We start from the raw sequence: 144,179 nt of genomic DNA on the forward strand, positions 1-144,179 counted from the left end.
GTTATAGGCAGACTTCACTTTTTTATGTTAATGAAAATGATTAAATGTGCACCCTAAACCCTTTAAACTACTGTAAATCCAAAAATAAGAACCTAGTGAAAGAGAGTAATACACGGACACAAAATGCCACCATTGGTACAACGTGAAACAGCTCATGCACGACTTGAACCTGCTAGGGTAACTTCGAAATATAGACAGCAATATTCCGAATCATCGAAAGAATTCCATTATATACAGCTGAATTCTAGAAATTTCTCATCACTTACCAAACATCACCACTGCCTTTGTAGTAGTTTTCCTTCGATTATATTTTCACTTTTCAAAACTTTATAAACCTCTAGATCGAACGAGGATCTACTCACTCACGATTACGATACGTACTGGGCAGTTGACAGCCTGTCTACTGTCACGTTCGAACTTGTTCTGCTGTAGAGATCGCTCGACTGGAGGTTAAGCTAAACAGGTCGTAGCAGGTACGACATAATCTTCGATGTTACTAACGAAAATCCTGTGCTTTTGACAATGGTTCATTTAACTGCACACATGTACACACATGTCCAGGGCACATACACAGTAATGCATATTATCAGTTAAACACCAGACCGGATTTAGGGTGCTTGACTCTTTTGGCGCCCCTTCCTATTGTATTAGTTTATAAGTGAAGCCTATAGGATATTCGTGAAGGCCCCGTGGTGTAAGCGTAGCGTGCCTACCTCTTACTCGGAGGCCCCGGTTCGATTCCCGGCCAGGACAGGGATTCTTTACCTGGATCTCAGGGCTAGTTCGAGGTCCACTCGGTCTAAGCCATTACAGATGAGCTATCTGACGTTGAGATAGCGGCTTCGATCTAGGAAGCCAAGAATAACGGCCGAGAGGATTCGTCGTGCTCACCACACGACACCTCGTAATCTGCAGGCCTTCGGGCTGAGCAGCAGTCGCTTGGTAGGCCAAGGCCCTTCAAGGGCTGTAGCGCCATGGGGTTTGGTTTCTTTGTTTTGTTACCATAACAAATTATTCGTCTACGCAAAACCATTAAAAATTACTTGAATATGTCTGGTTATCATGATGGCCTTTGGGCCAATGGGGCACGGGCTTGATTCCAGACCGGGTCGGGGATTTTACCTTTCATTAGTTAATTCCTATGCCTTGAGGGCTGGGTGTTTGTACCGTGTTCAACATTAGAATTCATCTTAGGTAGAGCCCCATCCTCAGAGACTCGCAAGTAGCCTACGCGGCTTCAACTCGAACGACCTGCACCAAGTCTCTCTGGAGGACACATGCCATCATTACTTGAATATTTTATTAACTCATTGACTTGGGAAGATCTTCTAGAATCTACGTGTGAGCAGCGTATTTGTGTCGTTACTTCTAAAGCACTGGAAGGTGGCATCACATTGTTTGTATGACTGTGTCAAGTCAGTGACTATTCCAAGTCAGGGTGAGTTAATAATGAACACTACGTAACACTACGGTGAACCGAAGTCAGGGACGTAGCCAAGGGGGAGTTACTAGCGGTTAGACCCCTCCCCCCACCCCCCCATCCACAAATGGAATTTTTACAAAAGAAATGAACAAAAACTGACAATAAACAAGCAAAAGTTAATTCAATGTGTTGGCTCTTTTGAACATTCATAGAGACATAATTGTAAATCAAACAGATCTCTCAGATCTATTTTCTAAGAAGCCTTGAAAGTTGTATTTTAGACTGTAATCTGAACATACGATTCGCTGTTGACCTTGATCATATTGTTCTTGTTCGACATTTTAATGTAAGATTTTTTTTAGTGTACTGCAATCTGAATATCAACATAGTTCATTTGTATCAGTATCCTTACAATAACACTTACGCATGCGCGCACCATACACGCACAAGCACCTTCACTGTATTCTGTCATCATTTTGTAACTATAACCCCCACCCCAATCGATCGATCCTGGCTAAGCTACTGACTGAAATACAAAATATTTACGCTAAGTACACAGTGAGAGAGTGGTTAAGTGTAGGAAAGGGCCAAGAGTTCTAACATCGCCATTTTATAAAAACCTAAATAAATAAAATAAATAAATAAATAAATAAAATGGGATAGCTGGTCTGTGACCAGGGATGAAAGCAAAATTAAGAAATTAAGGAAAACAACATTCAATTATTACTAAAATATTCCATTTATACTGTAGGCCTATATCTCTCTATATAAAAGGCTAACTCCGACTGACTGTAATCAACGCTCAGACAAAACTACTCGACATAAAGAAATGAAATTTTGGGGATACATTTATATTACAGTGCAGGTGCTCACTAAGGGAGGATTTTTGGATATTCCATTGCTAAGGGGTGAAAAGGGGGGTGAACTGTTTAAATTAGTACATCTATAGGTCAAAAACGTAACAGTTTACGGACGTAAAAATTGTTATTTAGAATCTACTTTAAAAATGAAGAAACACGTATTTTTTCGTATAATTCCCTTAAGGGGGTGAAAAATGGTGAATACCTTTCATGAGGATACCTATATCTCAAAAACTGAAGACGTTACAGACATGAAGAATGGTATTCGGAATCTCCTTTAAAAATTAATAAACACGTATTTTTTGTTTCCGGAAAAGGGAGAGGGGGGGGGGTGAAAAGGATTGAAAATGGGGTTGAATTATTTTTATTGGGATACTGATATCTCGAAAACTGAAGATGTTACAGACGTTAAAATTGGTATTTGGAATCTTCATTAAAAATAAAGAAACACTTTTTTTTCGGAAAATTCGCATAAGTTGGGCTTGAAAAAAGTGAAATACGGGTTGAATTATTTTTATTATGATACTTCTATATTTCTGTACACTGACTATTTTGGCGAAATTTTTGTTCAGTTATCCGTTTCAGGTGTAATAATGACCATCTGCATATATTTTAGCTTCCGTTTCCCGAAAGTCCCCTTTCCCCACTCCCTAAAATGAAAATAGTGGCACAATCTGCCAGACGAGCTAAAAAATTGAAAATTGAAATTTGGCAAAAGTATGGGTTTTGTCCTGTAACCGACGCAAAAATTTCAAGATGTTTACCCCCAGAAAATATCGAAACATGGAGGCAATTTTAATGACGGTGAAGACCTTAGTCTCGATGTATTCCATGGCTAAACGATAAGTCGTATCATAAAACGGATGGCACAATCTCTGTTCAATTTGGAGTGATCTAAACTTGGGTCCTATGACATTTTGTCGTATCTCTATCCCTTGTGGGTTAGATTTGGCTTTGATTCTCGATTGTACATAAATTTTACAGTTTTTACACGTATAATTCATAGTGTGACTTACTTGTAGGAAGACAGGATCATCAAATTCTGCACGAACATTGACCCTCCCAGTAGGCTTATGTGAGCCAAATTCTGTTTCTAGCTGTCACGTAAGTATCCGAAAAGTAACGCAGTTCTCCCTATTCGAAGTTTCTAATTCAATCTAATCAAGAAATACTGTAGAGGAGATGTCACAGGATCAACCATTTAGACCGCTAAAAGAGGCGTCTTATGATGCAATCCGTTTGTTGATATAACGTACCACTTAGAAGCAGTTAATCTGCAAATGAAGGTCTGCAATATTGTAAACATGCATATACATTCGTATGTCGATCTATGTATATTCACTGAAATCAATTTGTAGCGATCTAGTAGGGGTGTGTCTGCCGTTATAGTTAATACTTTACAAATCGATAGTGACTGTCAGTAGGAGGGCGTCTGCTATTGTAATCAATACTCCCCACATCGACTGGCAGTAGAAATGGCGTCCTTCAACTCCTGCCTAACTGGCATTAGTAAGGAGGGCCTACCATTGTAATTAATAATTCCCTTCTCGATTTCACTGGCAGAAGGCAAGGGAGCATGCAATTTACTTCAAACATCCTCTACATGATTGTGTTTGGATGTAGGAAAGGGAGCCTGCCATATTAACGAAAACTCCTCAAATCGATTGTGACCGCAAAGTAGACAAGGTGGCCTTCTATTGTAATGAAAACTTCCCAACTCAACTGTGAATGATAGTAGGCAAGGGAGCCTGTCGTTATCGTCACAACTCTGCAACTCGCACTTTACATTAGAAACAACGTATGGGGACCTCCCCATACTGTTTCTTGGATAACACTAAGGGAAATGCAATTTCAAAAAAATCTTAATCACTGCGTGTACAGTAATTTACTTCGATATCCGTATACAGTGTGAAATACCGTAGCGAAGCACGGATACATTTGCTAGTATCTATATATCAAAAGAGTTTACTAAAAACAGCTTTTGCAAATCCGTCCGTCCGTTCTACTGGGCCGTTTTGCTTCATTTTTGATTTACTCTCTCCGAATTTACCTGCTGTGAATCACGAGACATTGATCTCTAAGTTCAGCCAACTTTGAGTAATCATAAAATCAAATCATTAAAGGATCACTCCAATAATTGCAGGCGAAGACTTATCCCAACCCGCAATACATTCTGTACTTAGCAGGTTGCTAAGCGACTAACACTTTCATTAATATTCTTATTTATGTTATTTCCATCCTTAGTAATGTCATTACATGCACCCATGCTTGATTACTGCCTTTCAAGTCAGAGAGTGTGCAGTTCCTCTGATCCGGAAGAATACCATTCTCTGCTAGATACTCTTCGATTCTCTAACCTTTCCCAGCTTCCAAATATATTCAACAGATGGCAGAGTTCCTAATAATCTACATGCTGCTAAGAGAAAAATGTCTACGTACAAACAGACCCCACCATGACATACGCTTTAGACATTATCTGACAACACCTGCACTAGAAAGAGTGAAAGCCGTGTATTTTTAAAAAAATATCTGCCTGGCTCTACGCCTCTGCATTCGGGAGACGGAACAGGGCTGGGCCTCTAGGCTAGCCCCAACCGTCGGCTGTCCTGAAAATGATTTTCCGTGGTTTTCCATTCTCCTGCACTAAGGCAAATACCGACACAGTTCCTAGTATAGGCCGCGGCCGTCAACCCCCTCACCTTCTCCGTGCATCTCCTTCACCGTAACAAACATCCCGGCCAGAGAGACGGCGTCACCGTCTAAGAGGCCCGCCTCCCCCTTCATGGGAGGAATGAACACATTTTAGTAGCAGTAATATCACTGTCTTCTACGACACAATGCCAAGCTTTACATAAAGAACTCCAGGATAAATAAAAGTGAATATATGGACAGATTTTTATACACAGACGGCATGATGACATCTGAATGGATGAATTCTGTCTTCGAACTGCGGCATATCATAACGCCCCTCTTATTACTTTTTTACTAGTTGCTTTACGTCGCACCGACACAGATAGGTCTTATGGCGATGATGGGATAGGAAAGGTCTAGGAGTGGGAAGGACGCGGCCGCTGTGAATCTAACCTGCATATAATTTAAGTAATAAAACTATGTATGATTGACCATTTAATTTTTATTCAAGGTACAGTTATATTAATTTAAAAGCAACTTTGCAGCCGAAACTAAATAGGCGTTTTATGCTTCAGTTTCACGAATGACAGCTCCTCATGCAACATCACTGATATGTTGCTGTCCAGTGCCATCTGTTGGCCTGTTTGTGCACTCGTTGTAGGTGTCAATAAAACCCCATGTCATGTCAAGCATGTGTGGCCACTTGTACCTGACGAATTGTTGTTCAGCGTCATATGTTGATCATTTTGAGTTCTTTATTTCAATATACATTAAAAATATAATACAAACCATCTACTTGCTTACAAAGCAGCATTTATGTGTATTCAAAGCACGCAAAATACGGTTACGTTTTGCAAGCTGAAATTTACATTAATACATCAAATTTAATCAATACGGTACTAAGTATCAAAAATTTTACGTAAGAACAAAATAATATTTTGTAAAATTGCCACTAAACCAGACGTAATACGCCAAAACTATTTTTTTTTCTCGAATTCTGCGTTAAGAAATTCATAAAACCCACCTATTTTCGTTTTTACCACACAAAACAAGTTTTTAAAAAAAAAAAATTCCAGGCTAGTGATATTGGAGGTAGAGGTAAATAATATTGTCATACTGGTATATGATTGCATGACATGGTGTTTTATTGACACCAAAATAAATTGTGTAACTCTTGTGTATTATTCTCTGTTTACAGTAATTAACAGCAATTTTCATCGTGTTAGTGTGCTGTAGGAATAAAAATAGTACATTAAGTAGTATTGTAGTGTAGTAGTAGCTTATTAAATAACTTACTGTCGTGCGTTCTTTGTGAACTAACCTAGACAATATTTCTTTCCTTTCATTTTTATTTTGCGCAGAATAAGTTATCTTATTTTTCCTTCTCTTTTCATTATTTAGTAAAAAAATGCCTAAGCAGTGCGAATGTAGGAACTGTGGGTGTGGCCAGGCATTAAGGAGTATGAGGGAGGAGTTGGAGAGCTTGAGGGAGATAATTAGGATACTCTCAGAGGACAGGAAGGAAAGTAGGCCTCCAAACAATGTACAGGATACAGTAGGTGAAATAGAGGGATTGGAAGGAAATGGGGGAATTGTGGAAGACACGTGCACTAATGTTTTAAGAGGAAGGAGATTGCAGGCTAAGGGCTCCATTCAGGATCAAAATTCAGGACAGGTGTTGGTGAGAAATCGGTACGAGTCACTGCAGGTAGAACAACCGAGGGAAGATGAGGAACAGGGAACTGTTGCCGAGAAGTTTGAAAGTAGTAGAAAGGGAAGAGGTAGAAAAGGGAAATATGGAGTAGTGGATAGGAAAAGACAGATGGAACAGGGTCATGGGATGGAAAAAAGGGATGAGGAAGTAGCTTCTGCAGCTGTCAGGAAATATATAACTGACCAGGAGGGGAGAGGATCAAATGAGGTGGGTAGGGTTGAGGCTCTGGTCATGGGGGATTCTATCGTTAGACATGTCGGGAAAGTGTGTGGAGGAAAGGGTACCAGGGTAGAGTGTTATCCAGGAATTAGGTTAAGACAGATGTTGAAGAAAGTAGAAGAGAAGGTGGAGGGAAAGGAGAAAGTGTTAGTGTTTCACGTTGGTACTAACAACGTAAGACAAGCAGGTATACTGTAAGTACCAACATAGTTGGGGATGTGTGGGATCTGGTAAATGCAGCACGGATAAAGTTTAAGGAAGTGGTGATTGTTATCAGTGGAATACTGTGTAGGAGGGATACTGACTGAAAGGTGATTGGGGATTTAAATGAGACTATGGAGTGGGTATGTGGGAAACTGGGAGTGAAATTTCTAGATCTTAATGGGTGAGTACGAGATAGGGATCTGCGCTCAGATGGCCTTCACTTAGACCGCAGTGGCACATATAAGTTAGGAAATTTGTTTAGAATGGTTATTATAGGGAGGTACATTCAGGGAAACAGGGTGCACTAGGCAGCGGTGTTAAGGGAACAGGGAACTGGAAATCAAGTAGGGATGACATAAAACTGTTAGTGCTCAACTGTAGAAGTATTGTAAAGAATGGAATAGAATTAATTTAATAGATATATACTTACCAGATATTGTAATAGGAGTTGAATCATGGCTGAGAAATGATATAATGGATGCAGAAATTTTCTCGCGGAACTGGAGAGTGTATCGTAGAGATAGGATAGGAAAGGTAGGAGGGGGAGTATTCATTCCCATGAAAGAAGAATTTGTAAGCTACGAAAAAGTTAAAGATGACAAGCACGAACTTCTAGGTGTAAGGCTCATTTCTAAATATAATAGGCAACTAGATGTCTTTGGAGTGTACAGACCAGGAAAGGGTAGCACAGATGCTGATTCAGAATTATTTGATAAGATAATCAGCTATGTGAGAAACAATAAAGAAAGGAACGTGATCGTAGCGGGTGATCTCAATTTATCAAATGTCAATTGGGAAGGTAATGCGAACGACAGGAAGCATGACCAACAAACGGCAAATAAGTTAATATGGGAAGGGCACCTGATTCAGAACTAGTTTAGTAATACGCAACTTAATAAGTTCAAAAAGCTCATCGAATAAAGCAACTGACATTCTATAATATTGGAAAAACATTTCCGGATAGTTCCTGTTTTCGCACAACTTTAAATGAAATTGTCCAGTGGTGAGCCGATTCGATAACGCAGGATGAGTCCACCAACGTCTTTTTACCAGGATTACTTGATACAGGAACTGGAAAAAATCCAAGGAAAAGCAGCTCGATTTGTTCTGGTCGATTTCCGACAAAAGAGTAGCGTTAAAAAAATGTTGCAAAGTTTGGGCTGGGAAGACTTGGTAGAAAGGAGACGAGCTGTTCGAATAAGTGGTATGTTTCGAGCTGTCAGTGGAGAGATGGCGTGGGAGGACATCAGTAGACAAATAAGTTTGGATGGTGTCTTTAAAAGTAGGAAAGATCACAATATGAAGATAAAGTTGGAATTCAAGAGGACAAATTGGGGCAAATATTCGTTTATAGGAAGGGGAGTTAGGGATTGGAATAACTTACCAAGGGAGATGTTCAATAAAATTCCAATTTCTTTGCAATCATTTAAGAAAAGGCTAGGAAAACAACAGATAGGGAATCCGCCACCTAGGCGACTGCCCTAAATGCAGATCAGTAGTGATTGATTGATTGAATGAAACATGTATTTTCTCTGGATACCTCAGATCAACCAATCTTCTTCTTCTTCTTTTGCTACCATTTTTTCTGCTCACCTGTGGGGTCACGGGTGTGAACTGTGTCGCACATGTGGATTTGGCCCTGTTTTGCTGCCGGATGCCCTTCTTGACGCCAACCATACATGAAGGAATGTAGCCTAATCACTATTGCATGTTTCTGTGGTGGTTGGTAGTGTGGTATGTTGTATGAATATGATGAGGAGAGTGTTGGGATGGACACATACACCCAGTCCCAGAGCCAGAAGAATTAATCAGAAGCAATTAAAATCCCCAACCCGGCCGGGAATCGAACCCAGGGCCCTCTGAACCGAAGGCCAGCCAACAAGTCGGACACCTCAGACCAACCAATACCAAAAATGTATACCACATGTGTGGATAGCACTACCCCATTATCGACGGCAAGTAGCAGCTGAAAATGAGATCAGTTTATCCTCTGCACGGCCACCCAGCAGTAAGGCAATATCTCAAATCAATTGAATACATCATCATCATCATCATAATTTCTTCACTTCAGCAATCTGGGTGCAGTTGTGTATGAGCTTCCTCTAGTTTGTCCTGTCCATCCAGAGATGTTGTTCATATATGCGACACCAGATTACACCTCTAATTTGAAGGTTCTTGAAAATCTGTTTCTCCCAAATATCACCAGGTCTTCCTCTTGGTATCTTTCCAGGAATACTGTGATCAAAGTATGCTCGAAGAGTACTATGGAGATCCATCCCTTTCATATGACCATATCATTGCAGTCTCTTCACTTCTAGGGTCTCCAGCAAGCTTCTTTCGAATCCAAGCTGCTATAGAATATCCACATTCTTTGTTGATCCAGTTGCTGCTTCCAAACCAGATGTTCGGGATTCGAGATGAACAGATAAAGACACTACTTCCCGTGAGAGACATACCTTTGGATATCCTTTGTATGTGAACTGAGCGGTAGCCATCTTATAAATAGATGGTGAATAAGTTTTCGTATACCTTACGTAACACACAATCTTATACAATGCCATCACAATGGCGACACTGCCCAGGATCTGACAACCCTGCAGATCACCTATCTCGTGGAATTTCTGCAGATCAGATACAGTCCCTAAATACATGATGGCATGGGCCATCTTGGTTAGCAAAGGCAGATTCTCACTGGCCTCGAAATCTGCTGTCACCTTCATCACTTCCTGAGACGAAGATCACTGCCCAACAGGTCCTCCACATGGATTTGCCCTTGCCCACATTTAAGTGCACAAAATTAAGTTCTTACGTATGCCTTTTGCATGTCACTGCTTGGGTACTTCGCCTGGCACGTATCTTTTGTCAAAAAGACCATGAAACTGGAGAACTCACTGCTAAAGAACTTACTGCCGCACACAACTACTGGATATAAGCCACCCAAATCGACTGCTTTCCTGCTGAACTGAGAGCGCTACAAACCAACGCCCCTCTTCCAGAAGGATTCAAATTACGTTGCTACAATCCCTTTCTGGAAAATGGAATCTTGAAGCTTGGTGGATGACTAGGAAATGCTGAACATACCCACGAACAGCGTCATCCCATAATTATTGATGGTGATCACCACTTTACACAATTGCTGATTAGGGACATGCACATTCACCTGCATCATCTGAGAGTGCAAATAGTTCTGTCAGAAGTCCGAAACGAACTTCTGGATACTATGAGCACGCCGTGACATTAAGAAGATCCTACACCACTGCCTACCTTGCAAAATGGCTCGAGGCATCGCTGGACAAGCAACTGAGGCACAAGTTCCAATGCAGCGAGTCATTCCACAGAAACCATTTGCGGTAACTGGTATTGATTTTGCCGGACCATTATACGTAAAGGAAGCATGCTGCACGAAAATGCTACATTGTCCTTTCCACATGTGTGAGGACCAGAGCGCTTCATTCAGAATTATGCTGAGATCTCGGCACCGACAAGTTTATACAGGCACTACAGAGATTTGTAGCAAGACGTGGCATTCTGCATACTATGCCCAGATGTTTCTGTATGCAAACAGAGAACTGTCAGATCTATAGACAGTGATCTTGCATGCAAAGACTCACCAGTATCTATCACAGTATAGCATCACATGGAAATTCCTTGCACCACGCACGGCTTGATTGGGAGGCTGGTGGGAAAGGATGGTTGGCTCCATCAAGCAATGTCTGAGGAAGACTCTGGGACAATCGTCAGTAGATTAAGACAGTTTGCAGACGGTACTGACATCTATAGAAGCTGCGCTGAACTCCAGACCACTAACTAAGGATGAGGACATACATGTTCTTACTCAGCACATTTCCTCATCGGCGGACAACTCACTGCACTACCCTCTGGACCTGAACCCCAGGTAAACTCTCCCATTAAAGAATTCAGGCTCCAACAGGAACTGGTGGATCATTGCTGGAAACAATGGAACAAAGAGTACCTGCTGCAACTGCAAAAACTCCCACAAAGTACGATGCCCAAGAGGAACACGCCCTGTCGTCAGAGTAGGAGACATCGTCCTTTTGCAGGAAGGTCACCGACCACGTCATGTGGAATAAGGCTTGTGTCGTGGAGTTACGTTATGGATGAGACGGACATGCCCGGATAGTTGTGCTCTCCAAGACGGACGGCGCTCGCATTGTCAGGCCTCTTCGGCTGGTCATACCTCTGGAGCTTGACGAGGGTTGGGGAGGGGTGTTGAAGTAGTAGTTGAATAAAATAGTGTGTTACGTAAGGTATACGATAACTTATTCACCATCTATTTACAACATTTATTTTTCCCATCTACTCACAACATTTATTTTGATAACTTATTTTACAAGATGGCTACCGCTCAAACCACATATAACAAAGGATATCCAAAGATATGTCTCTCACAAGAAGTAGCGTATTTTTCTGTTCATCTCAAATCCCCAACACCATATGTCATAGGTACGAAGGTAATCCAAAAAATAAGGCCTCCTATTTTTTTATAAATACATAGACCTGTTTATTTCTACCATGGTTTACATCATTTTACAGCTTGAACATATAGCTATTTTTCTACATAATCACCATTTCAGTCGATGCATTTTTTTAGACACTGTAATAGTTTTTGCATGTACATGTCATACCAGCTCGCCGCCATGCTGTTCAGGAAGTTGTGAACAGGAACCAAAGTGCAGAGATCCTCCAGGGTGATCCACCAATCTTCACGCAAGATTTGTTCAACCTTCACGACTGTCTCGACAGAAATTGATGGTCTCCCGCTCCTTCGTTCGTTCGTCATGAATTTCAGTCCGACCGGCTGCAAACTCTCTACACCACTTACAAATACTTTTGACATTCATGCACAACTCACCATACACTTCCATCAATTGGCGATGGATTTCAAATGGTTCAGTACCTTTTGCGTTCAAAAACCGAATACCTGAACGCACTTTGCACTTGGCAGTAACATCCAATGGGGACTCCATTCTCAATGGCTGCCAAGCCAAGACTGAGTGCCTCACCGCAGCGTGTGCATGTCTATATGCGAGCGCGGGAAACACTCATTACAATATTGTGACCAACAGCCACACGAACACAGTTCTGTTTTTATTTTTAAAATAGGATACATTATTTATGGGCATATTTTGTACAAGCTGATCTTGGAAACTAATGGAATGTTTCATCCCGAAAGTATTTGACATACCGTGTGATAGAATGTGGAAGCTTTCTGTATTCTGTTGCTAATCTCCTGAAGACAGAACACTACCTAAATATTGGAAGTTGTCTACAATATGCCTCTTCTCATCTCCAATTCTTAGATGAATAAGTTGGTGAGTTTCTACTCATCGGAGTCATCACCATCTCTACTCATGATCTTGATTTTGCTCATTTTAAGTTCTAAGGTTGTAAAACTTCATGGCAAAGATCTAGTCTATCTTGTACTTCCACTTCTGTCTCACCCCGTACTATTATATCATCAGCAAAAACCAGGACATTAGTTGTTCAATCCTCTCTTCTAACTGCTTTTAAAACTTCCTCCATTATGATTATGAAGAGGAGTGGTGAAAGAGAACTTCCTTCCTGGACTCCACGCTTCATTTAAAACCAACCTGACCTTCCATCCTGGATCTGGACTAAACTTTATTATTATTTTTTTTTTTTTTGCTTTATGGGAAGGAAGTGGCCGTGGCCTTAATTAAGGTACAGCCCCAGCATTTGCCTGGTGTGAAAAAGGGAAACCACTGAAAACCATCTTCAGGGCTGCCGACAGTGTGGTTCGAACCCACTATCTTCTGATTACTGGATACTGGCCACACTGGTACATGGTACAATGATCTAATATTGTCTTGTGAATAACTGTTAGAATTTAAGTAAGGGTTTAATGAATTATATACCTTTAATGGCCATAGGCATCAAGCCTCCAACAACTAAACCAGTCACTCTCAGGAACCAGTACTGGAAACAATAGTCAACACTACTCGACTAGAATAAGCCAATAGAGGGGATTCCAACTCATATCTCACAACTCTGAACAGTATGGACAATGCCAGTAAAAGGATAAGAACTGAACTGGTAGAAACTAGAGCCAGCCTAAAGAAGTGAGACAGTACATAAAATGATACCTGTGACTGTGGTGGCATTAACCATAGACCGGTAGCACTACTCGCAATGTTGTTATTGGTAGCACTTCATCGGGATGACGACTCATATTACTTTTGCTAGTTTTAATTGTTTATTGTTATTCTTCATTATCGATTTAAAAGGGTTTAAATAATAATTTTTAACATCCGTATTGTAATGGCAAGCCTCCGTGGCTCAGGTGGCAGCTCATCGACCTCTCACTGCTGGGTTCTGTGGTTCAAAGCCCGGTCACTCCACGTGAGATTTGTGCTGAACAAAGCGGAGGCAGGACAGAATTTTCTCCGGGTACTCCGGTTTTCCCTGTCATCTTTCATTCCAGCAACACCCTTTAATATCATTTCATTTCATCTGTCAGTCATTAATCATTGCCCCAGAGGAGTGCGACAGGCCTCGGCAGCCGGCACAATACCTATCCTCGCCGCAAGATGGGGGCTTCATTCATTCCATCCCTGACCCGGTCAGTGACTGAAAAACAGGTTGTAGGTTTTCATTTTCATTGTAATAGTAATATCAATTATATGTTTTACTTTTTCATTTGATATGACTAAATTATAACGACAAGTACATCTCAGATTTAGTGAGATATACGAGTAGAAGCAATATAACATTTACACAAAACATTTTATAACAGACAATGAATAAAAGTACATAACACACTAATCATTTCTAATATTGGTCATAATGATGTTATCTTCATCTCCTTCTGTGTCCAGCTCCATGGCTAAATGATTAGCACGCTGGCCTTTGGTCACCAGGATCCCGGGTTCGATTCCTGGAAGGGTGTGGAATTTTAACCATAATTTGTAAATTCTGCTGGTACGGGGGCAGGATGAATGTGTCGTCTTCATCATCATTTCATCCTCATCACAACTTGCAAGTCGCCTACAGGCATTTTGGCGAGCTGAACTTGTCCTCGGACACTCCCGGCACTAAAAGCCATATGCCATTTCATTTTTATCTTCCTCTGTATCAAACATCAAACTACTGTCCATCAGGACAAATTGGGGCAAATATTCATTTATAGGATGGGAAGTTAGGGATTGGAATAACTTACCAAGGGAGATGTTCAATAAATTTCCAATTTCTTTGCAATCATTTAAGAAAAGGCTAGGAAAACAACAGATAGGGAATCTGCCACCTGGGCGATTGCCCTAAATGCAGATCAGTAGTGATTGAGTGATTGAGGTATAAAGTCCAGCTAGGTCACTGTCATAGTCTTCAAAATTGTCATCTTGTTCAACATAGCTGATTTCTCCTTCATCATCAGAAGGTTCAACGAGAATATTCTGTATTTCTTCTTCCTTGAGAGTTCGATCCATTTCAGGCTGTTGACCATATACAATAAACCTAAAAAATATAGATACAGAGTTCTGGTGTATACCTCCACACAACTACTGAGTGAAATATTCCACTTCATGTTATTAAATGTAAACTACACCACAGATCATTAGTAGCAGTTTGTCATGGAGACAAAAGAAATAGTAAACATTTATATGTAGCGCTTCATTTCAGCGACAACTACAGTTTTAGAAACTGATCCTAAACAATACTTACCTCAACTTTCCCTCCACTCTCTCAGCCAACAGGAACGAGGCTAAACATAGTGCAAGGCACTGCCAGACATAAGTGAGGATAGAATAAAAGGGAGAATTGGGGGAAGCTTAAGTGTATCACGTGTTCATCATGGAGGCGAGCTCTACTGTTCTAGGGTTAAAGATCTGGAGCATCTGTACCATCGCCCAAATCTCCCTGTGGAAACTCAGTTTGAAGATTTTAATACAGCAATGACAGCACTATAGCACATACTTCATAGTGGAGTAACTTCAACATTATTATTTAAATATCTTGGTCCCACAGACAACTGACAGTTACATGCTTTCGGATGTCTGAGCATGCGTTAATACTGCCTGGCTGAAATATTGTCAGGTCACTGATAGCCTCTATGGTCATAAGTTTCTTGAAATCCAATGTAAACTGCTTGGAACGCACAGGGCAGAATTTTGATCTACAACAAAACAGAACGAGCAGATGCTCCATACCATAATGCCATGATGGTGTCTGAGAGTCATAAGACTGGACTATAGAAGAAACAAAGATATCCAAAACACCTTTAAAGTTACCCCTGCACCAAACAAGATGGAAAAGGTGAAGCTGAGCTGTTATGGACATGTGGCCAGAGCTGAATGGAGTCCATGGCACAACATGCATTCGTACTAAGCCCTGATGGATGGTGAACTAGAGAAAGACCAAAGAAATGCTTGCATGTAGGCACCTGACTTGCCAGTTCCACAGAGCAAATGAAGTGGAGGGTAAGATGCAGAATAGCGCTCTCTGCTCCTTGCTGGGAATAACGCCCAGAAAAAAGAAGGAGAAAATGAATTCAATTCATCTACTTTTCAAAGGAATGAAATTAAACTGACTTCACTTCTGGCTCATAACAGTAATTGAGAAATTATTCCAGTAACATAATTCTTATCATAACATAATGGAAGCCAATATTGAAGAATTATTTTCATCTACATTATGAGGTAGAATTTCTGAAACAAGACTTGATATCTAGTTATTATGTCAGCAATGTACTTAAAATCAGGGAATATGAATTATATTAAATGAACGATATTTTTAAATAATGACTAATTTATTATATTTTATTACTTGTTCTACCTGAATACTGAGTAATTATAGGGTAACAAAGTACATTTATATTACTATATAAAGCTCAAATCTTCCATTTAATATAATACAATATAATTTATTTCATATAAACTGTCCAGCAGCTAACAATAAATTGATTCTTTCTACAGACCATAGCAATAGCCATAGTAAATCCAACTCTTCATATGCCTTTCATCTTGTATGTGAATAATAAATGAAATACAAATTATGACCAAAATATACAGATACTTCACCTACATTCTGTGCCTGAGGAACCTGTCACATTCCCCTGGTCAAGGTACATGGGACCTAGTGTCATCCCCGAGTCTCTTCTTGTGAGCATCTTGTGATCACTTGTGCCCAGGATTCATGTTTCCAAGTGGTCCCATGTAATTATAAGGCAGCAAATGTGCATCCACAGACTGTACAAATTCAGTAGATACTCGAGAAGAAGGAGTTGCTGAGACAGTGGGTGCTGGTTCAGTTCTCTGGAACTTCTGCGGTAACCTGAAAATATTAAAATTCAAGCCATTATAACACCCAAGTACCTAGAATGCTATAAATTTCATAGAACATGAGCAAGAGTACAGCTTTGATATGTTCATTGATTTAAGACTACTCCAGAGCTCCAATTACCTGAACATCAGATCTCTGGATCATGAAATATCTGGATACAGTTTCATAGCAGACGTTATTGTAAAAGTTGCTAGCTGTAATGATTGTGATGCAGATGACATAAATGACTGGTTACAGTGTAACTCGATGGACCAAGGAATTGTGCATAATATTATGGAACAATATCAGATCTGACTGCATGTAAGACAATACTGCCTCCAAAGCAACTAATATGCATGGATATGTTTAAATAAAAACCTTGTTTTACAGTGTACTTATATAAAGTATTTAGTATATGGAAGAAAATTTAACATAAACTTGTCAACCCCTTCAGGGAGGGTTAATAAGATATTGAATGGAAGGAAAAAGTAAACTGACACCTCTGAATAGAGAACACCTCTATATAACTAATATTTTTAAAATTTGAATTACCGGTATATAAATAGTTCTAAATAATGGACATTCTCAACTATTTTGATGTCTTCTTTACAAGTTGCTTTAAGTTTGCACCAACAGAGATAGGTCTTTATAGTGATGAGAAGATAGGTCCATCCTCAACAAGTGTCCATAGAACGGTAACCTTCTTTCCTCATCAATTCAACCACTCCTTCTGTTTTTTTTATACAATTATTTGTTAGATTTGAGTCTCCTCATTCCATTTTTATACAATTTGACCTAGAATTTTTCTTAGCATTTTCTTTCTTTTTTCTGAATATCTTCAAGCCCATCTTTTCTAACCATATCCAATGTTTCTGCTGCATACAGGCACTCAGGTTTAAATAGTGGGTTTGAATCCCACTGTCGGCAACCCTGAAGATGGTTTTCTGTGGTTTCCCATTTTCACACCAGGCAAATGCTGGGGCTATACCTTAATTAAGGCCATGGCCACTTCCTTCCAACTTCTAGGCCTTTCCTATCCCATCATCGCCATAAGACCTATCTGTGTCGGTGCGACGTAAAGCCCCTAGCAAAAAAAAAAAAAAAACTACTACAATACCAGCACTCCATCTTAATTTTGGTCATCCTAGTGCTGTTCACCTTCTCATCTCAGTGAGCCATATACTATTCCAGTTTACTTTCCATATGACCACATCTAAAATGCCTTTCTTTTCTTAAGAAAATAAAAAAGAATGAATAAAATAATGTGTTCTGTGTATAAAGCATGCCTTTGAAAAGTAACCCTATTGTTTTTCCGAGACCAGTGTTACACTTTGAGATTGGCAGGTAATGTAATTTTGGATTTTGTTGACATACTGGTCACCCCATCAGCCCAGCATTGCATCCTCATTTCATAAATGTTTAGTATCTGTTCATTCTCCTTTGTTGCCCAACATTCAGAGACAAATAGGTTGGCTGGACAAACCATTATTTTGTATATTTTGCTCTTCAAATGGAGTGGCAGTGACGGCAATTACGGGAAATGAGGACGGGGAGGGGGGTGGGGGTGCAGTCACACCCCTTGCTTTGTGGAGAAAACATTACATTTTTATTCCATTTTAGCCACCTGAAACTAGGAGTTATAGGAATTTAAGAAAAAACAGCAATTTGTACAAGCCCTGTTGTCTTATCAGCTAATTTGTTCCTTTATATTCTTTAATTATTAACAAACCTGGGTACTTTTTCTTGTCTGTAAATTTTTGCCCTCCTCCCGACTTCTTCCCAATTGTAACCACTGTGGAGTGGCACTGTTTTACCTGTCTACCATTTTACCCAACTGTTATTTATCCATGTCTGCATTTTCTTGAACAACTTATCCTAGATATGTCTTGTTATCACCCCTTACTTTCCAATTTGTAGTTTTTAAAAATTCTAATGTATTGTTGTTTTTCTGCTTATTTTAAGCAAATTTCTTTCCAACATATCCAACATTTTGAAGTCAAGTTATTTACAATATTAGAGAAAGTTTATTTGTGCAATTTTTATTTATGATTGATGCATAAATATAAATAAATAACTATCAGAAATTGAATAATCTGCACTTCAGTGAAAATATATTAGTTTGCTAATTGGACTGCACTTTTCCTAAAACTGTCAGTAGCACACTCAAACAGACTAAGTGAATGTACTCTATGAGGTGTTCCCAAACCTGTGGGAAGTAATCAGGGGGCAAGAAGGAGATCCCCAGAACAACACAAAGAGTCCCGGTGAACATATGAACATTTACGAGCTATGCTTGTTTTAATTCTTTGGAATGGAGGTATAGTTTGGTATTTAGGATTAAACTGAAAGTCAGGCTTGCTGTTACAGACATTGAAGTACTTCAGCAGTGTGTGTAGAATAAAGTTGCCATTGGACAAGTGCAATGCCTGGAATGTGTCTGATGATCAATGGGGCACATAAATTATTTAGTTCTTTCTCTGGGCTGAACCGTGTTGTTGTTTTCTGTACATTCCGTACAGTTTGCTGACGTTTTGAATACATTGCAGTATTCTTTGTCAAGGCGGCTGAAATGCTCCTACTCCGAGGTAATCAGTCTCCCAGGCAGCAATCAAACTACGAGAGTGGTTCCTGACCTTGACCTTATATATCCTACCCTCTCTGGCTGACGTAAGACCCTGGCTGTCTCGTGAGAATTCTGGAAAGTATGTCTCACAACCAGATACTGGAACTTGGCTGCGCTGTTACGTAATTAGAGATTCATCCTGCGTGTTTATGATGAGGTCTGCAATCTCTTAATCTATATATGATAGGCATCCAAGAATTGCTGATTTTATATCCTTCTTCTGAATTCATATTGTTTGGGTGTTTCTTGATTTTGATAGCCTCACAGATTTTCCCTTTGAGATTCCAAAGGATAGCTGCTAGGATCTTGATCTTGTCAAATGATATTCCATATCTTGTTTCATAAGAATGCTTGGCTACAGCTGAAATACCTGTATTTTGGTTCTTGGTGTGATGGATGTGTTCTTTTAGGCAGTTACAGATCAGACGTTTTGTTTAACCAACGTAACACGTTCCACAGCTATATTCAATGTGGTATACTCCAGGAGCCTGTAGTTCTATTGTGTCTTTTACTGGTGCTAGATAACAGGCTAACTTCCAGTGTGGTTTATAGATGGTTTTTATGTCATATTTGTCCACTATCTTGCCCATCCTGTCTGTAGTGTTTCTAATGTATGGAAGTATTGCTGTTTTCTGGTGGGTCAGTTCTTCTTCCCCATTGTCTTCTATGGCGGCCTTTTCTTTGTTTGTTTTGTTGGATGTTATTAAGCAAGTAGCCATTTCTCCTCTGGGTTCTCGTGAGGTGTTCTTTCTCTTCTTCAAGGTGTTCTGCATCAGATATCGCTATGGTCCTGTTAATCAGTGATCAGCAGGCTGCTTTTGTGATGGGTGGTGATGAGAGGAGGCGTGCAGGTACTTGTTTGTATGTGTGAGCTTCCTGTATATTAAATGGCTCAGAGTCCCATTGGTATTGCATTTTACTAGGACATCCAGGAATGGTAGTTTTCTGTTTACCTCGATTTCCATGGTGAACTGTATATTTATGTGAATAGAGTTAAGATGGTTGAGAAATAGCTGCAGATTATTGCTCCCATGAGACCAGATCATGAACATGTCATCCACAAAACGGAGAAAAATTTTGGTTTCAGGGTAGATGTGGCTAAGGCTTTCTGTTCAAAGTGTTCCATATACATGTTTGCTATTATTGGGGAGAGCAGTGATCCCATCGCAGCCCCTTCTGTCTGTTCATAGAAATCCCCATTAAAGTAGAAATAAGTGGCATTAAGGCATTATTTAGCAAGTGTTGACAGGTCTTCTAGAATAAGTTTATAAAATTGTAATCAACAAGGCGTACTTTCAGGTGGGGTTGTGTCATGCTGACTACGTGGTCGTACTCCAGTATCTACAGGCCATCTGACTGGGTAGGAGTTGGGTTGATTCTTCCTCTCTAGTAGTTTAACATTTTTAACATTGCACTAATACACTGAATGTTTTCAGCAACATAAGAATGGGAAAGGACTAGGATTTGGATGGTAACAACCATGGCCTTAATTAAAATATAACCCCAACATTTGCCTGGTGTGAAAATGGGGAAACCACGGAAAACCATCATCAAGACTGCCTACAGTAAGACTCGATATCAACATCTCCCGAATGCGAGCACTCAGCTACGTGACCTTGACTGTATGGCCAACTCACTTGGTAGGAGTAGGAGTCAGCTTGGCAAGCCAAGGTTTCTTATGGGCTGTGTGTACTGTACCATGGTGTTTATAGAGGATAATGATATTTATGCTTGGCCAATCAGTACTCACCAATTACATAGTGAGCCACCTTTGCATACAGAAGGACTGCAGGAGAAGCAAGCAGGGCATGCGCTGCAATAGGGACAGCTTGGACACCTTGGACAAGTGGAACATTTAGTTCCACTACTGCAGTTCATGCAGGTAGAGCAGGATTCTCTAGTACAGGAGCAAGGAGTAGTGGGGCACACCATAGCACCTTGGCTCCACTTGAAGCGCCACAGGAGGAAGGCAATCACAAATGCCAGAAGTAGTAGACAAGCAATTATTATTGCCAGCTGGCATAATGATCCACAGCGACTACCTTCTTCATCTGAAAGTAAAATGCAAATTTGGAAAATCATCAAATTCAGTAGGTTTCACCATAAACACATCTGTTCAATCAATCTGCATTTGCAACTGTGATCCAGGTGACAGATTCCCTATCTGTTGCTTACTTAGCCTTTTTTTTAAATGTTTACAAAGAACTAGGATATTTACCAAACATTTCCCTTGATAAATTATTCCAATTCCTAATCCAGTGAATGATATTTGCCCCAATTTGTCCTTTTGAATTCCATTGTCTTCATATTATGATCATTCCTTCTTTTAAAACCTCTACTCAATACTAATATAAATGGTCCGTTATTGGACATTATAAATTTTCCAGTTAACTCATTCCTGGTTGCCAGCGTTTCGCCCCCGTGTGCTAAGTTGGGCTCATCAGTTGGTACTTAGCACACCCACCAAGACGCCTCCATGGTATGCACTAGCCATGCAGTGCACGGCCAAGCATTATCCTGCTGGAAAGTGCATCTTTAAGCCCTGCCATGAAGGGAAGCCCATGTGAGACCACAGGTTACTAATTAATGTTATTGTTTTTACATCCCACTAACTACTTTTGATGGTTTTCAGGGACACTGAGATGTAGGAATTTTGTCCGGCAGGAGTTCTTTTATGAGCCAGTAAATCTACCAACATCAGGCTGACGTACTTGAGCAACTTCAAATACCACCAAACTGAGCCAGGATTGAACCTGCCAAGTTGTGGTCAGAAGGCCAGCGCCTCAACCATCTGAACCACTCAGCCTGGCACAACAGGTTGTCCTGCACTTATCACGGTGTTGTCAATTTCCCTAATTTTGCTACTAGAGGTGATCAACTGTCGTATATAATAACCCTTCAAACCAGCACAGCCAGTAGTGAGAGTGGTGTGTCATGCCACAGTAAAGACAGGATTGAGGCCTCCAGAAATGAACACACCATCATCAGTGCACAATGAGAACTTGGAACTGTCTCTACAGACAGCTGTTCAGGTTTGTCATTCATGACCTACTGTAAATGAAGATGGAAGTGGTTGAATATCAATAGTAGACACAGAAGTCTGTAACAATTGTGCAACATGCACCTGGATTGCAGACACCATAACAGTTGGATCTGTTCATGCTTGTCAAAGGACCAGATGATTCTCTCTGCTGATTAGTTGAAGGCATCCAAATACCATGTGTGCAAGACTTCACGCATCCACTTATACACTTATACATACCATTGCTGTCCGGCTCCATGGCTAAATGGTTAGCGTGCTGGCTTTTGGTCCATGGAATCCCGGGTTCGATTCCCGGCCGGGTCGGGGATTTTAACCATCATTGGTTAACTCTGATGGCTTGAGGGCTGGGTGTGTGTGCCATCTTCAACATTAGAATTCATCATAGGTAGGGCCCCATCCTTACAGATGCGCAGATCGCCTATAAGGCATCAACTCGAAAGACATGCACCAGGCCTCTTCGGAGGCCACATGCCATTATTTAGTACCATCGCTGTCTGCTAGGCTTATAATGCCTCGCCATGCCAGCCGCACCTGTGTATACTCAGTAGTGTTAGAGTCCTCTGCTACACAGCCCAGAGCGCTACAAGAATATCCCACCCATCGTTGCATCTGCAAGTTCAACTTAAAGGTTTACCGATTAGGTACTTCCTCATCATCACCATCATGATATGCAGTTTCCAGCTGTTAGCCAGGTCTGCTTGAAACATAAGCCTCTCCACCTCCTCTTGTCTACCTACCACTTCTCCCTTTTCACTCTTGTCCAGTCCTCTCCTCTTCTCTGCATACACTCTTCCACTCCTTTTATCCATCTGTCTCATGGTCTTCCTCTTGATCGTTTTCCTGTTACCTCCATTTCATGCATCCTCTCAGGTATCCTTTCCTTTGTCATTCTCTTCGTGTGTCCATCCTCTTCTTTGGCTATATCTTCAACTTTCACATATCTCATCTTATCCATTCTTAGGTACGGTACATTATATGTTCAAACTATTATGTTGTTTTGCAAGCAATTTATCAGGAAAGATTAGAATTGCTATCTTACAAGTCAGTTCACTTAACTGCTCATTATGACTGTTGTCAGAAGATGAGGTGTGCATCAGTAAAGGAGATTTTTTTAATACAATCAGAAAAAATATTCACTCTTTCACACACTGTAGTAGACACAAATTTTGCAGCTTTGCACATGAATTAGGAAATTATGATCTTCTTATTACCCACATTGATTTTTCAGCTGCATGATGCAGCTTATCTGAAGCATCTCTGGTGTAAATTAAATATGATAGTAGGGAACTAATTTTCCTCTTGCCCATCAGCCTATAGCTCAACTTCCAAGATTGTTTTAAAAGATTTTCTGGCCATCTGTGTGATTTATTATTTCATAGCTAATCATCCGTATTCGGGAGATAGTGGGTTCGAACCTCATTGTCGGCAGCCCTGAAGATGGTTTTCTGTGGTTTCCCATTTTCACATCAGGTAAATTATGATCTTCCCATTACCCACATTAATGCTGTACCGTACCTTAATTAAAGTTTACAATCTGACCTGAAATGAATGAACATTTTATATTGGAAGTGTTATTTTCATTCATTTCTAGCAAAAATTTAAACAGGTGTAGTGCTGGTTGTTATGTTGATGCAACTGCCTCAATTCTGATTTTTTTTTTTTAAACTTTAGTATTTGCATGCCACAGTTTTAATCTTGATGACGATAAATGCTTTGCAGCTCTTAAATCATTATTGTGTGCATTAGTTTTGGTCTGAACTTCAAGGGACTTCCTATTATGATTGGTAAAATTGATACAACACATGTTGTATCAGTCTATCACTTCTTCCTGTTTCTACCATAGTAGTAACATCATTTTTGCCATGACCATGTACTGTTTGTAGTCATCATCTAACTTCCTCTCTTTCCATGGCTCACATATTTTACAGTTGTTCTCCTTTCTGGAGTTATTTTAGATGTTTTGTATAGCTTATAGGGTAATCTTAGTACTTTTGAGCCATAACTGCATCATTTATGGTGGTTTATTTTGAGTATCCAACCATTTTTTGGGCTTATTTATTCATTTAACACGCGAGAGGTCGCACCCACGGCAATTTGCCATACTTTTAAATATTTGTTAATAATTTCGTTGCTAGTCACTGTAGGGCCAAACACTTTAATATGGCAACACCGGACAGCTTGCGGTTTTCAGCGAGAAAGTCGATAGTGCTGCTACCTACATGGCTTCGTGTGACCGTTGCCTACGAGATACACAAGGCAGGGAAATACAGCACATTAGACTCGTCCTCGAGATACTTCCGGCAAGTGCCGCTAGAGTTCTCTTTATTGTTCTGTCTCTCCCGCTCATTACAACACGTTCGAATATGAAAAACTATAATAATTCATTAAAACTAGTAATTTCAGAAGGCAGCAAACAGATATGAGATCAAAGATAGACCAAGAGCAATTGTTTGACTTATTTTCGACAACGTATTTCTTACAATATGCTTAAACGAAATGAGTAATTCACGAAAGAAGCAGTGAAATCTGATAGCGAGTTTGTCACTTCTTACCGATTCCTTTAATTGTGCCTCAGAGTATCCGATAAGCGGATCGAGATTGCGGTCATAAACAACTTTGGGTTTAATCGCCCTTTATCCAATTATCAGTGATCCAATCTTTTCCTCTGCACATCTGATATTTTGACATTCGTATTGAAGCCGCTGTTTGGTGAGCGATGTTATGCCCATTACGCAAATATTTAGTGTCGTTTCACTGTATTTCTCTTTTTTCTTCCCATAAAATTAAATTTGTGTTTGCCTCTGTGGTGTAGTGGTTAGTGAGATTAGCTGTCACCCCTGGAGGTCCGGGTTCGATTCCCGGCCCAGCCGTGAAATTTGAAAAGTGGTACGAGGGCTGAAACGGGGTCCACTCAACCTCGGGAGGTCAACTGAGTATAGGTGGGTTCGATTCCCACCTCAGCAATCCTCGAAGTGGTTTCCCCTGATTTCCCACTTCTCCTCCAGGCAAATACCAGGATTGTACCTAACTTAAGGCCGTGGCCACTTCCTTCCCTTTTCCCTGCCTGTCCTTTCCAATCTTCCCATCCCTCCACAAGGCTCCTGTTCAGCATAGCAGGTGAGGCTGCCTGGGCAAGGTACTGGTCATCCTCCCCAACTGTATCCACCGACCCAAAGTCTGGTGCTCCAGGACACTACCCTTGAGCGGTAGAGGTGGGATCCCTCGTGGAGTCCGAGGGAAAAACCGACCCTGGACGGTAAACGGATGAAGAAAGAAGAAGAAAATTAAATTTGTTCTAACAGGAATAAAGCTCCTAAATGACCAATTTTAGCATGCTTTTCAATTTGGTTTGCTTTTTGGTCAAGTTCAGATACCGTAAAACTTTTTTTCTGATTTCATTACCCGTATCCTACTTCTCAATTTATAGATTATTTTCTGTAATCTGGTATTTAATTTTCTCATTCGTATATTTTTTAGATTTAACAGAGATACTCGTAGACTTTCCTTGAAATAGAAACGAGACTTGTACTCCTTTTTTGTTTGTGGCTGACGTATGAAGATATGGTATGTTCATAGTTATCTGAATCGGAACTTTTACTAAATTTTTATGGCAATACATCATTTTTGGGAACTGTACGCTTCCTACTTTCGACATTTTCCTGTTTGTGAACAGGATACACAATGAAAACAGAAGGAAATTTGATTGATGTGCTTACACTGAAATCTGTTTTATGAGAAGAATTGCTAGGTACCGTAAGAGATCCTACTATATCACTTTACCTAGAAATAGTTTGCTTCCATTTCTCCCTTAAACCGCACTCGGAAGGGAAACTATGGAACGTCAGTTTTCATTCTTTTTTAGCGTCATCCGAAATAGAGAGGTACACATCAGTGCACCTTCTTCACAACCTCACAGACACTCACTGACAGAAACAATTTTCACAATAAATTGCACAAAATCAACATAGCATCACAATTACTCCACATCACAATGTTCAAGCCGCCAAGAACAGAACGGAAACCTGACATCTAGCGGCCAAACCATGAACATGGTCGGGCCGCTTTTTCAGCGACAAATTAGTAGATATGTCCCGGCCTTGTATATCTCGTAGGCAACGGTGTGACTAAGTCTTCAATAACATATGGTAATCTGTATGATTCTTGGCGCACTGGCGTGTTGCTTATAATGTATCAGTGTTTGTCACTAAATAATCTTACATTGCAGTTATATTCCAAGAAAAGTGTTATGCGCTGATCAAATTACCCAGCAAGATAATGGCATGGGAACTGATAAGGACCGCAAGTATTAAAAAGAAGTAATGACGTCACATCTGTGTTGAGGTTACATTCTATGCCCCTTATATTAGAAAATCAATCAAATACGTTCTGCTAACGTTTCATTAGAGTAAAACCAATAATATTAAAAAATATGGAACTTGTGTACACTCAAACTTGAGGGCCCACATTGTTAAACAGTGCCATTAATTTCACAATCGAAAACTTATGGGCTTGTAGCACAATGGTTATCGCGGTAGTCGTGAAATTGAAAGCCATGAGTTTCGAATCCAGTCAGTTTCTTTTACTGTAAGAAAATAATAATAATAATAATAATAATAATAATAATAATAATAATAATAATAATAATAATAATAATAATTTTCTTTACGTCCCACTAACTATCTTTTCGGTTTTAGGAGACGCCGAGGTGCCGGAATTTAGTCAAGCAGGAATTATTTTATGTGCCAGTAAATCTACCGACCCGAGGCTGACGTATTTAAGCACCTTCAAAAACCACCGGACTGAGCCAGGATCAAACGTACCAAATTCGGATCAGAACCGTCTGAGCCACTCAGCCCGGCATAAGAAAATTATTTCAGTGTATTATTGGCATAGGCTTGAGCACTAGTCTGCTTAATTTAATATGTGTGTATGGTAATTCTTCATGCATAAATTTGTGAGAGAGATTTTAGGAAATTCTGAACACTTCTTCCTTGTCAAGAATATTGCAGTTCATTCACGTAATCCCAATATGTATTATATATAGAGAGAGAGATTGTGTATTTCTGCCTTCAGAGGTGAAACAGAAAATTCTAAGTACCGGTACAGCAAAAGCGAGATACAAGCGTGAGGTGAGTTCCCCTATAGAGTTTGGGAAGATCGCCTGTACCGAAGCAGAACTAGAAGAAGAAGAACAAGAAGTCAAAATAATGGACCAAAACTACTGTTCCTTAATTGCAACTTCTCTTTACAGAAATCTTAATAAATCTTAGATCTTGTTAAGTTATCTGCCCCCATATGGTGCTTTGGCTGAATGGTTACGCTTCGTGGCCCTTCTGTGTGTGTGTGTTTTTTGTGATATCTTCATTCTTCAGAGTGTTTGACCTCTTCCATTTCCCTTCTGATTAGTGTTAATAGAGGATGGTTGACCAATTGTACTTCCTCTTAAAGCAATAATCACCACCACGGAATGGTCAGCGTATTGACCTTCGGCTCAGAGAGCCCTGGTACGATTCCTGGCTGAGTCGGAGACTTTAAACGCATCTGTTAATTCCTGTAGATCGGGGACTACGTGTTCATACACATCTTCAAGTATATACAACACATCACATGAGAAACAACCATAGAAACACGCAATAGTGAATATATATCCCTCCATATGTGATTGGTGTTAGGAAGGGCATCTGGCCGCAAAAGTAGGCTAAGTCCATACAAAGTGCTGCGCCAGGTAATTGGGAAAAGGCTAGAAAGAAGAGGAGAGCGTAGTTGTTAAATATTCCTCCCAGAGTCTGGGTGGATCCTCAAACAAATTCTGCTTTTAATTTTTAAGACATAGCGAAAGGCACAGCCAACATAATGCTCATTTGGAGGTTATTGAAGGAGGCATTTCATATTTTAAAATTGCATTCTTAATTATTATTATTCAATTATTTTAACAAAAATATTGCCAATGAGTGCAGATGCATTCCTCTCAACTGTAGCATAGACAAGTATGTAGTTCACACCAACACACTAGATGTCACCACCATCGCTGTTCGCACTCCACTCAATGCTGTTGAGATAGAGCTGTCCGGTATTGGTGTATTAAAGTATTTGGTAGAGCTTAGGGTTCTCGTTTCATCCCTCCCCTCCCTCTCTCGCGCCTGACGTTGATTATCGTCAGTGTATTGCCTGCTGCGTTCCGGAGTAGTTTAAGTTTTCTTTCACTCTCACATCTGCCGCGACATATTGCCGTCATGCGACCCCTCGCGTAGTGCATTCTTACATGACTGCATTTCCAAGAAAGTTTCTTAAGTAAAGTTCATGAGGTTTATGGTGGCTTTCAGTGAAGTGTGGTGCTGTAGTTTTATCTTGAATTGTGATCAAATCATTCACTGAAATGTACAAATGGAAATGTGGCAATTTGCTCATGCGCGACCTCTCGCGCTCTTTAAAAACTCTCGTAACTTTACCAGATTTTGCGACAAAATTCATTAATTTTTTTACATTGAGAAAATATTGTTACTGGGTAATTATGTTAGTACTAGTCGAAAGGCAGTTACACAGGGTACATATTTATATTTTTATCAGAGCATTCACTGCCAAAGGAAAATAGCAGCTCATTAAAATATGAAGCGTGAGGAATTTGCCTTCACACGACCTCTCGCGTTCTAAAACGTCTCGTGTGTTAATCGTGTCAGTAACATACATTATATCTCACAATAATATCAGGACAATAACAAATCTGGTACTATAACCATTAATCATTTCTGATGATGGCTGGTAACGAGGTGAGTGAATGCAGTGATATCCAGAAAATAATTTCAGTGAGTGGAGTATAAGTTCAGGCCAGTAGCATGGATATGATTTTCCTTGGGAGGGGGATATGAAAAGAAAGCCGGTCCTACCGAGTGCGGTGATGGATCTTCAATAGATATTGATGGTTTTGCTTGTTACCATGTAATTATATTGAACAATCAAAATCATAGCTTCTGTTCTGTTAACATAAATTGGCTGCATTATTGAAACTGTTCATAACATTAATAATATTGTTCTTTGTTTGTGAGGAAGTAGAATGTTCATTCAATTTGTCTTCTTAAAAAGGAACCATTTTTGTACTATGGCCCATGAAGGTGACTACCTTCCAGGTTATAATTATTTTGATTACGGGAGACTCAAGGCCAAATCTATTGCACCCAAAAACAAGGTTGTACGTTCCTCATCCTATGCCTTTCTTAACTTTGTCAGTGCTGGGAAATGAACGCAGGATGCCTTAAGTCAAATTCTAAACTAAGGAGACCTAAACGCAAACAGCCAGCCCCACAGTGTAGGGGTAGCATGCCTGCCATTTACCCGGCGGCCCAGGTCAGGGATTTTTACCTGGATCTGAGGACTGCTCTGAGGTCCATTCAGACTATGTGATTTGAGGAGCTAATTGACGGTGAGATGGCGGACCCAGTCTAGAAAGCCAAAAATAACGGCTGAGAGGATTTGTCGTGCTGACCATACGACACCTCATAATCTGCAGGCCTTCAGGCTGAGTAGCAGTCGCTTGGTAGGTGATCGCCCTTTGGGGCTGCTGCACCATAAAGTTTGGTTTGGAAAAGTAAACAGAGAAAGAAGTGACATCCCTGCAAGACTCTAACTTCCAGCTAGTTCTTTTGCCCGGTCTTGTCCGTTTAGGACAGTTGGAAAAGGCATGTATTAATAAATGCTCCTCATAAAACCTTTGTGAAAGTACTAACTGCATCTATTTATAACAATAAGTACAAACACTTCCTTTTCATGTTGCTCAGTTGGTTGAGTCACTGTCCTTCTGAGTCTGAGTTCGCAGGTTCAAATTCCAGCTTGAGATGATGGCCCTTAGAAGGATGTTGTAATAGAACATCTCCATGTTGTTGGCTTCTGCCACATTAATAAAAATTATACATACATATATTAGCCTCACAAAACTGTAACTTTATACTATTGTATTCTGTATCCCAGGCTTACGAGGGAAACAAATAGGAAAAGGTAAACCCTACCTAGCATATGTTGTGACGTAACTTATATTTTTCTTTACCAACTAACAATATATCTATACCCATAACCCTTATTTTCTATGTAGCCTATATGTTGTGTGTGTTTTTGTGTGTTTCTTTGCCACATTATTTGTATAAAATGTTACTTATTTATAGCTTACCACATGACCATTATTAAAATAAAATTACCGTATTTGTTTTAAACCAGAATATTGTGAGGGAAATAACAGATGAAGACTCCAGAGGTTGGGTGGGGGTCCAAGGAGTCCAGTCTTCCCAGAAATTTTAACGAATGTATTTTTGTTAAGCATTTTGTATAAAATTTATATTATTATTAGCTTCCAGAATCTGGAAGTTTGGTGATCATGTCTCAGCCCCACATGTGTGAACATGCAGATCACAAGTGTCCATTACATCCCTCTTAATGTTGAGTGGATAATCATTCTTAAGTGGCCAGTATTTCTTCCAGGCAATCACTATTCTCCTCCTTATCTTTTTATCCAACCTGGATGAAGACCTACCTTCATGCACCCCCTCCCCCAAACTGAAATCCTGGCTATGCTACTGGAATTATAAGATAATGCTTCATCTACTCTAATTCTCTGAGTTCTAATTTCTAGAAATTTAGCCACCCGTAGTCACTTAATCCCCACTGATCTGCATTTAGGGCTGTCACTCAGGTGACAGATTTCTTAGGAGGACTGTCATCAGTGACAGACCTTTGTATTCATGGCTAATGGAGAACATGCTGTAAGGTTTATCACTAGGCTTCTAATCACTTTATCAGCTGAAACTAAAGATTTTTTTGGTATCTTCTCAACCTAGGCTACATGAAGAGGATTCAACAATTCATCCACTCTGGTCTCACAGTTTGCCTCACTATCTAGATAATGGACTTTCCCTTCTTGGAGTCCACTTCATTACTACCTTTGTCCATTACCAGAGATCAGATCTTGCTACATTTCCAGCCCAGCCCCACTTCTTGGAATATATTTCCTTTTCTATATCCTTTGGTCCAGTTTTATGCCTTGTGATACAGGGATGGTCTCTCAAAGAAATACCCAGAAAGCTTTTTTCCCTCCACTGGTGACAGAGAGAGGTCGGTTGACCCATTCTTTCACTGGCGATCATGTCTCAGCCCCACACAAGGGCGCCCATGCCCGGGAGAGGGGGCAAGTGGGAGGTCGCCCCCCCACCACCACCACCAGCTCTGAGGGAAAGGCAAAAATCTAATGTAGTCAGGTGTTTTTCTTTCAAGAAGATTATTTAAAAGTCGGTATTACGGTAGTACCGCCCCTCAGCAACAGGCAGGGGATACAGTGCGTGTCATTCTACTGCGGAATACAAGTTGCCATTCATCTTCTACAATGTTAAAATTACTGCATACCCCCAGGTATAGGCCCCCCTACAAACTGTCATATGGGTGCCCATGGCCCCACATGTGTGAACATTTAGAACACAAGTGTCCATTACATCCCTCTTAATGTTGAGTGTATAATCATTCTTAAGTGGCCAGTATTTCTTCCAGGCAATCACTGTTCTCCTCCTTATCTCTTTATCCTACCTGCTCAGAATGCAGACCATCTGGCTTAAGTAAACATATTCTTCAAAATATTCCACTGTCTCTCCATTAATTTTTATTGGTTCTCACATATGAAAGTCTCTAGAAAGTAATCATTAATTTCAGGTAAGACAACCAAACCCATATGAATTAGAACACCTACATATGCCCTTATTTTGTCAGTGCTAATATCCTGCCAAGTAGTATCAGCAGTGCCAGTTTTTCTTTGTAAATATTCATCTGCTTTACTACAAGCTCAGAAAATTCCCATCCTGCAAATAATTTTTAAAAATCTTGCTCTGAACTCCCAGAAGGTAAATTGAGATATGAACCAACAATATTTGTTCACGACTTTCATGATTACCGGAATCATTATCACTATTCCATTCATCAGAATACAGTTCTGAACCACTTCTAGAAAGTTCACTACATCCACTATTTTCTAACACATCTCCAATTTCTCATTCTTTCAAACCTATCAAAACTACTTCATGATAAGTAGATGACGGAGTATGAACTCGACACTGAATGATCTCTACCCAGAATATGCTATTAGTTTCATTTACCGTATTGATGATTCTACAGCTCTGAGTTATAATGATTTGATGTTTCCATATAATCAGGCAATGCTATATGTAGTGACAAATATATATTTATGTTATTTTTAAATATATCACAGGACTACCTATTTTCAATCTTCAACTGATACATCATGATTAAGAAGACACTCCGGAGATAAAAATCAATATTTTGGTAATTTTGGCAATTTTTTTTATGACTGAAATTGAAAGAATTGAGTTTCTTCTTTCTTGTCACAAAGTTATTTTGTTGAATCACTTTAATAATGCTTTGTTTGCAAGTCTGCACACAGCTTTGTTAGGTAATGATGTCATTGTTATATTTTCATTCAATCAAATATGCCTGTTCTTTGAAATTACGCATCCATGGGATGGACCAATAGCATCCCCCCTCCCCCTTCTCCCGATATATTTATATAGACTCGAGCTGGAAGGTCTACCATATTTCTGAATGAATTTATGAACCCTGTTACGGACTAATATTTCAGTACTCGACTGTCATTGAGCAACATTTTATGCTTGTATTGGTATTCCTGATGGAACTACAATAGTGTCGACAACTATAAGTTTTGTTATTCTTGTATGTCTAATCCTTTTTGTGGGTTCTGTGGTGGTAGCCAGTCTGTTTACTTTTGTGAAGTATGCGCACAAGTAACGTCTTGTAGTTGCGTATCAAGATACTGTTATTATTGAAAGACAGTGTGCTGTAATAATTGATAGCCTGTATCCAAGGGAATAAACAATATGCATAAACATAAATCAGTCTTAGCTAAGCAACGAATTGCTGAACTTTTGATAGGAAAGAGATGAGGATCAGCTATTACCGATCAGGAGTCTCCATTGAAGAAATCAAGGACAAAAGGTCATGAAATGTTATTGGAATCAGATTGTTCTCATCAGGAAAGTGTCGCATCAACTTCAAGCCATGTATGTCCTGCACCTACAGCCAACAATCATGACATGACAGAAACTACAATCGCCATAACTTCGACTCAGGAAAAGTTGCATTGTCAAAAACAAAATGCAGGTGAATCATTTTCTGTTCTTTGGAGAAGGAGAAGGAGAAGAAGAGAGAAGCTTCCAGAGTTACCAGTATTCATACAGAAGCTGCTAAGAAAAGAAGCAAAGGAAAAACATACGGTTCTGGTGACTTTTAGGTAATTAATCACGAAGAAAACATCACTTGAACTTCACTTTAAATTTCCTGCCAATTGTAATTTTTACATTTAAATTCCATTTTTCTCACATAATATTCAGCCAATTGTAACAAACTTTGTATGGTATATGTATCACAGCTACATTAAGAAACCGGCATATGGAATTTTTGATTGCATAATTTTTCAAATAGTACAGATTTTTAAGTCCAAAATTTTAGAACGTAAAAATTACACAAACTTTAGTAGATATTTCTCCTTATATAAATTATGTACATAAAAATTGATACTTAGTGCTTTTAAAAGAAGTATTGTCTACCTAATTGCAAATTTACATGTTAATTAAATTTCATGAAGAAAATGGAATTAAAAATTTCACAAAGATATTCAAATTTTTTTTTTGAAAAACTATTAATTGTATATGAATGAAATATTTGTGATATCTCTACTTTTATCAATCAATCAATACTGATCTGCATTTAGGGCAGTCGCCCAGGTAGCAGATTACCTATCTGTTGCTTTCCTAGCTTTTTCCTAAATGATTTCAAAGAAATTGGAAATTTATTGAACATCTCCCTTGGTAAGTTATTCCATTCCCTAACTCCCCTTCCTATAAATGAATATTTGCCCCAGTTTGTCCTCTTGAATTCCAACGTTATCTTCATATTGTGATCTTTCCTACTTTTATAAACGCCATTTAAACTTATTCGTCTACTAATGTCATTCCACGCCATCTCTCCGCTGACAGCTTGGAACATACCACTTAGTCGAGCAGCTCTTCTTCTTTCTCTCAGTTCTTCCCAATCCAAACATTGCAACATTTTTGTAACGCTACTCTTTGTCGGAAATCACTCAGAACAAATCGAGCTGCTTTTCTTTGGATTTTTTCCAGTTCTTGAATCAGGTAATCCTGGTGAGGGTCCCATACACTGGAACCATACTCTAGTTGGGGTCTTACCAGAGACTTATATGTACTCGACTTTACATCCTTACTACAACCCCTAAACACCCTCATAACCATGTGCAGAGATCGGTACCCTTTATTTACAATCCCATTTATGTGATTACCCCAATGAAGATCTTTCCTTATATTAACACCTAGATACTTACAATGATCCCCAAAAGGAACTTTCACCCCATCAAGGCAGTAATTAAAAATGAGAGGACTTTTCCTATTTGTGAAACTCACAACCTGACTTTTAACCCCGTTTATCAACATACCATTGCCTGCTGTCCATCTCACAACATTTTCGAGGTCACGTTGCAGTTGCTCACAATCTTGTAACTTATTTATCACTCTATAGAGAATAACATCATCCGCAAAAAGCCTTACCTCCGATTCCACTCCTTTACTCATATCATTTATATATATAAGAAAACATAAAGTTCCGATAACACTGCCCTGAGGAACTCCCCTCTCAACTATTACAGGGTCAGATAAAGCTTCACCCACTCTAACTCTCTGAGATCTATTTTCTAGAAATATAGCAACCCATTCAGTCACTCTTTTGTCTAGTCCAATTGCACTCATTTTTGCCAGTAGTCGCCCATGATCTACCCTATTAAATGCTTTAGACAAGTCAATTGCGATACAGACCATTTGACCTCCAGAATCCAAGATATCTGCTATATCTTGCTGGAATCCTACAAGTTGAGCTTCAGTGGAATAACCTTTCCTAAAACCGAATTGCCTTCTATCAAACCAGTTATTAATTTCACAAACATGTCTAATATAATAAAAAAGAATGCCTTCCTAAAGCTTACATACAATGCATGTCAAACTTACTGGCCTGTAATTTTCAGCTTTATGTCTATCACCCTTTCCTTTATACACAGGGGCTACTATAGCAACTCTCCATTCATCTGGTATAGCTCCTCCGACCAAACAGTAATCAAATAAGTACTTCAGATATGGTACTATATCCCAACCCATTGTCTTTAGTATATCCCCAGTAATCTGATCAATTCCAGCCGCTTTTCTAGTTTTCAACTTTTGTATCTTATTGTAAATGTAATTGTTATCATATGTAAATTTTATTACTTCTTTGGCCTTAGTCTCCTCTATCTCGACATTATCCTTGTAACCAACAATCTTTACATACTGCTGACTGAATACTTCTGCCTTTTGAAGATCCTCACATACACACTTCCCTTGTTCATTAATTATTCCTGGAATGTCCTTCTTGGAACCTGTTTCTGCCTTAAAATACCTATACATACCCTTCCATTTTTCACTAAACTTTGCATGACTGCCAATTATTCTTGCCATCATGTTATCCTTAGCTGCCTTCTTTGCTAGATTCAATTTTCTAGTAAGTTCCTTCAATTTCTCCTTACTTCCACAGCCATTTCTAACTCTATTTCTTTCCAGTCTGCACCTCCTTCTTAGTCTCTTTATTTCTCTATTATAATAAGGTGGGTCTTAACCATTCCTTATCACCCTTAAAGGTACAAACCTGTCTTTGCATTCCTCAACAATTTCTTTAAACCCATCCCAGAGTCTGTTTACATTTTTATTTACCGTTTTCCACCGATCATAGTTACTTTTTAGAAACTGCCTCATGCCGCTTTATCAGCCATATGGTACTGCCTAACAGTCCTACTTTTAAGACCTTCCTTTCTATCACATTTATTTTTAAGTACCACAAAAACAGCTTAATGATCACTAATATCATCTATTACTTCAGTTTCCCTATAGAGCTCATCTGGTTTTATCAGCACGACATCCAGGATATTTTTCCCTCTGGTTGGTTCCATCACTTTCTGAATCAGCTGTCCTTCCCATATTAACTTATTTGCCATTTGTTGGTCATGCTTCCTGTCGTTCGCATTTCCTTCCCAATTTACATCTGGCAAATTCAGATCTCCCGCTACAATCACATTTCTTTCCACGTCGTTTCCCACATAGCTGACTATCCTATCAAATAATTCCGAATCCGCATCAGTGCTACCCTTTCCCGATCTGTACACTCCAAATATATCAAGTTGCCTATTATCTTCAGAAATGAGCCTTACACCTAGAATTTCATGTGTCTCATCTTTAACTTTTTCGTAGCTTACAAATTCTTCTTTCACCAGAATGAACACTCCCCCTCCCACCATTCCTATCCTATCTCTACGATACACACTCCAGTGCTGTGAGAAAATTTCTGCATCCATTATATCATTTCTCAGCCATGATTCAACTCCTATTACAATATCTGGTAAATATATATCTATTAAATTACTTAATTCTATTCCTTTCTTTACAATACTTCTACAGTTCAACACTAACAATTTTATGTCATCCCTACTTGATTTCCAGTTCCCTGTTCCCTTATCAACGCTCCCTAGGCCATCCCGTTTCCCTGAATGTACCTCCCTATTACCCTTCCAAACAAATTTCCTAACTTATACGTACCACTGCGGTTTAAATGAAGGCCATCCGAGCGCAGATCCCTATCTCCTACCCACCCATTAGGATCTAGAAATTTCACTCCCAGTTTCCCACATACCCACTCCATAGTCTCATTTAAATCCCCAATCACCCTCCAGTCAGTATCCCTTCTACACAGTATTCCACTAATAACAATCTCCGCTTTCTTAAACTTCACCTGTGCTGCATTTACCAGATCCCACACATCTCCAACTATGTTGGTACTTATATCAGCTTGCCTTACGTTGTTGGTACCAACATGAAACACTACAACCTTCTCCTTCCCCCCCTCCCTCTCTTCTACTTTCCTCAACATCTGCCTCAACCTAATTCCTGGATAACATTCTACCCTGGTTCCCTTTCCTCCACACACTTTCCCCACGTGTCTAACGATGGAATCCCCCATGACCAGAGCCTCAACCCTACCCACCTCATTTGATCCCCTCCCCTCCTGGTCAGCCCTATCTTTCCTGATAGCTGCAGAAGCTACTTCCTCCTCCCTTTTCTCCTTCCCATGATCCTGTTCCACCTGTCTTTTCCTATCCTCTACTCTACATTTCCCTTTCCTACCTTTTCCCTTCCTCTTACTTCCACGCATCTCAGCAACAGTTCCCTGTCCCTCATCTTCCCTCTGTTGTTCTACCTGGAGTGACTCATACCGATTTCGCACAGACACCTGTCCTGAATTCTGATCCTGAATAGAGCCCTTAGCCTGCAATCTCCTTCCCCTTAGAACATTAGACCACCTGTCTTCTACAACTCCTCCCTTTCCTTCCCCTCCCTCTTGTACACCTACTGTAACCTGTACATTGTTTGAGGGAGTCCGATCTTCCTTCCTGTCTTCTGTGAGAATCCTAATTATCTCTCTCAAACTTTCCAACTCCTCCCTCATACCCCTCAATGCCTCACCACACTCACAGTAAGTACACTCGCGCTCCTTAGCCATTCTTTACGGGGGGAAAAAATTAAATGAAAAATTAATAAGTTATTTTTATTTGCCAAAAATAAATGAACGGAGGGATATATTGTCTGGGATAGTACACAACAATAAGGTAATTAATATACGACTACACTACAATACTACTTAGTCGTGCTCTATTTTTTTATCCTACAACCCCTAACAGTGACATTCCCACAAAGTTTCATGATAATCCATGCATTAAGTAAAACTATCTTTTTATCTCTGGAGTGTTGCCTTAATAACTAAAATAGTTTCAGTTATTATTAAAATGTCACTCTTCTTGTCTTTAAAAGTTTACAAACTACCAGTAATTCTCCTGTTACAAATCAATGTCCTGGTAAAATGGGTTATTCAAACTGTTTACAGCAGTCAAACACTTGTGAAGTACAATCATGTTGTCTTTATCTCTAGTTGTGAAGTGATGAGTGATGGCCTATTGCTACTTGTTGTTGCTTTTTTAGTAGAGCTGACTAGAAGGGAACATTTCAGAATTTAGCAATCGGTATTCTGTTGTTTATATATAGATGTGAACAGCAGAATAACAATCTTGTCTATTGCATAAAATATAATGGATGTATGATGTTCCTTCAAGTCCTTGTGGGCCTGCTTCCTGTGGCCTTGCTGGTGATGCACTCAGCAGAATTAGTTTGTAAAATTTATAACACAAGAAGAGTAATATTTTAATAATAAGTAAATGTTCTTTTTGTTATTAATAGTATGATGTTTCAGCTGAAGATGATCTACACAGATCAAAACTAGTCCTGTGATGTATTTTTAAAAACATAAGCACAGTATGTACTGTATATCTCTCACTGCATTGATTAGCTGGAAACATCAAATTGAGAATTCTAACCAGAAGACTATGTCTGCTTGTGAAATACACATAGGAAAGACTGTCATTAAGCTTCTGGGGACTTTCTGAGTCATGGGAATGCAGTACGGTTTTAAGAACCCTTCAGTATTTCTGTCAACACACTTCTAATGACTGTATGTGTGATAAGCACTTCGGAGCATTCCACACAGCATGTGAGTCATAAAACTCAAGTGCTCTGGAGCATTAGAAGCAGCAAAGGTTTAAACTTGAAGTCACACCAAGAAGGAAAAGAAACAGTCATTATTTTTCACTATGCTCAATTTCCCTTACCTTCTTCAGGACATTCCTCCTGACTGAAAGGTGCCACTGAAGGATTGATTACAGCAACCATTTCTGTAGTTGAGACGTTACTCATATCGGTCAGCTTCTCACATTTGCAGATCCCAGATGGCTCACATGTACATACTCCTGCTGCAGACATGATCCCTTGTGATGAATTTGATCCCTTCATTCCAGTTCCACTCACTAGGAACAAGAAAAGTGAATCTTCCAACACTCTTATTTCCTAAGGATGTCTCACAAAAAAATGTTTCAGACAAATGAGCAAACAATTGTATTTCTGTATCCATGACATCAGGGATGTATTCAGTGAGGGATCTGGGGTAGGGTGACTAGATTTTCAAAACTGAAAAATAGGACTTTTCAAGATTTTCTTGACTAAAAGAAGGGACAAAACAGGACATGTGTGATTAAAATTGAGTAGTTATTCCCCAGTTGAAACAGAGAACTGAAATGCATTATCAACTTTTGACTTTTTTAAAAAGATTTTAACAGTGTTTCAGAAATTATTTCTTCCAAATACATCACTCAGATGTAGTACAAACTATGAACATTGATATATTTTCTGTATGACATGACAACATGCAGAAATACTGTGGACTTGATCACAGAACTGAGAATTGCTCTACCGTTTATGATTGCCATCATTCACATAATTTTCGGAAGAAACTATTTCCTCCAATGTTTTTGATCTGTCAATGTGACATTTGTACCACTTGTTCTTCATAAATTCTTTATATATATTGTATGTTTATGTTAAATTTTTAAAATTTTGAATTCATAATTGTTCACAAATGTTTTATATATTATACTGTACCTATTGTGTTTATTTTACTACATTCAACTTTTAGACTGAGAGGTTTTCAACCTTGCCACAACCTCGTATTGTTTTAGATTCATCATGTGTCACTTGGTTTTTATATATTCTTTCTCATTGGTTTTAATGATACTCTTACAACACCAGTTCATGTAGCTTTTTGATATTTTTTTCACTGAAGATAGCTCAAAATGAGCCGAAAGATGTTCGATTGAAAATCAATCCATCAGAAGATGGATACATGAGAAGGACGTAAGAAAAACTTTTCTTTTGTAAAAGGCTGACACTCTACCACTGATCCTACCAGTGAATTGTATGGACAGTAGATAATCTTCCTGTACTGAACTATTCCTAATTTTTTTTCTTTTCTTGCTATTTGCTTTACATTGGATCAACACAGATAGGTCTTATGGCGATGATGGGATAGGAAAGGCCTAGAAATGGGAAGGAAGCAGCCATGGCCTTAATTAAGGTACAGGCCCAGCATTTGCCTGGTGTGAAAATGGGAAACCACAGAAAACCATCTTCAGGGCTGCTGACAGTGGGGTTCGAACCCACTATCTCCCGGATGCGAGCTCACAGCTGCGTGCTCCTAACTGCATGGCCAACTCGCCCAGTTCCTAATCTTTTACAACTGGTATTTGTCTTCATCTAGCTTTCTTCTTGTCCTACATTTCTCCCCATCAAGATTGAAGATCATGAAGATGGCCCCTCAGTCAGTGTTGATGTCCACCCTCCTGGCAATGCTGCGAAGCAGAAATTAACTTGCGGACTGAGAAGAAATGAGTAAAGAGGAACTGAGATTAACCTTTTGATCAGTGGGTTTTTGGTGACACTTACAGACCACCAGGAGTGAGTTTTTTCTTGAAAATTCTGTATTGTTGATTTTAAGTTATTTTGATTCTAACTTTTCTCTATTAATAAAATTACATAATTTACACTTATGGTACATAACTGATACCTTCAATTTAATTGAATTCAGTGGCGTAGATAATGTTTTCTCAAAATAATGAAAAGAATAATAAAATTGGCAAAAACATAATTACTCGCTGTAGGTGATGACTTTTGTAGCCTTTACAACACACTGACTTGACAGTTTCACCCATAAAAATGTCTTTAGGGTATGGTACTCTTCAAAACAGGGGTGTACACACAGGGGTCTATCACACTCAATACACATCCACTTAGTGTCTGTTCTTTTGGGTGGTCTCTTCTTTGTGTGCTGACACACAAAACCGCCGTTGTGGTTTCTACTTTGATTGCATTGGGGGTACTGGTTAAGGGAAATGACATCCAGAAAGTCTCAAGCAGTCTCCTCCTGAAGGTGGTCAACCTCCTTTTGTTGGTTTCCTCTCCACTGCAAATTCCTCTAGTAGCTGATCTATAAGGCAGAGTAGCTGTGGATTTTTTCTAGTCTTCACCTTGTAAATAATGTAAGAGTTCAGCACTGAAAAGTCTATCAGGTAAAAAAACAACTTCACATACCATTTCAGTGTTTTCCTGACATTTGCTCAAGGGTTTCTTTTTATTCTGCCCTGTGGCGTGATCTGTTTTACCTGTTTTTACCATTATGTTCTCGTGTATGCTAGTTAGCATGGTAACATCCCTTTTGTCATGCCATCTTTGTGCCAGCATGTCACTGGCGCCATGAAATACATTCTCCCCTTTGAATTTTCTTCGGGAAGTCTGGCATGCCTTTTCTGTTTTTTTTCTGACTATGCCACAAGCTCCAGTATTTTCCTTGTGTAAGTACTCAAATAGATCTGGGCTTGTGTACCAGTTGTCAACATACAGGTTGTGACCTTTGCCAATGTAAGGTGCTGTCAGAGTTTTGACAACTGACCCGGACACTCCGAGATTTTCATCGTGTTCAATTTCTGTATATTTCCCAGTGTAAACAATAAAATCAAGGATAAACCCAGTTTCACAGTTGCAAAGTATGAACACCTTTATACCAAACCTATGTCGCTTTGATGGAATGTATTGCTTCCATTTTAGGTGACCTTTCCAAGCAACAAGACTCTCATCAATACAGATATTTTGGAAAGGATAGAGTGTAGATTGGAATTTCTTTCTGAAATACTTTATTATAGGCCTAATTTTGTAAAGTCTGTCACCTGAGTGTTGTAGATTGTTGTCTGAAAAGTGAAGCAGTCTTAGAATGAGGGGAAAAATTGTCGAGAGAGATCACTTTACCAAACATCGGAGTTTCAATCAATTTATTTGTTGACCAATAGTCTTTCATCCTGTTTTTCTTCACATGGCCCATCAACAAAACAGTTGCCAGGAAAACATAAAGATTCCCCATGGTTATGCCTCACCACTTATGTAATTTTGACTTTTCCTTTACGTCCGTATTTTCCGTAACAAATAAGTAGTACTTGTTCATTTCTGACACTATGAAGTTCATAATATTAACGATCAGCAACTTCTTTGAAAATCGACACTTCAAGTCTTGACTCATTGTCATTATCATTCACATGAAGATTATCACTAACACCTGAATTTGAAGCATCAAAATGAGCAGAAAGTGTAGGAAGAAACCTATGTATAGAACTCCACTTTATTTCTTCGGTTTGAACAGCTGACAACTTAGCCTTCTTTGCGACAGCGGGTTGCACTTCGTCCTCAGTTTCCGTTTTGTCGTCTCCCGAGGAATTACCAATTTCACTCTCATTGGACACAGTATAATCACTATCATCAGCACAAATATCAATTTCATCATCAGATTCCTCGTTAGTCAAAATATTACTTATATCTTGTGGAGCAAGCCCACATCCTCGACTTGATCCCGCCATTACCACGTGTATTTATTTACTATCAGAGAGTGTTCATTTCTACAGAAACCAGAGATGAGGGAAAAGAAAAATTATGTGTACTGTCAAGGAATGGACGTACAATGCATTCACAGGAAACAACAATAGAAAACAGTTCTCAGGTGTTGTCGTAATTCGTAGCAAAATCTCGTAAGAAGTTAGGTTACGTGACTACAAATGCTGGGACACAGAACATGTGAGATGTAACAAAACATGGAATAAAATTCGCTGAACATGTCAAAATCCCCAAAATTGTTCTAGAAACCCGCCAGTACTATGTCAGGAAACAATTTTAAACATTCAACATGAAACATTACTATTCAGGTGCAAACTTCGAGAACGTAAATATATGGCAGTACTCCCGTGGGCCACGCACAACACTGCCGTAAATAGACAGCAGTACTGCTCAATGGGTTAATGAGGAGATGTGGAGATTGTTATTGTCCTTTTGTATTTGAATATTTATCCTTGTCTTCTCTCTCTGTTGCTTCCTTTCCCCAAACTGACCTATTATTGTGTTAATCCTATTGATGTATGCATTTCCTTTCATGTTCCTTTCTACAGTGAGCTTCTCTCATCGGTCGGCAGGCAGGCGCGTTCAGCTTATCTGCCTCCCGTCGACTCATTGCTTCCAGTTACACAGCGCAGTAACAGCACGGGAATGCCCGTACTTCGCAGTTCAGGTCCATGCTTAGAACGTGCATTAAGTGTTGATCTGTTGCTCCAACTCTTTGTGAGTTGTGAAGTGTTACTTTGGGATATAATTCTCATAATGCCTCCACATGTGTACACAGTAGAGGAAAGGGTATTTATGTATGATAAATATGTGAAAACGGAGTCTTATAGGGAAGTCATTAGGCGATTTGTAACACAGTTTCCAGGTGTACGCCCTCTACCGTGCGGAAACTCATAAACAAATTGAGAAGAACGGGTTCTTTACTCTATAAGAAGCAAAGTGTTAAAAACATGTACTTAACAAGGAAAAGTCAATGAAATCGCAGAAAGATTAGAACATACGCCTACAAAATCCTTAAGACAACTTGGACTACAAACCAGGGTTTCGAAGAGCTCAGCATGGCGGGCTACAAAAATATTAAAATTGAAACCATACAAGGTAACTGCAGTACACAAACTGCATCTATATGATCATGATAAGCGGGTATGTTTCTGTAATTGGATGTTGTGAAAGGTTCATGATGAAATGATTGATCAACACTTAATATTTTTCTCTGATGAAGCATGGTTCCATTTACACAGGTATGTTTCTACGCAGTATGGAATACAGAAATCCCCCATCGCATATATGAATTTCCTGTACATGATGAACGAGCCGGAGTATGGTGCGCAGTGAATGGATACAGAATTATAGGACCTATCTTTTTGGGGGGCACAATTAATGCACAAAGATACAGGGATAATATACTCAAACCATTTTTTGATGAATTGACTGATACTGACTGTCGAAATGCATATTTTCAGGAAGACTTTGCCACCATGCATACAGCTAATGACACATTAAACTTAATTGAGGAAGTTTAAGACAGTGTTATTAGTAAGGACTTATGACCATCATGGCCCCCGGATTTAACTGTTTGTGACTTTTATTTAAGGGGGAGCTTAAATTTAAAGTGTATGCAAGAAACCCTCACATGCTGGATGAACTGAAAGAGCATATCTGGAGAGAAATTGCCTCAATTACGAAAGATAAACTTACGCTTGTGAATCGGAATTTCGTAGGAAGATGCCAGAAATGTGTGGATGCAGGAGGAGAACATTTCCAGCATCTCCTGTCATAAGGTATGGGCTTATTTTCTTAATTTTTAATGTTATCTCGTATCATGCATGGATAAAGTGAGCAAAGTACTGTCCTTATTGCTATGCCACAGAGCGGGAAGTGATGAGTCAACGGGAGCGAGATAAGCTGGGTGCACCTGCCGGCCAACCAATGACAGAAACTTACTGTATATATGACTGTTTTTCACTGGTGTGTTCCTCTCCACTACTCCTTACACAAAAGTGTAATTCATATATCATTGACTCACACTTATCTGTAGGAATGCAGTCCTGGGGACAGAGAGCCAGGTTCATTTGCTCCAAAGAATCACACATGCCATCAGGGCAGGTTGAGATATCAGGAGTACAAGTAGCATATTCCATTGTCATTTCCTCGTTAACGTTCTTCTGACCTCGCCATGCACACCCGCCTTTACTCATGAATTCCATCTTGTCTCTGTAAACATAAATTACTACACAGATTTATTTAAAACGATTTCCACTCATTTGAAATTTTAAAAATACCTCCTACTAAGTACACAAATAAGAATCTTTCCACATTTCTCATTAAACACAGTATTGACAGTACCCAGGTAGTTACTCGGAATTTAACCCTCAACTGATGTGGTACACTTGGGTAGTATAAATGGTGTGATATGGGTCAAAATAACCCTCATAATGTTTAGCATTTTTTTTATTTCTAATGTAAGAGTAAAATGACAGCATAAATGATTCTTCTTTATTTTTTTTATTTTTTTTTGCTATTTGATTTACGTCGCACCGACACAGATAGGTCTTACGGCAATGATAAATGATTCTAACACATCTTTTATTCATAATTATCAGTGATAAATATTTCTATGGCTAAATGTTTAGCATGCTGTCCTTTGGTCCAAAGGGTCCCAGGTTTGATTCCCAGCCGGGTCAGGGATTTTAACTTTCATTGGTTAATTGCTCTGGCTCGAGGCTGGGATATTTGGGCCATCTTTGTCATTAGACTTCACCTTAGGTAAGGGCCCATTCTCACCAACATACAGGTCTGTCAACTTAAAAGACTCACTTAATATCCCTAAGACATGCACAAAATTTATGAGGACTATTTTTTTCCAAGGTCTGATCGGTCGCGAAGTTAAAACCCACAGTGAGAATCTGATGAGGCGTTGCTCAGTATCTCTAGTATGCTCGTCAAACACATCACACCACACTTGTCAGTTCTGAGTGTGCAGTGAGCACATAAACATGCTTAGAACAATAGATTCTCCCACCAAGTGTGAAGTGTGTGCTGTCATTCAATTTCTTCATGCTGAGGAGTGCAACGCAGTCAAAATTCTTCAATGAATGAGTAATGTGTATGGTGAAACTTTCATGAGTGACAGCAAAGTGCGGCAATAGTGCAGGAACCTTGAAGCTGGATATACAGACGTTCATGATGCAGACGGTCAGGGAAGGAAGTAAGTGTCAACTGATGATCTTATTCAGCAAGTGGATCAGGCGATTTGAGAAAATCGTTGATTCACAATTTCTGTGTTGCATGATTCATTTCCTGAAATTTCAAGGTCAGCTCTTTATGCTATCGCAAGTGAGAGACTTCAGTACCGCAAACTCTGTTTAGATGGGTTGTCAAGATGATGTCCAACCATCACAAAACACAGCGAATGGGTGCTGCCTTAATGTTTCTTCAGTGCTACCATACTGAAGGAGAAGATTTTTTGAACAAAGTTGTCTCAGAGAACAAGACTTGGGTCCTTTTCGAAAATGAAGAAACAAAAGAGCAATTCAAACAGTGGATGCATTCTCATTCCCCGAGTAAACCGAAGAAGTTCAAGTGAACCTGCTCCATAAGAAAGTGTATGGCTACTGTGTTCTGGGACTAGAAAGGAGTTTTCTTGGTGGAATTCATGGAATATGGGTCAACCATCACTGCAGCCTCATACAGCATGACACTTCAGTGTCTACAAAGGACAATTCAGAACAAGGAAATAGAAATGTTGTCATCAGGCATTGTCCTTCTTCATGACAATGCTTGGCTGCACACTGCATCTGCAACAAAAACATTCCTGCCGCATTTTGGTTGGGAAGTGTTTGATCACCCATCATACTGCCCGGACTTAGCTCCCTCTGATTTTCATCTCTTTGCTCACATGAAATGCTGCCTAGGAGGACAGCATTTTGGCACAGACAATGACCTGCAGACCAGCGAAGGGAAGTGGCTGAAATCACAGGTGGCTGCCTTCTATGATGAGGGTACTGGAAAGTTGGTACCACGCCATGACAAATGTCTATGTTGGAGTGGAGACAATGTAGAGAAATTTTTTATTTTCACTGTCGTTTTAATTTTGTAACCGACCAGACCTTGAAAAAAATTGCCCTGGTAATTTTGTTTTTGGCATCATAAAAAGCATGCTGTAGGTGTCTGTAGTAATCAAAATTTAAAATATTGAAAAGAAGTGAATTATAATGAATAGATTTTCCTGTACAACAATACTCGATTGGAGGGCTCAGTGCCAGAGAGGCTAAGCACCATCTGCCAAATTTTTAGTAAATGAAGGATAAAGTCAACAAGGGATTTAAAATTACAGCAGCTTTCAAAATCATTTATTGAAGTATCTGGACAAAGAGAAAAGTATTCCAAAGTTACTCTTATGCTAGTATGCATATCAGTACTACACATTCTACAAATTATACCATCAAAGAAATAAGTATAATATGCCCCCTGACAATCAGCATGTTTCAGGGTGTAAAGACAATGGTGAGATTTTTTTGCTCTTTGGATAATTGCACATACACCAACACAGGAATTAAACTATAATATACCCTCTTCATCCTGATCTCTCTACTGTTGCCAGATTTTTGTAGAATTAATGATGAATGGGAGGGATATACAGTATTTCAACAGCTCCATTAGGTCAGTCCTTTTTTGTAGTCAATATCCTGTGCTCCTGAAGATATAAGAGGCAGGTTGTGCCCCTAAATCTACTTGAGTGACAACTGTTCTTTCAATCAGATTAACGGTCACTGGAACAAGTTCTTGAAAGTTGTAGAAGCTTTTGAACTTAAGTGGACTGTCTTTATGGAGAACAATGTGTCGAATCTGAAACCGCTGCACTTTTTGTCCTGCGACAGATATTTTCCTCTGATTCTGGAGTTGTTTGCAGGAATAGAACATGCTGCTGTCGATGTGAGTGATGTAGAAATGAGATTTCTTCTTTTATTTTTATTTTTTGCTGATGGAATGACAGTCAACCAGTTTTCTGGTGTAAAGATATCAGGCATATCTAGAGGTATTTTCTTCTGTCCGATATGTCCTATCATCATCGCTAACAGTAGATAAGTCGGATACCGATGAGCTTTCATGTAATAACACCACCACCTCATCACTTAGTCATGTACAGCTCGCACATCACAGTCGTCTTCATAGTGCCAGACTTGCTCACTGGTGGTAGCACGTTACAGAAACAGTAAAGTTGTTAGTCATAAGTGGCATAGATAGAATACGATCTTTTCTACTCATTACACTGAAAATGTCAAAATGAGCTGCAATAGCGCTTAGTCACCTCTGGCACTGAGCCACTCAATTGTGGTCACACAGTGCAGTTTCCATTATTTTTTTTACACAATTCGTTTGTCTTCATGTTCATTTTTGATGGGTAGATATAGCACCACCATTTCCTCTTCCCATCTTCCATGTCATACATAATTACTTTCGGTAACAATATTTTCTGGTCACTTCTTCAGTTTCCAGAAGATGTAGTATACTACCTGATTAAAAGTATCCAAACACCCCTATGTAATGTCCGACTCATTGGCTGAACAGTCAGCATACTGGCCTTCGGTTCAGAGGGTCTCGGGTTCGATTCCCGGCCGTGTCGGGGATTTTAACCTTAATTGGTTAATTCCAATGACTCAGGGGCTGGATTTGTGTGGCGTATTCAACATTAGAAATCATCCTAGGTAGGGCCCTCATCTTCACAGACATGCGGGTCGCCTAATAGGCCGTCTACTAGAAAAATACCTGCACCAGGCCTCTCCGGAGGCCATACGCCATTCTCATTACCCCTATGTAATACAGAATTGAACCCTAGATGGCACAAGAGGTGGACCCGGAGAGTATTGTGTTGTCAATAGCAAATCAGTAACAGCAGAATGGGTCAGTCAGGAGAGCTCTGTGACTTCGAACGTGGACTAGTCATTGGATGCCACTTGAGTGATAAAATCCATCAGGGATATTTCAACCCTTCTAAAGCTACCCAGCTGGCCATGTTGACTGTTGGTGATGGGATTGTGAAGTGGGAACATGAAGGAACAACTACAGCCAAACCAAGACCGGGCAGATCTCATTTAATGACGGAGAGGGATCATCGAACACTGCAGAGGCTGGTTGTAAAAAATCACGCGAAGTCACTCATGAGTTTCATAGAGCTACCAGCAGTCCAGCCAGCACAATGACTGAGTCTGGAGTTAAAAGGAATGAGGTACAATGGTCGAGCTGCTGCTCATAAGCCAAACATTTCTGAAGTCAATGCTAAGCGATGCTTGAGGTGGTGTAAAAAGCAATGGCACTGGGCTGTGGATGACTGAAAAGGAGTGATTTGGAGTGATCAATCACACTATACCCTGTGGCAATCCAATGGAAGGGTTTGGGTTTGGTAAACCCCTGGAGAGCGTTACCTGCCATCATGTGTAGTGCCAACAGAGAGGTATGGAGGTGGTGGTGTTATAGTACGAGGGTGTTTTTCGTTTTTAGGGTGAGGTCCCCTTATTGCGCTTAAAAAATCTCAGATGCGGAGGGATATTGACACATTTTAAACCAATGTGTACTGCCTACAGTAGAGGACCAGTTCAGAGACGATGATTCTTTGTATCAACATGACAATGCACCCTGTCATGAAGCTGCATCGGTGAGGTAATGATTTGTGGGCAATAACACTCCTGAAATTGACTGACTTGCCCAGAGTCCTGACCTGGAACACCTTTGGAATGAGTTAGAACGTTGACTTTGCTCCAGACCCCAGTGTCCAAAATCACTACTTTCATTGGTTTCGGTTCTTGAGGAAGAATAGGCTGCCGTTTGTCCACATACATTCAGATACCTCATTGAAGGTGTCCCCAGCAGAGTTAACCCTTAACTATGGACGTGCAGTCAACATGACCGCGGTGGAAAAGTAAACACGTGCCACACCTCTCTTATCTCCCTGCCAGTATATTTGCTTGCAGTACCTTTCTATTTTAAGATGACCTCTCCACTGTATTTATCTTATCTGTCATAAATAACTGTGCAGCTGTGATAAGAAGCTGATGAGTTTCGTAGCGGCCTGGGTGACCGCACGTCCATGGTTTGAAGCAGTCTTCAGTTGATAGTGCTGTGTGTAGCAATGAGTCAGCGTGCAGGTACTTCGGCGAGTGTCCGAACATGTGATGCAAATTACGAAGGAACAATTACCGAGTGGTTTGAAGAAGACATGAGTGATGTGGACGATGGTGGTAGTGAAATAGAGAGTGATCACAATACCGATACTGAGACTGAAGGAGAGGGAGAAGAAGATGAAAGTTCCGCGCTACTGCACGATGATTCACGTTCTAAGTGTTTTTATGGTAGAAATAGGTACAAATGGTCATCTGCGGAACCTCCACAGAATGTGCGTACACCTCGTCACAATATCGTGATTCACCTTCCCGGTTTGCGCCCTTCAGCTCGAGTTTGAAACAGTGTGGATCCTGTTACGGCATGGACACTAATATTTAGTGAAGAAATGGTGAACTTACTAGTGCGATGGACAAATGTGAAACTCAGTGCAATGAGAAGTAATTACCGAAAGTCTACCCGACCAGAATTACAAAATGTTGACGCAGTTGAAATGAAAGCTTTTCTAGGCCTTCTTATTTATTCGGCGGTTTTCAAATCTAACAAAGAGGACATCGCTTCAGTCTTCGCAGCTGACGGTATGGGTCGTGAAATATTTCGTGTTGTGATGTCAGGTACAAGGTTTTCCATTCTCCTGTGCAGCCTGCGTTTTGACAATCCTGAAGACAGAACGCAGCGGAGAGAGACAGATCCTATTGCACCCATATCTGAGCTTCTGAATATGTTGATTCAGAACTCTCAAAGGTGTTACTCCATTGGCACAAATGCAACAGTAGATGAGATGCTAATTGGTTTCAGAGGTCGGTGTAAGTTCAGAATGTATATTCTGAACAAGCCTGAGAAATATGGAGTGAAATTGATGTGCCTAACCGATTCGAAAAATAGTTATTTGTACAATGCATATATTTATGCAGGGAAGGACACTGATGGAATAGGTCTTTCAAGGGAAGACAGAAAATTTTCAAAGCCAACTCAGGCAGTTCTTCATTTATCGGAACCAATACAGGGTACAAATAGAAATATAACAGCTGACAATTGGTTCACCTCAGTGGAGCTTGTTCAGGAGCTGAGGAAAAGGGGACTCACTTATGTTGGGACAGTAAGAAAGAACAAGAAGGAAATTCCAACTAACTTCTTGTCTTCCAAGCAGAGAAAGGTCGGTTCCTCTGTGTATGGCTTCACGAAAAACATAACTCTTCTCTCACACGTTCCGAAAAGAAACAAAGCTGTTTTGTTAGTATCCTCTATGCACCATGGGAAAGCAACTGATGCGGACACGGGGAAGGAAGAGATGATTCAGTTTTATAATTCTACGAAGTCTGGAGTAGATACTTTGGATCAGATGTCAGCCAACTACAGTACTGCACAGGTAGAAGAACAAGAAGGTGGCCGATGGCAGTCTTCTTCCGTATCGTCGATATTGCAGCTGTGAATGCGAATATCTTGCATCAGTCCTATCGTGAGAGCTCTCAAATGACCAGGCAACATTTTCTGAAAGAACTTGCTGCTCAACTCACTAGGCCACACATGATAAGAAGATTATCAAATCCCAGGATCCCAAGAGATATTCGAGGCGCTATCTCTAGAATTTTGAGCATCCCTGCGGAGCGTATCAACATTTCCGAGGAGAAGCTTGTAAAACGGATAACTTGTCGTCTGTGCCCACCAGAAAAGAAGAGAAAAACATATTACGAGTGCTACAGATGTGAAAAACCAGTATGCTTGGAGTGTACAAGGAAGATCTGCTTCGAATGTGTTGAGTGAGAGTAACATTGAGGGCCAAGTTCAGTGCTTGCAATTTCCACCCCAACAAGAGATCAGTCTAATGTGTCGTTAATTTTCAGTGCAGTGGTTATCAAACATCTTTAATACCCAAGTTAGGGTCAATTTTTGTTGATAGTGTAAAGGATATGTGTGTGTTTAAATGGAACAGTGTATTCTGAATAACGAAAATTGCTGCGACTGCAATCTGAAGGTATGAGGGTTATACAAATTAACAAATGGAAAATATTTTTGTGGTTTTGGGTTCAATAAAGTGTAATTATTCAAATAAAAGGAGCTAGCAATTTATCTCATTAACTGTCCCTTCCGTAGTCAAATTAATTTTCATGCGGTCTCAGTGACCTCACGTCCATGTTGATGTCACTGAAAATGTACGTCAATAGTTAAGGGTTAAAGCCATCATAAAGGCGAAGGGTGGACTCACCCCATATTAATGTCCAATAATAGGGGACGTGACGCAGGTAAAGTCTAAGCGCAATTTGAGATAGCCGTCTGGATACTTTTGATCAGGTAGTGTATGTTTTTTAATTTAATTATTTATTTATTCAGGATCAGCAACAGCATAACACTGAATTACAAGGATCTGAGCTATGTACAATAGATATTAATCTAAAATGAAAGATATATAAATATTTACGAAGGACACAAATACAATAAAAACTGTTCAATCCTACATAATACATATTTACATAAACAAACCCCATGGTACTACAGCCCTTGAAGGGCCTTGGCCTACCAAGTGACCGCTGCTCAGCCCGAAGGACTGCAGATTATGAGGTGTCGTGTGGTCGGCACGACAAATTCTTTCGACTGTTATTCTTCGCTTTCTAGACCGGATATTTACATAAACAATGACATTAACAAAGGAAAATACATTTAGAGTAAATACAGGAGAATAAACAGCAAAAGACAAGAAGGAAACTTAAGTTATATGATAAATATTATGACAGAAGGAAGAAAACAATATGAAGATGTCTAGGTCCTTGTTGATAAATAAGGTATTAAACATTGCTGGAATACAACAGAAAAGTACCTTTTGGTGAGAGAAAGCCGGGAGTAAGGAATATGGAATAGGGTTTTCATTCTGGTACTACAGGATGGGTCATGGTGGGGGAATAAGGAAACTAAATCTGGAGACATAAATAGTCCATTAGCTGCTTTGTATAGCAGCTTTAGGTTGGCTACTTTCCTCTGAGCAGAAAGAGTTCTGAGTTTCAGTTTCCCAAGCACTTGGATAGTGCTTAAGTTGCGACAGGCAGGGACCCTGGCTCTGACGATAGCACAAAAAAAAATTATTGTACACGGTCAAGGTGGCTGGGATTTGAAGAAGCAGAAATGGACCAGACTGGAGAGGCACATTGAACAAACGGTAAGACACAGGAAATGTAGAATGCTCTGAGGGCATTTACATCTATGATGTCAGAAAACCTGTAGAGTAAACCAAGGAGTGACAGCATGTGAGGTGATCCTGTTTATGTGCGAGACAAACAACAATTTACTGTTGAAATGCACTGCTAAGTCTTTTTGATTGTCAACAATTGCAATTGGTTGGTTCAGTAGGTGATATTCTTGTAGAACGGGAGATTTACGAAGTGTGAACAAAATGGTGGAGCACTTGGAGGGATGAGGTTTAAGACGCCATGTAGTACACCAACCTGACAGTGAATCAAGTGCACTTTGCAATTGGATTGTATCTGTGTGAGAATTGATCTGTTTGAAGATTTTACAATCATCTGCAAAGAGAAGGATTTCACTGGAATGGTAGGGAACAGTATAGATTAGGTCATCAATAAACAGGGCAAAAAGAAGGGGACCTAGCATACTGCCCTGCGGGACACTAGAGGGGTGGTGGTGGGAGAATTGCATCCATCAAGGACCACGCGCTGTAGTCTTTCACTCAGAAAGCTATTAATGAGAGCTAGGGGTCACCCATGCATGTTAAACTGTTCAGAAAGCATGTGTGCAAGAAGCATGTGATCCATGGTCCTCGTGAAAATCATGGCCATGACAGTTAATCTAAATAACACAATATAAGGAAATGATATGGAAAGAACATAGGACCCCCAGAATTCATAGTTACAGTAATAAAACCAAATCAAGGTATGAAGAGAATAAGATATATATTTGGTGCGGTATGAGTCAAAAGAAAAATAAAACCTCACGCCACAAACAACAATGTGGTGCAGCCATCAACTATAAATTGGCCTTAAGGGAAAGGAAAGAGATAGATAGCTATTGGAAACTGGAGCTCTCTGGTGGGAAAAGTATAAAATATAGAGCAGAAAATCGGTGGACTGCTGCAATCTAACCTGCACTACACTAGCTGAGGTCTAATACAAGAATGGCATCCAGTTGTAGAAACTGAAACCAGAATTAGTATTGCAAGAAGTGTGTTTCCGAGATTAATATTTTTTTGTGCATGTGCAACTATGGCCCCAGATTTGAAACTTATTGGCATGTTGGGAAGCTTTATGTGTTACTGGTGCTGCTTTATGGTGTTGAAGGATAGACAATAAAGGCTTTGTTCTTAATTGATTGCAGGCCTGATATGATCAACAACTGAATCAAATGAAAACAGCCAAGCCTCACAGCAGACTCTGCAAATGAATGGGCCAAAATTTTGTGAAGAAGAAGGACTGCATTGTAGTCTGCACACACATGTTAAGTTATACATATCTGGATGATGTTTCTGGGCTAAATTCTGTTAAACATTTGGTTGCTTGTTCTGAATGCTGTCTTGAATCCAATATTCTAAATTTTTAACTGGTACTTGTATGTGTATGTTCATTGAAATATGATAGTTCCTTTATTGGATCAATATCACTATCATCCATATCTCACTCTGAATCCACCAGTAATATCTGTTCTCTTATTCTCAAGTACCCTATGGGGATCATGCAAAGAAATGTAAAATTAAAGAATTGGACTGGACTTTTATTCACTAATTTTGGATTTTTTATTAATTTAGGTAACTTCTTACTTTACTCTATTTGAGTTCATCCTTTCTACTTGATATATGGCAGAGAAATGCATTTATTTCTGCTTCCCCCATTTGGAGGCTGCCAAGAAGACAAATCTTACATAAAAAGTGGATTGACCAAAACATTGTATAAAGTATGTTTTCTGTAAAGGTTTAGTGAACCATATTATACCTATTACTCAATAAAAAATTATTTCTGACTATTTTTAATGAACATTTCAGCACCACTAACCCAAGGTCCTTAATAAATTGGTTATCCAAATTAAATTTCTAGCAAAAGTTCTGAAGTATTTGAGTAATGGTGCCTCTTGCTCCTATCATCAATCCTCTGTGGAGTCCAGATGATATTTCTCTGCGTAATATGGAATTGCAGGTTCATATATACCACATTTCTCCTTGTTTATATCATATGGTTGGGTAGATGATGCCTCGGTTCTAATTATGGGGTCTATTATGAACCATTACTTGAGCCCAGTGGTATAGCTATTGTGTCAATCCGGCAGCTTGACCCATCCTGAGACAACCAATGTACCTCCTCATAGACTGTGGATTGTTTTTCCCCCTTAGGGCATCAGCAATCATAGATCTTATATGATGATGTGAATTCCATAGTGTGTCATTAAATGGACAAGAACCAAAGATGTGACCAAGTGTTTCAATCTCACTGTGGCAACGCCAACGGTGGTTATTGTCTCAGGACCTGCCAGGTAATGCATGAACTGGAACTACATTTGCTGTCAGTTTGATGGCATTTCTCCATTTCTGGTTAGATAAGGCACACCAGGCATCAAATTCTTTCTCAGGGAGTTGTTGTCGTAGGAGCGAGACCTTGACTGATTCGTATTCAATACAAGGCCAAGATTTTTCAAGCACTTATGGAGGTCTCTGGTATGGTTAATGTGTATATTGTTGGATTGATGGGGAAGGCATGCATTTATATGCTATGGATAAGTTTCCCAAAAACTGTAATGCAATTGACAGATCCTTTACTATGGAAATAGTGGATTGAATTCTGTAGGTTTTCCATGTAAAACAAAATTCAACAAATAAACCTAGACTATCACATTTGGCTGAAATTGAGTTTATTTGTGCTTTTGGCCATTCAGAATTGTTTGTACAAGAATTGTATCTAGCTAATAATTAGGATGTAAACATTATGTGTGTTCTGCTTGGTCTCCTCAGCTGGTGGAATTGCTTATTGTATGGTACCCTTCAAAACAAAGACCAACATCAAAACTTTTACAGAACCACCTGGTTTATTTTCTCAATTTTTTTCCCAATAGTGGCCTTTTCCTTTAGTGAATCAATATTACTGTATCAATATCTGATCTTGAATCCCCCGTTAACACTGTTCTCTTATTCTCAAGAAAGATAAAATTAAGAAAATTACATTGTAACTCAGGCTGATCCTGTTCATACAGGATATAGGTATTTATCATTCACTATACACAACAAGAAGTAATTCCTCACTTAATTCCATTGTAAGTGGTGTTGTTTCCTCCAGTCCCCAGTCCACACAACATGGTACACATCTCCCATGATTTCTGTGATGAACACATCATAGGAGCACTACCACTGTTCTTTGTTCCATTGCAGACTTCAGAAGTGCCATTAGTTATTCTCACAGACAGCATGGCTGATCCAGGAGAGTCCCATGCAATAGTCAACCTGTAAAAACAAATCAAACATACAGAGAGTCATTTAACAACACAGCCAGAAAAAAAGAAAAAGAAAAAAAAATACATGCAATATCCTCAAGGACTGTGTTCAGTGGCACCAGGGTGTAATATGTGCATACTGAGGGGTTGTTCTGTTAGTGATTCATTTGTCATGGATATCGGCAATCAGATAGCGCTCAGGAGGCCTGTCCGTGCACATTCTGTTTTGACTCTGCAGTCAGTAACTATGCTAAGGTTAGAGGTGAACAGTGATTGCGACATTCAGACATTCATTCTAGGGAACAACCATGCCCTGCTGACAAGTATGTGATCTATTGAACAATTGCTGCCATTTGAACAGGGTCGCATTGTGGGCTTGCGGGAAGCTGGATGGACATATCGACGGATTGTTGCACGTGTCAGGCACAATGTGTCGGTGGTGTGTTGCTGCTTTCAGCAGTGTTCTGAGGAACATTCCCACACCTGTAGACCAGGCTCCGGATGGTTACGTAATACAGACGCACATCAAGATCAACGCATTGTGCGAGTAGCGGTGGCTGACAGAACATCATCCAGGAACGAAATTCTGTCACATGTTGCACCTGCTGTGTCACCAAGGACCATCGGGAACCGTCTGCTTGCAACAAAATTATGATCACGTGTGCCTCTGGCCAGGCTACCACTGAAACTACGACACCGGCAAACACAGCTACTCTGGTGTCGTGAAAGAGTTGACTGGAGAGGGGAATGGTGCCCTGTTGACTTCAGTGACAAGAGTAGGTTCTGACCGTATGCAAGTGATGGAAGTACACATGTACAGCATAGACATAGTGAGCGGCCTATTCCAGAGTGCATTCGCCCACAACACCCAGGTCCCACCCCAGGCTTCATGGTGTGGGGGAGGCCATCAGTGACAACTTGTGATCAGAGTTGATGTTTCTGCATTGCACAGGTTATTGTCCCCGTGTTAAAGCCATTTCTTCGACAGGAGGGTGATGTGCTTTTTCAGCAGGACAATGCACTTCAACATAAAGCTGCTGCGACACAATGTGCTCTACATGGTGTACAACAACTGTCCTGCATTGCCACCAGAGGGGTTACACAGTGTATTGATGTGACTGTTTGGGCACCCTTTACTATGACATGTGTTTCATTTGGTCTGAATTTGTAATCATATACTTCTACAATGATGAACTACCTGTCATATTCCTTGTGAATAAAATGACTGTCCCTGAGGAGGATATTGCTTGTGAATAAAATGACTGTCCCTGAGGAGGATATTTCTTAAGAGATTCATTAAAGCTGAGGCCAGGATAAGATTTTACTTTAGTTTTATAATTATTGACTATTACTTCTATAAGTTATACAGTATACATGTGCAGGACACAGAGGTTTAAAGACAGATATGATGCATGGTTAATTACTATAATTAAATAATGTGCCAATGATTGCATAATGTTGAAATTCATTATGATTATGATGGAACTGAATAAGTTTGCATAGTTAATTTTATTTTATTTTTAAACTATGTTGCTTTTGTAAAGAACTTTTTATTTATATTTGCTGAGATGATCTAACAGGCAAATTTTGAACTCTGATAGGGACATTGAGAAATATAAGTCGTAGTTCTTAACTAGTATATTAAAAGCAGAGCACATTCTTACTAACGGAGAATTTTTGTGAATTAATATATTTAATAAGGGATTGTAAAAGTATTTTCGGCTACGTAATTTTGATTTGTTTACGTTAAAATGAATTCTGGTGAGAAAATCACCACAGTCTATACTGCCATTTATGATTTTATGCAGAAACAATTGTTGATATTTTTCTCGATGAGTCTCTAACAATATAAGTTACAGTATACTTTAATTCTTCTAATAATTGACAATAAGAAATTCTCAGCTTATATGCTTATATGCTTTCTTTCAAACTTTTTCAATTTTATTTATATAATATGATTTATAATATGGCATCCAAATAACAGAAGCATACTCTATTTTCAACCTCATGAAAGATTTATAGAGAACACGGAGTGTGTTAATGTTATTTAGTTTCTTTCCATTTTGGATAACAAACCCTAACAGCGTAAATGCTGCATTTACAGTAATTTCAATATGTGACGTGAGTGATAGATTGTAACTCATTGTTACTCCTAAATCATTTACTGAGTCAACACGTCTCAGTTTGTGTCCGTTCATTAAGTAATCATACTGCAATGTAACACGTACCACAGAATAGGTCATCATGAAGCATTTGTTGATATTAAATTTGATTTTATTGATGACACTCCAACTGTAAATATTCTCGATGTCGTCCTAGTTCAAAGAAATAGAGTCAATATTTTGTGATATTTCTTTGTACAATTTAAGATCATCAGCAAACATGAAACATTTGGAATCTATGACTACCTTGGGTAAATCATTTATGAATAGCATAAACAAAAGTGGTCCTAAATTTGAACCCTGAGGCACACCTGAATTAACATTGAATACAAAAGATTTGGTCTGTCGATATGTCATAAACTGACTCCTGTTATGCAGATATGAAGATATAAGGTTTAATATAGGAGTGGTAAGTCCAAAACTGGAAAGCTTTCTGAGAAGTACACTGTGGTCAATCTTATCAAACGCTCTTTTGCGAAGATTACATCTACTGATTTATGATTGTTCAAAACACTGGTCACATCTTCTACAAGATTTGATAGGTTAGTGAGAGTTGACCTCCCAGGGTAGAATTAATGTTGATAGGGTGAAATATAACTCTTCAACATGATTAAAGATTCAGAAATAAATAATTGTTTCAAAAACTTTAATGAAGGCACATATTACAGAAATTAGTATATAATTTTATACATTACTTTGATCACCCAATTTATATATTGGTCATATTCTTGAAGCTTTCCAAATTTCTGGGAATTTTCCAGTAACTAATCCATTATAAGATTAAATATATAACATAATGGTTGCATTAATTTATTAGAACAGCCTTTGATTATTTAAGAGGTAATCCCATCTGGTCCACTTGAATGAATACACTTGAGTTTCATTATAGCCTTTGTGTACTCTTTTTCATCAATACAAGCCACTGGAGGTGAACAATTTGTTTACATGGGACTTGTGTTATGATTATTGTCAGTGGTACTATTGCTTATATAAACCTTACTGAAATATGTGGCAAATCCATCAGCTAGTTCCTTAGTGGTTCGTAAAGGTTCACCATTTAATATCATATCACAACACTAGGTTTAGATTTTTTTGTGTTTGTTGTTAATGAAATTCCAAAAGCATGTTGGATGTGTACTTAAATGATCCTCAGAATTTTTCTGAATGTTTTATGTTGACAATCTGTCAATGATTTTGAGTGTTTCCTCATTTCTTTAAACTTAATTTTGGTAAATTCTGAACTCTTCATACATTTATAGCTTCAATAATTTCCTTTGTGAACCAAGATGGGTTCACTCTCCTATTACTTTTTTTTTTTGGAACATATCTAGTACTCCATTAAAAACACTATAAAAATAATTAAAGCCACATTAGGATCATCTATCGATTTTAAGATATTCCAGTTTTCTTTTTCTAGTGTTGAACTGACACTAAGATCACAACGAAGACCCAATGCAGTGGATTTGGTCAAAACTAGCAAAGACTGTCAGGAACTGGACCCAGGCCTCTTTCACAGATTACACACATATAAGAGACACAAAGAAATAAAAGGGCAAAAACATAAATGTATTAAGAAAAAAATCAAAAAGGTTGCATAGGCAAAACAAAGGGGCCAAAAATCAATAGATTCTATTAATTATACATGGCCCATAATCAAAATACACAAGATTCACTGTTTATCGCACCTTCACACTCTCTTACCTTGATATAAAATATGATGATCATCATTAAATGAAGAAGATAAATTCAGGTGGGTACGAAGTATTTCTTTTATGCACATCAGGTCTAAACAATCATAAGTTAAGGGACATAAAATTCTCCCCTCCAATTCATAAGGTAAGACATAATGCTCTCAACAATTTAAAATCCAAGTCCCCCGAGAATACAAGATCATTGAGTAAAAGAGCTTTTTTTTTTGCTAGGGGCTTTACGTCGCACCGACACAGATAGGTCTTATGGCGACGATGGGATAGGAAAGGCCTAGGAGTTGGAAGGAAGCGGCCGTGGCCTTAATTAAGGTACAGCCCCAGCATTTGCCTGGTGTGAAAATGGGAAACCACGGAAAACCATTTTCAGGGCTGCCGATAGTGGGATTCGAACCTACTATCTCCCGGATGCAAGCTCACAGCCGCGCGCCTCTACGCGCACGGCCAACTCGCCCGGTGTAAAAGAGCTTAAAAGAGGAGAAGAGGGAAGGGTGCACTGAGCTCGTAAAATTAAAGCAAAGAGAAAAAAAGTGGAGGTTTCCATGGGTGCATGCCAAATAATCAAAATAGAAGTATATATAAAGAATAAAACATTTAAAACTAGAAAATAGGTAAAGAAAGCCAATAGTGGCAATGTGAAATGAATAATAAGTAAATTAGGCACAAAAGGTATCAACACATCCAAGGGTCAGAACCACCCTCGCTCACACATAGACCAATAGAGGTTAGGTCGCCGAATAAAGGGACACACAGGCTGGACGTATAAGAACTTTAACCACACAGCATATAACTAAATAAACAATTGCTTTTGAGCTCAAACAGACAATACGAACCAGAAAGTGGCCCATCTAAAAGAGATGGAGTGTCTCCAACACCAAAACACACAGAAAGAAGCGACATGAGTGAAAGGTCTCGGATGGTACCCAGCAAACAATCTCATACACACACACACATGAATCCATGTCACCTTCTGTTCTCAAAACAAACATAGCAGATCATAAAGGAAAATACCGAAAGAAGTGTGTAAAAGCAAAGTTAACACACAAATAAATTAGAAACACATGTAATGAGAGAAGCCTTTCTAATCCAACCATGGTGAGCACAGTATGAAGCAATTATGAAACCAAGAGAAGATTAAAGAAAAATAAATACCTCAGATACATAGGCAATTAACACTATCGAAAGGTTGAGATATGTAGGCAGTTAACATTCTCGAAAGGCCGAGATATGTACAAAGACATCCTGAATGTGTTAAAATATCTTTATATGCCACAAAGGGAACTTGGAAATGTATCGCTTCCATATTCTCAAGTCAAAACTCCCCAAGCAACCAACCAGAAATATAACCCAACAAGACGGGGCAGAAAACAAATGCTTTGATCTGTGCTGACGCGTGAGATGCCATCTACCGGAACAGAGCAAGATTACGTAGTGGTAACAACACATGATGGGGAAGGGTAACAGTTCACAATTGATACAAGAGGTCGCTAGTAATATGAAGTCTTCTGAACAGGCAAACGTACCATAAAATTATATGGTGTGGTTGAGTGTTTTGTAAAGGCCAAGAAGATCTGCTTTTGAAAAATTGTACATGGTTCTTTTAGCATTATCGCATTTATTTGTTTTATGATGAGTTCCAAATTCTAATAAGAGTGGAGGATGGTGAGAATCCCCATCAACCAACAGACACTCATTTCTTGAAACTTGAAAGTTGGTGACATTGGTCAATATTAAATCAAATGTCCTTCCATTACAATTCTTAACACCATTCATTTAGATGTTGATAGGAAAGAAAGATCACTAGCCTCCTGAAACCCCCTTTCCATTTGAATGGACATCATCATATTCCTTCTAATATTCATAATATTCCTTAATTGGCACAGAGACCCAGTGTCCAGCCAAATGGACTGTACGGTGCTGCTATCTGTTGAAGAAAATTTGAGGTATGAAAGAGTACAAACTAGGAATAATGTGTTTCCATAGAGCATCATCATTATAGTAAGTGTTCAACATTCTCCACGGAATTAAAAATAAATTAATGGTTCTAAAATATGTATATTGGTATAAAATGAAAGTAATAAGTATATATTTAAGTATTTTAGTAATTACTATGAGATCTTAATGCAGTAAGTTAATGAAAATACAGATTAAAAGGTATGTCCATTTTATTGGACATGGGGACATGGTGCAGTTATTTGTTGTTCTGCCATAACCTCAACTTTTATACTGTACACTGATGCTTTAGCAGCCATTGTATGATTTTAACCCAATAAATAGATGATAAACAAAAATATTGTAACAGAGATATGAAAAGTACTTCTGCATCACTAAATGACTATTTCTCAGAGTTCCATGAAAAGTGATGACTGATCAAAGGGAAAAATCAAGTCATAAAACCAATATAATGTGTTCAATGTAATATTTGTTCTTTTCCTTGGCCAATATTTACATTTACATTGAAAATGAAAACTTACAACCTGTTTTCCAGTCTTTGACTGTGTTGGGGATCGAATGAGGGTAGGAATTGTGCCAGCTGCCGAGACCTGTCGCACTCCTCTAAAGCAATGATTAATGACTGACAGATGAAATGAAATGATAATGGAGAGTGCTGCTGGAGTGAATGATCACAGGGAAAACTGGAGTACCCGGAGAAAAACCTGTCCCACCTCTCCTTTGTCCAGCACAAATCTCATGTGGAGTGACCGGGATTTGAACCACAGAACCCAGTGGTGAGAGGCCGACATGCAGCTGCCTGAGGCTTGGAGGCTTTATATTTACATTCTAATTGTTTATTTTAAAATATCCATTACAATAGCAAGTATTCGTAGCATCTATGTAAGCGACTCCAATGTCTTCTTTCCAATTTTTTATTTAATTTTTGACAAATGTCTTTTATCACATTTTGTTGTTTGATGTTTATGTTCCTGTATATTTATTTGATTTCCCCTTATTTTCTGTAAATTGATTGATATCTATTGAAATTCAATGAAATAGTGGAATATTAAAAATTGAGAAATAAATAAGTTCACTCACACTTTACCGAAAGAAGACCTAATGTCCATTTAAATGGACAGTCCTCATTTAAGCCCTTGGGCTGATATCAAAAGATTACTCCATAATCTTATTAGCCTATTTCAAATTGTATAAACAACTTTCACCAAAATCTCTCAACCTATACTATGTTGGGTCTCAGGAGGCTAGAGCTCAGCACTTATTGATGATAGATTAAAGTCTCCGACAATTATAATCTTATTATATTGAATATCTGGATATTCATCGAATAGTGCATAAAATGACAAGTAAGTTTCTAATTTAGAATTAGGTGAAAAGTAAACTGTAGAAATATAGTAATTGAGCCTCCTACTTATAACTTTACAAAAATGCATTCTAAGTTTTCTCTTTTGATTTCAGTTCTGCTAACATTTAAGTACTGGTACTGTTTCACTGTAATTAAAGTTCCACCTGCTCTAGCGAAGTTTCAGTCCCGTCAATAAATCGTATATCGATTATCAAAGAGCTGACTATCAAAAACATTATCCTTCAACCATGTTTCTGTAAGGATGACAAGATCATAATCAGCTGACAATATATTGCTGGTATAAAATATATCTGTTTTGATATTTAGACCTCACTCATTTTGATAACAAATAGAAATAGTTTTACTACTAGACATGGTAAAAATAAAAGGAATGAACTCGATTATTTACATACATTTTATGACAAAGTGGCGAAGTCATCAGCTGATCTTATGGTATAAACATTTTATTTTATTTTATTTCATTTCAATATAGGCACCTGAGCCAAGGCTCTTCTTGGTGCAATACAAATAAATGACAATGGCAGCTATATTCACAATCTGATTACAAAATAAAATACAGTAAGTATATAATTTAACATGGTGTAAGAGATAAGATAGGACAAAGCTTCCTAACCATAATTACCATACTACTTCAGGTATTTAGTTAAATTACTTTTGAAGATAGATAAAGTTGGTAACATTTTTATATTTTTTGGAAGCGAGTTATACATAGTTATAGAAAAATGCCAAAGAGAGTTTTGACCATAACTAGTGGAATGAATCTGATTGTAGTGAATATTATAAATAATTCTTGTTTCATAATTATGAATCTGTGAATTGGTAATTACTGATGTGTTTGAGCGGACTAATTTGTTTTGAATTTTATAGATCATAATTATAGAAGCCTTTATGCGGAGGTTTGGAAGTGATAATATATTACAATATTTATACAGATCTTTAGTCGGTGTCAGAATGGGCAGTTTGAAAATTATTTTTAGTGCTCTCTTCCTAAGGACCTCTACCTTTCCAAATAATTCTTTATTACAGCATGCCCAGACATGTATCATATAAGAGATGTGGCTTTCAATAAGAGCATAGTAAATACCCTTCAATAACCCACGAGAAAACTTATATCGCAATCTACTGAGGATACCAATCACAGGGATAATTTTATTACAGATAGTCTCCACGTGATTACTCCACGACAGATTTTCATCTATAATCAGTCCTAAGAATTTAGTACTGTGGACTTTCATTACTCTTTGATTGAAGAAAAGCATATTTTTATCCAAATTTAATACATATAAAGGTTTGTGAAAATTTATGTAGTTTGTTTTTGTTAGATTGATAGTTAATCGGTTGGAATTAAGCCATGTTTCAAGTAATCGAATATCCTGCTGCATATTTTGTTCAAGTTCATGATTGCTAGAGCCTGTATAAAAAATATTAGTGTCATCAGCAAAAATGGATAGTCTTCCATTTAATTTAAGGTGACCAATATCATTAATGAAGATAAGAAACAATAAAGGCCCAAGCACAGAAACATATCTGTTTTAATTTTATTGCACCAAATCTGTCAACCTAGGCATAAGCGTAATTTTTTCTTGCCTTATCTTTCTAACTTCAGAAAACAATTTTCTGTTCCATGTTGTAAGACTGTGGTTCACGTAAATGGGATCACTAAATGAGAACCCAATGTCTACCGTGTTGAAATTCCTCTTTACCTTGCATTGTTCCATAAAACTGTCCTTGTCAATTCATGTAACAAATTTGACTACTATACCTGCAGATTTCTGATGCTGAGCCTTCTTCAGACGCAATTTTGAATCATTTCATTTTGTTGCTTTATTAAAAGAGTATTCTCATCTAACTTTTCATGTGCCGAGTTTAATGATTTCCCTAAGTCATCTTCAATTAATTTTGTTTGTTGTTTTAAATCCTTCATTGATTCTCTAACCGACCTTAAACTTTTTACTTCACTATTTATTTCCATAAGGAAATGGAACATTCGCTCTAAGGATGACATATCATTTGCCAATGTTTCTTCGTCTGTGCACTTGGTTGATAAGCACTTTTTACAACACCGTTTCTGTTTAGCAGAGAGTTAGTTACATTCGTCCTTCAGGCCTGCACAGTTGCTATGGAACCAGTTACTGCATAGTCCATACTGTATTTTTCCAGTTGTGTCCTGGCGTGAGATGCCCTTAGAACAAACAATACATACAACCATAGTGATGCGCTCTGTGAATGCTACAGACTCCTAATCTGATATGCTAGTGCTACTGAGGAAGAATGATTCCTACGTCTTCAAATAAATACTTAGCATACCAAATCCACCTAGAGAAAGAGGCTGTAAGGTGGTGGTTGAACATAGAAAAAGAAATGAGGACCATTTATATTGGTATCACCAACTTACTACCAGTGGTAACACAAGACAGAGCAACATGACACTGCAATATGATGAGATCCGATTCAACTGAATTAGGAAAAAGGAAAGTGAGAAAAACAATTTCAGAAAGATTCTGGACATTGACAAAAAGGCAGGAAAGTAAAATCTAGGCCAGTGAGATGAAATTTTGAAGAAGTATGATAACCCCACCAATGGCACTACAGTTCTGTACACCTTGGCCTACCAAGTGACCCCTGCTCAGCCCGAAGGTCTGAAGATTACAAGGTGACCTGTGGTCAGTACAACAAATCCTCTAAGTCGTTATTCTTGGCTTTCTAGAATGAGGCTGCCATCATACCATAAGATAGCTCCTCAATGTCTGACTCGTTGGCTAAACGGTCAGCATACTGGCCTTCGGTTCAGAGGGCACGGGTTCGATTCCCGGTGGGGTCGGGGATTTTAACCTTAATTGGTTAATTCCTACGGCACAGGGGCTGGGTGTATGTGTTGTCTTCATCATCATTTCATCCTCATCTCACCGCTCACCACCCTCTAGGACCCCAGTACAACCTAGGGATGATGAGGTGAAAAACCTTACCCACCAGGGTGAGAGTAGAAGAGAGAGAGGAAAAAGGACAGAGAGAGAGAGGAAGATAGAGACCCTGGTGAGAAGGTTGCTAGCGTGTCCGCCCCAAAATGGGAGTTATAGCGAACACGAGGGAGAAGATGGGCACAAGAAGAGCAACAACAAAAGTTCAAGCACAATAAAAAACAAGAAACCATAGAAATAACTTACCGGAAGCAGCGGAGGAAGACGACTAAAGGCCGAGGAAGTAAATGCACAAGAAAATCGGTGGCAGTGCTCCACCGAACGTGGCGAATGAAAACCAGCACGTCAATGAAGTTTTAAAAAAATTTTAATTGAAGGGCAAATTGTAGGTAACAAATCAAGTCATTAAGTTGATAAAACCTATGTTTATTTTAAGACGTAAAGCCAAAATGTAAATAAAGTCAACGTAAAGTTGAAAGGTGGAAAAGGTAATTAACAATAAATAAAATAAATCAGAATATACCCAGGTATGGTTTAAAAGAAAAATTAATTCATTATTAATTAACAATTAATGGTAAATAAATACTCTTTAACAGATAATAAATTGAAAATTTTATGAAAACAACAAAGAAAGGAAAAGGATGACCTCCGTACCTAATAAAATGTGATCAGAAAACAACGGAAAACCAATTGACTTCCTTACATAAATACTACCTTGAAATAAAATGTGATCGATCACAGATAGTTAATTAATAAAAAAAAACTCAGTTAATAATTATTCAATAAAATGGATCTTCAACGCGGCCGCTTCTCATAATTACCAAAATTAAAAACGTTCAGTTTCCACCAAGGACAGTTTCCAAGACATATAGAATTTTACGTAAAAATACATACCACCCGGTGCAAGAAAATAGAAACACAACTTTAAAGGGTGGCCAAAAATAAATAAATTAACTTTAAAACAGAGAACGATACACTCAACTCCGAAATATATACTTCTAGATGTACACAGGCTCCATACGCCAGACAACATTAAAACCCCACAACAATACACCCACCAAACGTTGCCACGGTAACCACCAAACAAAAGCAACGCCTCCAAATAACGAGGAGGAAAACAGGCTAGAGAAAAAAAAATTTTTAATTCACCCAAAACCCCAGAAGGGGGAGGGGAGAAGAAAACATACCAAACGAATTAGAAAACAAACACAGGAAAGCAAACAGAAAGCCGAAGAAGGTAAAGCTCACTACCTTGGAGACTGTACCTTGGTTCACAAAGAAGGTTACAATTTAAAGTGCCAAAAAGAAACCTTTTAAATTTTAAATTAATAATCCCAATTCAGTTCACTGTGAACCTTCCACATTACTGTGATTAGTTGCCGAAACTGTTTTTCAGATTTTTAATACCACACACGCAAATAGGAATTAATTTAACGACGAAGTCCAAATATTTATTATTATTATTATTATTATTATTATTATTTTTCCTGAAATCTTCGAAAATATCAAAATCCTCTTCTGGACGACGTTTAAAATGATTCAAACACTGGTACATACCTTTGGTGATGAAGAAATGAGAGGAATTTAAACCTGACCATAGTTGACGAAGAATACAGTCACACGACCGGCATCCAGACCTCGTTGGGAAGTATCCAGACGAAAAATAAATCCAAAAATATGATCAGAAGAAATGGCAGGAGGTCTCCAACTAGTTCACCCGGGGAAAATCCCCGTTAATGGAGGTAATTAAGGAGGTTTTCTGGTAATCCACCGCTCCATGACGCGGTACACAATCACACAAGTGCTCAACATGGCTGACTCGAGCGGACTGAGTCTCGCGTCGGCAAGCCAGGAGGAGGCAAGTCTGCCTGGTAGTAGGCCGGCGCATGCGCAGTTATGCGCAACCAAACAGAGCTAGGAGAAACGGCGCGCGGCCTACATTAGCTTAAAACGGTATGTCGAGCAGTCAATTGACACAGATATTCTAGGGCGCAAAGGCCAGTTCAAAATGTTTATAAAGGGGCGGCTCACACAATTTAATACTGTCTCACTCATCATGACGCGCAGGTCGCCTACGGGCGTCAAATAGAAAGACCTGCACCTGGCGAGCCAAACCTGTCCTGGGATATCCTGGCACTAAAAGCCATACGACATTTCATTTCATTTCATAGCTCCTCAAATGAAATCATCTTGAACCAGTCCTCAGTTATGCAATAGTCCAACACATCACAGCGCAAGTTGTCAGAACTTCATAACGAAAAAATTACAAGTCTCAAGATTCTTAGACATCCAAATTGATCATCTTGAGTTCTTCCTTCAGTGACAGCTAAGTGCATTAATTCATGCCTTTTATGCATTATCTGAAACTTTTAACACAATTGTGACTGTTTCTTGTTCATCTTTATAGTGTCAAATCCACTATGCTTTTGCAACTTTTTTACAGTTTCTATAGACTATTTGATACATTTTGCAACTCGTGCTTTTGGCTGATGATGATCCTGATAATGGGTCCAAACTAGTACCTAATAAATTTTTCTTCTGTAAAGTAACCCACTTTACTTGAATTTGTATTGAAAAGGTATTGTACTTTTAATTTTTATTTTCATTTTAATTGTGACCTGGCTGCATTGAACCTCTCTGGTCACACATCATTTTTTTCAATACAGTCCTTTTGTTGTTAAAGAGGTGAGATTTGTGGTCCCCTTCCCCATTCTCACTAGGCAACTGTCCATTTTGTAAATGCTGACAGCAGACTCGCTGGCCCCGCTTCTCACTAATACCTAGAATAGAGCAGAAGCTATTCTTGCATACCTGAACAGGCTCAGCTTTTCCATTTGTAGTCTTAGGGATTAGGATACAATTAACAGTTTCACAAAATTGTTTTTGTTCCTCTCAAGGTCTTGCATGTTTGGGGGATTCACTTTGCGTGTACTTGAGGGCAAAGCTATCTTGCTCTTGTTTGTCTCTTTCATTGGTGAAACTTATGAATGTTTTGCATTGAGAGTTGACAACACTTAAGTGATTCTCCAACATGTTTACAATGAGGAAGTTGTAGTAAATGTTTGGGTGAATAATGGTTCATTTTTTCCACAGTTTTTTCCAAGTACTCAGATTTCCATGCATTTTTTTGACCTTCACCCCTAGAATAAGATATAATGTTGGAACTCCTAACACTGCCTTCATTAGATTGTTCACTTTCCATTCTGTAGGCCACCTGTTCTTGATCACTAACCTGGCAAATAAAAAAAAGTGAACAGAAACTGACTTATGTTCACACTAAAATCGTGGACTGAATAGACTGACGAACTAACTGAGTCTTGAATAGTTTGCACACAAAATAAACTTTAGAATTTCAACTGCATTGCCTTATATCATACCTTCTTACAATTAAGATCTTCAAAAAGAAGCTGTCTGAATCGAATAACTGTTGAAATCTTACAAGGCAAGGGTGTATACCGCAGAATCATGGGTCTTAGGTAAATTTTGCACAAATGTTAAATAAACCAAGATTAACACAATGGCCAAAACATTTCTTTCGGAAATCAACTTATGCGACCAACAGAATGCATTAAAATTTGCATGTTTTAATTGGCGTGCTTGGCTATGCAGGACTGTGGCGCATGCTGGGTTCACTCGTCGAGGGACCATGCCACTGATCTTTTTTCTCTATTCTGTTAGTAATTGTGTAGCATGCCGTAAAAATGATGTAGTAGCATTAAGAGAAATAATGTAATTCCTGCATTGACTGTGGGTCAATAAAGGCAATAGAATAAGACTGTTACAGTAAAAATAAAGGTTAATCAGTGGGATGTTACATTTGAAAGCAAGTTGCTCCTTATAGCTTCTGCAAAAATGATGCTCATGGTAGAAATGTTGAAAGCACAAAGCAGTTCTACACCAACCACGCCTAACAAAGCGAGGATAAGGGCTTAATATCACATGTTCCATATTTTTCTTCCAGCACAAAAATAACTTTGCCTATGTTTATTACCATTATAGCCTGCATGCAAACACTTGTCCCATACAATGACTATAAGCATATGTCAGCTGTTGGACAGTGTGAGTTGTGGATAGGGTATGGAGTAGTGGCCTGCATAGCCAAGCATGCTAATTCAAACATACGAACTTCAATGCTTTCTGGAGGTCGCACGAGTTAATTTCAGGAAGAAGTATTTTAGCCATTGTGTTATTCTTGACTCATTTAACGTAAGTGCAAAATTTATGTGCTGGCCCTGCGGTGTAGGGGTAGCATGCATGCCTCTTACCCGGAGGGCCTGGATTTGATTCCTGGCCAGGTCAGTGATTTTTACCTGCATCTGAGAGCTAGTTCAAGGTCCACTCAGCCTACATGATTATAATTGAGGAGCTAATAATAATAATTTTTTGTGGCTATTTCTAGCCAAGTGCAGCCCTTGTAAGGCAGACCCTCCGATAAGGGTGGGCGGCATCTGCCATGTGTAGGTAACTGCGTGTTATTGTGGTGGAGGATAGTGTTATGTGTGGTGTGTGAGTTGCAGGGATGTTGGGGACAGCACAAACACCCAGCCCCCGGGCCATTGGAATTAACCAATTAAGGTTAAAATCCCCGACCCGGCCAGGAATCGAACCCGGGACCCTCTGAACTGAAGGCCAGTACGCTGACCATTGAGGAGCTGCCTGACGGTGAGATGGCAGCCCCGCTCTAGAAAGCCAAGAATAATGGCTGAGAGGATCCGTCGTACTGACAACACGACACCTCGAAATGTGCAGGGCTTCGGGCTAAGGAGCGGTCGCTTGGTAGGCCATTGCTCTTCGGGGCTGTTGCACCATGGGGGGGGGGGGGGGGGCAAAATTTACTTAAGATCCGCGATTTCCCGGTATGCACCCTTCCCTTGTTAGATATTAGTCATTTACTTTGTTAGAAAAGTGCTACAGCTGATCAAAAACTTTCAGGGAAGTGTACAAACATAACCTATTATTAGAAAGAAAGATCATATCATTCCAGATGATTATCAGGCTTGCCATTTGAAATTTTTTTATTAAACAAGGAGAAATCAATTAAACTTATGCTCTTTCTCCTCAGTTTCTAGGCTGCCTACCAGACGGACAAGAAACATTTTGAAATCTAAGAGGTTCGACGCTTTTAATGTCATATGGAAAGATGAGCCATTTTGATCTCAAAACAAATGTATTATAAGTCAGCTATTTTGTTATGGACAAGAACCATTTGGATTCCAATAACTGTACTTCAACAGCTTTTTTGGTAGTTTCTAGGATGTTTTAATGTAAGGTGATGGCAGTATTATGTACAGGAAAGCTTAAAGAATACATCGAGACAAGAAACTGATTTTCAACCTAAGGTGGACGCAGACCATTTTGAAATGGACCAACTCATTCAGCAACACACAAGCCTACCTAGCAAGTATTTAAAAATGTTTATGAATGATATAATATAATGTATGATTTAGTTTTAAGACAGATTCAGTTGCTTAATGTTTTTATGTACCAGTGATTGTGACAGCTGATGATGAGCAGAAAGGTCGAAACTAGTACCAAAATAAAGAAATGAGGATATAACTGATACTAAGATATAGTTGTATTCACATGTGTTTGTATTGAACAGGTACGTAAGTTAATTGGTGTCAAAACGGATCAAAAATGAAATAGCATATGATGATATAATATAACCCAATGGTAACCACATGTCCATTATTGCCAGGATTAGGAAAGAATTGAAGTCTAGCAACTAGGAAGAAGGATCAACAAGCAGAGGAGACTGGATGATGTAAGTCTCCTTCTCTTGAGAACAAGCCACATTTCACATGAGAAATGTTTTTGCTTTGGAGGGGGAATGGTGCAATGAAAATATCTTGAAAATGATGTATCCTGGGACATTTTTTGGTGCATTTTAGACCACCAAGATTTGTTTGCCACACAGAGAGGCTTAAAAAGAGCTCTGTTTGGTTGTTCTATGGTAACATTAGAGAATCTATGTTTTGATTTTCCTATATCCCTCTGTTTCACTTTGGACCAAGTCCACTTCCGCAGTGTAGGCCTAATTGTTAGCACTGTTACCTGATGTTCTTGGACGGCTGGGTATACATGCTGTTCACCTCCATTAAGGGAGTGCTTAAAAAGGGAGATAATAGCAAAAATTTATATTTTCTGTGGACTAACTAATCAAAATGTAGTCTAAATTTAAAACTGACAAACAGGAGTCCAAATTCAAAATCCCATATAAATCAGATCAGCCATTTACCAAGGGAGTTAGCTATGTTCTTTGGGTCACATACCTATGAGCTTGCATTTAGGAGATGATGCATTCAAACCCCACTTTTTGACAACCCTGAAGATGTTTTCGGTGGTTAATTAAGGCCATGGTCACTTCTTTCTCATTCCTAACCCTGTTCTATCCCATTATAATCTTAAGATCTGTCTGTGTCAGTGTGATGAGAATGACAATCCACAGCCTCTTTCCGGTCATTTTATCAGGTCAGGAAGGGAATGAATGAAGCCCCCATCTAGTGGCAAGGATAGGAACTGTGCCAGCTGCTGAAGCCTGTCACACTCCTCTGGCACAATGAATAATGACTGACAGATGAATTGAAATGATATTGTTGGAGAGTGTTACTGGAATGAAAGATGACAGGGAAAACAGGAGTATCTGGAGAAAAACCTGTCCAGCCTCTGATTTGTCCAGCATAAATCACATATAGATTGACCAGAATTTGAAAAGTAGAACCCAGAGGTGAGAGGCCAGCACGTTGCCACCTGAACCATGGAGACTTTGTGCCAGTGTGATGTAATACAAAATTGCAAAAAAATTATCAAACATACAAACAGGTATTGTAGGATAAAAATAGAGTTTGACTAAGTAGTATTGTAGTGTAGTCGTATATTAATAACCTTATTGTCGTGTGATCTTTGAGTACTATCCCAGACAATACATCCCTCTGTTCACTTTTTTTTGCACAAGTTATTTTATTTTTTATTTTAATTTGATTTTTTTTCCGTAAAGAATGGCTAAGGAGTGCAAGTGTAGGGACTGTGGGTGTGGTGAGACATTGAGTGGTATGAGGGAGGAGATGGAGAGTTTGAGGGAGATAATTAGGATTCTCATGGAAGACAGGCAGGAAGATAGGCCTCCCTCAAAAAATGTACAGGTTACAGTAGGTGTACAAGAGGGAGAGGAAGGAAAGGGGGGAGTTGTAGAAGACAGGTGGTCTAATGTTCTAAAGGGAAGGAGATTGCAGGCTAAGGGCTCTATTCAGGATCAGAATTCAGGACAGGTGTCTGTGCGAAATCGGTATGAGCCACTCCAGGTACAGCAACAGAGGGAAGATGAAGAACAGGGAACTGTTGCTGAGATGTGTGGAAGTAAGAGGAAGGGAAAAGGTAGGAAAGGGAAATGTAGAGTAGAGGATAGGAAAAGACAGGTGGAACAGGGTCATGGGAAGGAGAAAAGGGAGGAGGAAGTAGCTTCTGCAGCTATCAGGAAAGATAGGGCTGACCAGGAGGGGGGGGGGGGATCAAATGAGGTGGGTAGGGTTGAGGCTCTGGTCATGGGGGATTCCATCGTTAGACATGTGGGGAAAGTGTGTGGAGGAAAGGGAACCAGGGTAGAGTGTTATCCAGAAATTAGGTTGAGGCAGATGTTGAGGAAAGTAGAAAGGGAGGAGGGGAAGGGGAAGGTGGTAGTGTTTCACGTTGGTACCAACAACGTAAGGCAAGCTGATATAAGTACCAACATAGTTGGGGATGTGTGGGATCTGGTAAATGCAGCACGGGTGTGTTTAAGGAAGCAGAGATTGTTATCAGTGGAATTCTGTGTAGGAGGGATACTGACTGGAGGGTGATTGAAGATTTAAATGAGACTATGGAGTGAGTATGTGGGAAACTGGGAGTGAAATTTCTAGATCCTAATGGGTGGGTAGGAGATAGGGATCTGCACTCAGATGGCCTTCACTTAAACCGCAGTGGTATATAAGTTAGGAAATTTGTTTGGAAGGGTAATAGGGAGATACATTCAGGGAAACAGAGTTGTCTAGGGAGTGGTGATACGGATACAGAGATCTGGAAGTCAAGTAGGGGTGACATAAAAATGTTAGTGTTGAACTGTAGAAGTATTGTAAAGAAAGGATTAGAATTAAGTAATTTAATAGATATATATATTTACCAGGAGTTGAATCATGGCTGAGAAATGATATAATGGACGCAGAAATGTTCTCACGGAACTCAAGAGTGTATCGTAGAGATAGGAATGGTGGGAGGGGGAGTATTCATTCTGGTGAAAGAAGAATTTGTAAGCTACGAAAAAGTTAAAGATGAGAAACATGAAATTCTAGGTGTAAGGCTCATTTCTAAAGATAATAGGCAACTTGATGTCTTTGGACTGTACAGACCGGGAAAGGGTAGCACTGACGCTGATTCAGAATTATAAGATAATCAGCTATGTGGGAAACAACATGGAAAGGAATGTGATTGTAGCGGGGGGTTCTGAATTTACCAAATGTCAATTGGGAAGGAAATGCAAACGACAGGAAGCATGACCAACAAATGGCAAATAAGCTAATATGGGAAGGAGAGCTGATTCAGAAAGTGATGGAACCAACTAGAGTGAAAAATATCCTGGACGTGGTGCTGGTAAAACCAGATGAGCTCTATAGAAAAACCGAAGTAACAGATGGTATTAGTGATCATGAATCTGTTTTTGTTGTAGTTAAAAATAAATGTGTTAGAAAGGAAGGTCTTAAAAGTAGGACTATTAGGCAGCACCATATGGCTTATAAAGCAGGCATGAGGCAGTTTTTAAAAAGTAACTATGATCGGTGGAAAACGGTAAATAAAAATGTAAACAGACTCTGGGATGGGTTTAAAGCAATTGTTGAGGAATGTGAAAACAGGTTTGTACCTTTAAAGGTGCTAAGAAATGGTAAAGACCGTCCTTATTATAATAGAGAAATAAAGAGACTAAGAAGGAGGTGCAGATTGGAAAGAAATAGAGTCAGAAATGGCTGTGGAAGTAAGGAGAAATTGAAGGAACTTAATTTCCTAGTAATCTAGCAAAGAAGGCAACTAAGGATAACATGATGGCAAGCATAATTGGCAGTCATACAAATTTTAGTGATAAATGGAAGGGTATGTATAGGTATTTTAAGGCAGAAACAGGTTCCAAGAAGGACATTCCAGGAATAATTAATGAACAAGGGGAGTGTGTATGTGAGGATCTTCAAAAGGCAGAAGTATTCAGTCAGCAGTATGCAAAGATTGTTGGTTACAAGGATAATGTCCAGATAGAGGAGACTAATGCTAAAGAAGTATTAAAATTTACGTATGATAACATGACATTTACAATAACATACAAAAGTTGAAAACTAGAAAAGTGGCTGGAATTGATAAGATTTCTGGAGATATACCAAAGGCAATGGGTTGGGGTATAGTACCATATCTGAAGTACTTACTTGATTATTGTTTGCTTGAAGGAGCTGTACCAAATGAATGGCGAGTTGCTATAGTAGCCCCTGTGTATAAAGGAAAGGGTGATAGACATAAAGCTGAAAATTACAGGCCAGTAAGTTTGACATGCATTGCATGTAAGCTTTGGGAAGGCATTCTTTCTGATTATATTAGACATGTTTGTGAAATTAATAACTGGTTCGGTAGAAGGCAATTCGGTTTTAGGAAACATTATTCCACTGAAGCTCAACTTGTAGGATTCCAGCAAGATATAGCAGATATCTTGGATTCAGGAGGTCAAATGGACTGTATTGCATTTGACCTGTCTAAAGCATTTGATAGGGTGGATCATGGGAGACTACTGGCAAAATGAGTGCAATTGGACTAGACAAAAGAGTGACTAAATGGGATGCTATTCTAGAAAATAGATCTCAGAGAATTAGAGTAGGTGAAGCTTTATCTGACCCTGTAATAATTAAGAGGGGAATTCCTCAGGGCAGTTTTATTGGACCTTTATATTTTCTTATATATATAAATGATATGAGTAAAGAAGTGGAATCAGAGGTAAGGCTTTTTGCAGATGATGTTATTATGTATAGAGTAATAATTAAATTACAAGATTGTGAGCAACTGCAACGTGACCTCGATAATGTTGTGAGATGGACAGCAGGCAACGGTATGTTGATAAACGGGGTTAAAAGTCAGGTTGTGAGTTTCACAAATAGGAAAAGTCTTCTCAGTTTTAATTACTGCGTTGATGGGGTGAAAGTTCCTTTTGGGGATCATTGTAAGTATCTAGGTGTTAATATAAGGAAAGATCGTCATTGGGGTAATCACATAAATGGGATTGTAAATAAAGGGTACAGATCTGTGCACATGGTTATGAGGGTATTTAGGGGTTGTAGTAAGGATGTAAAGGAGATGGCATATAAGTCTCTGGCAAGACCCCAACTAAAGTATGGTTCCAGTGTATGGGACCCTCACCAGGATTACCTGATTCAAGAATTGGAAAAAATCCAAAGAAAAGCAGCTCAATTTGTTCTAGGTGATTTCCATCAAAAGAGTAGCGTTAAAAAATGTTGCAAAGTTTGGGCTGGGAAGACTTGGGAGAAAGAAGACGAGTTGCTCGACTAAGTGGTATGTTCTGAGCTGTCAGCGGAGAGATGGCGTGGAATGACATTAGTAGACGAATAAGTTTGAGTGGCGTCTTTAAAAGTACGAAAGATCACAATTCGAAGATAAAGTTGGAATTCAAGAGGACAAATTGGGGCAAATATTAATTTATAGAAAGGGGAGTTAGGGATTGGAATAACTTACCAAGGGAGATGTTCAATAAATTTCCAATTTCTTTGAAATCATTTAAGAAAAGGCTAGGAAAACAACAGATAGGGAATCTGCCTTCTGGGTGACTGCCCTAAATGCAGATCAGTATTAATTGATATTGATATAGATTGATGAAACAAAAATTAAGATATTAAAACACATACCAGTACCGTAAATGACCTCTTTTATGGTCAAAATAACTAACAGATGGAGAGGCAGACAGACACTTCAATCACTTCAATTTTATTTAAACTTACATAAATTATGAAGTAGTAAAGTATCTTACTGGACTATATCTGGAGCAGACTGCAGGGCAAGGCTGTCACTAACATAGATAATGCCTCCTTCTCCAGTAACATTGAAAGGAGCCACTCCACCAGGAGGGATCCAGGAACTATTAGCAAGCCAGAACTTTGGAGAGTGTTCTTCCATCATCTGATGTGGCTGAATCACACGAGTGAAGAGCATGGCTCCTCGAAGAATGTTTACTTCCTCTGGATATAATGGATCATCCATTGGCTTCATACCCTTATGAAAATTCAGTATGGCATCCACCTGGAGAAAATCATGCACTGTATTGTAAATCACTTAGATGATTATGCATAATCATTGAATGACTGGAAACAGTCTGTGGATTTTCAGTAATGTAAGAACAGAAAAGTATGCAATGCATTACAAAACCAAAGTAACAACCTAAAGTTCAGTCAGCCAAAAAAATGTACAGAATGAATTCTTGATCTTTCCTTTCATTTTCCAGAGTCTATATTTTTGAATCACTCATGATAAATCATTCTTCCAGGATGATAACGCCCATCCACATCGTGCACAACAGTAAATGAACACCTGGAGGGACATAGGATTTGTAGAATGGACTGGCCAGTGTCTTCTCTGGACATGAACTGTATGCATGGTCCTTTTTAAAAGAGTAATTTCCAACCGTCAATATCTACCACTAATGATTAGGGTATGGAAAGATGCTGCCTTCAAGGAGTGGGACTGTTTGCCTCAAGAAATGCTCAGTGATATGGTACTGAGCATGGCCCATCACATTCAAGAATACCTCAGGGTTCGTGGAGGACCAATACGTTATTGAGCTGATGATTTAAGGGGAAGGAAATTGAGGGCCAAAGGGTCTAGTCTAGAGGAGACAGTTCAGGAGAGGTATAAGTAAGGAATCGGTATAAGTTACTTCAGTTAGAATAGAACAGGAAAGATGAGAAACAGGGGAATGTTACAGAGGAGGGGAGAAGGTAAGAGGGAAGGTTTTTGGTAACAAAAGGATGAGAAAGTGTGAGGATTAGGAAGATAGTGGCCATGGCCTTAATTAAGGTACAGCCCCAGTATTTGCCTGGTGTGAAAATGGGAAAACATGGAAAATCATCTTCAGGATTGCCAATGGTGGGACACAAACACACCATCACCTGAATACAAGCTCACTGCATGGCTAATTCTCTATAAGAATTCACACACAATTAGGTGTAACAATGATCCCTCATAACTTGAAACTATTTTCTTCATAACCAGTACAGTTCTACTACTACCACTTTCCACACATCCTTGTAGGGCTGCAGGTGTGTGTTGTGTCACACATGGGGATTTGGCTCTATTTTACAGCCAGATTAACTACCCAACATCAATCCTATATGGAGGGAAGTATTCACTATTGCCATAACCTGTACACAGTTAAGTTTAAATTATTCACTGAACATACAATATTTCTGAATTCAATGTAAGAAGTAAACTTACATAGTTGGTTGCATTAGTTGTTAGAGAGCTGTCGTTCACATGCAGTACCACTGTGTAGATGTCCTTGGGCAGTTCTAGGGCCTTGAGTATTTCCAGAGCTGAAAAAACAACATTCATTTAATAATAATGATGTTGATAGTTATGATGATGATAAAAATGGCTAAAGCTGGTTTTCTATGTTTTTCCATTTTCACATTAGGCAAATACTGGGGCTGTACCTTAATTAAGACCATGGCTGCTTCCTTTCTAATCCTAGCCCTTTCCCATCCTTGCATCACCAAAAACCTTCAATGTGTTAGTGTGACTTTAAACTACTAGGAAAAAAAGTAAAACATTATGCACCCTATAATTCAGTATGTGTAAAAAGGAGCAGAAAAGTCAGAATTCCATAGTTCTCACCTACATGTAACTTACTTTATGTAATTGTATACTTCTATCATATTTTATTTCAGTTTTACTTTTTCTTGGAATCTTTCCCTTTTTTTTTTTTTTTTTTTTTTTTTCTGATGACTTTGTTATTTCTGTTTGTACCTTACTCTATGGTATTTTCCATATTTATTAACTTAACCATTGTAGTTTGATTTTTATAATGATTCATATTGACTACAATCTGTACTCCAATAAACACACCTTTGATAATTAAATGTCAGCCTTGTCAATACTTAGAGTTGTTTTAATTAATTATTTTTTTAACACCTCATACTCCATACATATTTTGAGGACCTTATTGTCCTCTTCCTGAGCGTTTTTTTCTCTCACTACCAATTATCTCTTGGACCTTTACTTAATATTATATATCAAACACCAAAGTTCTAAACATCTCTTAATAGAAATGTAATGTGTGTAATCAAATAAAATATATTTATTGGGAAATGCATTTATTTCTGCTTCCCCCATTTGGAGGCTGCCAAAAAGACAAATCTTTACATAAAAATTTGATTAATAATTACAAGGGCAGTTTAAAATGTGTCTATAAATGATAGGTATATTATAGTAAAGCCTAAATAATTAAAAAATGTATCAGTCAATAATTTTGAAATCCATCAGAAATTCCTCATAGAACAAAGATATAACTAAGAGTATAAATTATTTTTTACTATTGCTAACGATCCTTTCAGGACTGCTAACCCAATGTCCTTAATGAATTGGTTATGCAAATTAAATTTCTTACAAAAGTTGTGGAATGTGTGAGTAATGGTGCCTCTTGCTCCTATCATCAATCCTCTGTGGAGTCCAGATGATATTTCTCGGCATAGTATAGAATTGTAGGTTCATACATATCACATTTCTCCTTGCGTACATCATGTGGTTGAGTGGATGATGCTTCGGTTCTAATTGTGGGGTCTATTATGAACCCTTTACTTGAGCCTGGTGATATAGCTATCATGTCAATCCGCCAGTTTGACCCTGTCTGATACAATCCATGTACCTCCTCGTAGACTGTATAGTGCTTTTCTCTCAGGGCTTCAGCAATCATAGATCTTACGCGATGATGTCGTGAATTCCGCAGGGTGTGACTAAGTGGATAGGAACCCAAGACATGACCAAGTGTTTCAGTCTCACTGTTGCAACGCTGACAGTAGTTATTGTCTTGGGACCTGCCAGGTAATGCACAAACTGGAACTACATTTGCTGTCAGTTTTATGGCATTTCTCCAGTCGCTGCTAGTTAAACCTTCAGGTTTTCATACCCACTGATTGGCTGGAGTGTATTCCTTATACAGTATAACACCCTTACCTTTTTGTGGTAAGGCACACCAGGCATCAAATTCTTTCTCACGGAGTTGTTGTCGCAGGAACGAGACTTCAACTGATTTGTATTCAGTATTCAGGAGTAGACAAAGCTTTCCGAAGCACTTCTTTGTTTCTGTATGGAGGTCTCTGGTATGGTTGATGTGTATATTGTTGGATCGATGGAGAGCTTAGCATGCATTTATGTGCTGTAGATAAGCCTCCCAACCATATTTGAAAGGACCGAGTCCTTTATACTTTTTGTCGGAGTATAACATGCTGTCTGGTGTATCTATTGGAAGTTGAAGAACTTCTTTCAAGGTGCTTTTGATAAGTTTATCAGTATCAATTGGAAACTCACAGGTATACGATGTAAAGGTGTAGTGTGGAATTTGTAGATCAAAGATGGGCATATGTAGGTTGATAGCACATTAAATTTCTGGTGTGGTTGCAGTAGTGCAGTTGATGCTAATGTGTCTAGTTTACTATTAAGTTTTTCCATCGTTAATTTAGCATCAAATATGGTAGCATTGTAATAGTTTACTCCGAAGTAGCGAATTGTCTCTGCAGGAATTATAGATGTAATTTCATTGTGACCATCCAATGTTAGAGATTTGTAGGTAGGACTTCCTTTTACTATAGAAATGGATTTAGATTTGTTGACATTGATCGTTAGGCCAGTTTCTTTGAATTCCTTGATAGCCATTTCAGTGATCTTCTAGCTGAAGTCTTGTTTTTTGCTACAATCAACATATCATCAGCAAAGCCTAGAATGGTTACGTTAGGAAGGCCCGGCATTATACAATATCCATGTTCTTCCTGGAACTCTGTTGATGAAAGTTCTTCGAAAATGTGGTCGGTTGCAATATTGTAAAGCACTGGTGATAAGGGAGAACCCTACATTATACCTTTATTGAGAACAATTGGTTTGGTCTTCTTGTAATGGGATTCTATTTGAGTAGTATTATTAGTTTGTAGTGCCATTATTAGATCAGATAGTTTTGATGGTAGGGCGTGGGAGGAGAATGTCATATAAAAACACTAAAATTACACTATTCTATTTACAATTTTCTTAAATTGTCATCCTTGTCTAATACCTAAGGATACAATAAATATATTAAAATTAGTATCTCATAAAAAAAATTTCTACATCTTCCAATTTCAGAGATCATGTCAGTTAAATTTTGCTGGTATTTCCATCTGTCCTCAGATCCCAAGAGTTGTAGCTCTTCACCCCAATCTACACCAAACATAAATGGCCTTGACCTTATCATTGGGTAACATGCCTGTCAGCCAAACACCGATGTCAGGATCACTATCTTTCTCCTCTATTTGCGAAATGGACAATATTTTGACACTTAAATCTGAAACTCTGTCAGTTGTTCTATTTAAAATTTAGTACCTTCACTTGCCTTTGACCTCCGTTGGTTGTCAATTGATACATTCTTTTTCACTAAAGATAGCAATAATATAAATGGTATAATTACATACAACTCAGGAAAATAAATACTAAATGTAGATATGTACAGTAAACCTTTGGAAAATATGTCCTGGTCCATTCAGTTTATTCAGCTACAAAATGCAAATATCCAGTATATAGTAACAAATACTCTTTGTTTATACACTTTATAATCACTTAAAGTCTGTTTCATAACAGTGGCAGCTTCTTAACTAACCCCATGGCACTACAGCCCTGAAGGGCCTTGGCCTACCAAGCGACCGCTGCTCAGCCCGAAGGCCTGCAGATGATGTGGTGAGTGACAGTTTCTTGGTTCATACTAATTATAAGTCATCGTCATCATGTTCTTCTCTTCCCAAACTGCATCTTTACAAGTGAAGACAGTATGTTTCTGGCAGATAAAGTGTGAACATGTTGGGCAAGTAGTCTTCGTTTTCTAGTTCTTGGTCCTGTCATAAACGTTATATATTCCAGGGTATTGGGGCCTTTCTTCAGATTGCTTTTGAACCAGCTGTGGTTGAAGTAAGTTTTGAAGTCTCTACCTCATTCCCCGGGGGATAGAGTCTAGACTGAGGCGACACTGTAAATATTCATTGCACAGTTCCGTTGAAAGGGTTTTCAGAAATATACGTCTACTCATATCACACTTTGCTTGCAGAATGATGAAGATGTTAATCCCTCCTACATTTAGAAGTGTGTAGAAGAGGGCTAGAGGCTATCGGCAACTTATGTGTGAAAGAGATTATCATCATTGCCAGGAACATACCTCCTATGTGTCAGAATTTGTGAAAATGAGATTTTAGCTAAGGATAAAGCTAAGATAAAGCTAAGGAGGCTGCTACTGATGATCGTGTTGTGGTAACAACGGATCTTCAAAGTGTTCTTTTGTGCCCTAAGTTGCTAGCATCCAAGATATATTACGGACAGAAACTTCAAGTACACAATTTCACAATTTATATTCTAAGGAACGGTGATGTTACACTTTATGTATAGCACGAGGGCAATGGTGGTGTAAGTACTTCTCCCCACCAATTAATTCACCCATGGATTATATAGCCAGAATGTGGCAAGCCAGACCCAAGAAACCATACAATGTGAAAACTGTCGACTTCAGTTTCTTTAAGGATTTTGGGCATAAATCAAACCACATCATTATGGGCTGGAAGAAAATCTGGCGACCCTGTAGTGACAGATATCCACCAACTGTGGTACTCAGCTGATGGAAGAATAAATTACAAACTGCAACACACAGCAGAGTGGGGAGAACTTCCTCAGAGGAGGAGAATGAGTTCTCCTTTTGGGTGATCCATGCAGTTTGTGCACTGCACAGTTGCCAATCCCAATATCTAAGTTCACTCATTTGTAAGAACTGAAGCAGGTAATTGAACATGACTACCACTCCTTCTATGATGATCTCTCCCTGTAAAGCTGGACAGAAGAGCATAGTGATCAAGTTGGTCAGTATAAATTTAATAAAGTACAATTAGGAAGCATTCATCTCAATAAACTGTAATTAAATGTGTGTGTGAGTAAAACTTCAACATAATAAAGGCTTCATTCTTAAAGCGAAATCTCCTATGTGTAATTTCGTGGAAACCATAACCTCCAATGTGTCAATGTGGCAATGTAATGAACGAAAGTTAAATATTTGGTCAAATAATTGATATTACTGCAGTTAAACAGTGCAGAGTTATAAAATGACTGGTAGAGAAGGGAACTAGATTACTTCAGTTATTATTAAGGTAAATATTATTATATGGAATAGTTTTATGTTTCTCCTGAAAAATTTGTCATTTTGCACACAGGAGGTTTGTTCCCAGCAACAACGATATGCACTTTTTAGCTTATCAGTCACATCCAATCCTTCCTTTGTGAGATTATAAAAAGTGAGCATTTCTGCTTCTTTGTCAATCTCATCACCATTGTGCATAGTTGACAACACCAAAACCACCTTGTTCTTCCTGAGCACATATGATAGCAAAGTTGCTATGTTTCCAAAACCAAACAAACTGCTTTGGCTTGTACAAAGAGAGGAGGAATTTCCCTTTTTCTTTTTAGAGTTCCTACCATAGTTAACCTATGGTTAGCTAGCATACTATGGGCTAATGGTACAGACCTATAGCAATTATCCACAGTTATGTTTTGACTGGATCAAGAAATTGGTTGAATAAGCCTTTCAACCACATCTTTGCCACTATTGTTCATTTCATAGGGACATTCTTGTTGCTTCCTAGCATGTATTTCCATATCCTGTGTATGGAATATTCTGCAATCTGTTAGGGCAAATATTTTCAGTCCATATTTTGCAAGCTTATTAGCAATGTATTGTCAGAAGGAATATTTACCATGGAACACATCGAACATTTCATCGATCGTTACATATTCACTCAGAGAAGAGTTTGTTTTGCAACGGTCAATGAAATCCTTGAATATTTCCCTGATAACTGTGAGTCTATCAACACACTGTCTTTCTGTTCTATCAGTAATACAGTCAAACGGTAAAGCTCAGAGTAAAAACTGAAATCTATTTATGCCCATAGTAGTGCGGAAAAGCTCAACCCCACTTCCACCTCACGCCCATAAATCTCTCAAGTTCAGATTGGATGACTTAAGTACCCCAGCTAAATAAATTAAACCAATCACAGCTTTGACTTCCATGATATTTGAGCTTGAAGCATCACATGGTCTACTGTAGTTTCCCTGTTGTTGTTCGATCTAATTATTTGTATAATTTACAATTTTATCCAGTATACTGCCAGGAAAATATAATTTCCATGCTTCTACAGGAGATGCATCATCTTGAGCCATACCTTTCGGGCCATGGATGTGTGTTACGATGTTGTGTCTCCTCACTCGGCCCCAACAAGCGCTGCAGTGTATGTTCCATTTAGATTGCAAGTCTCTTCCATTATACTGAGGTGGGCGAGGAGGGAGTTCAACTCTGACACAGTTATCCTCAGTTCCATCTTCTTCTTCAGTATCAGCCAAAACTTCCGTGTCTGTGTCATGTTCACTCTCTTCTGTGTCATTGTTGGCATTGTCTTCCTCCTCTTCTGAAGATAACATTTCCCTCTCATCTGCGTTGTCTTCGGGAAATAGTCTCTTTCTGGCAGCACATTGGTCTCTCAGTAATGCTTCATTCTGTTTACATTCCTTTTCAAAACTATCGAGCAAGTTATTCATCCTTTTCACTCCTTCTGGATCCATTTAGGGTACGACCATATGTAATATAAGAGTGCAAAAGTCACTGATAATTTAAAGCACCCAACCCAGCTGACCGTCACAATTGAGTACACTACTACTCACCCTCTCCGGCTTTACTCTTGACAACTTGGTGCTTGAGGTCCGTCTTGGATCGAGATATTTCTAGAATCTCAAATCCTTTGAACGTAATGTTTTCAAGAAACCCGGTTCACCAGTTTACTATTATCAAGTCTATCCATAATTAAGGACACTACAATAAAAATATAGACTATTAACGCACATTAATATTATTCAATGGCATTGTATTTATACAGAATTGTCATTTAACTTCACATTCTACCAAGACAGAGTGAACCCTTTTTATAGTTCGCTAACATTCATTTTATGAGGAACTGTTTTTCACTAAAGACCTTTACTAGAATGGACCTCCATACCAAACTAAACATGTTTAATGTTTCAAAATGACATCAGCCAAATTTATTTTAATGTATGTCAATAACTAAATTGTATAATTGCCCAAGAAGCACTGAATACCCTTAGTGTCTAAAGCAGCTGTAATTTTTAAGAGACCGGGTGAGTTGGCCATGCGGGTAGAGGCGCGCGGCTGTGAGCTTGCATCCGGGAGATCGTGGGTTCGAATTCCACTGTCGGCAGTCCTGAAGATGGTTTTCCATGGTTTCCCATTTTCACACCAGGCTGTACCTTAATTAAGGCCACAGCCGCTTCCTTCCAACTCCTAGACCTTTCCTATCCCATCGTCACCATAAGACCTATCTGTATCGGTGTGACGTAAAGCCCCTAGCAAAAAAAAAAATTTAAGAGATTTTACCAAAGACTTGTACTGCAATGAATCTCCATACCAAGTACAAATTTTTTTTTTTGCTAGTTGTTTTACGTTGCACCGACACAACGGCGACGATGGGACAGGAAAGGGCTAGGAGTGGGAAGGAAGCGGCCGTGGCCTTATTTAAGGTACAGCCCCAGCATTTGCCTGGTGTGAAAATGGGAAACCATGGAAAACCATCTTCAGGGCTGCCGACAGTGCGGTTCGAACCTACTATCTCCCAAATACTGGATACTGGCCGCACTTAAGCAACTGCAGCTATTGAGCTCGGTACAACAAATATGTTTAATGTTCCAAATGTGACATTAGGCAAATTTATTTTAATGTATGTTAGTAACTAGGATGTATAATTGGCCAAGAAATACTGTATGCCCGCAGCTGTAAAAAGTTTTTTTAAGAGATTGATTTTAACTGAACTAGATACTTAATCAGTATTTTGCAACAATTACAAGGACTTGACAACATTTTAACTATTTATATCCAAAAGATTGTACAGAGTTAACAAATTATAATATATCGCATAAGAAATATGCTAGTAATTTCAATAAAAAGTTTTATGGTGTACACCTAATATACAAAATAGTTTAAGAGTATGGTTCAATATGTACAGTATATACATATATTTTAAAATTATGTTAATATAGATTTGTATTAAGCCTTGTAACAATTTTTCCTTTGGCTGATGATGGCAAATACGAATGCTGAAACCAGTCCCTATGTTGAAATCTAATAAATATGTGATGTATTAATGACGTCACACTGTTGTAGTATTGAATAGGTGGAAACAATTAACCTCACTCCTTAATGTAAATCTGGATTCAATATGGACTATAAATGAAGTTTTTGACATTAAATAGTCATGAATGTTCTCAGGCTGAACTGGTAAACAAAACGAAAGTCGAATGTGCTCATAAAATATGCATGATGTACTGTACATTGTTTATTGGATGTAGAAGAATCCGTTTCACTGCCCTTATGGTGGCTGTGGAGTGAAGTCATCACTGGAGAAGCTGTATGATGGGCCATTTCCAGTGTTCCAAAGGTCATCAAAATACTTTACCCTGATCATCAAGAGTAAGAACGTCAATATTTCAATTGATCGCCTGAAGCCTATGTACTTACTGACTAATGGAAGTGGACATCATCATCTGGAAGTACCAGATCTTCAGACAAACTCCCATGCTAAACCAACTGAGGACAACCAGCAACAGAAGACTACTTGTTTTGGGAGAACTGGCCATTTCCCTTCTCAACATTTGGAAGTGGGGACTACATGTACTCCTTGGAGAGAAGAAATTGCAATGAAATATTTTGATGTCTTTATAGATTTATTTTATTGTTATGACTGGATAATCATTGCTAGTGCATTTGAGTGTAAAAGAATATTGTAGTATAAAATAAATTATAAATGGCTGTGTTATACTAGCCCCTACAGTGGCTGATGTGCTGGCAAGCTTACGATAGCCTACAATCATATAAAATAGCAACATAAAATGTAACATATCGCTACATTAGACAATTTGCTGTATCAACACACACGTCTATGCCTTTTTAAGGACACAAGGTATTAAAAAATTAATTGTATTTAAGAGTCATTATGCCAATATTATTTGCCTTACATGGACTCATTTGACTGTTCTTACATCACGACTTTACCTTTAACACTTTTAATGTAAGATAGCTTATACTACTGTGATATGATTTTAAGATAGATAGTGAATTACATTGTCTCATACATTTTCAGTATATATCTTTAAAGTATTTTTGGAATTTATCTTATTCAATAAGTAGCTGAGAATGTTCCAGAAATATGGACAAAACATGTCTCACTTGATTTTAATTGTATCTTAATAGTGTTGATAAGGTGGACTTCTATCAAAATATGTAAAATTTAATTACTAGGTGAATCAAATATAAACTGTAATTATTTTTTAACAATTTTATTGAATCCTGGTTCATGTTTGTGGGTTACTGTAGTCACGTCCTAGTTCGTGAACCATGGACAACGGCTGAGTGGCCTAGTAAGTGGTCCTGAGAGTCGGGATACCAGTTGCTATGGAATGGGAGTGGGCATCTCGGACATATTCTGAGTCCTGGCCCTCCTTGTGCTCAGGCGGCTAGGACTATACAATTCACCGGTGGTCCATAACCCGTTAGAGGAGAGATCCTCACTTCGACTATGTGCAAGTAGGGCAGCATCCTGCTTCATGAATTTACCGAGCTCAGAACGCTTTAAGCAAGCCTCGGACCTATGGGAGTAATGGAGTCCCACTCCCATTTGACAGGCGAGGGACTCCTTGGAAACAACTTGGCGAACGGAATGGAATTCGATGGGGAGCTATCAATGTTAATGGGGCTTATGGAAGAAAGAAGGTAGAACTGGCTGAGTCAGCAACAAGGATGCATATAATATAAGCTACTAGAACAGTAATTATTAATAAGATAAAAAGTGTATGATCATGGAAGAAAATTAATTGTTCTATTAAAGGAGAGGCACTATTTTGTAGATTTAAATTTGATCAGGTTGCCATATTCTAATATTCTAATAAAAGGATGAACTTTATTTGTGCTTGGAGTAAGTGATATTCGGGTAAGGGGAGATAATGAGGAAAGGATAGGAGATTATAAAGTGTACTTGACGGGTGTTAGAAAGGGAAGGGCAGAGTCTGGGGTAGGGCTCTTTATCAGGAATACCATTGCACGCAACATAGTTTCTGTTAGGCACATAAATGAGCGAATGATGTGGGTAGATTTGTCAGTTGGAGGAATTAGGACAAGAATTGTGTCCGTGTATTCACCATGTAAGGGTGCAGATGAGGATGAAGTTGACATGTTTTATGAAGCATTGAGTGACATCGTGGTCAGGGTCAACAGCAAGGATAGAATGGTGCTAATGGGCGATTTCAATGCGAGAGTTGGGAATAAAACTGAAGGATACGAAAGGGGATTGGGAAATGTGGGGAAGATATGGAAGCTAATGGGAATGGGAAGCGTTTGCTGGACTTCTGTGCTAGTATGGGTTTAGCTGTTACAAATACATTCTTCAAGCATAAGGCTATTCACCGCTACACATGGGAGGGTAGGGGTACCAGATCCATAATAGACTATATCTGAACAGACTTTGAATTCAGGAAATCTGTTAGGAATGTACGAGTTTTTCACGGATTTTTCGATGATACAGACCACTATCTGATCTGTAGTGAACTAAGTATCTCTAGGCCTAAGGTAGAGAAAGTGAAATCTGTCTGCAAATGAATAAGGGTAGAAAGTCTCCAGGACGAGGAAATTTGACAGAAGTACATGGATATGATTAGTGAGAAGTTTCGAACAGTAGACAGTAAGCAGGTTCAGGATATATAAAGTGAATGGGTGGCATACAGGGATGCTGTAATAGAAACAGCAAGGGAATGCCTAGGAACAACTGTGTGTAAAGATGGGAAAAGGCGAACATCTTGGTGGAATGATGAAGTGAGAGCAGCCTGTAAACGTAAAAAGAAGGCTTATCAAAAATGGCTTCAAACAAGGGCCAAGGCAGACAGGGATTGGTACGTAGATGAAAGAAACAGAGCGAAACAAATAGTTGTTGAATCCTAAAAGAAGGCATGGGAAGATTTTGGTAATAACCTGGAAAGGCTAGGTCAAGCAGCAGGGAAACCTTTCTGGACAGTAATAAAGAATCCTCGAAATGAGCGAAAAAGGAAATGAACAGTGTTTTGAGTAATTCAGGTGAACTCATAATAGATCCCAGGGAATCACTGGAGAGGTGGAGGGAATATTTTGAACATCTTCTCAATGTAAAAGGAAATCATCATGGTGGTGTTGCAAACAGCCAAGCTCATGGGGAGGAGGAAAAGGATGTTGGTGAAATTATGCTCGAGGAAGTGGAAAGGATAGTAAATAAACTCCATTGTCATAAGGCAGCAGGAATAGATGAAATTAGACCTGAAATGGTGAAGTACAGTGGGAAGGCAGGGATGAAATGGCTTCATAGAGTAGTAAAATTAGCGTGGAGTGTTGGTAAGGTACCTTCAGATTGGACAAAAGCAGTAATTGCACCTATCTATAAGCAAGGGAACAGGAAGGATTGCAACAACTATCGAGGTATCTCATTGATTAGTATACCAGGCAAAGTATTCACTGGCATCCTGGAAGGGAGGGTGCGATCAGTCGTTGAGAGGAAGTTGGATGAAAACCAGTGTGGTTTCAGACCACAGAGAGGCTGTCAGGATCAGATTTTCATTATGCGCCAGGTAATTGAAAAATGCTACGAGAGGAATAGGCAGTTGTGTTTATGTTTCATAGATCTAGAGAAAGCATATGACAGGGTACCAAGGGAAAAGATGTTCGCCATACTGGGGGACTATGGAATTAAAGGTAGATAATTAAAATCAATCAAAGGCATTTATGTTGACAATTGGGCTTCAGTGAGAATTGATGGTAGAATGAGTTCTTGGTTCAGGGTACTTACAGGAGTTAGACAAGGCTGTAATCTTTCACCTTTGCTGTTCGTAGTTTACATGGATCATCTGCTGAAAGGTATAAAATGGCAGGGAGATTCAGTTAGGTGGAAATGTAGTAAGCAGTTTGGCCTATGCTGACGACTTGGTCTTAATAGCAGACTGTGCCGAAAGCCTGCAGTCTAATATCTTGGAACTTGAAAATAGGTGCAATGAGTATGGTATGAAAATTAGCCTCTCGAAGACTAAATTGATGTCAGTAGGTAAGAAATTCAACAGCATCAAATGTCAGATTGGTGATACAAAGCTAGAACAGGTCGATAATTTCAAGTATTTAGGTTGTGTGTTCTCCCAGGATGGTAATATAGTAAGTGAGATTGAATCAAGGTGTAGTAAAGCTAATGCAGTGAGTTCGCAGTTGCGATCACCAGTATTCTGTAAGAAGGAAGTCAGCTCCCAGACGAAACTATCTTTACATCGGTCTGTTTTCAGACCAACTTTGCTTTACGGGAGCGAAAGCTGGGTGGACTCAGGATATCTTATTCATAAGTTAGAAGTAACAGACATGAAAGTAGCGAGAATGATTGCTGGTACAAACAGATGGGAACAATGGCAGGAGGGTACTGGGAATGAGGAGATAAAGTCTAATTTAGGAATGAACTCGATGGATGAAGCTGTACGTATAAACCGGCTTTGGTGGTGGGGTCATGTGAGGCGAATGGAGGAGGATAGGTTACCTAGGAGAATAATGGACTCTGTTATGGAGGGTAAGAGAAGTAGAGGGAGACCAAGACGACTAGGTTTGACTCGGTTTCTAATGATTTAAAGATAAGAGGTATAGAACTAAATGAGGCCACAACACTAGTTGCAAATCGAGGATTGTGGCGACGTTTAGTAAATTCTCAGAGGTTTGCAGACTGAACACTGAAAGGCATAACAGTCTATAATGATAATGTATGTAATGTATGTTTATTGAATCCACCAACAAATACACAATAAGCACATCATATTTCTACATAGTTTCCCGAACTTGAGACACATTTTTGCCACCAAATTGGCAACTTTTTAATGCTGTCCTCAAAAAAGATGTTGCAGAGATGTCCCATGCATTTCCTCCAGTTTTTCCCATGTTACAAGAGCAGTGTGTGGCCTTACATTGTTGTGCAGAAGAAGAACATCTCAGACTGGTTGCCAGCGATGTTTGTTGTGATATGCAGCTTTTGTCTCGACCACAATATGGCAGTAATAGGCTGCATTCACTGTCCTTCGTTCATGCAAATAATCCACAAGCAAAATGCCCGTATAGTCCCAAAAAACAGTTGCAACTATCTTTCCAGCAGAAAGGCATGTTTTGGCCTTGACTTGGCCACCTGCACCTCGTTCCCACCATTCCATGCTTGCTTATTTTGACTCTGGGGTGTAATGATGAACCCAAGTTTCATCAGAAGTCAGAATGTGATGCAAAATACCATATTCTTCATGCTCGTAGCAATTCAGATGCCTCCAACAAACATCCTGGCAGAATTTTTTTGTTCCTGGATAAGGAGACAAGGAACCCACTAGGCAGATAATTTCCGAAGGTCGAGTTCATCATTGATGATGGCTTGTACACTTCCAAAGCTTATTCCTACGAGTGAAGCAATTTCAGAAATGTTTATGCGCCGATCTTCTTCAGTAAGATCACGTACAGCATGAATGTTGTCTGCAGTGATGCTTGTCCGCAGTCATCTTTGATGGGGCTCATTTTCGACTTCTTCTTGTCCTGCCAAAAATTGTTTGTGCTATTCATACACCTGGGTCTTTAGAATGAGTTGTGTCTCCAAACTGTGCACGGAGCCTCCTCAAAATTTCTGAAGCTTTGGTGCCTTCTTTCACCAGAAACTTGATGATGATATTCTGTACAACAGACATGTGTACCTCTTGTTCACTCATGGCGTACTGAAGCAAGCAGTCACTCTGTGGTGTGTGACACATTAAGACCCTTATTCTGGACATTCCCACCAACATCCTCTCAAAGCCCTCCCCATTTCCATATGCTACCGGAGCTGCCAATTTTAAATTCCAATTTATATTTGATGCACCTAGTAATCACTGTCAATACAGGTTTTTAATCATGAAATTTATTTCATGCAATAACACATACAAGTTTCTGGCTATGCCCCACCATTTATCTGGTATGATAATGTGAAGCCATAGAGGGAAATTACCTTCAGGGCAGTGGGGTCACAGCTACATTGCTCATGGTGCTTTTCAAACACACTCGGTCTCCCATTTCTCTCATGCAATGAACAGGGTGGCACACGAAATGAGTCATCATTTGTTTCTTGCATAATTTATTAGTCGCAATAGATATCCCGTTGAACATTTCAACAGCAGTAACAGTAACACACAGAGAAACACATGAGTTACAAAATGGCACGTAATTCTCGATACCATCGCTAGGAGACTAGTATTTATAACATGACCGACAATGGAAGACTGATGGCGCAGCAGTGATCAGAAGCTGTTTTAATCTTTCATGAAACAAAAGGTCTTATGACTCAGAAGCGTTTTTGACAACATTTTAGTACACGATCAGCCCTTTGCAAGAGAAGCATTCGCAGGCTGTATGAGAAATTTGTACTGGAAGGAACAATACTGGAACCAAAGCGACTTCAACTGAAGCCTGTTTGTTTGTTGGAGAATACTGAAGCACTATGAGTTGTTGTACAGAACAGCGCAGGCAAATTGTGCAGAAATGCAGCAGTGCAGAATATCCAGACGCTCCATTCAACGGATTCTCAAAAATGACCTCCATATGTATCCATACCTCTGTGCAGAAGCTCATTAATGAATGCAGGCATCAGAGACTACTGTTTGCTCACTGGGCAGGGGATATGCAACAAACACTTAACAACTTCTGGTTTTCTGACAAGGTGCATTTTCTTTGGACAATGACGTTAACAAACAAAATGTACACTTTTGGGCTACTGAAAATCAACAAGTGCTTCATAAACAACAACATCATGCTCCGTGGATTACAGTGTGGGCTGCAATTTCCAGTCACAGACTTATTGGACCCTTTTACTTTGAAGAAATTGTGAACAGTGAATGTTATTTGAACATGCTCTGCAAAAATTTTGTTCCACAGCTTCTTGCTACTGCATTGCCTTCAACACTCAGTGGGTCATGCAAGATGGAGCTAGGCCACACATTGCAAACATTGTGTTGGATTTCTTACACGAGCATTTCAACATGTGGGTCATTTCACTCAAGTTTCCAGGACATCCCAATGACAAAAAGTTTTGGCGCCCCAATAGTACACACCTCAATCCATGGGCTTTTTTCTTTCGGGATACCTGAAGGAAAATAATTTTTCAAAACATCCATGTGATTTAATGGAGCTCAGAAGACTTATTCTTCAAGCTTGCAGTGATATCATGGAAGACATGTGTTGTAGGATAATCACTAACATCAGTGTTCGTTTGAAGGAAATTTGTCTGTTTGTTAGGTCATCAGCCCAGAGGCTGGTTGTATCCTCAAATAGCACCACCAAAAGCTATGCAATTATAGGGAAACTGCAAAAACCAATAGCAGAGCCCAAATGAGGTGTACTAGGCAAGATTAGAAGTGAGATAGTTTGCCATTGCTTTCCTCACTGGACCAGAAAGTGATACTGCAGCACGACTGATCCTATGAGCAACACCTTTCATAACACTCAGACACTAGTTGTGCTCAAAATGTTATCACTCAGTACCACTCATACCCCAGGGACTTGAGTGGAAGCTACACTTTGCTCTGGCCTGTGCCAAGAGACGGATACAAAAATACAAGAAATACAAGAATACAAGAATACAAGAAATGACAACAGGCAGATGAAGTAAGTTACAAATCAAAATGGTGGCCATATTGATCATGTGTTGAGTTAGAACAATTCTCCATAGTGTGTTTTTCATTGTAGTATATGTTTCATTTAGTTTTATTGATAATTAAAAAAAATATATTCAACAACAAAATGGTGACTCATTTTGTGTGCTACCCTGTATGCTAGCATGCCCAGCTACAAAGACAGTCAATCAGTGTAATAATTTTGCTTATTAAAATACAGTGTAGTTCATTTATAAATCCAGCACTTACTGCAATAAACGAGGGAGTGATCTGTATCCTGTGTCATAACCTTCTCTTCTCTGCAATTGGGACGGAAGAACTTCTGATCGTCTTGCAGCACATCAATGTAGAAACGGTTCACTTCTGAGCTGTCTTGGTCTGCGATTATAAGAGAGTCTTTCTCTACCATATCACCCTGGAGATGATAAAAACATACATTTTAGCTTATATATAAGAAGCCAAACATGTAGATCTTCTATGTAAAAAGAAAGAGGTCTGACACTTCAAAGAATTAAGATATCAGTAAAAGAAAGGTAAGGGCTACAAAGGGCATAAAAACAAAAGGCTCCCTAGGCAGTTTAAAGATACAGTATTAACATTTCCACCTTTACAATACTTACAAAACTTTTTATGCTTTAAGTGAAGTTACAGGTACATGTTTCTTCCCTCTTGGGGACATCTTCAGTCTAGCGAAGAACCAAAGTTAAATAGTAAAATTAGCATAACAATAAAAGTTGTTATATACATGTCTACAGCAACTCAAATTTACATGGTCGTACCCATGCCATTTGTCAACAAATTGGTGACGTGAAATCCATTTGAAACATCTCATCGTTCTTCAAGTATAAAAAGTAAACTCATGTCCTCATCCCGTGGTGGTGCAGTTCTTTTCAGGCACCCCCCCACCAATGGAGGTGAGCTGCATGTACCATTTCAACCACATACCAGTCCTCCTGCCAGTTTTTTTAAATTTCTGGCAGTACCAGGAATCGAACCAGGGCCTTCCAAAGAAAGTAGCCCCATAGGACTCAGTAAACTCACTAACAGAAATTTTATATAACTTCTGTAGCAAATTGTACTCAAATATTTGGATTGACATGGTGATTTAAGATTTTGCAGGATTTCTTCAGCACCATTACTAGAATCTTAACTCTAAGACAGGATGGTAAGCTGGGTATGGCACCCCAAGTTCCTAGTAAAAGACCATAAATGATTGACACCAAGTGATATTTATCTTTGAAGACATTCACTGCAGGTTCATAAATACTCTTCCTTATTTCATGTACCTCTGTATCCTGTTAATTTCCCAGCTCAAATCTTACTGTGGTGTCCACAAGTACACCTCCCTTTGTGTTAGTGGAGTACGCTATCATGTCAATCCTCCGAGTTGATCCACGGCAGAAAATCTCCTCTTCTACTGTCCATCCTTCTTCCTTATGGCATCAGGTATCTTTTACCTTGCAATGTTTTGATGTGAATTCCAAAGGAGCATTCCACAGTTACACTGTCCCAAGATGTGAGCCAGAGTTTCAATCTCTAGGCAGCTATGTCTGGATCAGGTACCATCTAAAGACCGACCGGGAATGGCTCGAACTTTAGCAACATTATTATATTCATCTTTATACATGCCACCCACTCCAATGTAGATAACCTGCTCTTGTTAGATATTCCCTCGTTAGCCTTGATCACTGCACAGTACATTGCTACCCTGTTACCTCTTCCTTATAACATGCCGTTCATACAAGTACAATCATAAATATCAGCCACCATTTATTCAAATGGGACAAAAAAGTTACTTTGTGTTTTCAACTGCACACCTCAAATTTGCAACATAAGTACCAAATATGGAAACATAAAAATAATGAGTAAGTTTGTATTGATATTGCTAGCCTGGTGCAGACCTTGTAAGGCAGACCCATTGACGAGAGAGAGCAACATCTGCCATGTATGAAGAGCTGTGTGTTGGTGATAAATGTTGTGTGTGGTGTATTAATTGCAGAGATGTTGTGGACAGCACAAACAACCATTCTGCAAGTCTAGGGAATGAACCATTTAAGATTAAAATCCCTGCCCTGGCTGGTAATTGAACCCGGGGCTCTCTGAACTGAAAGTGAAAATGCTGACCATTCAGCCAAGGAGGCAGAAACATAGAAATACAGGAAGGGAATAGGAACATATACAAATGATAAACACAAAGATAGGTTAGTGTGGAGGATGAGAGACAAAGACAAATATAGAAGCACAAAAAAGCAAAGTTAAATTCCATGTTTTTGTTCATTTTCAGCTACACACGGCTCTCTCTTCAGTTCCAGTTTTTCTATATCTGTTTCTTTTCAGCTTCTGTTTCTATTTCTTCCCTTATGTGTAGGAGTGACAGAATACATCCATGTTAACCCTGCCTGTTGTAAGAGACAACTAAAAGGGCTCCAATGACTCTCAACTTGTAAGCATGGATTGGTGATCAGAGGATCCCAAGCTGAGTCTAGCATTGTTTCCACTTACTTGTGTCAGTCTCTTCACTTTAATCTTTCCTATCTCACCTCATTTGTTTAACTCTCGTTCTCTTCCAACCACAATGGTATAAGGTGTGCGAGGCCTAAGGAGTCATTTTCACACCCTTCATGACCCTTCACTTTCTTATGCTGATACCTTCATTCTTCGAAGTGTCACACCTTTTCCTTTTTTCCCTTCTGAATAGTGTTATGAGAGGATGGCTGTCCAGTTATACTTTCTCTTAAAACAATAATCATCACATTGAATGAGTGGTTACAGAGTTTGGATCATGCAGCTGTCAGCTTGCATTTGGAAGATAGCAGGTTTGAACTCCACTGTCAGGAGCCCTGGAAATGATTTTCATTGTTTTCCATTTTCACACCAGGCAAAGGGTTTTACCTTAATTAAGGCCATGATCATTTCCTTCCCACTTCTAACCCTTTTCACCGTCACCATAAAATATATCTGTCAGTGCAATGTAAAACAAATAGTACACTGAGGGGACTAGTATTGACAGATATTGTCTGGATATGAGGTGTGAAGAATAAGAAGCATTAGCAACTGTTGAGAAGGAAGGTGGAGGGTTACTACTTTTTCACAAGTTTATATTATTATTAAACACACACACAAGTAAACAAATACATATTCTAAATAAAATTTAGGAAACTCAATTGTCAAAAATTACCAGTGTTTCACCCCAGTGTGGCATGGGCTCATCAACTGTATACCACACCTTCCTAAGACACTGGCAGGCTAGCACGCCTGCCTGTCGTAAAAGGCAACTAAAAGGGCTCCAGTGACTCTCAACTTGCCAGTGTGGATTGGTGACCAGAGGATCCCAAGCTCAGTCTGGCATTGTTTCCACTTACTTGTGCCAGTCTCTTCACTTTAATCTTTCCCATCTCACCTCACTTGTTCAACTCTCGTCCTCTTCCAACCACAATGGTATGAGGTTTGCGAGGCCTGAGGAGTCATTTCATTTTCACAGATAAGCGCAATGCAGTGCTGATGTACTATGGGACAATTGCATCTCCACTTGCAATTCTCGCCCAGTATGTTGGCATTGTATTGTGCTTATCACATGTATAGTTTACAGTGGTGTCGCTACCGGCCAGCGTCTTGGAAAGGTGCAGTATCCAACTGATGAGCCCATGCCGCACTGATGCTTATCACACGTATAGCTTGCAGTGGTGTCACTACCAATGTGCTAGCCGGCCAGTGTCTTTGGAAAGTGTGGTATCAAACTGATGAGCGCATGCCGCACTGGGGCAAAACACTGGTAATTTTTGATGATTGAGTTCCCTGAATTTTATTTAAATACGTATTCTGTTTTCCTTAACCTGATCATTATATTTGTTAACTGATTGGCGAAAAACAGAATTGCGTTACCATACTCCTATATTCCATGTATGGATTAATATGTTGGGAAGAACTTCTGTGATTTTTAATTTTTTCTTTCAAGAGTTTGAGTTCAGTTACTCCAACTGTTATGCAAATCAAGTCAAGTCAAGTCAAGTCAAGTAACATGCATGGAAAACAGAAAATCTCATTATCTGACTCACAGCCACATAAGCATTCATATTCTGTATACACCCCCTGCTGGGATTTATGTTGATATTCATGCCCTTGTTCTAGTTTTAATGAGGTAATGTATCCACACACTGCATACACCACACTAAATATTATGTAATAGGATATGGACTTAATTTCATTAGCCAGCACAACACCCTTCTCAGACAACAGACATGCAACACTTGCATTTGGAACCGACATTGGAGTCGGCACAATAAGCCTTCGTGTATTTCCATTAGCAGGGGCTGGCTTTGCCAATGCCAAAAACTCTCATTCTGTGCATGTTAAGAAATAGGAGGTTTTATGCAGATGCAAAGAAAGTGTCTGCAGAGAAGGGCAGAGGCTCAGCATGACTGACCAACAAGCTAGAGGAAGCAAACTATGTGTCAGAAGAAAAAACATTGCCCCACTAGCCGCATGCTGCGCCTAGTACTTAACTGACTGCATCATCATTCAAAGTGTCAGTAGTTTTAAAAACATACAGTAATAGTTACTTAGCTGGAGGGGCACGTGCCCCTCTGCCCTTTAGAGCTAGCTGCTACTGATAAGAAGAAAGCCAGTTAAACACAGGAAGAGCGACAAACAAAGAGATGAATCGTTTATACTGGTGATGGAGGACTAGGAAGACGGTGCATGGAAGAAGAAATTGAACACAATGCATTAGTTTAATCAATGGAAAGGGAAAAAATAAGTAATGAATAAAATATATTAAGCATCTTTTCATCTTTTCCATGATTTGAGGTAAGTTGACTCTGCAATGGAGAACTGTTTTCTAATAGAAAACATTTATTATAGGATAAGGATGTACTAATATTTTTTACACTAAACCTAATGGTGAGAAGTTCACATACAGTGGTCAGTTATATTTATGTTGTAAGTCACTACAGTTGCATATAATAAAATTTGAGAGTGTAACTATTAGAAATATCACTACACAATAAACATTTTTGTTTCATTCCAGATTATTTTCCTTTCAATTTTTAAAATTTCATGATATTTTTAATAATTCTTTTAATCCATATGTTTGTATATACCATACAAATTACCTTTTTCAACTGAGTGTTGTTAAGGTAAATGTCAGTGACATTGGCTGACATCAAGACTGGAGGACTGTCATCCTCATCTAATACCATCACATTCAGAGTCATGTTGACATCTTGTTGAAAGCCTGTCCTTGTCACAGAGCAGACTACTGTTGGATGGTTCTGTGACATGTCACCACTTTCTCTGTCTAGAGACTGATGACTACGAAGCATCCACTGCTTGCTTGTCCTCTCAAGACCAAAGAACTTGCTTCCTGAAATCAATACATTTACTTTAAGTTATACATTTACTGTCAAAGATTAAAGGAAATAGAGTTGCAGATTGAAAATCCACAGCCAGTTTGCAGTCATTCAACTGGGTCAGGCAATGAATGAATGAATGAATGAATGAATGAATCCCCCATCTAGCAGTGAGGTTAGGAACTGGGCTGGCTACCAAAGCCTGACACACTCCTCTCGAGCAATGAATAATGACTCACAGATGAAATGAAATGATACTGGAGTGTGTTGTTGGAAAGAAAGATGACAGGGAAAACCAGAGTACCCAGAGAAAAATCTGCCCGCCTCTGCTTCATCCAGCACAAATCTCACATGGAGCAACTGGGATTTGAACTACAGAACCCAGCAGTGAGAGGCCGGCACGTTGCCACCTGAGCCATGGAGGCTCTAAAGAGCTTGTAGATTATTCTTACCAAATTATGAGAACGTTCTTCTTCTTCTTCTTCTTCTTCTTCTTCTTCTTTCGTTTTAGCTGACTATGGACCACGTTAATTCAAATTCAGCTTCATCTGTTTCTGGGCTTTAATCATTGTCCAGTACTACTTCATCCTTCCACTCTGCAATCTCCTCCTTTCTTCTGTCCATGGCGCTTGGGTAGGGGATCTAACTTTTTCTTGAAACTTCTTCATGGCCTTGATCCTCGACTTGCAAGCATCCCTATTGCTGATTTCAGTTCCTTGTATTCCCATTTCTTCCAGGTCTTTCTTCATCTCCTGATACCAGCACACCATAGTTTTCCTGAACTTTATTTTATAGTGGATCACTTAAATCAGATATTTATTTTCACTTAGAACCTTACCTTCATGGAAAATTATAAGAAACATTCAAAATACAATTACACATGGGCTAGTACTAGTTTTTATAGATGAAAGTAGGGCGAGCAGCAGTCATGTCAGTAGAGCAAATACAATCATCATGAAGTCTTGCATTACCAGCAGGACAAGATGAATTTTAGACAAGAATTTGTGAGTGCTACAAATGCAAAAATAATAGGGCAAATTCAGTGTGGAATGTGTGAATTCAAGGCAGTGGCAATGCACGGATGTCTGAGGTTTCACTGCTTTGAAAAATAATGTGTTCAAATTTAATGTTAGGTAGGCCTACTTGATGTAAAATAGTGACATCGCTTGATTAGCAACGTGACTTTTCTTTGAAGGCTGCAGCTCAAAGAAGTTACCAAAGAATGAGAAATGAAATAGAGAGAATATAAGGTGTACAGTAATTACCTTAAGCTGATCCAGTATGGTCTGATGTTGAAGATGTTGCTGGCATTGGAATAATCACTTCAAGAAAGTCTTAGATAGACTACTGTTATTTATGATGAATTTTGTTATTTACTTTTCATAAAACACTGAAAGTTTACATTAATTACATAAATTTTAGGCCACTGATGCTATACATATCACAGTTACCAAATTATTTAGGTTCATTGTTATTAATTATATAAAAAATTCAAAATCGTGAAATTAAAATCTTCTCTGAACCTATCACATATGGTAAATCTTAACCACACAATTTGAGACAGTGCTTCGGCTGATTTCAGGGCTACCCATTGTAGTTCGTGTCTGTCACTGGTCCTTTCACTAGCAAAAACCTGGGCTGTGTTCTCAGCTTCCCTTCTTGCTTCCCATAGCCCCGCACCTAGTGCACCTTCCTTACGTCCCACTGTCCCACATCCTCAGTCCAGAAATTGAACCTCTTCGCCGGTTCCGAAGAGCAACCGAGTGTTGATGTCAAAATTATCGCTACGTGTGCGAATATACAGAGCTAATTAAAGGAATAGGTCCTTGATAAACCATTTTACTAGGAGTTATACCGAGTGGTACAGCTGCCCCTATTCACTCAGTTTTATGCAACCTGCAGATTTTAGCCTAACCTAAAAACATTGACCTTGGCTACTCACAGCAAAGTCTGGCCTTACTACTCTTTCTATAATCCGTTTATTTGTGTCAACTAAATCAGCATTAACGATAAAATACTGAATGATTGTAAAGAGTTGTAAAAATCCTGTATCACAGAAACTTCATGTACAGAGAATATGATGGCTGAATGACTAGAAGTAGTGTTGATATAACAGTGGCCAACAACAACTCGTGATAGCCGAGTGTGCTTAAAGTTAGAGGAGAAAAGCGGTGCTCGTTAGTCGAGGGTTCGAGTCCGATATAGTCATGTTGTTGATGACCAGTTCTCATGTTGCAGGTACTCTGTTATGTTCATTTCTAAGCAGCTCTTAAAAGAGCTCTTTGCAATAAAATAAACTGTTACGGACAGAGGTGCAATGGGCTCGTGCATAGCCATTCGATCAATGAAGGAAATGTTCAAAATGACCACTTCCTTCGTTAATGCATATCTGAGAACGGTAGAGGTGAGTCATTCCTGTTTGCTGCAATGTATGTGGTGGAACCTGCCTGCACTTTGCTGTAAAGATTACTATGTGCTATTTCATACGCCCTACGTATGAAGTCCAGTCCAAACATGTGCAGTTGCTTGGTTGAATGGGTGTGTCACAATCCTGACAACAAGTGCAGTGCGCTTCATTCATTGTAGCCATTTGCCATATAAAAGTTGTATGTTATAATTCCTTTCTGATTTATGCTTTCTTTCTAAAAGTGAAAAGCGACTTTGGAGACTTAAGAAAGTTAAACTTTAACTACAAAAGCCTTAAGAGTATAAAAATAAAAATGAAAACCTTGTAGCTAGATTCACACTCTGAATTCATCAGGAAAATCACATGATGGCTACGACTAGTACCATGTAGCCACTACAGGCAATGAAGACTAGGTCTCATATCTTTGTACTAATGGAATAGTCAACGCTATCACTTCGAAACTGATTTTGTATGTTACAAGTTCTGAACTCGAATGTGCAGACAGGTTTACCTTGCTGCAAACACCACAGTATGCTAAAGAATCATGTTTCTCTAAAGCCCAGATAGTTGCAATCATTCATTATGAATAGAGTATGTACCTATTACTTGGTTAAATGAGTTCAGCATTATGTTTCAGGTGGTGGTAACAAATTTGTCCGAACATGCAAATGAATGAATAGCAGGAGCTCCCGCGCATCCGAACTGCGCATGCATCAAGTGTATATAAGGCGTGATTCTGAAGCGGATGCTCAAAGTAGCTGTTGCATTTGACTGTGCTATCTTAACGTCGGCTGTAAGAATGCCATGCCGAAGGATTCGTGCTCATCATGAGCAGATGTCAAGAGTTTGAAAGAGGTCAAGCAGTCCGATTGAAAGAAGCTGGTTGGTCGAATTGAGCTGTCGCTGGACATTTGGGTCGAAGTGATGCGGCGATCAGACGATGCTGGCAAGCGTGAATCAGCAACGGCAGGCATCAGCGTCAGGACAGCAATGGTCAACCAAGGGCCACAACAGCAGGGGCAAACAGAGTGATTTTCAGAACAGTTTTCACAGCACTGCAGTCATCGTTATCAACAATCCAGCATGTGACCCATAACCCATATACATGTGTCCACCATGACCACCAACAGACACCTGAGTGAGTGGAATTTGCACTTGCGCCACCCGTTACGCCGCTTACCACTCACACCCGTTTACCATCAAGCCGATTACATTGGTGCCATGCGCGAGCAACATGGAACTGCACTGACTGGGAATGTATAGTCTTTTGTGACTGTAATCCCATTTCCAACGGCGCCCTGATGACAACCGCAGACGTGTTTGCAGACGTCCAGACTAGCGTGGGGATCCTGCCTTGACTATTGCATGCCACACAGCCCCACAATAGGGGGTGATGATCGGGGGTGCCATATCCTTTGATAGCCAGACCCCTCTGGTAGTCATTCCTGGCACACTGACAGCACAGCGGTATGTTGATGACATTCTACGGCCAGTTGTGTTACCTTTCCTTCAGCGTTATCCAGACCTTACTTTCCAACAGGACAATGCCCGGCCGCACATGGCACGTGTTGCTATGAACTGTCTTCAAGCTTGCCCTATCCTTCCTTGGCCATCTCAGTCGCCAGATCTCTCTCCAATAGAGCACATTTGGAACGTCATGGGAAGGCGATTGCGAACATCCCGGAATGTCGCCAATTTTGCCCAACAGTTGGAGACCATTTGGCACGACATTCGGCACGACACCATCTGGGAACTTTATCTGTCCATGCCACGTTGGGTGACAGCTTGCAGCCAGACCAGGGGTGGACCAACACCTTATTGACGTCCTCACTTTGTAATGCTCTAACTCTGCAATAAATCATTCGATTGTTCTGCACTTTTGATCATTTGTTTTTCTATGTCTGTTCCTCACATCTACTGATTTTTATCGCCATTGGACTATTCCTTCCTGGCACATCATTTTTTTTTTTTTTTTTTTTTTTTTTTTTTTTTTTTTTTTTTTTTTTTTGTTATACAGTGTATTTTCCTTTATAATTTTGGGTCATTTTCTCATTTTATTTTGAAGATTTTAGGTAATTTTATAGGTTTCTTTTGGCATTCCTTAGGTCATCACAATCCTGGCCCTGCTGATCAACAAGCACATCAGCACTGTTTGTTTGAGTTTACTTTTGTACTGAAGTGCAAATTGAAAATTGGAAAAGCAAGAGAAAGAAAGGATAGAAGCAGTAGAAATTTGGACATGAAGGACATTTAATGAGGTTTAACAACTTACTGAAGATTTAAAAATACATATGTACTGTATAACTGTTCGGTTATTCAGTCTGCCAAAACTAATTTTGAACAAACAAACAAATTTATAAACCACCTGAAAAAGAAAACATATGGTAACAGAATTACACATGAAAAAGAAACAACTTAATTACATTGATATCTGCCCTCAGCACTTTTATTTGCCATTCATCTACTTCAATAATTTCTTGCTGTTGTTTCCAGGTATAGTTCTGTTACCATTTATTTTCTGTTCTCAGGTAGTTTACAACTTTATTTATTCAGAGTTTGGACAGTTATAAATTAGCTGAACCAAAACTGAAAAGATATCACATAAATCTTACTGACCTGTTCCATCTACCAACCAATACACTTACTCAGACACATACCGAAGATTTTTGAATACATACTAGATGTATGTCCGTGGGGCATCATTGAAATAACACCAAACCAATGTGGTTTTGTAAAAGACATAGGGGCAATTGATTCAATACATGTTTGCAAGCCTCCTAATGAAACGATACTATGAAAAGATGATGACTCACATGGCATTCTTGGATCTTGAAAATGACCCTCCCTTAAGGTGGAATAAATGCTAGAAAAACAAACAACAATGAGAACACAGCCCAGATTTTTGCTAGTGAAAGGACCAGTGACAGACACGAACTACAATGGGTAGCCCTGAAATCAGCTGAAGCACTGTCTCAAATTGTGTGGTCAAGATTTGCCATATGTAATAGGTGTTGAGAGGATTAAAAAAATTAAATATCACGAGCATGGGTGGCAAATTTGCGGTGATTTGAAGATCATTGGATTGTTGCTGGGACAACAAAAAGGTATACAAAATTTCCCTGTTTCCTATGCAAATGGGATAGCAGGGCATGGGATAAACAATGGAATACAGTGAATTGGCCAGAAAGGAAACAACTACAACCAGGATCCAAAAATGTCTTGAATGTAAGTCTTATTGACCGTGAAAAAATTCTACTTCCACCCTTGCACATCAAATTAAGATTGATGAAACAGTATGTCAAGGCATTAGATAAAAGTAGCCTATGCTTCCAATATTTATCCACTAAATTTCCCTCATTATCAAATGCAAAAATCAAAGAAGGTGTATTTTATGGACCACAGATTCGTAAACTGTGGAAGGAAAAAAATTTCATGGATACGATGACCAAAATTGAGAAAGAGTCATGGAACGCATTCAAAGATGTAGTGACTAAATTCCTTGGCAACATTAAGGACCCTCAGTACAAAGAAATTGTAAGGAAAATATTGGTAAAGTTAAAGGAACTCAGTTGTAATATGAGCCTTAAGCTTCATTTCTTAGTTTCGCATCTGGATTATTTCCCTCCAAATTTAGGAGCTGTCAGTGAAGAACAAGATGAACAGGATCTCAAAGATGCAGAACTATGCTATCAGCGACGTTGGGATGTGAATTTGATGGCCGATTACTGTTGGTTGATTGCACGAGACGACCCTTCTAGAGATCATTTGGGAACTTGAAATGTGTGCAAAATTGAAGTGATAGGGAGGATATTGTAAACTGTCTGTTTGCAAAAAGGGTGGTGTCAGCCTCATGAATAATATCACCACTGATCAGGGATGGCCGACCAGAGTGTGGGTCATCATGAACATTCTCCCAACCTTCCATGAATAATCTTACTACTTACGAACTTTTCCATCGCTCATAGCATTGGCCGGATACTTCACAAATCGGGCAATGAATCTCTTCCTGTGGCACATTCCTTCCTGTCAAGAATGTGAAAACTGCGAAGCAACAAGACAGAACCAATGTGGCAACAAGCATATGTCTGAGCTCAAGTGATGCTGACAATTGGTGCGCATACAGGAAAGAACAAATGCACAGGATTTTAAAAGATATGGAAAATTGATCCTGAAATAAAAAATAGTATTTGTGATTAAAAAAATGTTCTCTCTATTATAAACTGTCATTTAAAATAATGTTTAGGCCTCCCTTTCATACACAAAACTTGGTTGTTTCTTACCTGGATTAAGAGTATAAGAGAGATTGTGTTGTGGACATAAAGTGTTCATGTATTCTGGTCCCAATGCTCCCAGCAGAGATGGGGGCTGATTCTCAAGTATTTGGTACTTCACTGATAACCAGAAACATATATCCTTAAAAAAGAAAGGAAAACAAATTACAAAACATATAAACATCTTTCTTTCTTTCTTTCTTTCTTTCTTTCTTTCTTAATCTGTTTACCCTCCAGGGTTGGTTTTTCCCTCGGACTCAGCGATAGATCCCACCTCTACCGCCTCAAGGGCAGTGTCCTGGAGCGTCAGGGTATACAACTGGGGAGGATGACCAGTACCTCGCCCAGGCGGCCTCACCCGCTATGCTGAACAGGGTCCTTGTTGGGGGGTGGGAAGATTGGAAGGGATATACAAGGAAGAAGAAAGGAAGCGGCCGTGGCCTTAAGTTAGGTATCATCCTGGTATTTGCCTGGAGGAGAAGTGGGAAACCATGGAAAACCACTTCCAAGATGGCTGAGGTGGGAATCGAACCCACCTCTACTCAGTTGACCTCCCGAGGCTGAGTGGACTCCGTTCCAGCCCTCGTACCACTTTTCAAATTTCGTGGCAGAGTCGGGAATCGAAACTGGGCCTCCGGGGGTGGCAGCTAATCACACTAACCATTACACCACAGAGGCGGACACGTATAAATATAGTGAACGTAATTACTAACAAATTTTCATATCAATAGCGATTCTGCAATCTTAATAAACCTTGCATATCTATAAATCTCAGTTGTTACTAATTAATTATATTAGCTAATACCGTATATGATATAGAAATATCAAGTGTCACCTGTCATCTCTGCACTGTAACATAATGTAGGATAGAGAGGAAAGAAACTAGACAGAGCCTTTAAGCAAGAAAATCTAAACCTAATACTGTTTGCTGCAGCTATTAGCACAACTCAGTTTTCTTCTTTAAAGCATCCCTGAAGATCTTCCTCATCAGCTATGCTCCTCTTTACTTACACTGGGAATGTTAGTATCCAATATGATGAATTATAATTTGAGAGAAGGCAGTGTACGAGAAGATGATCAGAAAAGTAATAACTATACAGAATTCATACTGTATGGAAAATACTGGGCAAAATTTTAAAAAATCAGAATCCATCAATACAGTATAACCAAGGGCATCATCAGAATCTACATCTGCCTTCATAGCTTAATGGTTAGTGTTATTAGCTGCCATCCTCAGAGGCCCGGGTTCAATTCCCGGTACTGCCAGAAATTTAAGAATGGCAGGAGTGCTGGTATGTGGTTGAAATGGTACATGCAGATCACCTCCATTGGAGGTGTGCCTGAAAAAGGGCTGCACCACCTCGGTATTAGAACACACATTTGGATTTTGCATTAGAATCTTCATATTTTACACAATGTGTTGAGATATATTGACATCATCAGCTCTGATCATATGAGCACAGGCAGTTGTTACAAGATGGCTGGCAGTGATGTCTCATTTCAGCAATGTGCTGTCATTGAATTCCTTGTTATAGAGATATTTATTACTGTGAAATTCAACACAGACTTCAGCATACATATGGAGATGTGTACATGGGTGCTAGTACTGGTAGGAAGTGGATGAAAAACTTGAAAGCTGGAAACATGAGCATCCAGCAGCACCATAGTGGTTGCCTCCATTGCATGTAACATAAAAAACAGCTCACAATGTAATTTATGGAAAGCAGACATGTCACTGTGGATACAGTTGGAGCAAAATTTGCAGTAGGATACAGTACAGTACAAGAAATTATGATTTTTTTGCACCAACACAGACAGCCTTTATAGCTATGATGGGATAGGAAAGGACTGGGAGTGGGAAGGAAGTGACTGTGGCCTTAATAGAGGTACAGCCACAGCATTTACCTGGTTTGAAATTGGGAAACCACGAGAAGCCATCTCCAGTGCGGCTAAGAGTGGGGTTCAAACCCACTATCTCCCGAATGAAAGCTGACAGCTACGTGATGCAAATGACACAGTCACTTGCTCGATGGAAAAGTTATTGCTCTAGACATTCCTCAGACATATTGAAATGAAGGAAATGATATTTTGAGTAGGTACTGTGTCAGATGATGAGAGCTAAATCAATCATTATGAACCAGAAACAAAATGGAAGAGTATGGAATGGTTCAATAGAAGGCAGTTTGGGTTTAGGAAAGGTTATTCCACTGAAGCTCAACTTGTAGGATTCCAGCAAGATATAGCAGATATCTTGGATTCAGGAGGTCAAATGGACTGTATCGCAATTGACCTGTATAAAGCATTTGATAGGGTTGATCATGGGAGACTATTGGAAAAATGAGTGCAGTTGGACTAGACAAAAGAGTGACTGAATGGGTTGCTATATTTCTCGAAAATAGATCTCAGAGAATTAGAGTAGGTGAAGCTTCATCTGACCCTGTAATAATTAAGAGGGGAATTCCTCAAGCCAGTATTATTCAACCTTTTTCTTTAAGTATATAAATGATATGAGTAAAGAAATGGAATCAGAAATAAGGCTTTTTGCAGATGATGTTATTCTGTATAGAGTAATTAATAATTTACAAGATTGTGAGTAACTGCAAAATTACCTTGATAATGTTGTGAGATGGACAGCAGGCAATGGTATGATGATAAATGGGGTTAAAAGTCAGGTTGTGAGTTTCACAGATAGGAAAAGTCCTCTGAGTTTTAATTACTGCGTTGATGGGGTGAAAGTTCCTTTTTGGGATCATTGTAAGTATCTAGGTGTTAATATAAGGAAAGATCTTCATTGGGGTAATCACATAAATGGGATTGTAAATAAAGGGCACAGATTTCTGCACATAATTATGAGGGTATTTAGGGGTTATAGTAAGGATGTAAAGGAGATGGCATATGAGTCTCTGGTAAGACCCCAACTAAAGTATGGTTCCATTGTATGGGACCTTCACCAGGAGTATTTGATTCAAGAACTGGAAAAAATCCAAGGAAAAGCAGCTCGATTTGTTCTGGGTGATTTCCAACAAAAGAGTAGTGTTACAAAAATGTTACAAAGTTTGGGCTAGGAAGACTTGGGAGAAGGAAGACGAGCTGCTCGCTATGGGAATCAACATCTATACCATAAGTCGTATGTTCCAAGCTGTCAGCGGAGAGATGACGTGGAATGACATTAGTAGATGGATAATTGTGAGTGGTGTCTTTAAAAGTAGGAAAGATCACAATATGAAGATAAAGTTGGAATTCAAATTGGGGCAAATATTCGTTTATAGGAAGGGGAGTTAGGGATTGGAATAACTTACCAAGGGAGATGTTCAACAAATTTCCAATTTCTTTGAAATCATTTAAGAAAAGGCTAGGAAAACAACAGATAGGGAATCTGCCACTTAGGCAACTGCCCTTAATGCAGATCAGTATTGATTGATTGACCATCAGGATTCGCCAACAGAAAAGAAAGTGAAGACAAAGCAGTCTATTGGGAATGTTATAGGCTCAGTTTTCTGAGATGCAGAGTAATGCATTCTAGTTGAATTTACTGAACCAGGGGAAAGTTGTTATTATGTTCAAACACAACACAAGCTCCACCATGCATTGTTTGATAAATTCCCTGGAAGAGGATCATCTGTCAACATGATAGTGACCGCCGTTGCCAAGGAGGAAATTTAGAAAATGGGGTGAAAGGTTCTGCTGCACCCTTCCTATAATCCCAACATGGCACCCTCTGACCATCATGTCTCCAGGTGTGAGACCAGCAATACAAGAATACAGAAGTCATACAAAAAGTGATGCATCAATATGTGTGAGTTCCTGGAATAGAGTTGTAATACAAGGGAATTTCCAAACATGTAAAACAGTGGGGAAAATTTGTGCAAAGGAAAGGTGATTATGAAAGTGAAAGGAAGTCTTTAAATTAAAATTGTGTGTGTCTTTTTTAATAATAAGAACCTGGCTCATTAAGAATTCTTGCTTATAATTTGAGTATGACATTTGGAATACTGCATGCAATGAATTTGTTTATCTTAACTGGTTCAGTTGTACCATCCTACCCTTCCTAATTAGAAAGGTAGTAACATAACCAGAGTGTCACTTGAGTCATTAAGTGAAAATATGGAAAATACTAATTGTATATGGTACCAAGAGGTAAAGATTATTTACGTTCCTTACCTTGAACATGGCATCACAGTCAAGAGTTTTTCCATCAGATTTTAAAGGCATAATGCTGACTGTCATATTAGTTGTTTCCTTCTTAGGCCCTGTTGCCATGATGGTAGTTTGGAAGGGCCCTATTATAAGATAAAATTTATAATTGATTTATTATTAATGAAGAAAGTGTATAAACATTCAATTTAAAATATGTTAATGAATATTGAATTTTCACGGCAGCATTGTAATCGAAATCGACTTTCTACTCATTAGGTCATGTTATGTACATATAGTACATGTTGAAGAGATATTAAGCACAGAACAAACATGGCCAACTGGATAGCAGTGGGATCCGAACCTACAACCTCCCGATTTCACGTCGGTTGCTCTACAAGAGCTATGGTGGCCTAAGTCATATTTGTTCTGTTGGAAAGGACCTAAACTACAGGTCTGGTACTACTGCCATCACACTGTAGAGTGTGTGCAACTTGCCCTTTATGGACCAAATCAATGAATATTGAATATTCACGACCGCATTGTTATCAAGATCGACTTTCAACTTAATAGCCATGTTACGTACATATAGTATGTGTTGAAGAGATGTTAGGTACAGAACAAAAATGGCCAAATCATTGACTTGGCCCACAACGGACAACTTAAATGCACTCAACAGTGTGATGGCAGTAGTGCTACACCTGTAGCTTAGATCCTTTCCAACAGAACAAAGATGACCTGGCCACCATAACTTAACGGTAGAGCAACCGACGCAAAATCGGGAGGTTGTGAGTTCGGATTCCACTGGTGTCTGGTAGGCCATTTTTGTTCTGTACTTAACATCTCTTCAACATGTGCTATATGTACATAACATGACCTAATAGGTTGAAAGTCAATTTAGATTTAAAAAATTTTTACTAATAGGAAAAGTAGTGACATAACATATAAATGAGTTCTGTTAATATAAATCCTTTGTAGAGAAAGAATAACTCAGATAGGTCCCACTTGAAAGTGTAACCTTTATTTGATATTACAGTAGGCCTACTTCTTGTAATAGGTTATCTTGCAGGTTACAAGTATACATAGAATATTAATATTATATATTTACTTATTAAGAATCCTATGACATATAAAGTTTTCAACTGAACTGTTTTTAAGACTGCTGGTATGTTAATTTCTATATTACTGTTGTAACAGAAAGTGTAACATACTTTCATTAATGAAAATATCTTACCTTCTTTCAGAGAGGTAATATCTTTCACTCTAAGTTCCCCTGTGCTGGAGCTGAGAGTAACCAAAGGGGATGACACACTGAGGCTGTACGTCACAGTGCTGGGTTCGGGTTCAGTCCCATTGTCCATCAGCGCTAGTGCATGGAGTAACATTGTATCTGCGGGCAGCTGGGCTGGGAGGAGTAGCTGCACTTCAGATATGGGGAAGTACAGGCCATATGCTGAAAAAATCAATGTATAACCAGTAGTGGCAAATGGGAATTAGAAGTGGCGGGAGGAAGCACAAAATATATAAAAAGCAAAAGTGTACTGGGGGCCTGGGAAAATATAATGGGGAATAGACAATAAAACTTTAAAAAAAAAGTTTTTGATGCTCTCTGAGCAAATTTTGACAGAGAAGTAAAGGTTGACGGTTTACCAACTTAAATGCAGAAATAATACTTTTTTGAGATTTTGATTCAGTACTATATGATAAAATCTTCACCAAAGAACAATTACACATGTGCAGAACTAAGGTTTTAAATGTTGTGATACACCTTTGAGCTGGTTTCAGATCGACCAATGCAGTGCCTGAATTGTCTGACACGTGGGAATTTTCCGTCTCACTCTACGGCCGGGATTACCCTACTTCAAAATTTATCAGCTGTGGATCTCATCTATATATATAAAATAAGAGTTTTGTCTGTACATTGCTCAGAATTTGAAAAGAATGGTATTTCTGTCTCGGTCATGTCCACAGTAACAATCTAGGATATAAATAATTGCATTCACGCTGATAGAAATGGTAGTTTAGGGGAAGGCCTAAAATTTAATTTTCAAATATTTATGTTTTTAGTAGCCCTATCTTCATAAAAATTGGTATGGGAAGTCGAAGAATACGTCGCTACAATCTAGCCTATGAATAATTTTATTCACGCTGAGTGAAATGGTAGTTTAGGGGAAGGCCTAAAATTTCATTCTTAAACATTTACGTTATTAGTGGTCCTATTTCATTGAAAATTGGTATGCAAAGTCGGAGAATGAGAGACTACAATTTAAGCTATAAGTAATTATATTTACGCTGAGTGAAATGGTAGTTTAGGGGAAGGCCTAAATGCAATTCCCAAATATTTATATTATTAATTGTCGTGTCGATAAATACTATATAACCAAAGTTATAGAGAATTAAATTTCCGACCATTCATGTCTTATACATTTTTACCGTACCGGCTATGATAACACAGATATTCATTAATTTGTATTTTTGTTACCAAGTCCATATCGACGCCGAGCCACGAGAAAGTGGATTAACAGAATTGAATGAAAATTGGCATATAGAGTCGGAGAATAAGAAACTACAGTCTAAACTATAAACAATTTTATTCATTCTGGATGAAGCTGTAGTTTAGAGGAAGGTGTCTAAAATGTAATTTTTAAATACCTATGTTATTGGTCCTATCGAAAAGTACTATATAAAAAAGTTATAGAGAATACAATTTCCGATCATTTCTCTTTAATTCAGTTTTACTGTAGGCCTACCGACTATGATAAGAGTGGTATTTCAGAGTCGGAAGAAAACGAAATGTGAAGGCCTATAATATCGACAGTGCATAACATTGATCAACAATAACATTACATTGACCATTGTTTATTGTGATGTTCTTTGTCTCTTACGCTGCCTCTCAACTCCGATAGATGGGATTACTGCTGTGTACCAAGTATAACAGCCTGACTGAATATTGGCGGGAAATAGCCGGGGAGTTAGAAAACTTTCTTCTTTAGCATGCCATTCCTCTGGTTCATACATTTTCTGTTACAGCTGGTACGTAACACACTGGATCATCATAGTATTTCAGCTATTCGATCCCTAATCTGACGCGCTGTTTTGAATGAGCAGTGTGCATACTTAAGGCAGAGCCTCACTTAGTAGTAGTACAGCCTGGTCTAGAATAACAATTTAGGTCTTTTCCAAATTATAGCACCGCAATATTCACTAAATAACTCAAAATTCAACTCTGAAAAGGGCCGTTTCTTAAAAAAAGCTCCTTCCTCTTCACTTATATTAAATTCTACATTCAATTTACTCCAAACTGGCTTGGAGGAAAAATTTGCCTTCAAGTCAGATAAATTTTTCCGCCGCCAGTGTAGTGAATTGATATTTTCCGACTCATCGGGTACTCCTAGGAAAAAGAATAGTAATTGGGCATAGTTTTTGCCCTGGAAGTCTCCACTATTCGACCCTCTCCCCGCCGAAGTGTGTTCACGGGTCACGGCTGTCTGCGGTTTGGTCATTCCAGGTTTGGAATTTTGGACAGTTAGATAGGCAGCGTAGTCCTGTTCGTTAAAAGAGGGAAAATGTGTGTTGTTTCATTTGATCGAGTATTTCGTAATATGAAAGCATTGCTTTCAATCGCGCCATTCGTATTGACGTCATTGTATGTTCATTTCAGTTGGGAAAACCACTAAGACAGTCTTTCTGAGGATTTAAAAAGGCATTATAATGAAAACATCCCAACCTGATTGTGAATGATGGTATGAAATTGGGTCTACCATTACAGTGAAAATTCCCTCAGTCTTCATACCAGAAAAGATGTTTGGTGACCTCCCATCGCGTTTCTAGGGTAACGTTAAGAGCTATACAATTTAAGACAATCTTGCCCACAACGTGTACACTACCTAACGTAGAATTCTGTACACAATGTAGAATTCCGTAGCGAAGCACGGGTACATCAGCTAGTATTAAATAAAACAATTCACACAGTCGCACTGTCACAGCGAAGCATACACAACACTCACAATAAACAACTTGACAGACACGTCCACTGCGAAAGTATACGAGGCACAGAATCAACAGTCGAAGGGCCTGGCCACTGATGGTCTATCGGCGATGTGTTGTCATGGCCATTAACTGCGCCATCTCTGATGGGACAATTGTACTATACCGTATAGCTCTCGCCAATTTGACTGCAAGGGAAGAATAAGAACGTCGAGGGTTGGGAACAGAGCACTCAAGGAAGAGCTACCCACGAAACGAGTCTATATGCCGCAGGGTGAGAGGGAAGGAGGAACTTCCACTTCATTTGTTGCTTCTGAAACTCCGATATTCTTTGTTCTTCAGAGTTAATGTCGACACCTGACTGTAGTAACTTATTGCCAGTTAAGATCTTTGGTGAGAAATTGTCACTGTTTCATTAATTGCTGTGGTTAAACATTAATTAGTTGTAGCCCAAAATACCAGTAGGCCTACATAGAATTTCACGCTAGCCGTGAAAGCCTAACATTTATTATAATTTAGCCTACTATTATTCCCTTATCTCCTGTTGTTCTCGCTACTAGATCAATTTGATATAATACCGACATTTATACGATTACCTCCTTCATGTAATATATTTTGTTTATGAGAAAAACCTTGTAGAGTATGTAACAATAATACTGGAAAATGAAAGCAACTACTACATCGTTAATGAGTAGAAACATGTCGCGTATGGTCATAGTTTACTTTCACGCAAGTAGGTCCACAAAGTGAGCAATTAAACGTGCGTTGAGTGGTCTTGTTCCCGCACCTGCTCTCAGGCTACATTTTGCTCCTCACAACACAGTAAATTCCTTATTTCACCTCCAACCTCGGGGCTCCGCAGAGGTTTGTGCCGACAGTTGGCAATTACCAGTGCTTTTGAACGATTGACTTGGCGCGACAATCACTTGGAGAGATTCGAAAAATGTTTATTACGCAAAATTGTAATATTCGAGTTAAAATCACTTTTCGCCCCCCCCCCCCCCGATAAGGCCCCACGTCCCCCTAGGGGACGCACCCGCTAGGTTGGGAACCCCTACAATAGAGTGTTGACGGTCTATCAGCCTAAGTGCGGTAATAATAGTGCCGTACTATACAAAAAACTTTCACCAAAGAAACAATAATCACCCATATTATTACAATTAAATAGAAGTATTGTTAAACACTAACAAATTAACAGACACTGTGATAGTACATATATCACACCCTCGCACTGTATTCAGAAGTAAGATATATTCTATTCCTGTGATGTTCTAACTCCATGAGGAGTAATATATTTTTGGAAATGGAGAAATCACTTCTCCTTTAGCAGGCTAGCAATCGCTATTTGCTAACACGGCGGGACCATGCGCTTGGTCTGCCACTGCTAAGCAGAGTCCTGGAGGGGCGTGCCAATCCAGCTGATGAGCCCAAATGGCACGTCTGGGCGAAACTCTGCAAATGCACACGGCCTAACCACCCACAAGCTGGTTCTATTCCTGTGATTTTAACATCTGCGGCCGTGAAATCCATTTTTGAAGATATATTATTGTCATTATTATTATTATTATTATTATTATTATTATTATTTGTATATTTATTCTTAATATTTTAAGCAGGAAGGTCCCCATATGTGATGTGACTAATTTTTTTGTACAAACGGATGGGAAAACAATGCCATTTACAACTCGGAAACTTTGCTTGAGTCATATGGGACTGTCCAGAGTCCGTTGATGTTGTTATTGTCTTGGGGCCCGGAAGTGGTTCAGGGCGTGGTCTTGGTACGGCAAGAGGATATTCTACTCGTGACTGGATGGCCAGGGTCAATCTAGATGTATCATGTGTGAATAAGGGGAAGCTGAGGTCTATATAGGCATGTGAGAAAACAGCAGAGAGATGACTGAAAGCTTTGGTAGTAAGGGGAGATGTAACTTTTGCGAAATAAACTTTACTTCAAAGTTTGGTGGAGCATACTTAACTTAAAAACAGCGGAAGAGAGGAGATGTAACGTTTGTGGAAAGTGGTTGACGTGAAATTTTGTGGAATGTGATGTGTGGTACTGACCTACAAATTATGGAGTGCTTAGGCACTTGGTATTATATCACTTGTGATGGCTTGGTGTCCTTATATGTTGATGAAAGTTATGGGGTGCTGTATTTCAGACTTTGCATAATTTATTTTCTGGAACAACAAGTGTGAGCCTCCGTGGCTCAGGCGGCAGCGCGCCGGCCTCTCACCGCTGGATTCCGTGATTCAAATCCCGGTCACTTGATGTGAGATTTGTGGTGGACTAAGCGGAGATGGGACAGGTTTTTCTCCAGGTACTCCGGTTTTCCCTGTCATATTTCATTCCAGCAACACTCTCCAATATCATTTCATTTCTTCTATCATTCATTAATCATTGTCCCAGAGGAGTGCGACAGGCTTCGGCAGCCGGCACAATTCCTGTCCTCGCCACTAGATGGGGGTCTCATTCATTCTATTCCTGACCCGGTCGAAAGACTGGAAAGTGGATTTTTCAACAACAAGCCTGTGTTGCTCCAGCGAAAGTATCTTTAAACCGAGTGTTAGAGTCAGTGAACACAGTATTATGCACAGTATCTGTGTGATATAACAAACCAACAATGAGAATGTGCAAGATGTCTTGATTGATACACAGAGGCAGTGAAGGGTATTTATCCATATACGAAATATATATGATTTGTAATTAACTTTCATCGGGCTGACTGCAAATGGTAACTTGGTCCTCGCTTTTCGTTTCCCACTGTTTTATTGTTGTTGTTGTTGTTGTTGTTGTTGTTGTTATTGTTGGAAAATTATGTAAATATGGAGTCTTCCAGCAGTATTTTGTGAGTGTATTTTAATGTATAATATTATTTTGGTGTGTTGCTAAGGTGCTCATGCATGGATGTTATTCAGAATATAGTTAGTTATTTTAGAATCAGTGGAGATACTGATGAAGCTAGGTGGAGTTCCTATCCACTTAGTCGTTTGCAGAAGGTTAGGTAAGGCCTGAAGCAGATGTACCAGTTGACAGTTTTATGTACACGCCTTGGGAGAGAGAATTATCATGCTTTATTGAAGTCTGAGGGATCCATTCTAGTGAACTCTGACGCGCATACTACGGACATTTCGATTAATTATTTTTATTCATTTATTTTTTCAATTATTGTTATTACATGTATTTCAACACTAGATATAAGTGAACAGACACATTGACTGAGTAAGACTGCCAGACTGACGAATGCGCGCGGCAAGCTACCTTTAGTCACAAAATATGCTACACATTGCTCCATGGGTCTCCACTACTTACTGTGGCAACGAACGATATTTTGTGCGTATTTCCACTAAGTATTTTTCTTAATAATGAAAGAAATTAAAGGAAATAATTAGCTGAAAATACAACATATTGCTTTTTTTTAAATTTTTAATTTCACGTGGTTAAAGTGGAAAAAATGTAGTTTTTCTCCACAAAGTGTTTGCTGCTACTGGCCACTTCCTATTCTTAAGACGCCATCTCCAGTCGGAGGCTGGTGATCCACGTAGCCAGCTCTGATCTTGACTATGTAGCATGCAGTGGCCTATACTGAAGATGCTACCAAGGCTATCGGTGAAGCCCAAACCTCAATAATGAGAACGATGGAAATCTAAAGCACACTGTAACGTGAGCATCTGACACATTGTTTCATTTACAACATTTGAAAGCAATGGGGGGAAACATCGCACGCATTTCTGACTTAATTATATAGATAACAGAATGCTGGTATTTCTCTCCCATTCACTTCTACAGTACATCCTTGTAGGAAGACACTGCAGGGCTGCTGTTATAGGAGTAATATAGTTTTCTTTTTATAGGTAGATCTGCTAAAATAAAATGCGATCTTTCAGGTTTAGTGTCCTCTTTTATTGGTTGGAACAGAACCCGTGATCATTGATCGGACACCACCATTGATCTCGCGAGAAAGTTAATAAACCAGTGAACGATGCGTACGACTGCTGGTAATGCTGTAAAATTCAACATTTTTGTTTAATAATAATAATAATAATAATAATAATAATAATAATAATAATAATAATGGTGCATGGTATTTATATATTCTTGGTGGTGACCTAATGAGAATGAAATGAATGGCGAAGACGTCATAAACACGCAGTCCACAAGCCAGGGGAATCAACAGTACGAGCGGTCTGATTCTGAGAACTGAACCGGGGTCATCGGACCAAAGGCAAGCATTCTATTCATTTAGCCACAACCCCCTATTGGCTGCAGGTTAAAACACTCAAGGGTTGACGTTCACTAAACAAACCATCGAAAAGGGGTAACCTAAGTCTAGTGGTAGCCCACGTCTTGATCCCAGCATACACCACTGGCAGTATGTAAAGATTCCTCTGACGTACACCTGTGCTTTCTTCGAATGTCTTTCAGCCATTAATTTGTCCGTCTGTCAATGGACCTTTTCCTTGTATCTTTCCTTCAATAATTAGCTGTAGCTCGCCCCTCAAAACATATCCTAGGTATTGCGTTTTCCTTTGTTTTATAATTAGTTCTTTTTAGATTTTCATCCGATGAAGGACGTCGATATTTGAAATTTCCAGTATCCAAGGTATACGGAAGAGACAACGATAAAAATAAATGTCAGAGGCAGCGATACGTCTTTTAATGCTTGGATCCAGGTTCTAGCTCTCACATCCTTATAGAAGAATAGAGAATTTATAGCGGCGGATCATGCGGATTCGCAACTGCAGACTGAGATCTGACCTTACAAAGAATTTCTGCATGGTCATGAATTATTTCCTGGCCTGCTCAATTCTGGATTTTATCTCTCGTTTGGAATCACAGGGCACTAGTTATTTATAATTACCAATGGAATTGGTTAATATGATAAACTTGTTGAATGAATCATATTCCATAAAATTCCCTGCATATTATTAATAATTACTATCAGCGGCAGCCGACCCATAAGGGTTACGTGCCCTTCCAATAATATAATAATATTTTTTAAGTTTAACTTCTCAATACAATGTGCAATACAGGACACGGGTTTTAAGCTCATAAGGAAGGTGGCTAGTACTTCTAAACTGCGAAATCTGCCTTCAGAATAGAGCATAAAACCGTATACAGTTGAGCCTCGATATCTCGAACCTCTACTACTAGAATTTTCAGTATCTCGAAGTAACTTAGATCTCCCGGCCGTTTGTCCTATTCTTCACGTGTGTTTATCTCTCTATTAGTCGAAATTTTGTTACACGAATTCTCGATTTCTCGAAGCAAACATTTCCTCCCTTGAAGCAAAATATATTCTATAACTCGAATTCTGTACAACATTAACTGTGCAATACAGCTTTTGTGATTTATCAGGAAGAGTTAACAAGTAAAAGGAGGGTTACAGTGATACTGGGAGCTAATATGACGGGAATCGAAAACCTAAAACTTCTAGTGATCGGAAAATAGGCGAAGCCTCGCTGTTAATTACCGGTCACGTATGAAAGCAACCCCGGAAGTCGTGGATGACAAGCTCCATTTACGAATCTTGGCTGCGTGGTAGTGACGAGGAGTTTCAACGTCCCTTTCGCAGACAACTGCCCTGCTCATCCCAAGATGCTCGTTCAGGAGTTAAAGGTAGTGCGCGTGATTTTTCTGCCACCGAACTTGACATCCAAACTACAGCCCATGGACCAAGGGGTGATTAAAATCTTGAAGCATTTCCATAGGAAGAGCGCTGTTCACAGAATTCTGAGAGGAATTGAATCCGAGTAGATATTATTCTACTACAGTCGATAAGAATGCTGAGTAAATCGTGGGATGATATGAAGCAGGAAACAATTAAACTGCTTCCGCAAAGGAAGATTTTTTAAAGTGACTTATGAGCTTCGGAAGAGGAAGAGGAGGAAGTCACTCCTATTCCTGGAGAATGAGCGGAGTATCACCAGCTCGTTAACTGCGAAGCTGATTTTGAGGCTTACATAAATATGTACTCTGCACGTTATAGTGGCTGAATCTCCTACGGATATTGTCAACGTTGTTGACGAGCAAGAAGAAGCAGAAGAAGAAGATTCCGAACAAGAAGCGTTGGAGATTTCTCCTGTGCCGTCAGCAGACCAGGCGTTAAGTGCAGTGGCTATTCTTCGACTGCACATACAGAGTCAATCGAATGTAAAGGACTAAGTGTTTTCACAACAATGAATGTTGTTGAAAGGTATGTGGAAAGAAAGAAGGTTAACTGTAAAATAACAGAAGAGACAAACGGATATTTTTCCAAAGATGTTAACGGAAGCATGTTTCTTGTTTCACTACAATATATACTGTATTCTGTCTTCTAATAAGTTATAATAATAAGGGTTATAATTAAAGTGATGCCGTAAAATACGCGTATACTTGTATATTTTTACATGCTGTTAAAAATACTGTATTCAGTACAAGTCCATAGATACATATGGTTCAATTATATGCTACACATGCTCAAAAACGGTATTCTCTACATTTCGAAACTTAGATAACTCGAAATAAAATTTAGCTCCCGAGGTGATTCGGGATATCGAGGTTCCGCTGTAGGCTATATCAGTTCCCGGTCACAATCCGCATGTGACCGAAGAGCAGATGTTTAAAGTACATGGTCTTCAAAATTTGACGGTGGCTGTGTTTCTTGGAGAATAGGCCGGCTGTAATGAGAGAGTCTCGGTCACTAGCAAACTGTGTCCAAGAAGGGTAGCAGGTAGGTCTCTGAAAAAAAAAAAAAAAAAAAAAAAAAAAAGCTGTACAGTAAAATGACTTTTATTTGCAAATGTGCCATCGTTGAAAATAATATTAGAAGCATGACAATGACTAGTGAAGAAAGATAAATGTGTTTATCTACATTAAGTAGAACAAAGACATGCTTGATAAGTGCAATGGCGACTGAGAGGTAAACATGCGCTGGCTATGATCGAGAAAATTGTAAACAGCTAAAGAAGAGTGGATCTGTCGTAATTATTAATGGCAAAGTAAGTCTAGATGTGTTTTGACATATTGCTTTTTAATGTTTATACTGTACTTGTACGTGTACATGTGTGCGTGCGTGTGTGCGTGTTTCTGTATTTAAAAATAACGTGACCCTCCCTTACGCAACTTCACGAGCTGCCACTGATTACCATCCCTTGTTGGTAAAATTAATTAATTATCCTGCCTTAGATATATACACCGCAGTATGATGGGTTTTGCCGGGCGGAGTGGTCTCAGACGGTTGAGGCGCTAGTCTTATGACCCCAACTTAGCAGGTTCGATCCTGGCTCAGTCCGGTGGTATTTGAAGGTGCTCAATTACGTCAGCCTCGTGTCGGTAGATTTTTAATATTTGTTCGTGGCGTCGACCTCTGTATATCTTTTGCCACTACTTTCACCATATGATAGGAACCTGCGTGCAAGTGTAATTACTGAATTGAATGTGAGGAAAGGAAGGTTAAGGACGACACAAACACCCCGTCCCCAGGATGACCGGGAATCGAACCCGGGGCCGCCGGGTGTCAGGCGGACGCGTTGCCCCCTACACCGTGGGGCCGGACGTCGGTAGATTTACTTGCACGTAAAAGAACTCTTACGGGACTCAATTTTGAAATATCGGCGTCTCCGAATATCGTACAAGTAGTTAGTGGGATGAAATGAAATGGCGTATGGCTTTTAGTGCCGGGAGTGTCCGAGGACAAGTTCGGCTCACCAAATGCAGGTCTTTTGATTTGACTCCCGTAGGCGACCTGCGCGTCGTGATGGGGATGAAATGATGATGAAGACGACACATACACCCAGCCCCTGTGTCAGCGAAATTAACCAATTATAGTTAAAATTCCCGACCCTGCCGGGAATCGAACCCGGGTCCCCTGTGGCCAAAGGCCAGCATGCTAACCATTTAGCCATGGAGCCGGACGAGTTAGTGGGATGTAAAGCAAATAACAAAAAGAAGTTGGGTTGCAGCACCTGCAGGCGCATTCTCATATAAAGGGTTGTGAAAGGCAAATCACAATGTGCATGATGGGGTATGTTTCATTACCATAACTGTTCAAAATAACCCCCTTTGTGTTACACACACACACACACACGCACACACACACACACACACACAGAGAGAGAGAGAGAGAGAGATAGTAATATTCCTCTTATTATGCCTTCCTTGTAGGCTGAGCAATGCACACGGTCATCACGCGGCATTTCGACACATTGCGTTCCCATTTAGTCTGCAGCCCCTGCAACTTTCGGCAATTTCTCGACCTTACGTTGTCCCGCCTAAACGACGTTTCGTGTGTCTGCTTCAATAACGGATAATAAGTTATATTTAATAACTAAGTTGGAGTAGGATTACGTATTAGGTTTCGTGATTGGTGCTCTCAGGTAATGAATCTCCATTAATGCTATTTGCATTGAAATATTATTTGTTTCGGTAACGTTCGGTGAGTTTCGTAAATACCTACGGATGTTGGCAGCAATGAGCGGTCCTCCTTCACACACTCTCTCTAGGTCGTTTCATTATTTCTGAAGATCGTGGTACTCCACTACACTGTCCGTAAAAGACCTCCGTGCTAATCTATCTGTTGCTTTCTAGAAGCAACATTTCACACCGTCCAGCTTGGAACTAGACGGGTACATTTTGTCAGTCGGATCACGTGACATACATATTATCTCCTTATGCTTCAGGGTCATGGAATATTCTCATAGGATAATAGTATGCTGGGTTCCCGTTACCTGAGTGGGGGCAGTCGAATAACACCCACGGTATCCCCTGCCTGACGTAAGAGGTGACTAGTGACTAAAAGGAACCCCAAGGGCTCTTAACTTGGGAGCGTGCGTTGGTGTTGCTTCCACTTACTTGTGCCAGACTCCTCACTTTCAACTATCCTATCCGACCTCCCTTGGTCAACTCTTTTTCTTTTCCGACCCCGATGGTATTACAGCATTCGAAGCCTAGGAAGTCTTCCATTTTCACGCCCTTCGTGGCCCTTGTCGTTCTTTAGCCGATACCTTCATGTTTCGAAGTGTTTGACCCCTTCCATTGTTTCCCTCTGACTGTGTTACTAAAGAATAGGTGATTGTGGCTCTTCCTCTTAAAACAATAAAAAAAGCCACCACCACCACTTTCTGCACAGCAGTATCATGGGCAGAAATGCTGATTCAGCGTTGCTCGTTATAATCCATTGTACTGGTGAATGCTGCTGCCCTCCAGAAGTGACGATTTCGAGTGATTTCCTTCACCTCCATGCCCAGACTAATCATCAAGACGTTCCAGTTCCTTGTGAATCACAAGTGAAAAATCTCGGTGTTATCATGGACGAACGCATGACTTGTCATATCATACAACTCTTTCTTTTTATGCTAGGGGCTTTACGTCGCACCGACACAGATAGGTCTTATGGCGACGATGGGATAGGAAAGGCCTAGGAGTTGGAAGGAAGCGGCCGTGGCCTTAATTAAGGTACAGCCCCAGCATTTGCCTGGTGTGAAAATGGGAAACCACGGAAAACCATCTTCAGGGCTGCCGATAGTGGGATTCAAACCTACTATCTCCCGGATGCAAGCTCACAGCGGCGCGCCTCTACGCGCACGGCCAACTCGCCCGGTATACATCTCTTTAGTCACCTCCGTACAGGCCATGAAGGCCCTGGGAGGAGTGGAAGGTAAAGACTTCCACCATTGTTAACCTCGACACATGATGGGGTAGAGTGGTCAGCTCTTTGCCCCGGCCGCCTTTGCCCCAAGGAATTAACCTGGTACTCATTTTTGGTGTAGGCTGAGTGAACCTCAGGGCCATGTGCACCACCGGAAGTGGAAATCTCGTTCCTTAAATTTTACGACTTCCTGATGGGGATTCGAACCCACGTCCTTCCGGGCGAACCGAGCATGCCTTTACCGCCTCGGCCAGGCAGCCCCTATCATACATCTCTGACAAAAGAAGAAAGCCTCAGTTCTACATTATTGATATAAATATAAACATATCTTTCCAAAAAAACATTAAAAAGAAATTAACTGAAGCTCTTGCAATGCCACATTCTGATTTTCAATTACGTTAGGCCAGAATTGTCCCTAAAGCTGCAGTTCTCTCAAAGTGCGTGTTCGAGATATGCAAGTAACGTGGGAAAATATGACCATGTGTTGTCATTTTTCTTAGAACTAGAGTGGTCGCTAGTCCATGTTCCTAGTAACCATCACACTTTGTCTCTCCTCCACAGAGTTCTTACTACATCTTCCTCATCCTACCTTTCTTCGCATTTCCATTACTTTATAAGAGGGCTCAAATAACAAATTTGCTCGTCGTTCCTCACCATCGAACTGCCACATACAGTAGCGGTGATTGGGAATAAGAAGTTGCTGAGGGATATAGCAAGGGGAATGGTGTTAGACATCAAAATTTTTTTTTAAAAAAAGCTATAAAATGGTAAGTTTTTTATGCTCTCTGAGCGAACTTCTATAGAGACATATAGATTCACATTCTAACCACATGTGTGGTAATAACAGTACTATACAATATAACTTTCACCAAAGGAATATGTATTACACATGTCTTAAAATTAAATTGAAGTACGGCGTGATTATAGAATTTAAAAGTAACTTAGTGTTTGACTAGGGGCAAAATATCTCCATAGGTCGACGCCCCGAACAAATAGCATTTTTTTCAAAATTAATTCAATTAATTAGTGTTTGACTCACAGTAACAAAGTAACACTAGATACAACTGAACAGACACACTGACTGAGTGACTGACGAATGCGCGTGGCAAACGGGTGACCTTGCCAAAAATATACCCCTGTTACCCTTCGTCCCAGAACGTGCTGCACATTGCTCCGCGGGTATCCACGACTTGCTATGGCGCTGTACAATTCGGTTAGCCGCGACGAGCTACATTTTGTGCGTGTCTCCGCTAGGTATTTTTCTTAATAATTAAAGAAATTAAAGGAAAGAATTAGCTGATAAGACAACAGAGTTTACACATATTTTTTTTATAATTCCTGGTTTCAAGCGGCTAAAATTGAATAATGTGATTTTTCTCCACAAAGTGGCCGTGGGGGGGGGGGGGGCACACCTTCCCTAGTCGCCACTACTGGCCACATAGTAACAACTCATTTTCTGCCGCACGAGAATGGAACCGTTTACTGGAGGACGTCAAAGGAATATCAACCACAGTGTAATTTAAAAGAGCGTTAAGAAGTACAGCAGGATGCTAGTGAATTGTGCAGTTCTAGCCTTTCATTGTTCATGTTATTACAATATTATTACTACTGACTATTATTATCATCATCATCATTAGAAGACACGTTATAAGTAGGTTAGATAACGTGTCTTTATATAAAATTGCTCCATGTGCTGCATGGGTAATTTTTTGAACGTTTATTGAACGTTTGAACGTGAATTTTTGTAGATGTCTTCATTACGACGATGAATTATATTTCATGATTTTTTTTTTTTGCTTTACAGTTTGTTTTATGTCGCACCGACACAGATAGGTACAGTGCATAGCGACGATGGGATAGGAAACGGCTAGCAGTGGGAAGGAAGCGACCGTGGGCTTAATTAAGGTACAGCCCCAGCATTTAGTGAGTCGTATAAATAAAGCCAAAGGAGCTTTTTCATAGTCAAGACGAATATGCAGATCCTCTGACATTCGTATAAAAACGAAGCTAAGGATATTCAACTCAAATGTTAAATCTGTGTTACTGTACGGAAGTGAGACCTGGAAAGTGACCAAAGACATTACCACAAGTTTACAGGCTTTTATAAATCGTTCTTTGAGGTACATTATGAGAATATGGTGGCCAAAGACCATCTCAAACAAAGACCTATGGGAGGCCACAAGTCAATGTCCCATACAGGAACAGAAATGAGAACAAAATGGAGATGGATGGGCACACCCAGAGAAGACCACAAGAATGTATCACAAGGCAGGCATTGAGCTGGAATCCACAAGGTAGTCGCAGGCAAGGCAGACCGAGGATTACCTGGAAGAGAACCACAGACAGGGATATTGCTGGAGTTAACAAGACATGGAGGGAGGTGAAATCATTGGCGGCAGATAGAACAAGCTGGAGAAATTTCGTCGAGGCCCTATGTTCCACCTGGAATTAAAGGAAATAAGTCAAGTAAGTCAAGTCCCCAGCATTTACCTGGTGTGAAAATAGTACCAGGGTAAACAACCTTCAGAGGTGCCGACAGTAGGGCTCGAACCCCACTCTCTCCAGAATGCAGGTTCACAGCTATGTGATACAAACCGAGCAGCCACTCGCTCGGTTTTCGCGAAATATTTTGTCGCCTTAGAGTTATTGTTGTGAGTTTAATTTAAACTTTTAATTTTAGATTATTTTGTTTCGCGTGGAACTTTGTCCTTTTGGCAGCCCACATTGTCTGCAAAGTAGCTGATCCTTTCAAATAATAAAAGGAAGTGATAACTTTATGCATTTACACGTCGCGCTATACATATGATGTATACGATCCCAGCTGCCATTGGGACTCTCACCAGTCAGCTAAGCGAACCCGAAACCTGTACGAGAAATACTCTCGATAAACCACGAGTCCACGACTGACCGCTCAGTTATGTTGACAAGAGTGAGGAGACGTCATACCAGACAGCGAATTCGTGCGCGCCCTTTAGAATTTCCGTCACGCACATGGCCGGCATTGAACTATCAGGTGGCCTTGAAGTACTGGCGAGCGCTTTGACCAATCACAATGCTATATTTTCTCTAATAATTTAAAAACATACAGGAAGAAATGTTTATGCTTTTAAAGACATCCTGAAAATCTACAGGCCAACAGCTTCGGGCGGACTAGCTCCTTTAACCAAACCAAAACCAAACACCATGGCGCAACAGCCCCAAAGGGCGATGGCCTACCAAGCGACCGCTGTTCAGCCCGAAGGGCTGCACATTGCGAGGTGTCGTGTGGTCAGCACGACATAGCCTCTCGGTCGTTATTCTTGGCTTTCTAGACCGGGGCCGCTATCTCAACGTCAGATAGCTCCTCAATTCTAATTACGTAGGCTGAGTTGACCTCGAATCAGCCCTCAGCTCCTGGTAAAAATTCGTGACCTGGACGGGAATCGAACCCGGGGCCTCCGGGTAAGAGGAAGGCACGCTACCCCTACAACACGGGATATACAGCTCAACGAATTTTACGTTAGTATCGTCACCGTAATTTGGACCCATAATTACGCGAACAGCTTACAAATATTAAAAAAAGAAGTATTTAAATGATCAAGACCATGCAGGCGGCTGCACCTCTCGGTCGACACAAGCACACTGGCACAAAATAAATATACAGCTACTAGCCTGTCATGTTCACACGGCGCCACTGTCCCGAGAATACTGAGCATACTGAGCTCCGGATTTGCAGCTGGGTCCAGTTGGTTGTCCTCAGTCTACTCCTGGAGACAATCGATTGTCTGGGTAATTGTGAGGGCAAATGCCTAGACAACTGGACCGAACTTTTCACACGTAGCCAATGATTGTAAACCAGTCAACTGTCTTTTGACACTTGTCTCGTCAACTGACATCGTGTAAACTGGGCATTACTTAAATCTGGCATACTTGCTTTTTAGGGACCAAATTTTGTATACGTAAAGAATCTAACAGCAGATATAATGGTGTTTTATGTGATTGCTACGTTGAGGGTCGCGGATCGACCTTATGAGGCCACGTCCAGGAACAATACTCTGATTTGCATTGGGTATACGCAGTTGCGTGCCAAGTTCCTATACAAAGGATACAAGAAAACCGTCGGTCCCCTGACTTACTGCACTAGTTTTGCTGATGGAGCTGGTGATTTGCTTGGCAGTCGAAGTGTTAACTTTATGCACCAGCAAACATGCACGCAACATGAACTCGGTAATCATACAGAGCAGAAGGTCAACGGACGCACTTATAAGCTGAGGGATGACAAGCCAGGGTGTGGCGATGCTATTGATTATATGATCTGCACGAACCAACCACACTTAAATATCCTGAGGTTTTATCCCAGCTGATGCCGTGTCGGCACGAAAGAAAGCGCTTCATTTGAATATAGAACGGCCAGTACAGTCCATACCAGGGATCATCCGTCTTGAACCCCCCGCAGCTGCAAGGAAAGGAAGTATTAATTACTGCCTTACATGACTTGTTCGCCACGCTACGTCAACTTACGTAAGGATAATCACATTCATATGAAACTAGGTCTGATATAAAAATTGAAAATAATCGCTCGTCACTAACCGAAGTTGTGTTTTACATGAAGCCTTTCCAGTACTGTTAGCATAGTTAAGGTCTCATTAAGTAACACACGTCTTTTTTCTTCTTTATTCTTCTTTCTTAATCTGTTTACCACCTAAAGTTGGTTTCGCCCTCGGACTCAGCGAGGGATCCCACCTATACTGCCTCAAGGGCAGCGTCCTGGAGCGTGAGACTTTGGGTCGGGGGAATACAGCTGGGGAAGAGGACGAAGGCGGCCTCACCGGCTATGCTGAACAGGGGCCTTACGGGGGATGGAAAGATTGGAAGGGATAGGAAAGGACGAGGGAAGGAAGTGACCGTGCCCTTAAGTTAGGTACCATCCCGGCATTTGCCTGGAGGAGAAGTGGGAAACAACGGAAAACTACTTCGAGGATGGCTGAGATGGGAATCGAACACCCCTCCCCCTCTACTCAGTTGACCTATCGAGGCTGAGTGAACCCCGTTCCACCCCTCGTACCACTTTTCAAGTTTCGTGTCAGAGGCGGGAATCGAACCCAGGCCTTCGGGGGTGGCAGCTAATCACGCTAACCGCTACACCACTGAGGTGGACTACGTCCTTTTTACATTACGCAGTATCTCTTGTACCATGAATTCCATTGCAATGACTAATAATAATAATAATAATAATAATAATAATAATAATAATAATAATAATAATAATAATAATAATAATAATGACTATTTCCAATATAATACATTAAAGATACAATTAAAGGACGAAGAGTACAATTTTAAGGTCATTTTCACAGAATGAACAATGACAGGCTAACTAAGAAGATTTTTAATTACACCTCCAAATTAAAACACACCACAGGTTGACTAGAAGAGATACAATAGGATTTACAAAGACTGAATATCACAGATGACATCATAAATAACAGGGTGGACTGCCGGCGACAGATCACTTCTGTGGATTTTTCACTTTTGCAAATTCGACGTTAAACTCGGAAAGTGTTATCGGAGGAGCAGAGGCAGATAATCAGCCGACGTATAAAGAAGTTCTGGGATGAAAGAAAAGTATTGTACCATAGTGCTACGTTTTAAGCGGTCTATAATAGGTCAAATTCTTTAATTAGAAAGGATTCTATCTTTGCACGAACCAGAAATAAAATTAATTTATAATTAAGTGTTTATTTGAAAAATTACTTCATAAATTAAGAAAGACTTTTCTTTTGAATGACTAGTGAGAATTTAATGGGGTTTTATAGTACTGCTTGGACGAGTATGAAGATCATAGATTAATAGTCTGACGACCGGTTACATAGGCAAGCCACTCAACGTTTCTGTGAAGCAGTATTGTGAGATATCTGGCAGAGTCTGTTTATGTACGGTCCTTTCTGTCTACGTGTCCGACTCGTTGGCTGAACGGTCAGCGTACTGGCCTTCGGTTGAGAGGATCCCGGGTTCGATTCCCGGCCGGTTCGGGGATTTTAACCTTAATTGGTTAATTCCAATGGCACGGGGGCTGGGTGTATGTGTCATCCTCATCACGACGCGCAGGTCGCCTACGGCCTTCAAATAGAAAGACCTGCACCTGGCGAGCCGAACCCGTCCTGGGATATCCCGGCACTAAAAGCCATACGACATTTCATTTCTGTCTACGTGAAATGTGCCCCTTCTGGTTTCCCTTGCTTACCGTACAACCTTACCACCACTTCAAAAAAAAGTCATCTAGCATGGAGCTTTTTCAGCTTTATTTGCCATTAAGGGTGAGAAAATAATTTTGTTTCAATTAGTATACGTTAGTCATTAATTAATACGAGAGTCATGGCAAATACGTATTTCTTCCCTGATAATTTCACTGTGCTACCGTACATGACGATATGACCGAGAAAGCATGGCACTCATGGTACTAGGACAGAGCACGAGATGGCGGTGCGTTGGACAGGTACCATGCATGGGGCGATGGGACTGCAGTAGTGAGTCAGGTTCCGTGTAGAATAGATGAGATAAATCAAGAACAGCGTGCGCAAATCAACTGGCCGTTCACCGGGGTCGCAAAGCCACAGAATGTCATAGAGAGCTCGTGGAAGCTGTGGGGAATAATGCCCTTCTGTAGCGAACCGTTGCGAGAATTGCAGCAGCATTTCAGCACGGACGTGAAACAAACAGTGACGTGCAAAGTTCCGGGAGAAATGGACACTACTTGAGTCACAAGTCGAAAAAGGCATTAAAAACGAGCCATCCAGAATTTTGAGGAAATTGCATCAAGGTGGATGCCACGTGCACGTGCTGTCGTGCAGGGGTGTACACGATATGCCATATGCCTCATTCTCAAAGTGAATTGAGCAAGAGACGGTGAAATGAAATGACGTATGGCTTTTAGTGTCGGGAGTGTCCGAGGACAAGTTCAGCTCGCCAGATGTAGGTCTTTTTATTTGACTCCCGTAGGCGATCTGCGCGTTGTGATGAGGATGAAATGATGAAGACGACACATACACCCAGCCCCCGTGCTAGCAAAATTAAGCAATTGTGGTTAAAATTCCTGACTCTGCCGGGAATCGAACTCTTGTTCTTTTCCAACCCCGACGGTATTAGGTTCGCGAGGCCTTCGTGGCCATTGTATTTTAGGTCGATACCTTCCTCTTTCGAAGTATTGGATCCCTTCCATGTTCTCCGTCTGATTAGTGCTATATAGAGGACGGTTGCCTAGTTGTACTTCCTCTTAAAATAATAATCACCACCTTAGTTATTAAGAAGTGTCGTCTACTCCGTTCTTCCGAAATGTAGCGAGAGTAACATAAATTCTAGACGGCCATGCTTCTAATATTTATGCAACACTCATAACTATTGTGCAGGCTAGAATACGGCTTCTGCGATGGTAGTGCTCCTGCAGCTGTCGAGGAATACCGTGGGCGCTTTCCGACACGTCGAATTCCCGACCGTAGAGTGTTTACCAGAGTTTTCAGAACATTATTTAGTGAAACCTGTATTCTTTCAAGTTCCCATTTTCCTTTTGAATGTGTATATTCAGGGCTATGACAGGAACGATCATTTGAAGCAAAACACTTCATATGAACATATGTCCTATTCCGAATGGTTTCCGAGATAGAAGACATTTAATGTAAATTTATTTTCTTTCTGGGCTAGTGGCGCGCACTTTTTTGTCTTACGCAGCTAACCTCTTTGACGTTTTAATCTAGCTTAACCTACATCGTTTCTTTCAACCTCTTTGCTCCGGATGTCTTCCTGGCATTAAACTATCTCGTTGAACATACAGTTATCCACAGTGTGTTGTGAATGAAGTAGTGCGAGAGATTTGGCGTGTATCAGAGAGAATCATCAGTTAACTGTGTTTGTACACGCGCTGGCTGAAATGCCATATATCTACACTAATGAACAATATGCAGATATGGTGCATGTTTACGGCTTCTGCAATGGTAGTGCTCCCGCTGCTGTCGAGGAATACCGCGGGCGCTTTCCGACATGTCGAATTCCCGATCGTAGAGTGTTTACTAGAGTTTCTTTCAAGTTCCGTGTGTAGGAACAGCAACACATTGTTGAAATGGTACAGCGTAGTCCTACTACCAGTAGGTTACACGGCGACTTTCTGCACGTATCAATGTCCCACCAAGATGTGTATGGTGCACATTAAAGCGATAAACTGTACCCATTTCAAAACGCCAAAGAGTTGGATGGGTAAGACACATAAGTGCGCGCCACTAGCTCGAAAACAAATGTACATTAAATGTGTTCTATCTCGGAAACCATTCGGAATAGGGCATATGTCCATATGTTTTGCTTCGAATGATCGTTCCTGCATATCCCTGAACATCGACCATTCCTCCTGGCACACCCTGTATTTGCATTCCAAGTCATTACTGCCTAATAATCCGGGCTCTGTTAGCTACGCTCCAAGTTTCAGTATTCGCAAGGACAAGATCGGTCAACCATGAAATGTTCGGTCGAATACAACCGTCGTATCATGTTCGCTGGCCGATCGAAGTCGGACCGAGTCTAAACCAGTTCTGCAGGACTCTTACCAGATTTGTCTTGGTGATCTATTCCGTTCCGTTGACAGGATCTTTTGAAAAGGAGAATTGGGGAGGGGGGATTTTTGTTTTTTTACAATCTGATTCACGTCGCACCTACAGAAATAGGTCTTATGGTGACGATGGTATAGGAAAGTACTAGGTGTGGAAAGGAAGCGACCGTGGCCTTAGTTAAGGTACAACCCCAGCACTTGCGTGGTGTGAAACTGGGAAACCACGAAAAATACTAAAGGTGCGACTGTAGCCGCCACCTCTGCGCATGAGCAGTTTGAGTTTGGTTTGTGACACGCAGCGATGGTGGCTTCAGCGACTACAGTCGCTGCGACAGTAGATAAAAGTAAAAGTTTTGCAGTAGTTAATTATTGACTTAAGGTACGATGTCGAAGCAAGGAAAAGTCGAGGGAGTGTTTAGTCACTGACATCATATAGCTCTACGCCACTTAGGCTGCGGTTACGAGACAACTTGCGGCTACCTGCGCGAGCTAGCGGTAGCTAGCGATACATTTATAAATATTGCTCTGTCTTGAAGCGTTTCAAATTCTCATGCGCGAGCTAGCGCTAAAAAAGCGATTGAAACGGTCCGCCGTCGGCTTCATCTCACCAGTTAAAGCTTGTCAGCAGAGTGATAATCATAGATTGCGAATAATAATCGAAGACAATTTAATTTCATTCCATTCTATCTAGAGTTTAACATTTTAAAAGAATTATGCATAATATGAAAGAAAGTATAGAAAATAAAATATTATTATATTCCAGAATATTTTAATTTCATCAATACCCTTACCTCAGTGTTACTGCAAGTTTCTCTTCTGCTGAAATGGAATGTTTTCCTGTGCTTTGTAATAAGGTCCTTCATATTATCTAAAATATAGTAAAATATATCTGACCTCGTTCGATCATTTTCGAGAAAAATTTCCTCGTCGTTTGATGGAATTCACCGAGTTCAGTCGATTTTCATAAATTAGATGCACTGACTACCTTCCTATATGTAAACACCTAGATTTTAGCAAACTATGTTCATATAAAAATAACTCTTCACTTACTGAGAGCTCTTATCGCTTATAAAGAACTCGATCAGACTGGCATCCTTTAACTATCGGGAACAAGCGCGAATGCGTGGGCTAGCTACTAGCATGATGAAGCGCTAGTTGAAACGAGTTATTCCGTAACCGCAGCCTTAGTTTACGAACATAAATGTGTGCACAATTTTCATGTCTATTACGACCGTAGATTTACTGATTGTTATGTCTTAGTGTAAAAACATGTGCAATTTATTCAGCTGAGCTAAAAACTGTTATAATAAGATTAAAATGTCCGTACCTGAGAGTGAATGCAAGTTTCTCAGCTTTATGTACCAATTGCACAGAGTGACTTTTTGTAAGTTCCCACCATCGGCAGCCCTCAAATTGGTTTTTTTTTTGTGGTTTCTATGAGTCTGTACCTTAATTAAGGCCACGGCCGTTATCTTCCCATCCTTCTCTATCGGAGAAACCTTCGATATGTTAGTGCGACGAAAATCAAGTAGGCAAATAATAATAATAATAATAATAATAATAATAATAATAATAATAATAAGAAGAAGAAGAAGAAGAAGAAGAAGAAGAAGACGGTTACATTTATTGAAATCAACCGAGGGTCTGACTAATTGGCTGAATGACCAGCGTTGAGGCCTTCGGTTTAGAGGGTTCTGGATTCGATTCCCGGCCTGGTCGGGGATTTTAATCGCGCCTAATTAATTCTCTGGCTTGGGGACTGTGTGTTTGTATTTGTCCCAAAACTTTCCTCTTCATATTAAACCCAGCACCTTACACTACCAACCACTACAGAAACACCCGACGTCAGGAAGGGCATCTGGCCGTAAACCAGGGCCAAATTCACATGTGAGACACAGCTGGTATCCGCGAATCCACGTGTGTAGGAAAAGCTGAAGTATAATAATAATAATAATAATAATAATAATAATAATAATAATAATAATAATAATAATAACAATAATAATAATATCTGTTAAGATGTTTGAGTCCGCTATTTTAATGAATTTATATCAAAATAAGTGCATGTATATGCGATAATACGACAGTGATAATATGAAAATGATAATACTGTGACGATAGAGCTGTTGATTGGTTGAATATCCTGATATCCTTGTACTGGTTTGGCATTGGAGCCATGAGCTTAATTATCACTAAAAATCCAGATACTGTCTAAATAAAAATACACTCCTTACTGGATGAAATTAACTAATAAGAACGTCAATATAATCATTTTTGGATTGATAAGAACATTCCCTTGCTGAAGAAGCAATACCGTATACTAGACAATGCTTCTTTCTATCCAATACTTTCCTGAAGACTGGTCACGCCTCCCAACTACATATTGGTATGCAGTCCATCAGACCGATAAGCGTGGAGTAAACTTTTCTGTGCTTGTGTGTAAAGGCAATTTAACCTCAAATACATTATACTGTAGGAGTGGGTAGATTCGTCAGGCAATCATACATCCCTACAGTTCGGTAAGGTTAATTTTCCTTTACAAGTATGCATAGGAAAATTAACGCAGTGAGAATTTGCAAAATACGATGTTACTTGTTGTATAAACTGTAGGGGATTGAGGCCCAGTTGCATTTCCATCCACCGAGCTCGATAGCTGCAGTCGCTTAAGTGTGGCCAGTATCCAGTATTCGGGAGATAGTAGGTTCGAACCCCACTGTCGGCAGCCCTGAAAATGGTTTTCCGTGGTTTCCCATTTTCACACCAGGCAAATGCTGGGGCTGTACCTTAATTAAGGCCACGGCCGCTTCCTTCCCACTCCCAGCCCTTCCCTGTCCCATCGTCGCCATAAGACCTATCTGTGTCGGCGCGACGTAAAACAACTAGCAAAAAAAAAAAAAATAGCATTTCCATCCTCTTAAAATAATCACCAACCCCAACCGTATAAAATGTATATTAAATATTTCTATAGGATTTGAGGTTCCCGAATCATTAGACATGGCCATCATCTATGAACATCAACTGTAACGTATTTGATTTAATTATTGTCAACCTGGCACCCAATATTAGGCACTTTCTCTCTGTTTTGTTTAGTTGTAATACAGGTAATTCTATCTGAATCCGTGACTGAATGCTCAGTGTACCGCTCTTAGGTTCATAAAGGCCCGGGTTCGGTTCTCGGTCATGCTGAAGGTTTAACTGCGTATGTTTAATTCGTCTGGCTCGGTTATCTGTGGTCGTTCCATGCATCTGCTTACAAAACACCTCATTACCAGCCACCAGAGAAATACAATCGTAAACACATCCATTCACACCGGTTTGCCGTCAGGAAGGGCATCTGGCCATTAAATTGGGTCGAATGGACATCACGTCCCGACCCCAATAAACTGAGAAAACGGTCTATATGAAGACGAAGAATAAGAATAAGAAGACAACGCTAATGAAAATCTGAGACGTCAAATCATCAAAACTTCACAACGCCCAAAATAATTACCCATAACTTTGCGAGATAATTAAGAGAATACTAATTAGGTGGTGCCTCCGTGACTCAGGCGGCAGCGCGCCGACCTATCACCGCTGGTTTCTAGAGTTCAAATGCCGGCCAATCCATGTGAGGTTTGTGCGGAGGCAGGGCTGACTTTTCTCCGGGTACTCCGGTTTTCCCTGTCATCTTTCATACTAGCGACACTCTCCAATATAACTGAATCGGTGTATTATCCTTACTATTTTACTCACGAGGGAACACATACACGTGTTTCACTCGGATTCGGTTGAAATTTGGTAGGAATATTCGTGGGAGGCAGTAGAATGCTAAGGTGAAAACTGCATGTCCCCAGCGCAAGTTTAAATGCCAAAATAGAACAAATAAATAGTCGTAAAATTAGCGGGAGTATCGGGGTTTGGGGGAGAGGTAGGGAGGAGCGAAGCAGCGGACGTGAGCCAACCGGGCTGTGTCGAGCTGCGCCAGCAGCCAGGCAGCGTATAGTTAGCGCGTTCCCCTTAACTTCCCGATTAGATGTGCAAAACGTAAATATGAAAACAGCACATGAAACAAGTGTACCAAGGACGATGTTTGAACAACGATGCCATTAAGGTTTGAAGAATTCACGCCCGAGTTCTTGTTACTCGTTGTAATTAGTGCAATAGTGATTGTTTACAAAAAAAAGTGTACAAGGCACAGATACTGTGTGCACCATGCACATCTTACAGCACTTTCGCTTTCACAAGTATTACATTGATTATAGGAAGGCTCTTCTTTGAAACAATAATCGACTGGATTAACAAATTATGAAGGTTTCTTGTTAACATAGCCACATTTGTACCAACTGTACTGCCATATTCTACGAAAACGCGGAGAGGAGAACTGGTTGTGCGTCAAAGATTGCACTTTTAAAATGTTGTTCCTTAAATGTACCTTGATGTCTAACGAGTTTAACAAAATTAAATCGTACAAAATACGTATAAATTGCTTCGAAATGCAGAAGCCCAAAACATCTAACGGCTGGATAAGTCCAGTGGCTCCTTTCGGAATTGTTTGAACATTAATTATTTTCTTACTCCCAATTTTAGCATTTAAAATTTTCTTCTTTCTGTCCGGTCCAGGAATCGAGAACTAAAACACTGTACTCTGGTACTAGCTCACAGTAAACATCCCGTAACCATTTCTGTACAAGTTCTTTGGCCAGTTTTCCAGACTTTGAAGGGAAAGTGTACACATTTGGTGCGGTAAATAGGTTTTTTTCTATATTACGACCAAACTTGCCATTTTTTCTTTCAACACCACTAGCAATTTCGGCAGGAGTTGTTCATCTGCCGAAATTATTGGCTGTATTGTGTAGCTATGAGTTAGTGAATTCATGGATTGTGCTTCCGCTAATACGACTTTTACCGAGCTCGATAGCTGCAGTCGCTTAAGTGCGGCCAGTATCCAGTATTCGGGAGATAGTAGGTTCGAACCCCACTGTCGGCAGCCCTGAAAATGGTTTTCCGTGGTTTCCCATTTTCACACCGGGCAAATGCTGGGGCTGTACCTTAATTAAGGCCACGGCCGCTTCCCTCCCACTCCCAGCCCTTCCCTGTCCCATCGTCGCCATAAGACCTATCTGTGTCGGCGCGACGTAAAGCAACTAGCAAAAAAATACCACTTTTTCTCTTCGTTCATAAAGGGTCCTGCCAGAATGGAACTCTTCATGAAAACCAGACTGATCAGTATTAAACACGCACTCTGGGCCGTGACTTTCTATTAATTGCGACACTTCTTCAACAAACAGTGTCACCTTAAAATTAGTATCTTCTTGTTCAAATTGGTACTTTTTACATACGACTTTGCAAATTTTTCTTGATCCAATTTTGAATTTCTTTTAAAAACTCATTACCCAGGAATGAGACGCTCGAAATGTGTTGTAGTTAACTAGACGAGCGTACTTTAAGGCCCATTTTTTAAATATTTATATCGTGAACAATTTTGTTTCGTTGTCTACTTTCTTTGAACTTTTGTTAAGTCTTCTTCGTAACAAATTTATTTTTTTCTCCCATTGTGCCACCGTTTTCCTGTAAAGCTCTTGCCAGAACTTTAATTTACAAAACCTGAGTTTCACTGATGCGAAGCTCCTCTGTTTCCCACCTTTGTTTCGCCAATATTCGACGACCTTCTTCTTATAAGTTATTGGGATTAGGCATCGTTCAGCCGTTGTTGTAGATGAAGGGTTAGGAGCAACATTTTTGGAGACGATGTCAAATAACGGTGTTTCAATATTGTCTTCCTCGAAATCAAAGTCATCATCTGACATATCCAATGTGCCATCCAGTTCCACCATCATATCGGTATCCAAAACCCTGTCGGCAATTAGATCTGTGAAACGGAGACAAGAACGCAATTCCTGTGAACGCTTGTTTTTCTCGTAAAAGTAAATATATATAAATACATTGATCTACTTACGATATAATTCCAATCCCAAATTCCTTTCATCTTCAGAAAATGGGGTGTCTTTCTCGTCACACTCTGCAAAACAATTCTGAAGGACACTACTACATTTCACGGATTGAATGACTTCTGTAGTGGGCGGTTTTTTTTGTATCTAGGTGTAAAAATTCAATTATTACCATACATCGTTAAAGTAAATATACAGTCACCATTCATAAAATGACTATAAGAACGTCAGATTTTACCTGTCATTGTAAGAACGTTGTCTCATCGAACGACTAATCAATGTGCACCTCTTGATCTGCTTTGACGTTTCTAATCGGGAAGATACGAGGTATGTGCGGAGTGCGGTGTAGTAAAGAAGAGTGGCCGGGAGGGTGGGGGTGGGTGGTCATTCATTCGACTCGAGCGAGCAGCCCGACTATACGCTGCTCACGTCCGCTGCTTCGTTCCTCCCTCCCTCTCCGCCACACCTAGATACTCTCGCGGCACTTCTAATTTTACGACTATTTATTTGTTCTATTTTGGCGTTTAAACTTGCGCTGGGGACATGCAGTTTTCACCTTAGCATTCTACTGCCTCCCACGAATATTCCTACCAAATTTCAACCGAATCCGAGTGAAACACATATATGTGTTCCCTCGTCAGTTGAGACGAAGAAGGGAAAGATTCCACCAACTTTGAAAACATATCAGAGCTGAAATAAAGATTTGGAAAGCAAATCACTAGTGAATATTGCTTTTGTGGGTGTAGTGATTACGTTTGTAACTGTATGTTTCTTCATCCAACGTTTAGTTAGGTTGCTATGAAGCTTTCTTGATTTCCCAAAAGTAGGGTCATGTGGAATATTTCCTTCTTGGTCTCACCGGCTCAATTTCATTTCATCCATCAGTCATGAATCATTGCCCCAGAGCAGTGTGACAGGCTTCGGCAACTGGCATAATTCCTTTCCTTGTCGCTAGACGGGGCTTCATTTATTCAATTCCTGACCCGGTCGATTGACTGGAAATAGGCTCTAGATTTTCACTAATTAAGTACAGTAAGCAAGGTATTTTAAGATACGTATAAACTCACGAATATTAACATTATTTTCGACATTTGAAGGCCAAGCTGGAACAAAAATGGCGTGTTCTCAAACACTTTCCTATAGACAGGCATCACTTCATTAGTAACGTGTCCCCTGATATGGAGTACTAAACAATGTCAACTTTCATTAGTATGTAAATTACACAATTTAAATGTACCTGATATGCCCCAAGTAAAGAAAAATGATACCCCTGTACAATCTGTGTCAGAAGTATTAGCCTATAGGCCTATGCGTTCGCTGGCATTCTTCTTAGAAATGAGAAATGGGCTTTTCATGCTAATTAGCTCAAGTGAAGTGTAAAATTTAAACACTAGGGTAAAAATCATCCCTGAAATGTTGTTTATCTCAGAACATTCATGAGCAGGGACATTATCTAAGCTGAAGTGTAGCAGCAGCCTCTGTAGTGAATTGCACTGCTTTCCTTAGATGCAAAACATTCAGAACTCAAACTCATGTTTTGGGTTTGTATCGACAGACATTAATAAAAATATTTTTTATGAATATGTCTTACTTTTAGGAATGAAAAGGTATATTTGAAAGAAATAATACATTGAGAGCTAAGTCTGTTTTCTTGTTATCTTGTTTCACACCGAGCTCGATAGCTGCAGTCGCTTAAGTGCATCCAGTATCCAGTAATCGGGAGATAGTGGGTTCGAGCCCCACTGTCGGCAGCCCTGAAGATGGTTTTCCGTGGTTTCCTATTTTCACGCCAGGCAAATGCCGGGGTTGTACCTTAATTAAGGCCACGGCCGCTTCCTTCCACTTCCTAGGCCTTTCCTGTCCCATCGTCGCCATAAGAAAAACCCTTGTTTCATGTTAACAGCCGACCTTAGTGGTGCAGTCGATGGGACAATTTGCTAGGTAGCTGGTTTGATCCCGTCTGAAGTCGGGGGTAACTTTAAAGTACCATAATAACCGTATAATCTCAAGTACCGGGTCTTCTAACGTGGTATCATTTAGGTAACCACCCTACTAAGTTGCATGCAGCGATTGTGCTGCTATCTGGACAGTGCCTAAGACTGAGTAGGTGTTTTTTTTTTTTTTTTTTTCGGTGATTCTGAACGCGAGGCCGGAAATTTCTAATTATGCCTGTTCCGAGGTATCTGTGGAACAGCAGATGTGAAAGAAGGCGCGGGCTGGAATGGGTCTAACTACAACTCCGAAAGATGAATTAAAAATTTAAATAAAGGTTATATTTTCAATAGACAACAAGATTTAATTTTTTTTTACATAGAATTTAAAAACTTAACAAGTACAACAAGTCAACAGCTATCCAATAATCAGGTACAAGACCAGAAAAGCAAGGATTTAGAGACAAATTAATGATCTGGGCTTCAAGCCCCACCTTTTACAATCTCTGAGCTCTCAGCTAACAACCACAAATTACCAAAGGACAGAAAACCCCTCATTACATGGAGCACTTGCTCTCACCTAGTAATGTCAAGCCTCCTAGAGGCACCTTTCAAAACATCATAAAGAGCTGACCGCTCTCAATCTTTCAAGCCTATTAAAGGCCACAACAACTTTAGCATTGCCTGCCTCTCAAGGCACACTTACAAATGAACAGGGGTACCTTGTACCCATTCTACTGGACCTTAAATTTAAAAAAGGTTAATTTAAACGGCCCTAAATACAAAAGGAATGGAGGCGAGAACTTGCACTCCTACATGAAACTAGTTAAAACCTAAGTAGCGCTAGGCCAATTCAACAGGGGCTATTCCCACACTAGGGAGGTGACTCGTATAAGAAAATTTTAACACATTAGGAATGAGAAGAAAATCGGTTATGAAAACGTAGTCACCTCAGATCAAAATGCAGGGGAGCTCGAGAGGGTAAAGCACTCTCTATCCCCGATTTACAGTTAAAGTCACATGAAAATTTTACATCGAAATGGTATAGGTTACATCAAAACTGTTTTGGACCTTCCCCGAGGATTGAACTGCTGAGCTAGCAAGAAAATAAAGATGTTACACGGCCATTACCTTTTTGAAGGACAGCTGACTGATGAAAGAGGCGCTTCCCGCCTCCTGCTATTCTTCCATACACTAAGCTAGATATTGTACGAGTGGCCGGGAGACAAGAAAATCAGCAGTTTTTATACCCTCGTGGAAGATTCGAGACCTTTCATGAATAATTAAGACACACCCACAGACGTATATTGGTCGTCTAAAAGTTACAGATCAAAAATTGAGGAAGAAGGACACGATTGGTCCAAAATGAATTAAAGAAATTCGGGATTGGCTAAGTTCAAAACTGGCGGAAATAAAAATTAATATTGCCAACCCATAGATGAAAGAACAAAATTTAGTAAAGACCAAAACTTCTGAATACAAAATTTCTTCAAAAGAAAGTTCCTTTACTTCGCACCAGGGTGCGTGATCATAGTTTTTTTTTGGCAGTGACATCTATAAGAGAATGTCCAGACTTCATGATCAATGAAAAACAAAACAAATCGAAATAGGCCTACACACAGTGACATCTTCTGAGAAACAGTTGAGTTGATTCGGTTTTTAAAGTTCAGAATTTCTCCAGTAGAGGAGTACTTTAAGGCGGAAAATTAAAATGTGCGGCGTATAGGTGTACCAACCGGTACAATGCCAATAGCAATGACACGGAGTGTCAGTATTCTTGCCTGCTTTTCAAAATAATCTACCTTGACAGGGAGCGGACACCTCTCTACCTCTAATCTACCGAGGCAGCTATTTGAAACACTTGCAACGTGACTATTCCGTGTGGTTGGCTGGATCCTCAGACAACAGATCAGCTCAGTGCACTGGAGTGCGGATGGTTAGGGTTGCCGGTCCTGTTTTGGGAGACTGGTGGATGGGTTTGAATCCCTCCTTGGCCATCTCCGAATTGGTTTTCCGTGATTTCCTATTTCAACTCCAGGCAAATGCAGGGGTGGTAACATTTTCAAGGTCACGGCCGCACCTTCCTATTCCAAGCCCATACAATTACACCTACACCCACAGAAAACACCTTCTCACAGCAGTGCATGTAGCTCACCCCCATAGGGTGTAAGGGGAAAAACTGCTACAGAATTTGCGAGCTGAATATGTCCTCGTACGCTTCTGGCATACGCTGGAAAACACAGAACTCCAATGGAAGAATATTCTGACATTCTGAAATCTGTTAAGAGCGTTGGTAGGAAGTACGAAAGGTAGTGCATTATTATTATTATTATTATTATTATTATTATTATTATTATTATTATTATTATTATTATTATTATTATTATTATTATTATTATTATTATTATTATTTGGCTTATAAGAAGGGTCCGGCCAGGCGGTGTATGGCTAGCGTGTCTGCCTCTTACCCGGAGGCCCAGTGTTCGACTCCCGGCCAGGTGAAGAATTTTTACCTGATTCTGAGCGCTGATTCGAGGTCCAATCAGCCTACGTGATTACATTTACTGACGGCGAGATAGCGGCCCTGGTCTAGAAAGCCAAGAGTAACGGCCGAGAGGATTCGTCATACCGACTATACGTCACCTAGTAATCCGCAGGCCTTCGGACTGAGAAGTGGTCGCTTGGTAGGCCATGGCCGTTCGGGGCTGTTGCGCCGTGGGTTTTGTTTTTTTGTTTTTTGCAATTTACTTTACGTCGCACCAACACAGATATGTCTTGTGGCGACGATGGGATAAGAAAGGCGTAGGAATGGGAAGGAAGCGGTCGTGGTCTTCATTATGGCACAAACCCAGCATTTACCTGGTTGAAAATGGGAAACCATGGAAAACCATTTTCAGGGCTGTCGACCATGGGGTTCGAATCCAGACGCAAGCTCACAGCTACGCGCCCCTAACTACAATTGTTTTCTTAATTACAATCGGCATCATGCTTTTTCCTAATGTCTTAATTTGTTTTTCCCAAATGCTGAGTCCTTTAGGATTTCTTCTTTTTTACAATTTACATTATGGCGACGATGGCATATGAAAGGCTTACGAGTGGGAAGGGAGCGACCGTGGCCTTCATTAAGGTAGAACTCCGGCATTGCCCTGGTGTAAAAGTGGGAAACCATGGAAAATCACCTTCAGGACTGCCGGCAGTAGGCTCTAACCCACTATCTCCCGAATGCAAGCTGACAGTTACGTGACCCAAACCGCGCAGCCACTCGCTCAGTGAAAATGTGTAGGTACATATGCAAATACACGTATTCATATTGCATAGTTCGAACACACCGCTGCACACAACTCAACGACAGAACAAACTAGCCGTAAGTATGAGTGGTGGAGAGTTTTTGCTTTGGCACCCCCCAAGTGGTACCGGTACCGCATAATTTGCGCAGGTTTCTGTTTCTTGTTATAATTTTGGCAGTATTCATTCGTAGATGCTATTTGAATGGCAGATTCTGTCCAGGGTTACATCCAAATGCGTGGGATATATTTTGTGGTGGAGGAGGGTGTTACCGAAGTAAACTGCAAGTTCCCTTGTAGACATTTTATTGTTAGGGCGACACTACGGATGTAAAAACCGATATTTTGGTCATTTAGGAGATGGTTTTTATGACTGAAATTCAAAGAATTGATTTTCTTTTTTCTTCACACGAAGTTATTTCGCTGAATTCAAACAATTTATCACTGTAATAATGCTTTGTTTCCCAATTGTAATTTTACATTTAAATCCCATTTTCTCCCATA

General features: G+C 39.6%; 2 protein-coding genes across 2 annotated transcripts; both read right to left on the reverse strand.

The window, feature by feature from the left end:
• Window positions 1-15,926: 15,926 nt before the first annotated feature.
• On the reverse strand, window positions 15,927-79,143 carry LOC136873825 (uncharacterized). The gene is made up of 7 exons (XM_067147088.2): window positions 78,628-79,143; window positions 77,168-77,436; window positions 55,831-56,028; window positions 44,506-44,693; window positions 38,822-39,016; window positions 20,719-21,019; window positions 15,927-16,357 (listed from the first exon to the last, which is right to left on the reverse strand). The coding sequence occupies exons 1-7, from the start codon at window positions 78,742-78,744 to the stop codon at window positions 16,201-16,203; spliced, it is 1,425 nt and encodes a 474-aa protein (XP_067003189.2). The 5' UTR covers window positions 78,745-79,143; the 3' UTR covers window positions 15,927-16,200.
• Window positions 79,144-91,975: 12,832 nt separating this feature from the next.
• On the reverse strand, window positions 91,976-110,474 carry LOC137496922 (uncharacterized). Its single transcript, XM_068224981.1, has 5 exons — window positions 110,376-110,474; window positions 106,224-106,356; window positions 99,300-99,550; window positions 94,478-94,603; window positions 91,976-92,083 (listed from the first exon to the last, which is right to left on the reverse strand). The coding sequence occupies exons 1-5, from the start codon at window positions 110,472-110,474 to the stop codon at window positions 91,976-91,978; spliced, it is 717 nt and encodes a 238-aa protein (XP_068081082.1).
• Window positions 110,475-144,179: the final 33,705 nt, after the last annotated feature.

The sequence above is a fragment of the Anabrus simplex genome, chromosome 1 (assembly GCF_040414725.1).
Source record: "Anabrus simplex isolate iqAnaSimp1 chromosome 1, ASM4041472v1, whole genome shotgun sequence".
NCBI classification, from domain to species: domain Eukaryota; kingdom Metazoa; phylum Arthropoda; class Insecta; order Orthoptera; family Tettigoniidae; genus Anabrus; species Anabrus simplex.

Coding starts and splice junctions, on each gene's coding strand:
- LOC137496922 (XM_068224981.1), bottom strand. CDS start 110,474: ATGGCAACAGGGCCTAAGAAGGAAACAACTAATATGACAGTCAGCATT. Junction 94,604..99,299: donor ACAACACTCAGTTGAAAAAG/GTAATTTGTATG, acceptor TATCATCTCCAG/GGTGATATGGTAGAGAAAGA. Junction 92,084..94,477: donor CCAATTGCAGAGAAGAGAAG/GTTATGACACAG, acceptor AATTTTTGGCAG/GACAAGAAGAAGTCGAAAAT.
- LOC136873825 (XM_067147088.2), bottom strand. CDS start 78,744: ATGAATGTTGTTTTTTCAGCTCTGGAAATACTCAAGGCCCTAGAACTG. Junction 44,694..55,830: donor ACCACTTACAATGGAATTAA/GTGAGGAATTAC, acceptor TTATGTTTACAG/AGACAAGATGGAATTCATGA. Junction 16,358..20,718: donor GGTGGCTCACTATGTAATTG/GTGAGTACTGAT, acceptor TAATATTTTCAG/GTTACCGCAGAAGTTCCAGA.